This window comes from Lissotriton vulgaris, unplaced genomic scaffold (assembly GCF_964263255.1).
Source record: "Lissotriton vulgaris unplaced genomic scaffold, aLisVul1.2 SCAFFOLD_739, whole genome shotgun sequence".
Lineage (NCBI taxonomy): Eukaryota > Metazoa > Chordata > Amphibia > Caudata > Salamandridae > Lissotriton > Lissotriton vulgaris.
The window spans coordinates 499,318-642,747 of NW_028250317.1; the positions used below are offsets into that span (position 1 = coordinate 499,318).

Below are 143,430 nucleotides of genomic sequence, written 5' to 3' on the forward strand. Positions count from 1 at the left end.
CCGCCCCCCTAATATGTGGGGTACACCTAGACCCCGAAGTATTACAGATGTTTCCAGTAATATGCTGACAGGTTACCTAGCTTCCTTGATGTCTGCACTCCACTCTTGTCGTTCACTCGGTTGCCGCCGCATTTCCAGACAATACCGAGGTGAAACCGCATGAAATCGTTCCAGGAAGTTTGGTCCTTGTGAGGAACTTTGATCGTTCAAGTCCGCTGGAGCCCCGCTGGAAACAACCTCAACTTGTCCTTTTGACCACCCGCACGGCCTTGAAGTTGGAAGGCCGCAAGGGCTGGGTCCATCTGTCCCACGTCAAGAAATTTCATGGCATCCGGAAAAAGACTTTTAATGACAATTCCAAAGACTGTTCCATTTCTAAGGACTGTCCCGCTACAAACTTTGATTCCAAGCCTCCCCTGTTAGAGGAAACTCCGCAGCAGGAGTATAAGTTAAAACTCCGGTCTAGTAAAATAAGTCAGCCAGTTTAATTGTCTAAGTCCCCCTCGGGTGAAACGGTTAGACAGGTTTCTGACATGTATGAGATAGACCCCCATAGTGAGAGAGTTAGTCAAAACTCTATCAGATGTATCGTTATTCTATGTTTTCTTCTATTTTTGAGTTTGATGGTTACCTGCACAAGTTATGCATTGCATTTATGTTTTCCAATTTCTCATGTAAATAAGTTTTCTAATACTACGCTAGAGCACACATTTAGTGATCTGCCTCCTCACGAGCTATCCTATCGTCTTGCTATGCGCAATAACACGTTTATCCGTATGTTGCACTATTCACACCAGACCAGCAATGTCACTAATTGTTGGGTGTGTGGTCGACTCCCCCTTTCCAGACACCGAAGGGAGTTCTGCCACTCTTTCCTTATCCGTTTTCACATAATGGTTCGTGTGGAGCATGGTCCACGTTAACGTCATCCTCAACTGATATGTCCCTTCTGAATAGTACATGTTTTCCAGACGAGAAAGGTCTCACCCATAGAACAGGGTTAGATCTAGAAAATGAAGTTTATAATTTAGGTAATTATTCTTCGAATTTTATGGTCCTGAATGTTCAGTCTGATACTACTCCAGATTTACCTGCAATTTCAGTACTACCAGTCAAAGGCGAATTATGTGTCCGAAAGAATGGTTCCGCACATGTAGGACATAGTGATTGTACTACTATTGTCAAGTATAGTGACAGTGGGAAATCTATTTTCAAAGCCTCACGTCATTCATATTTTGTTTGTGGTCAGACCGCATATGTTCGTCTGCCCCTCGACTGGGATGGAACCTGTTACATTGCCTTCCTACTGCCACCAGTTTTTCTAGCCCCATTCGATTATCATAGAAACACACATCTAGTACACATTAGACATAGAAGGGAGATCGAGTCCCCAATTGTCGATCAAACTGAAACTGCTCTAGAACAATATCAAGACTTCAATAAAGGTTTCTTCTTCTTTTTAGGCCCCGTCCAGAATAGTAAGTTAATCCGTAGGTTAACCAGAACCCTTGAAGCAGTAGTGAATGAGACTACTTCTGCTCTAGGTAACTTAACCGAAGAGCAATCTGCTATGACATTTGTCGTGCTCCAAAATCGTCTCGTTCTTGACGTCATACTGGCCGATAGAGGAGGAGCATGTAGAGTCATCGGATCTAGTTGCTGCATTTTCATTCCTAATAGCGCGCCATCTGTTTATTCAGCTATAACCAGACTTCATAAAATTGCCCATCAGTTACACCAGAATCCAGGCACCTGGACATGGTCCGGTTGGCTCTGGAGTATAATTTCTGCCTGGGGATGGAAAGTATTGTCATTCCTAGGTATAGCAGTAATGATCATTTTCAGTTGCTGCCTCTGTTTACAATGTGGCCCTGCGATTTGCGGCATTTGTGCTACATCCTGTATTCCTAGTCTTAGTCCCAGTCCTAAGTCCCGTTCCAAGACAATTCGAGACGAGCAAATGATACTGTATGAAATGATAGATGGTATCATGAATATTGATGTTTCCTGATGGAAACGTAGTGACAAGGAGGGAATGTGGAAAAGTAAATTTTGCCATGTTCTGTGTCCCTACGTGTTCCCCATCTTATGTTATATGTGCATGATTAATATGCATATGTATTCCCATGACCGATTAAAGATGCAATTACAGTTGTGTCCATCTCTAGTATGCCAGTTTCCAGTCTTCGTGAATACAAGGAATATCAGGCCTATGTAAAGTTATGTTGCCACGTTTTACAGTGTGCACGTTAATTCAGTAAAAGTCCCCGTTTCTAGGCCTCAAAAGGGCCCGGACACCAGATTCAGCTCCTGTCTCCTGAACCCTCTCCGAGGAGCGATGCAGCCCCCACCTGTATCCTGACCCTTCACTTACTTCCTGCCTCACAGTGCCCGGCTCGGCCTGGCTCTGCCTGCCAGTCTGCCAAGAGTATGTTATGATTCTAGTTATCAGTCCAGCTCTCCTTCTCTGCATTCCTAAGCTACTGAATCGCATCAATAGTTTCCGTCATGGTCTAGCCTTTACGTCTCCATGTAAGAGAAATACTGTATTAATGGTCATTTAATATTCCTTGCACCCGCACTACATGTAGAATAATGCATGCACCTGTCTTAGAGTCTGTTAGCCTTTGCCCTGATAACTTTTGGATTCTATCAACATGTTCTCTAAACATCAGATACTACATAGTGTTTAGGTACATGTCGCTCTGACACTCCAGACTTTCGTCTCCTCTTCTAGCGCAGAAGTCATAGCCCCCAGTTCCTCCTAGTAACATGTCATTGCCAGCTTGCGCGCACCACTAGGTCAGAGGTCCCGGCTCCTTAGGTAGCCCCCTCCATGTTTCCGCCCCATTTATGACATATTCTGTTACGTTTACATCACATGTCTATGTACACGCCCCTTGTTACACCTACTTTCTGCCTTATCTTTCGCGACTGCTACAAACCCCGCCCACTGCTACGCCTACTGTACTGAATGCTATGTATTTTGTTTAACTATATATATTGTGCACTGAGGTTCCGTGACGGTTTTAACCCGTGTTTATAACATTGTCGCAAATACATAATTTTGGTATCAGTGAACCGCAAATGATCCATTTAGTATACCCTGGTGTTTTCGCTATACTACGAGCAAGAGCACTCCTGTTATGAACACATTTCTGATCTACCCGTGGCATCCATCTTAGAACACGGAAGCCATTTTGTATTCCTTGCCCTCACATAGTCAATGGACACGCAATGACCTCTTCTCAATTAAGGACACGTAGGCTTTAACCGGCGATTCACCTTGCCAGTGACACGTGCACCTTAGGCCAGCAACGCTGTGGCAGCATGACTCGGCAAGAGCTGCCTCCCCAGCCTGAGGCCAGTCCTGCTATACTGGTTCTTGTGTCCGTTGGCCTGATCCTGATTAGGCGGCCGGAGCTGGTAGCCTTGCCCATTTACAACCTACAAACATCTCTTATCCTACTGTTTTATCTTCTGCACCTGGCTCTGCTCCTTTCCTTCTGGGCCTTTATTAGGGGGAGGTAACGAAATTTACGATGAGGCGGTCCGGGTCTTGAATGAGAAATTGACATGGGATTATGATGGAATAGTGGGAACCCCTCATTCGTAATGTTTTGACATCAGATACTGTTAACGATTCCTGTGCAACGCCAAATATTTATTGTTTAAGACACGAATGTTTAGAACTGTGGTAACATGTAAAGAATTTGCCCCGAGCAGAATATTTAGTATTTAAGGAGTAATCCTCTTTGTACAAATTGAACTGGCTCCTAGACACTGCCCATGTGCAGTTTCTTTGACTTCTGTGTCCCTGCAGTAATAAACCTTTGGTCTTTGACGCCACCATCGAGAAGCCCGTGTTTCTGTTTGTTTGTGCACCGAGACAGGTAGAACTCCGGGGTCTTCGGGTGTTATCCCTGACACCTCTGGACAGAACCAAAAAGTCCAGAACTCCAATTGGCGCCCAACGTTGGGCGACGTCATTCGGTACCGGTCCAAAAGCCTGAAGAGTTCGAGGAGCTTCGTGTGAAGATTTCAGAGGGAGGCGCCCCACTTCATCGATCCCGGCATATCGCAAAAGTGGCCCGACGTTCTCTTCCACGAGGGTTCCCGTTCAGACGGCTACAGTGGTCCGCTGCCTTGACCGTTGCCCTGTCTTGGACCCGAGGTGCAGTCCTCAGTACGGCGAGACGTGACGGGTTTCTCCTTGGTGACGTCTTCAGTGCCTCAGTTAAGTATTCAGTGGTTGCTAGTTGGTTATTTTTGTAAGGATTACTCCTGTTTGGATAATTCTCTTAGTTCTCGGTTTGGTTCAGTTCAGTAAGATTATATAATCATTCGGTTCAGTTCGGGTATCGATACATTTGTCAGTTCTGGTAGGCCTAAGTTCTTGGTTCGAGTGCGCATCTTTTCTGTTTGTGTTTTGTTTGTTTTGTGTTCCGGATTATAAAATGGTAAGTCGGAAAAATTGTATGTTGTCTTGTTTTAGTTGCAACAGTGATTCCCAGTTGGAGGACTCGTGTTTGGTTCCTCCGATTGGAACTCCCCTTTATGATCTATATTGCAAATTTGGTGTGGGCCCTATCTCTTATAACGAGGTATGGATCCACTATACAGAGAAAGATGGTGTCCTTAGTTGGCCACTACATGGTAGTTTTGAACCTGAAGTTCTCGATAATCTAGAAAGAAGGTTGTTTAAGAAGAAAGCCCGGCCGGCAATGTTTGATTCTTTCCGTTATTGGCGAAAAGAATCTAAACAGAGAGAAATTAAAAAATTGAAGAAAGAACAGAAAGAGCAAGAGTTGACTTTAGAACAGTCTGCTAAGCAGCTGCAACTCAACGAGTCTGAGAAAGCGATGGAGGTGGCCAATAGAGAGCGTAATTTAGCGATAGACAAGTGCTATCCTGCTTTGCCATCGAGTACGGCTAAGATAGTAGAGGACCCTGAAAAGGATCCCCTGTTGTCTTACTTGTTACGATCACCCCCACCGTATGCACAGGGTGCTACGGCTCCACCTATACCGAATGTTCAATTACCGGTTGCTGGACAACCTGGTGTCCCTGTTCCCGCTCTCCTGAATCAAGTTCCTGTACATCCTGCGGTCAATATTAATGTTCCTTTGACAGCCCCTCCTCCAGGGTTGCCGGCTTCTTTACCTATGCCTGTGTCGCTCACACCTGCTAGTTCACAAGCTATTTTGCCTGCTACTACTACTGTTCCTGATCTATCTGTTCCAACTGCTACTCTATTTACTGCTTCTGCTAATATTATGACTCCACTTTCTGTTCGTCGGAGAATCACTGATTCTGTCTCTAATATTCTATCTCCCTTCTATAAAACTCTGATTAAGACTCCTGCCTCTGACTCTGTGCAGAGACGTAGCCAGCTTCCCAGTACTGAAGAAAGAGGAATATTAGATTCCACTGCTCTTAGATGGGTTTTGAAAGTTGGAAGATATAATGTACAAGATGTATTAGATACATTTATGCAATGGAATGAACCAACACAACGATATGTGTTCGATGAAATGTGCTTCCTTCTACGTGAGGAATTGGAAGAGGATGACCCTGAATCAAATCTAGAAGAATTAATTAATGTTCAGAAAGAGTTTGCTGCAGGTATGATAGTCGGTCAAAATATAAAAGAAGCGATGGAACTGATTTTAAGTTATAGGAATGACCCATCCCTTCGTTCACCAAGAGAGTTAGGGAAACGTAGTACGAAACAAAATCGTCAATACCCAATGAGAGAGGTTCCGCCAATTTGGCGTGAAGCTGTGCAAGCTGATGTAAACCAAGGTATTGCAGCCGCTCCGGCTCAATTTCAGAGAGTATGGATACATATTCCATGGAAGCGAGCAGAAGTATTAGCAGTAAAACAGGCCTTGCCAGATCCGCGTAAAAATCCTGCAGGGTACTACAAAGAGTTGGCTCAAACAGTTGACGCTTGTGTATTAAATCTTGCTGACATAGATCTACTATTTGGTAATGTAGTACCACAACCAATTTGGGCTAAAATTCGTAAAGAGAATCATCCAGTTGCCCTAGGTGGTGATTGGGCAGCTATAATTGCAGCGGATGGTCAACAAATAGGTGGTTCAAAACCTGAACCCTTAATTGCTAATTTGCCTGGTAGAATAATCGATTTAATGAAAACCTTGATGCCAGCATTGCGCGTTAACTGGGACAAATTGTCCGCGTGCAAACAAAAGAAAGACGAAAGCGTCTCCGACTTTTTCACAAGATTCGAGGAGACTTTCGTGGATCATAGTGGTCAGGATATGAGCACAGAAGGAGGTCAGAGATTATTTGTTGATAAATTTGTGCACAATCTGTTGCCAGAACTTAGTGGTAAATTAAAGAATTCTGAAAGTGCGTGGGCTGTCTCTACGACTGCGCAAATACTTGCGACTGCTCAGTACTATGAAAATAGGGATAAAGAAGAGAAGGAAAAAACAGATAAAAAGACGAAAGATTTAAAAACTAAAGTACTTTTACAGCAAGCTTATCCGCCTCGCACGAATCAGACTAGTACACAGCAAGGGTCATATCAAAGAACGGATTATAATTTTCAAAGGCCACAATACCAATGGAATCAATGTGCTTATTGCAAAATGGAAGGTCATTACAAAAATGAATGTCCAGTTCGGGCGCAAAATAATACTGCGGCAGCTCAGAGAGGTCGTGGTAGTTCTATACAAAACTCTAGAGGTCGAGGACGAGGTGCTATGCCTCCGCAGACGAGTGATCGCCCTTCTAATTATTTCGACCAGCGAAATGGACAATCTGTCCAACAGAATAGGTCTCCACAGTATCATGTTGAAGACTATTATGAAGCTAGTGAGGAAGTTCAGCAAAGTGAGTACTAGGACAGCCATGGACAAAGAGAGGGAGTAGTATCAGTTCCAGTAGATCAGAGTGGGCCTTATGTCGCAGTAGCAACATCAGGTATAGTCGAACCGTTTCTGTTGGATACTGGTGCAGCAAAAAGTTCTATCATACATGCGAAACTCCCTGGCGCACCTTTGTCTGGCTTAACAAACGTTTCAGTAGGTTTTTCGGGCGCCCCTGTTCATAACCCTGTTTCTGGTCCTTTGTCTATTTCTGTTGGACCCCGTCAATTGAAAGCACCCTTGATTTTGACGACAGGTTGTAATGAAAATCTGCTTGGTTTAGACTTGTTAAAACGCCTGTACGCGACATTGTACTGTTCTCCAGCAGGAGTACAGCTTACGTTGGGTAAAAGAATAATCTCTCCGATGTACTTGTCGATGGATGCGCTCCCACCAGAGCTGCGTTCACTCCCTGATACTCTTTGGGCGACTGGTCCTAATGATGTAGGTCTCTTGGAAATTCCACCCTATGTAGTAACTTTGAAAGCAAGTGTCAAACTTCCACGAATTCCACAATACAGAATCTCTAGTGAAGGTGAGCGTGCGCTCCTACTGATAGTACAAGATCTGATCAAGAAAGACGTTATAGAAGAAACTAGAGGTAATGTCTGTAATAGTCCTGTACTGCCTATTTTGAAAAGAACTGACCCAACAAAACCTCCAGTATATAGGTTTGTAATTGATCTTAGAGAGGTTAATAAAATTGTGATTCCACAGTTTCCTGTGGTTCCAGACATTACTGCATTGTTAACGTTGATTCCTGCTACAGCAGCATGGTTTTCGGTTGTCGACTTGAAAAATGCCTTTTTCAGCATTCCGATAGCCGAGGAAAGCAGAGATATTTTCGGTTTCTCTCTAGGAGGACGAAGCTTCAGGTTTAAACGCGCTCCACAAGGTTATTGTGAAAGCCCATCCATTTACAGTCAAGCATTAAAAAGCCAGTTAGATTCCTTCGTACTTCCTCCTGGTTCTGCTTTAATACAATATGTTGATGATCTTCTAGTGGCTGCTAATGACAAGGAAACTTGCAAAACAGCTACGATTTCTTTACTGCATCACTTGTCAGATTTGAATCACAAGGTGTCACCTTCAAAAATGCAATACTGCTGCCAAGAAGTGACCTACCTAGGTCATCTCTTGTCAAAGGAGGGAAGGAAGTTGACCCCAGAGAGAATAAAAGCAATTACACAGATGAATGTTCCTAGCACACAGAGAGAAGTACGTGCCTTTTTAGGTATTACCTCATATTGTAGGCAATGGATCCCAAATTTTTCTCTTTTAGCAAAACCATTGGTAGCCTTGACTGGGAAAGGTGTTCCGAGTCCGGTACCATGGTCTGCTGAATGTCAGCAGAGTTTTTCTGAATTGCGAAATGCACTGTGTTCAGCACCTGTATTGGGTACACCCGACTACAGTAAGCCATTCACGCTCTATGTCCACGAGAGAGAAGGTTGTGCATTGAGTGTTTTGACGCAGAAATTTGGTGATAAACAACGCCCTTGTGCGTATTTTTCATCAACATTAGATCCGGTAGCTAGAGCGTTGCCTAGTTGCTTGAGAGCTACAGCCGCAGCTGCAGCTTCCATTCGACAATCTGCTGGTTTAGTAATGAACAACATGCTAGTGGTTATGGTTCCTCATGCTGTGGATACACTCATGAACCGAACCAAGACGCAGCACCTTACCAGTGCTAGATTATCAGGTTATGAACTGACACTGTTAGCTAGTCATATTCAGATCAAGAGATGCAATGTATTGAATCCAGCAACATTGTTGCCGACTAGCCAAGAGTCGAGTGATTCCGAACCACACGACTGTTGTTTCAAAACTGAGGAAGAAACAAAAGGACGAATTGATCTAAAAGACACTCCGTTATCAGATCCAGATGGCACGTTGTATGTTGATGGGTCTTGCTTCAAATTGGAGAATGGTGATGTGACTGCTGCTTATGCAGTAACGACTTTGAGTACGATTGTGGAGACTGCAAGAGTGAGTCAGAATTCTGCCCAGGCTGCAGAATTGATCGCGCTAACAAGAGCGTGCGTTTTAGCTAAGGGAAAGAGAGTGAATGTGTTCACAGATAGTCAGTAGGCGTTCGGTGTGGCCCATAGTTTTGGCCGCTTGTGGAAAGAGAGAGGTTTCATTACGTCCCATGGGACTAAGATTCAACATGGTCAGCTAGTTAATGACTTATTGGAATCTCTAACCTTGCCGACTGAAGTTGCGATTGTGAAATGTAGTGCTCATAAAGCAATCACGGATGATGTTGGTCGTGGGAATGCTTTTGCTGATGAGACTGCAAAACAGACAGCTAGAAATATGATGAGTAGAATGTATGTTGCAACGTCTGCAAGATGGATTTCTGAGTCTGGAATGTGTGAAGACACAGTGGAAAGCGTGAAAGAAATTCAGAAAGAGGCGACTGAGGAGGAAAAGCTTGCATGGAGAGAGAGCACGGGTAAATTGGACTCGAGTGGGTGTTGGATTGATTTGTCGGAACAACAACGTTGGATGTTGCCTGATGCGTATGTACTTGCAGTAGTAACGATGGCACATGGAGCAGCGCACATCAGTTCTAAAGGGATTTGTAAGATGTTGGCTCCAGTCTGGAAGAATGATGGGATTAGTAAGTGTGCAGAGAGAATGGTGAGAAATTGTATGGTATGCTTGATGCATAATCCTGGCAAGGGAATCCCCACACCTACAGGTCACTTCGCTCCTCCTTCCTGCCCCTTTGAAGTAATTCAGTTAGACTTCATTCACATGGATCGTTGCAATAATCTGAAATACGTCCTAGTGGTAGTTTGTGCTTTCTCCAGATGGATCGAAGCATACCCACTGAAGGACAATACTGCCTTATCCACTGCCAAAATTCTTCTTAAAGAATACTTCCCCAGATACGGAATGCCACGGATTGTATGGTCAGATAACGGAAGTGAGTTCGTAGGGAAAGTTATGCAGAGTGTGTGTGCCGGTTTAGGAATAAAACAGAAGTTCCACAGTGCGAATCATCCCCAGTCCGCGGGTTTAGTCGAGGGTTACAATGGCACCCTTAAACTGAAACTTGCTAAGATACAAGCGTCCACGGGTTTGTCCTGGCCAGACGCATTGCCTTTGGCTTTGCTATCAACAAGAGCAACTGTACATTCTAGAGTAGGGCTTAGTCCATATGAAATAGTTTTTGGTCGTCCTGCAAATGTTTGGGGGGTACCTAGACCAAAAGAATTCAAGCAGCTGGAATACCCAATGTTAATTGATTACCTTTTCGACTTGACTGCTAAATTGAGTCTTATTCACCAACAGGTTTTCGATGCATTGCCAAAACCACCGGAGAGTCCAGGCCATCAGCTGAAACCGGGTGACCAGGTGGTCATTAGAAATTTTGCAAGAACGAAAAATCTTCAGCCCAGATTCATTGGCCCTTTCCAAGTCTTACTAGCAACGAGAACTGCTATTCGTGTGGCCGGAAGGAAGAATTGGATCCATACGACACACGTCAAACGTGTGCCTCTGCCACTTCCTTACGACAACTGGGTAAAGAAAGGAATCGGTACCTCTGAAACGGAACAAGTCCCCAGGTTCATACCTTTCAGCGATGCAGAACTGATCACTGATTCACCAAATTCTGACTCTCCTCCTGAAACTGCTCTTTTGAACCCTGAACATTTGTCATCCGCACCCAACGAACATTTGCCACCTGCACCAAAAGAACATTTGTCATCTGAAAACGTGAACATTGCAACGTCGGCTGAAAATACACTGTTTCCAGATCAGACAGCTCCTGCAAAACTGAGATACAACTTACGTTCTCGCAATATGGACAAATAAAGCAGGAAACTGCCCATTTTACATGTTTGATTTTTGATACATTGCCTCCAGCCAGGAAGTTTGCTAATACTTTGTATTGTTTCTTTTTGTTTTAAAATTGCCTTGCCGTCTGGGTAGCCGTAGGGTCGTGGCTGTGTACCTAGTTGAATCTGCGGGGATCAGACACAAGGTCGATCTTTCTGCTAGTTCTGGGAACTCCCAGGGCTGATAGAGGCATTTTCATCTACGTACACATCATCAGTGGTCGCGAACGGTCGTAGAAGATGGAGCTTCCTGAGCTGCAACGAGAAAATGTAATTTATGTTCGCAGAAATAGACTGTACAGAATACTTCACAGCAAATGCTTTCTAATGCAATGTGCAGTTACATTTTTAATTGTTTTGATAACGTTGGTGGGTGGAATCATCTTTGGCGTACATTTGATTTTTATGCCGGTAACTACAGTACCTCCCCTTGATCCTACTACTTCTACGGTTTCTTCTATGCATTCTTTTCACTCATTCCCTGAACACGAACAAGCTCGACGCTCAGAATTTATTAACAATACATTTGTACAGCTCTTGCATCAACACCAACTGGTAGTTAACACAACAGACTGCTGGGTGTGTGGCCTGATACCCCACACTATGGATAAAGGCATCCCCTATCTGGTCTTGCCTTTTAGCTATAATGGATCATTTCAGGCCTTTCAGACCATTTTTTCATATGCCCTTGAGACCTATCCTCCGCGTCCACCACGGTCCACTAAATACAACTCAGCCAACAAAGCTTTAGTCCAGGGAATTATTGACATGATTAAAGACGTCAATAATTCTCCATCTTACCCTAGAGATGAATTACGGGTGTATTTAAGTTGGAATTCTACAGAGTATCGCCTTAGTTTGGGAGAAAGTAAACGTAAAAGCTCCACCCCAGTCTGGGTCGTGCCTCACCGAGGTCAAGTCTGTTTGCAAGGAAATGGGAGAAATCCGAGAGCTCAGCTAGGGAGGAGTGAGTGCGTTGAGACTTACGTATTTCCGTCTAACTCCTCCCCTGCCTTTCTGACTGCTAGGGGTACCTACTTCATCTGTCAAGACAGAGCATATACATGGCTGCCTGCTGACTTTTCAGGTTCATGTTATATTGCTCGATTGTTGCCTCCGACATACACTGCCTCTCCAGACTATCACAAGACCAGATTAGCAAGAGGTGTTTTCAGCAAGGAAGACACCGCTGGTCAGGAAGCTGGAGACTTTTTCAAAGGTTTCCTTCCGTTTTGGGGGCCTATGGCCAATAGTAGAAATCTACGTCAACTAACACGGGTAGTTGAATCTACTATTACAGAAACTACAGGAGCCCTTAGTAACTTAACAGCTGAGCTTCAGGCGGATCGTCTCATGACGTTACAGAACCGAATGGTTCTAGACGTGATACTTGCAGATCGAGGTGGGGTATGCAGAATGATCCAATCGAGCTGCTGTGTTTTTATTCCAAATAATGCTCCAACCGTCTATGAAGCGATCTCTAAGCTACACAAGATTTCCGACTCTATACACGTAGACAAGGGAAACTGGTCCTTCATGGAGTGGTTTTGGACTCTGGTATCAGCGTGGGGATGGAAGGTCCTGATGGTCATTGGCGTCATCCTAGTATTTCTGTTCTCGTGCTGCCTTATTATCCAATGTGGTCCCGCTTTGTGTAGTCTCTGTGCTGCTACCTGTTTCAGAAAACCACCTGCATTTGGAGAAAAGGTACGAGACAGAATGATGGTACAACAACATGTCACTGACCTAATGAGCATAGAATTAGACTCTGACATAGACTGAGTAATTGCCTATGTAAGGGCAAAAGGAGGGTCTGAGGTTCCGTGACGGTTTTAACCCGTGTTTATAACATTGTCGCAAATACATAATTTTGGTATCAGTGAACCGCAAATGATCCATTTAGTATACCCTGGTGTTTTCGCTATACTACGAGCAAGAGCACTCCTGTTATGAACCCATTTCTGATCTACCCGTGGCATCCATCTTAGAACACGGAAGCCATTTTGTATTCCTTGCCCTCACATAGTCAATGGACACGCAATGACCTCTTCTCAATTAAGGACACGTAGGCTTTAACCGGCGATTCACCTTGCCAGTGACACGTGCACCTTAGGCCAGCAACGCTGTGGCAGCATGACTCGGCAAGAGCTGCCTCCCCAGCCTGAGGCCAGTCCTGCTATACTGGTTCTTGTGTCCGTTGGCCTGATCATGATTAGGCGGCCGGAGCTGGTAGCCTTGCCCATTTACAACCTACAAACATCTCTTATCCTACTGTTCTATCTTCTGCACCTGGCTCTGCTCCTTTCCTTCTGGGCCTTTATTAGGGGGAGGTAACGAAATTTACGATGAGGCGGTCCGGGTCTTGAATGAGAAATTGACATGGGATTATGATGGAATAGTGGGAACCCCTCATTCGTAATGTTTTGACATCAGATACTGTTAACGATTCCTGTGCAACGCCAAATATTTATTGTTTAAGACACGAATGTTTAGAACTGTGGTAACATGTAAAGAATTTGCCCCGAGCAGAATATTTAGTATTTAAGGAGTAATCCTCTTTGTACAAATTGAACAGGCTCCTAGACACTGCCCGTGTGCAGTTTCTGTGACTTCTGTGTCCCTGCAGTAATAAACCTTTGGTCTTTGACGCCACCATCGAGAAGCCCGTGTTTCTGTTTGTTTGTGCACCGAGACAGGTAGAACTCCGGGGTCTTCGGGTGTTATCCCTGACACCTCTGGACAGAACCAAAAAGTCCAGAACTCCAGCACTGTTATTAAAAGTTATGCTTTTTGTCCCGATCATGCCCCCCGGCAGCTGCCATCCTATTCCCGTGCAGGTTGTCCTGTTGCTGTCCTTTATGCTGTATTAAAACCTGCAAACTCCAGCTACCTCGAATCTTGACCCTTATTTATTGAGCTATCTGTTAATTAATTATTCCGAAAAATAGTACAGGTATTTAATTATTTATTTACCACACTTTGATGTCCGGACCCTCGCGCCTGGGGGCCAGAGGGGCCGGGTTGATGGTGTCCAGACACCCAGCAGGGGGGCGGAGCCAGCGCCCAGGGAGGCCGGAGGGCGATCGATACCAGGCGTCCGGGGACGTCTGGAGGCCCATCGAAACTCCTCTTCCTCCGGGATCTGTCGAGTGGCCACTCGACCACCTGGGTGGATCTTGGTGCCTCGATGTCGGGGCTTTGCTGGGGCCTGGGCCGGGACCGCGGGGTTGTGACGTGGTGGGCCCAAGATGGAGTCGGGCACGGCCTCGTGCTTAGGTCGTGATGGGCCTACGCTGGGGTCAGGCCGGTGGTGGGGGTCCGGTATGGTGACCGGACCAGCAATGTTGGGGCGTGCAGTGTCGGGCAAAAGGGCTGCCCGAGGCTGGGTGGAGGGCAGATGTCGTCCTGGGCCCGCCATGCGGGGAGGGGTAGGACCACGCCAGGAGGCCGGGTCCAACACGCGTCCCCCCCAGCTGAAGGCAGGGGAGAGTCACCCATCCTCTTGGGGGTTCTCCTCGCCGAGGCGGAAGAATCTGGACAGGCCGTCAGCATTGGCGTGGTCGTTGCCGGGGCGATGCTCCACAGTGAAGTCCATCCCCTGCAGGGAAATGGACCAGCGCAGCAGTTTCGGGTTTTCTCCCCGCATCTGCATCAACCAACGCAGGGGCTGGTGGTCGGTCTGGACTCGGAAGTGGGTGCCGAAGAGGTAGGGCCGGAGCTTCTTGAGGGCCCACACCACGGCGAAGGCTTCCCTCTCGATGGTGCTCCAGCGTTGCTCTCTCGCCAGTAGGCGTCGGCTGATGAAGGCCACAGGCCGGTCGATTCCTTCGGGGTTAACTTGGGACAGGACCGCCCCGATGCCGTGCTCCGAGGCGTCGGTTTGGACCACAAACTCTCGGCTGTAGTCGGGGGCCTGGAGCACAGGGGCGGTGCACATGGCCGTCTTTAGAGTCTCAAAGGCTGTTTGGCACGCAGGGGTCCAGTGCACCTTCTGTGGTAGTTTCTTGGAGGTGAGTTCCGTGAGGGGCCTCACAATGGTCCCATAGCCCTTTATAAAATGCCTATAATATCCAGTGAGCCCCAGGAAGGCTCGGACGGCGGTCTGGGTGACCGGGGGCTCCCAGGCCCGTATAGCGTCTATCTTTGGTTGGAGGGGAGCCACTTGGCCGCTCCCCACTTGGTGTCCCAGATAGGTCACGGACCCTTGGCCTATCTGGCACTTACTGGCTTTGATGGTGAGTCCGGCCTGCCGAAGGGCCGTCAGGACCGTCCAGAGGTGGGTCAGGTGCTCACCCCAGTGGAGGCTGTATACAGCAATGTCATCGAGATAGGCGGCGCTGTACTCCTCTAGTCCGGCCAGCACCTGGTTCACTAGCCTCTGGAAGGTTGCTGGGGCGTTCTTCATGCCGAAGGGCATCACTTTGAAGTGATAATGGCCATCTGGGGTCGAGAAGGCCGATCGCTCTTGTGCACCAGGGGTAAGGCCGATCTGCCAATACCCCGCTGTGAGATCGAAGGTGCTGAGGAATTTGGCGGCCCCCAAGCGATCGATCAGTTCATCTGCCCTGGGGATAGGATGGGCGTCTGTCCTGGTGACTGCATTCAGTCCCCTGTAGTCAACACAAAACCGGAGCTCCGGAGCGGTTCCGGGGGCGGCCGCTTTAGGGACCAGGACAACGGGACTGGCCCAGGGGCTGTTGGAGGGTTCGACTACCCCCAGAGCTAACATCTTGGCCACTTCTGCTTGGATGCAGGCCCGAACCCGGTCGGGGACTCGAAAAGCTCGGTGTTTTACAGGCGGGCTGTCTCCGGTGTCCACATCGTGGACACACCACCGGGTGACCCCCGGAGTGAGGGAAAACAGATCCGCAAACTGCCCCAGCAGCTTCCGGCAGTCTTGTTGCTGCTCTGGGGTCAGGGTAGAGGAGAGCCGGACCCCTTCGAAGGAGCCGTCTTTCTTGGAGGTGCTGAGGAGATCTGGTAGGGGTTCGGAGTCGTCTTCAGCTCCGTCATCGGTCGCTAGCAGCAGGCTCAGTTCAGTGCGGGCAAAGTGCGGTTTGAGCCGGTTAGCGTGTAGAACCCGGAGGGGGTTCCTGGGGGGCTCCATGTCCACTAAGTAGGTGACGGGGCTCTTGCGCTCCACCACTTTGAAGGGCCTCGTCCATTTGTCCTGGAGGGCACAAGGTTCGACCGGGGACATGACCCAGACCTGCTGGCCCGGCTCGAATTCGATGGACGAGGCGTTCTGGTCATACCAGCGTTTCATCTCCTCCTGACTAGCCTCCAGGTTGGCCTCGGCAAGTTCCCGGAACTTCCGAGTCTGATTGCGGAGTGTCAGGAGGTACCGGTAGACATCCGGTGGGGCATCTCGAACTGCTGTCTCCCAGCCTTCTTTGACCAGGCTGAGGGGGCCTCGGACCGGGTGTCCGTACAAGAGTTCAAAAGGACTGAACCCCAAGGACTTCTGGGGTACCTCTCGGTAGGCGAACAGGAGGCAAGGCAGCAGGACATCCCATTTGCGCCGGAGTGGCTCTTCTAGGCCCTTGATCATCCCCTTCAGTGTTCTGTTAAATCGTTCCACTAGTCCATTCCCTTGGGGATGATATGGGGTGGTGAACTTGTAGGCAACCCCACACTGTTGCCATAGGGACTTCATATGCTTCGAGATAAAGTTGGAGCCCCGATCACTCACGACTTCTCGGGGGAAGCCGACTCGGGAGAAGATGCTCATGAGGGCTCGGCCCACCACGGGGGCTGTGACGGTTCGGAGGGGGATGGCTTCAGGATAGCGGGTGGCATGGTCCACCAGGACGAGGATGAAGCGGTGCCCCTGCGAGGTGCGAGGGTCCAGGGGCCCCACAATGTCTATTCCTACTCGCTCGAAGGGGGTGGTCACCACGGGAATTGGCTGGAGCGGGGCTTTGACTTTCCCCCCGCTCTTCCCGCTGGCTTGACAGGTCGGGCAGGTCCTGCAGTGGTTATGCACATCGTTGCGGATTTTCGGCCAGTAGAAATGGGTCACCAGGCGGCTGTAAGTTTTGTCCTGCCCCAGGTGCCCGGCGAGGGGCACATCATGTGCTAAGTTTAGGAGGAAGTCTCTGAATCGGAGGGGCACGACCAGCACCCGGCTGGCCCCTAGTTCGTCAATCTTCTGCTCACTGTAGAGAAGGTCGTGGTCCCAATAGACCCAGTGGGACCCCGCGGGGTCTCCAGCGGCCTGAGTAGCAGCTTGCTGTCGAATCCCCTCAAGGGAGGGGCAGGTTTTCTGTTCCTGCCGGAACTGTTCGCGAGTGGGACCCCCTTCTTGGCGCCATTGAGCGAGTTCGGCGAGGTGTTGGAGCTCGGGGAGATCTTCTTGGTCGGGCCCTTGGGAGCCGTGTTCGAGGCCAGCGTCCTCGGGGACGACGGGTGGTGGCGGTGCGGGCCACTCCGGCTCTTCGGTCGGAGCTTCCCACGCTGGGGTGGAGGCTCGGGCGGACATGGAACGGGTGGTCGCACAGACCCACTCGGGAAGGCCTAGCATCCCCAGGTGCTCTCTCCTTTCGACGCCCGCCCATGGGGAACTTTCCAGGTCGTTCCCAAGGAGGCAGTCCACGGGGGCATCGTCGCGGACAGTCACTTTTAGCACGCCCGACACTCCCCCCCCACTCGAAGGGGATGCGGGCCATCTGGCACAAAGTCTCTGAGTTATCAGCGGACCGGACTGGGCACAGGACGTTAGGAAGGATCTGTTCGGGGGTCACCAAGTGGCAGCGGACGGCTGTCACGCTGGCTCCAGTGTCACGGAGGGCTTCGGTTCGGCGACCATTGATGGTGACCCACTGGCGGTATTTCTGGGTGTTGCCAGGGATCGGGCCTCGGGGGATCAGGTCGTGAGTCCCCAGGCAGGCTAAGGTCATGGCGGCGGGCTCCCACTCGGCCGGCTCGGGCCGTTGTCCTCCTCCTCACTTCCTTCTTCACCCAGGGCAGCGGCCATTATCTGGCGGGCTGGGGGACCGGTGGTGCCGGGTCGCTGGTTCATCGGGCAGAGGGGGTCATTCGCGTAATGACCCTGTCGCTGGCATCTGTGGCACGTAACATTCGGGCGGGGCCCTGGTCTGGCTGGGGGGCCCCCTCTCTGGCCCAAGGGCGGCGACGTGGAGGCAGGGGAGGACCCCTGGGGGGCGTCCCGTCCCCGGCTCTGGCCTATTCCACCGCCTCGGGGTCGGTGGTTCCCCGGGGATCCCCGGCCGTAGTCTCCTATCGGACTCCGGGGAACTCGGGTGCTCGCCCATCTATCCGCCTCGACAGCGAGTTTTCGTGGCTCAGTCAATTTGCTGTCGAGGAGGTGTTGCCGGAGTTCAATGAAGCAGTTATTGGACAGATGTTCCCACAGAATGAGGTCGACCAACTGCTGGAAGGTGGTGACCTGACAACCCCGAGTCCACCCCTCGAAGGCTCTGCTGTAATAGTTCACGTACTCCACCCACGTGGTACCGGGAATTTTTTTGCAGTCTCGGAATCGCTGCCGTTACATCTCGGGGGTGAGTCCATAGCGAGTGAGGAGGGCGGTCTTCATGTGTTCGTACGAGGTCATCTCGGTATCCGGGAGCTCCAGCAGGGCGTCCCGCCCCTCGTTAATGAACTTCCCCCATAGGCCGGCGCCCCAGTCCTTGAGGGGTACTCGATGGGCGGTCATGGCGACCTCGTAGGCTTTGAACCACTGTTGGATGTCGTCGTTCTTATAGTACTCTTTGACGACATCCTTGGGTAGGTGCACCTTTGTGTCCACCGGGGGAGGTGAGGTCTTCCCCCCGGAGAGGCCAGTCTCGTTTGCCTTGGCTTTAAATTCCATTTCTTTGAGGACACGCTCGTGCTCGAGCATGAGTTTTTTCTCCTCGAGGTCTCTCTGTCTTCGTTTTTCTTCCAGGTCTCCTTCTAACCGTAGCTGCTCGAGGGCTAACTTCCTTTCTGCCAGTTGGATCTCTCCTTCTTGTCGGAGTCGAGCGAGCTCCAACTCGTGGAGCCGGTTCCTCTCTCGTTCTCGGGCGTCTTCGTGGGAGAGGCCCGTGTCTGGGTTCGTGGGTCTCCCTCCCGCTGGGTTCGTCTCGGCCTCCGGGCGTCCGTTTGGGCCCGGGTTATCTTCATTCGGATGTGGCACCTCGCCGGCGTCCACCCAGGCCTGCAGGGCCGATTTGAAGTCCTCTTTGGTGCTTAAGCCAGTGGTAGCGATGCCTAGGTCTTTGCAGAATTGCTTTAGCTCCTTGTGACTGTAGTCTTCCATTTTCTCTTTCTGGAATTCTGTGCTCATGGTCGTAGTGGGTTTTTCTTGGTAGTGAGTGAATTACTCTCTGTATGATCTGCGTGGGCTCGGATCCCACCGCTGCCACCAATGTTGGAAAGGCGACCCCGGGGGAGGCAGAAGATGTCTGACTGACCACCCCAAGGCCCACCTCTCCGTCGAGAAGTAGCCGAGCGTTACCGAGAGGCCTCCTGAATGAGGATCCTCTCCTAGGATCGTACAGCAGAGTAATCACAACACTACAGACGGACACCACACAAGAGGTCAAGTTCTTAAGCTTTTATAGGTAATAAAGGTTGCTGGTTCTTGGTAGTATTTACAGGCAGATCGAGGGATCCGTAAAGTCTCGTAAAGGGGAGAAAGGTAGCGGGACAGTCTTACTCGGGGCGGAGGAAGGGATACCCTACGCACAGCTCTCAATCCTCGAGCCGGGGGGTTCCGAGAGGTCGAGCCGCGGCAGCGCCAGCAGGCTCTCAGATGGTTCAACAAGGTAGGCCGCGGCAGCGCCAGCAGGCTCTCAGATGATTCAGCAAGGTAGGCCGCGGCAGCGCCAGCAGGCTCTCAGATGGTGCAACAAGGTAGGCCGCGGCAGCGCCAGCAGGCTCTCAGATGGTTAAGCAAGGTAGGCCGCGGCAGCGCCAGCAGGCTCTCAGATGGTTCAGCAAGGTAGGCCGCGGCAGCGCCAGCAGGCTCTCAGAAGGTTGTCGGTTTACGGGGAGGATGAGTTTGTCTGGTGTCGGCCGTGACGGCGTCAGCAGGGCTTCCAGTCCAGGATACAACTGGCGTCCCACTCCGGGGCTGGCCCAGATATAGGACGGGGGTCCTTTGATGTCCGGACCCTCGCGCCTGGGGGCCAGAGGGGCCGGGTTGATGGTGTCCAGACACCCAGCAGGGGGGCGGAGCCAGCGCCCAGGGAGGCCGGAGGGCGATCGATACCAGGCGTCCGGGGACGGCTGGAGGCCCATCGAAACTCCTCTTCCTCCGGGATCTGTCGAGTGGCCACTCGACCACCTGGGTGGATCTTGATGCCTCGATGTCGGGGCTTCACTGGGGCCTGGGCCGGGACCGCGGGGTTGTGACGTGGTGGGCCCAAGATGGAGTCGGGCACGGCCTCGTGCTTAGGTCGTGATGGGCCTACGCTGGGGTCAGGCCGGTGGTGGGGGTCCGGGATGGTGACCGGACCAGCAATGTTGGGGCGTGCAGTGTCGGGCAAAAGGGCTGCCCGAGGCTGGGTGGAGGACAGATGTCGTCCTGGGCCCGCCATGCGGGGAGGGGTAGGACCACGCCAGGAGGCCGGGTCCAACACGTGGACATAATAACGTCACTAGGAACTCAAAGTTCTTTACATGCTTCAGGAGTTCTGGAACAAATCAATACTGAAGCAGGGGGAAGTCCCGTACTGCTGAAGGCTGGTTGTCTTCAAGAACTCGTTGTACTATAGGAGCTTAGTGGAAGTAGCCATGCCGTATTTGGACTGCATTGGCTGTGTCTAAATATGGTTATGATTCTAATGCCTATATAAGGATATGATAAGTTATACCTATATAAGGGCATGAATCGGGAAAATTACACTAGAGTCTTCGATACGTTTACAACACTTTTACTACTTTTCTGTTTAGGTAGTTGGGGGATTGGGCGTGAAGGGCCTTGTGAGTGATGCAGGCCTGTTTGTAAATACATCTACCCTCTATGGGAAGCCAGGGGAGATATGTTCAAATCTTTTTACACCTGTTCTGAGTCGAGCTGCCATGTTAAGGACTGACCTTAGTGAGGCTAGGAGACCCTGTTAGGATATCATTTCCATAGTCTGTTTAGAAAGGACTAAGGATTGTACGATTGTCTTGAGGCGTTTTAGAGAGTAAAGCGCACGTTTTGGTCCTTCATTGACAAGTTCTTATCCAGGGTAATGCCACGTGACTTTACCGAGTCGGATAGGACGAGGGAGCAGTTTAGAGCATCAATCTCCTTGAGCCAGTCTTGAATTTGGTCGTGGTTACTTTTCGGAGAGACCAGTATTAATTCTGTTTTGTCTGGGTTCAGTTTTAAGTGGTTTGTGTTAAACCAGGTTTGCATCTTGGTTAGCGTGACATTGAGGTGTTGGACGTCACTGGGTGATTTGATTTTGTAGTAGATTTGTGTCATATGCATATAGGTGGTATTGAACCCCTGCTTGTTTCAAAATAATTGCGAGAGGTTCCATGAAGATTTTGAAGTTTGACTCCTGTTCGTACAGAGAGGCAGGAGTTGATTTTAATCAGTTTGCGAACGGTGCTGCAAGAAGGAAGTGAACCATTAATGGCAGCGTGCCTCTTTAGACTCTCAATTAAAGCTCGGTGGCTGATTGTGTCAAATGCTGCTGCTAAGTCAATAAGGATGAGGAGGCAGGCTTCATTGATCCATGCTCGTGTACATAAATAAATGTGTCTTCACTGCACCTCGAGTCGCATCGGCAGTCTCTTTAGATAAAGCCACCTTTATTGATCCGTCAAACGATGAAAACATTTGATGTCCCTACACCTCGCTGTCAATTCCACAGTTCCTACTGTCGGGCTCGCAAACTCAATCTATTCCTCTCACCTATAAGGGAGAGTGAAACATAACCAATATCCCACAGCCTATTAAGGCCACTTGGGCGAAACACGTGTCGGCTGTCCTTCTAAACTGTGAAAAATGAAATAAAACTTAGCACATTAAAACTTTCAAAGAACGCCTGGATTTTCTTATGAACCTTTGTTGACAAGCAAGGAGACATATGCTGGAGTTACTGCCTTGCTCCCACATCAGTAATGGAATTAGCACATGCCCAGTTCTGTCACCGCTCACTCGTCCCTGCCTCTTGATTTGAGAGTTGAAGTTTGGGACCTCTAAGAGAGCTTGCTGCCTGAATTCATAAGAATCGATCAGCCATTCACTCAAACTGCTGCCACATATAATGAGAAGATTTCCAAACCAGGACTCCTGCACGCAGCTCTCAGTGAGGCAAGACAGAGACGAGTGGGTCTTTTGGAAGCAGCAGAGCATATCGGGACATGACTTCTGCGTAAGTGACGTATTCACCCATCCAGCATCCCATACTGAATGTGAATGGAGAGCTTGATGCCATCATCTCGCGGGCCCTACACATGATGGGAGTCACCTTTCATTTCTTTTGCTAGATTGAGGGTCCTGAGGCACAAAACAAAGAGTCAGGCGCTTTCAATGCACCCAGGGGGATGGGGCCTTGCACGGATGTCACCGCTGGTTATTATAGCATTCCGTGAAGGAATCATTGGACCGCAGGAAACAAGCAATCTGCAGCGCACGATCCTAAAAACCAGCACTTCATATAGTAAAGCACTTCCTGCTCTGTCTGATGTATACCCTGTAGAAACCCCGGGACATGGAGGGCCTGGAGCAAAGCTGCCTCACACACAACAGACCAGCAATTCTCACAGTGACAGGCCCCCCTCCGACCATGGTCCATCTGCCTCCAACCCGCAGCACACGGTCCTAAAAACCAGCACTTCATATAGACAGTGCTTTAAATGGAAAAAATAAGTACAGGTACTCAACAAATTGAGATGTTAGTTAGGAGACGGGGCTTGGGGCGGGGTTAGCGGTGTGGCGATTGGCAGTCCAAAGGGATCCGGCCAGGGGCACACATTTAATGTGATTGAGATTTAATTAGTGTGCAGATGTGCATATGGGTACAAAATATGTTCTTCTTTATTTTGATTATTCCATTTCCCTTATACATACAAAAGGGTACATTTATTATTAAAGTGGGCTTTTCATGGTGCAACACCTTGATCACATATGACTCGCACAAGATATTTTCCTTAACATTTTTGGAAAGGTTTAACTATGGGTAACCCTCTAGTCTCATTTCCACCTAGCAGACATCACCAGCCCCTCCTAGATGACACAGCCTTGCCTCAATGCTCCTTACGTGTTGTAAAGTCTGATTCCTTCTTTCTGGAGTCGAGCAGCTGCTGAAAGCTTGAGCCAGGATGCCTGGCTCTGATTCAATCCCAGTCCTCATGCATCCTCAAGCCAAAAATGAACTGAACTTTGATGGTGCATCTGCCTGCCAACCAAACTCTAATTTCATGTGCAAAGAATAAAGACAAAATACTGGACTTTGTTGTAATACAGGAGAGAAAGCAAAAAATAGCCTTCTGGAGGCTGCATTGCACAATGTGAAAGGAGAAATGCTGGGATTAATTCTGGCTTCCGCACATGACCAAATTGTGTGATCATAGACAAATATTTCATCTCACCAAGCCTCCTTTTTCTTCCTTTGCATATATGATAGTGTAGGAGAGTAGGGTCTGCTATCCTATGGTCACCCCAAGTTTTGCTTTTAGCTTCACTGGTTTTCGACTTACTGAGGCTGTGGGCCTGCTAATCAGACCCCCAGCCTGCTGTTCTCTCTCTAAATTCACATACATGTACTATAGGTACATACCACAATTGGAAAATGGACTGCTTGTCAGCCCCTGTACCATGCACTATAGGTGCTCAGGGCATAGATGCCACCAAGGCCTTCCAGGGGCTGAAGCATAGCTTTTGCCACCCCTGGCTGGTTCTTAAATTGACACAACTGGCTGATCACTCAGCTGGGGCAAGTGGGTGTAGTCACCCCTTGCTTAGATATAGTATACCTATATCTAAACCTATATCTGGACACATATAAACCTGTGAGCCACTCCTATGGAAGGCCTTATCAATCCTGGAGGCAGAGTGCGTGGTTTAATGTGAGATGGAGCTCTAGCATGAGCTGAGCCTTTCTGCAGCCGTCGGGAACAACTCCCTAAGCTGTTCCGGGATAATGCCATACCATATACTATTAAGTGCATTATAATCTTCGCGCTTATATAGCAACTTTGGTTTGGCTTTATCAAAACAAGTCGTGTAAGGTGTCACACGATTTTGAATACTATCCCCTCGACAGTCCTAGGGACGGGGGTAGCATTCCACCCCTCTAGAGGGAGAAGACATGTTACTTTACTGAAACGCGGTTGATTTTTAAAAGAGCCCCAGATCCACAAAATGGATGCTTCTGCCACAGACACGAGTCTGACCTCCTGCTGCTGACCGAAACTCAGCAGAGGAGGCCTGGACAAAGGCTTTCCTGTCGCAGGGAGGTGTTACACCACCCCAGACAGGAGATAGTGAATTGTAGCAGGGAGGTTTTGAAGAAACCAGACACTGCCTGCGGAGCACAAGGCTGCCACTTGCATAATCCGGCCAAACTGGTTCTGGGGCACACCAGCCCCTGTCCCAGCGCAGCCTGGATCAAAGGAAAGGGGTGTATCCACCCCCTTCCTGGGTCCCACCCATCGGAGGGCACCTAGCAGGTAATCCAGCCCCCTAGATTGGTATAAGAATGGGAGCAGTGCCAACGCACTCAGATTATCCTGATGAAACATTTGAAATGAAACTCTGGACCCTTCGACATCCTACTCAACGTAGAAGACTGAAGAATCTCCCTTGTGGTCAAGGAGTGACCACCCTGTGCAAACAGGCACCATCCAGCACCTAGACGTCTGCTTTGTTGCAGTTCCCGCCGGAACTCGAGCGACAGAGATCAACAAGATTAAGCTTGCCTGACTTCTTATAGCCCAATCCACAGTCCCTGCAGAGCTGAGACCCGTGGAGGCGACCGGAAGCGTGGGGCACGCCATCTTGAAAAGACCTTGAGACGCTGACTGTGCAGCCCAGGAGTGACCCTCGAAGCTGTACACCGGGATTTGAGAAGCCCCAACGCTGAGCCATTTTTGCATCAAAGCGCACCCCTCTACACTCGACGAGTGCTGCGTGGGGTCCTTCTGCTTTCTTTTGCTCAATGCATTGGCCCGGTCACTTCCCAGCTGGCTTGTGGCCACTGTGCAAACGAAAACCTAAATTCGACTTGTGATTCTGGTTGCTTCAGACTTGCACCTGCTCCTCTGAAAAGGAGCACCCACTCTGACCCTCCTGGTTCGAGTGAGAAGCAATCTTCCAATCCTGCATGGATTGCTCTTGCCAAGTGTTGTTTGCTCTGATCTTGAAGCCGACAGCGCCGACGGTGAGAACCTGCATGGGACAGCTTGTGACCCGCACCTGGTCATCGCAGATGTCCCAGAGCTCACGTGGCAGCGGAGAGAAGCTCCTCGACAACCACCTGATTGCGCCCGACATTGCCTGGTTCTGTCCTGGTTCCACCCTGGTCACTGCTGAGTGACCCAGACTCTGTCCCCTCTGCTTTCAGGTACTTTACGACTCTGATCCACCCTTGGATCACACCGGACACTTCTCCTTCACATCGCCTGCAGCATCTTCAGCTTCAAGCACCATCAACCTGCGTGACGAAACCCGACGCCACTTCGACCCTATGCACCCGCTTCCTATGGGTGAGGTAACTCAGCAACGCCAGTGTTCCCACACTGGTACACACCTCTAGGGCCTGTGTCTAAAGTTTTGTCCTTCTAGGTTCAGCGGAAGTATCCTTAAACTCTATTTGTGTAACTTTTACGCACCATTGACTTTGCATTGGTGCATGCGTGTGCTTTAAGCGCTAACCCCGAATCCCGCGGGCTTTTCCCGACTTCAGCATTGCTTTTCCCGACTGCTCCCAGCGATTACCTAGGCCCTAGGCCTAACCACTGTTCGATTGGTATCTCTTAAACCACTTTCTTAATATATGGTTTGAGTGGCCACCCGCCCTCATCCATAATTGTGCAACTTTCATATGTTATACTGTGCTTTTGATTTAACGCTTGTGCCCCTTTGCTCATAAAGAGTACTGGGGATTAATTTAGAAATAAACACATATATTTTTATAATATAAAAGGCTGCTTAGTCTATGCTACCCCTAGGATAGCTTGTCTAATAAGGTTGACTTACAACCAGACACCATAAGGGATTGTTTGGACTGATACAAGGTGGTTACAGAATTGGAAACATCATATATCAGGCCAACTTCTCACAGATAGTATACACAAATGCATGAATTCAGGATGTGTGCCGTGCAATCACATCTTGTGTTAGATTCAATACACTATAATATTGCTTCATTCATGAAAAGAAAATAGGCCATATACGATATATACATGAAAAGTGGCTTGCTTCCTAGATAACTAGTGGCATTGTCGTCACGGTGGGAGCACAAACGCCTCTCAAGGCGGTGATATAAACGTGTGCACCAAGGTGAAATGATTCCAGATTAAATTATTTTATTTATGTCAATGATAATGTTTTCAAGGCTTGACTTAATTATGTACAGGATTTTAAGGCCAAGACAGACTTCCTTGTTAATTGGTTGGTCTGCCCACCTCTATCCCTCCCAGAGCCCCTCCAATAACCCAATAGAAAACGGCCACAAAAATACAAAATACAATTGTGTTCAAACATTGCGTAGAAAGAAGATCCGCACTAAAGAGAGAGTGGCCTTACACTTGCTACAAGCACACCGTTTCTCCTCTGCTTCAATGGGGTGATGCAGGAGTCCTAATGTCGATGAAAGTCCTTGTACAGTAAACGGGGCAGTGTTTCTCACGTTTTAACAGTGTTTGACAAATGCACGTAGTTTATATCAGCAACTATTTGTTTATGTTTCAGTAACTTAAATGACCGTAGTACGGGTCTGCTGTCGGTAATTCAGCCAGCAAAAGTCCCACTGAAGGCAGATTTACCCCATCCGAGTAGAACCTGCCCATTTTACACGACCCCATCTGTAAATCACGCCCAGTTATCCTACAATGGATATTACTTTAACCAGATTCAGCTAGTGGAAGCCGTCTGTGAAGGACCATGCAGCACTGATGGTTGCAAATGGTCGACTGGCGCCCCCCTTGAGATGTCTCAACGCCCCCCCCCCCTCCAGGGGGGCGCGCCCACAGTTTGAAGACCACTGCACTAGAGTAACAAAGTCAGGAAGTGTCTGGGAGTGAATTAACGAGGTCTAATAACCTACAATAAACACTATACAGCCTTGGTATCGGGCACCCCAAGCTTCCTTAAAACCAGCTGCGCTCTTAGGAACCAAAACTTTGGGCCCAGATTTTTTTTGCATTGAATCGTACGATATAAACTCAAAAGCAGGAGCATCGATTAGAACCCAAGAATGCGTCTGCTGAACTTAAAAGTTTGAGCGCAGGCTGGCATCCCCTTCATCTCTCTTGGTGGGGCCGTCTTGACACAATCAAAATGATGCTACCTCCAATAGCTTTGTATATCCTCTCCAACATACACTACCTATTCCATCTAAATTCTTTCAGAGGTCAATTGAATTCTGATCTCCTTCCTATGAAATAATAAAAAATCAAGAATGGCGTTACAGAAATTAGTAAAACCAAAATCTGAGGGCGGTGTCAATTTCCCCCATTGCGCCAATTATCACAAGTTACGCCAACTAACAAATTGGATTACCAATCAGACTGAGGATAAACCTCCCTGGGTCGATCTGGAGACCTCATTTTTAGTTCCCTTCTCATTTCAGGAATATCGCTCCTTCACCCGCAAATGCTCTCTACTCCCATGATTAAGCAACACTGTAAATTACTATCTATTGCACATAATTTACATACTTTTCTCAATTCTACAATCTGGCACAACAAACAAATCCTTCTTAACAAAACACCTATATACTGGAAGAGCTGGAGACACAGGGGTCTGCTCTGGGTTCATCAACTTTTTGATCAGGGCTCCCCTTTTCAATGTACGCAATTACAGTCCCTATATCATCTACCTTCTTCCTTTAATCCTACATTTTTGATCTTGCAGAATGTAATTCTTTATACTTATGCTAAACTCAAATCTTCCTCTTCACCAACCCCCCCTTCCCTTGGCATAATCTTCTCTGCATAACCCCCAAAGCGTCCACCATTTATTCCCATTTAATGGTTCCCCTGAGCTCCAGATAAAACTAAAGTAGAACTGTTGTGGGAATCTGATTTGGGAGTGAATTGACCTATTTCCTTTTGGAACAGAATTTGGACGAAAATCAGGAAATCATCTAGAGCAGCCCGCACAACACAAACACTTTTTTTTCTTTATAATCGATTATTTTTGACACCTGCATACCTAAATAAAATTCACAACACAAATCTTAATACATTCTGGACATGCTCCCAGGTTAACGCTGATCTTCATCATCTGTCCACATGTTTTTATATTTTGTAGGCATCAAATTAACACTATTTTTCACACCACAATCCCCCTCTACTTCACAAATGTTTTCCCAGGCAGTCTAACACTGGACTGGGAGGGAGGCCGATCCCAATTGCTACCTATTGACTTATTAATAGCCGTAGTTTTTCAGCAGACATCAAAGAACTGGAAACATTCCTCTAAATGATCTTATTTTGTGTGGTGGTGTGCCGTATGTCACAACCATCGCCTTGATGCAGCATTTGTCCACCCCTGACCCACTGGTTCTTTCCCCCTCTCGCCCCTCCTTCTGGACTTCTGCACCCTCCCAACTGGAGGGGGACTGCCAGACACCAGAACTACTGGAGCTCTGTTTACAGAGCCTCCACATTCTCTAGCCACTGGGGGATCCCCCTCAGAGGGTCACTCATCCGGACAGCCTAGGCTCCCCACCTGGTGTTCCCTTAAAGAACCATCCAGGCTCTGAGACTGAGGTTGGGCACTACCGGGACGAAACCCATTCTCATTCCTTCCCCTTAAAGACAGGACGTAAGACCCTAAACCCCTCTCACTACTACAGGACCTAGCTGGACTACTCTGCACCACTCCCACCACTCTGGGCTGGAAGATACCTGAGCCACTCCCCACAGGATCACACCCCAATGCCTCTCCAGACCCTCTGGAATCCACCACAAGGTCTGCCTCCAATGTGAGCTCCCTGGGGTCAGAGAACTCACTCTCAAACAGGTGTTGGCATAGCTCTGGAAAACTGGGACTTAAAGTATGCTCTCCCAGAATTGGATTACACAGCCCCCTAGCAGGGTTAACCAAACTATCCTTCACCTCTCCATCCAGTGCCTCACACACATACTCCACACCATTCTTCTGAGACTGGCCAGACAGTAGCGGACTGTCTCTGTCACACAACCCACACTCTTCTGGGTGGTCTTTACACTCACCCACCAGGACCTCAACCATGGGGGAATCCCTCCCACCACTAGGACCATGAACTCCTAAGCCAGCTGCCCTATTCCCTTCAGGGACGCTGCGCACTACTGGAGCTACCTAATGCCCTTGAACCTCCTGGTGTCAGGTGCCATATCTCTAGGTGCGCGCACTATGCTGTCAGCACTAGATACCTGAATGTTGCTGCAACCAGCTGAGCTGGACTCCACCTCCAACTCAGCAAAGCTCAATCTGTGAGCTACACACATCTCTGGATGTTGGGCTGAAGCCCTCCTGGCTTCAAGCTCCAAATCAAGTTCTCTCATCCTCAAGTAGTGATCTCTTTGGCGTTTTTGCGCCTCCATGGCTAACCTCTGCTTTTGCTTTTCCATTTCCATTTGTCCAGCTAACTTTGCCATCTCCATTTCATGTGCCCTGGTTGCTGCCCTGTCTGCCATCTCCTCTGGCGACAGACATCTGGTTGCTGCCTTTTCCATCATCACTGAACCAGGCATGACGTCTTCAAAAACACATGGAGATCTCCCAGCAAAATTATAAAAATGGAAATCTGTGGCTGCGTTATAGGTCTGCTCTCACTATGTGGTGATCAGCAATTCATTGTATGTAAACTACAAATGCAAATTCGCAAATCCTCACTGCTGCGTCCAATGTTAGAATTGGGGGTCTCTGGTTGGCGCAAGTATGCACTTGTGACAAGCAGGGACCCTCTCCTCTAAGTCAGGGCGAAGGATGACCCCTTAGAATTACCCTTGCTCACCCTCTAGGTGCGTGGCGTGAGCAGCCAAGGCTATTCTCCAGGCGTTGCTGAGTTAAGCATTTGTAATCACACACACAGTAAATTTACCAATCCCCCCACAAATGGACAACAGGCTGTAAATATACGTCTTCTTTATGTAAAAATATATCTATGCATGCAAGTATTTATCACAAGACCATTGATAACGTTTTGCTAAGCCACAAGGTTGCAAATAGGCAAGTGTTCTCTTTGTTGCAATTCAAATGTTTCTTCTTGATTGTAAGCTGCTTTCTTCTAATCTTGTTTACTTACAATAGTCTTATTGTGGCAGTTCAGTTACTCTTTTAACTAAAGGATGGTGCCACAGTCTTTGCTATACAATATTTGAGGCCTTCTGCCCCGTTCCTTGAAGGTACGGCGCTCCCAAGCGCCTCTGTGCGCTTCGTAGCGCTCTTCTATGCCTCGTTCGGCTTGTACGGAAGTGCCCCACTAAACCTCGCGTATGGAGCAGTCAATGGGGGCCCAGGAGTACGAGGCATACCAGCCTCTGATGATCGGCGGAACAAACACACAAGTTCCAGGCGCACAGCGAGGCGTACCAGCCTCGGGGAAGCCTGCAGTATGGCACGCACAGGTCCTCAGCGCACAGCAAGGCGTACTAGCCTCGGGGAAGCCTGCAGTACGGCGCGCACAGGTCCTCAGCGCACAGTACGGCGCTGTAGGAAGGTGGCTACCAGACTATGGTTACCCCAGATTTTTTGCCTTGTGTTTAGCAGGTTTTCGACCTAGTTGGCCTGGTTCCCTGCTAATCAGGGCCCCAGGCTATCTGCTCTCTCTGTAAAATGGATTCCATGTACCCTAGGTGCATAACTAGATTGGCTTGGGTCACCTTATCAGCCCCTGTACAGAGCACTATAGGTGCCCAGGGCATAGGTGCATCCAAGGCCTATCAGGGGCTGCAGCATATCTTTTGCCACCCATGGCTGGCTATCTAAAATTGACACAACTGGCTGATCACTCAGCTGGGGCAAGGTGGTGTAATCACCCCTTGCTTAGATATAGTATGCCTATATCTAAACCTAACTGGACACATATAAACCTATTAGTCACTCCTATGGCAGGCCTTAACAATCCTGGAGGCAGAGTGCTTGGTTTTATGTGAGATGGTGCTCTAGCATGAGCTGAGCCTGTCTGCAGCTGTCGGGACCAATTCCCTTAGCTGTTCCGGGATAATGCCAAACCATATACTCTTAAGTGCATTATAATCCACGCGTTATATATTAACTTTGGTTTGGCTTTATCAAAACACGTGTAAGGTGTCATACGATTTGGAATACTACCCCCTCGCCAGTCCTGGCGACGGGGGTAGCATTCCACCCCTCTAGAGGGAGACGACATGTTACTTTGCTAAAACGCGGTTGATTTTTAAAAGAGCCTTAGATCCACAAAATGGATGCCTCTGCCACAGACACGGGTCTGACCTCCTGCTGCTGACCGAAACTCAGCAGAGGAGGCCTGGACAAAGGGTTTCCTGTCGCAGGGCGGTGTTACACCACCCCAGACAGGAGATTGTGGATTATAGCAGGGAGGTTTGAAAGAAACCAGACACTGCCGGGGGAGCACAAGGCTGCCCCTTGCATAATCCGGCCAAACCGGTGCTGGGGCACACCAGCCCCAGTCCCAGCGCGGCCTGGATCAAAGGAAAAGGGTGTATCCACCCCCTTCCTGGGTCCCACCCATAGGAGGGGACCTAGCAGGTAACCCAGCCCACCAGATTCGTATAAGAATGGGAGCAGTGCCAACGCACTCAGATTATCCTGATGAAACATTTGAAATGAAACTCTGGACCCTTCGACATCCTACTCAACGTAGAAGACTGAAGAATCTCCCTTGTGGTCAAGGAGTGACCACCCTGTGCAAACAGGCACCATCCAGCACCTCGACGTCTGCTTTGTTGCAGTTCCCGCCGGAACTCGAGCGACAGAGATCAACGAGATTAAGCTTGCCTGCCTTCTTATAGCCCAATCCACAGTCCCTGCAGAGCTGAGACCCGTGGAGGCGACCGGAAGCGTGGGGCACGCCATCTTGAAAAGACCTTGAGACGCTGACTGTGCAACCCACGAGTGACCCTCGAAGCTGTACACCGGGATTTGAGAAGCCCCAACCCTGAGCCATTTTTGCACCAAAGCGCACCCCTCTACACTCGACGAGTGCTGCGTGGGGTCCTTCTGCTTTCTTTTGCTCAATGCATTGGCCCGGTCACTTCCCAGCTGGCTTGTGGCCCCTGTGCCAACGAAAACCTAAATTCGACTTGTGATTCTGGTTGCTCCAGACTTGCACCTGCTCCTCTGAAAAGGAGCACCCACTCTGACCCTCCTGGTCCGAATGAGAAGCAATCTTCCAATCCTGCATGGATTGCTCTTGCCAAGTGTTGTTTGCTCTGATCTTGAAGACGACAGCGCCGAAGGTGAGAACCTGCATGGGACAGCTTGTGACCCGCACCTGGTCATCGCAGATGTCCCAGAGCTCACGTGGCAGCGGAGAGAAGCTCCTCAACAACCACCTGATTGCGCCCGACATTGCCTGGTTCCGTCCTGGTTCCACCCTGGTCACTGCTGAGTGACCCAGACTCTGTCTCCTCTGCTTTCAGGTACTTTACGACTCTGATCCACCCTTGGATCACACCGGACACTTCTCCTTCACATCGCCTGCAGCATCTTCAGCTTCAAGCACCATCAACCTGCGTGACGAAACCCGACGCCACTTCGACCCTATGCACCCGCTTCCTGTGGGTGAGGTAACTCAGCAACGCCGGTGTTCCCACACTGGTACACACCTCTAGGGCCTGTGTCTAAAGTTTTGTCCTTCTAGGTTCAGCGGAAGTATCCTTAAACTCTATTTGTGTAACTTTTACGCACCATTGACTTTGCATTGGTGCATGCGTGTGCTTTAAGCGCTAAACCCGAATCCCGCGGGCTTTTCCCGACTTCAGCATTGCTTGTCCCGACTGCTCCCAGCGATTCCCTAGGCCCTAGGCCTAACCACTGTTCGATTGGTATCTCTTATACCACTTTCTTAATATATGGTTTGAGTGGCCACCCGCCCTCATCCATAATTGTGCATCTTTCATATGTTATACTGTGCTTTTGATTTAACGCTTGTGCCCCTTTGCTCATAAAGAGTACTGGGGATTAATTTAGAAATAAACACATATATTTTTATAATATAAAAGGCTGCTTAGTCTATGCTACCACTAGGATAGCATGTCTAATAAGGTTGACTTACAACCAGACAGCATAAGGTATTGCAGAATTGGAAACATCATATATCAGGCCAACTTCTCACAGATAGTATACACAAATGCATGAATTCAGGATGTGTGCCGTGCAATCACATCTTGTGTTAGATTCAATACACTATAATGTTGCTTCATTCATGAAAAGAAAATAGGCCATATACGATATATACATGAAAAGTGGCTTGCTTCCTAGATAACTAGTGGCATTGTCGTCACGGTGGGAGCACAAACGCCTCTCAAGGCGGTGATATAAACGTGTGCACCAAGGTGAAATGATTCCAGATTAAATTATTTTATTTATGTCAATGATAATGTTTTCAAGGCTTGACTTAATTATGTACAGGATTTTAAGGCCAAGACAGACTTCCTTGTTAATTGGTTGGTCTGCCCACCTCTATCCCTCCCAGAGCCCCTCCATTAACCCAATAGAAAACGGCCACAAAAATACAAAATACAATTGTGTTCAAACATTGCGTAGAAAGAAGATCTGCACTAAAGAGAGAGTGGCCTTACACTTGCTACAAGCACACCGTTTCTCCTCTGCTTCAATGGGGTGATGCAGGAGTCCTAATGTCGATGAAAGCCGTTGTACAGTAAACGTGGCAGTGTTTCTCACGTTGTAACAGTGTTTGACAAATGCACGTAGTTTATATCAGCAACTATTTGTTTATGTTTCAGTAACTTAAATGACCGTAGTACGGGTCTGCTGTCGGTAATTCAGCCAGCAAAAGTCCCACTGAAGGCAGATTTACCCCATCCGAGTAGAACCTGCCCATTTTACACGACCCCATCTGTAAATCACGCCCAGTTATCCTACAATGGATATTACTTTAACCAGATTCAGCTAGTGGAAGCCGTCTGTGAAGGACCATGCAGCACTGATGGTTGCAAATGGTCGACTGGCGCCCCCCTTGAGATGTCTCAACGCCCCCCCCCCCCTCCAGGGGGGCGCGCCCCACAGTTTGAAGACCACTGCACTAGAGTAACAAAGTCAGGAAGTGTCTGGGAGTGAATTAACGAGGTCTAATAACCTACAATAAACACTATACAGCCTTCGTATCTTCGTGGGAGTAGTGCCAATGCAACTCAGATTATCCTGACGAAACATAAGAAACGAAACTCTGGACCCTTCGACTTCCTACTCAACGTAGAAGACTGAAGAATCTCCCTTTTGGTCCAGGAGTGACCACCCTGTGCAAACAGGTACCATCCAGCACCTCAACGCCTGCTTTGTTGCAGTTCCCGCCGGAACTCGAGCGACAGAGATCGACGAGATCAAGCTTGCCTGCCTTCGTACAGCCCGATCCACAGTCCCTGCAGAGCTGAGACCCGTGGAGGCGACCGGAAGCGTGGGGCATGCCATCTAGAAAAGACCATGAGACGCTGGCCGTGCAGCCCACAAGTGACCCTCGAAGCTGTACACCAGGGTCTGAGAAGCCCCAACCCTGAGCTACTCTTGCACCGAAGCTCACCCCTCCACACTCGACGAGTGCTGCGTGGGGCCCTTCTGCTTGTGTTGGCTCGATGCATTGGCCGGGTCACTTGCCAGCTGGCTTGTGGCCCCTGTGCCAACGAAAACCTAAAACCGACTTGCGATTCTGGTTGCTCAAGACTTGCACCAGCTCCTGTGAAAAGGAGCACCCGCTCTGACCCTCCTGGTCCCAGTGAGAAGCAATCTTCCGGTCCTGCGTGAATTGCTCTTGCCGAGTTTTGCTTGCTCCAATCTTGAAGCCGACTGCGCTGACGGCGAGAGCCTGCATGAGACAGCTCGTGACCCGCTCCTAGACGTCACAGATGCCCCAGAGCCCACGTGACAGCGGAGAGAAGCTCCTCAACAACCACCTGATTGCGCCCGACATTGCCTGGTTCCGTCCTGGTTCCACCCTGGTCACTGCTGAGTAACCCAGACTCTGTCCCCTCTGCTTTCAGGTACTTTACGACTCTGATCCACCCTTGGATCCCACCGGACACTTCTCCTTCCCATCGCCTGCTGCATCTTCAGCTCCAAGCACCAAGAACCTGCGTGACAAAACCTGACGCCACTTCGACCCTATGCACCCGCTTCCTGTGGGTGAGGTAACATTGCAACGCCAGTATTCCCACACTGGTACACACCTCTACGGTCTGTGTCTAAAGTTTTGTCCTTCTAGGTTCAGGGGAAGGTTCCTTAAACTCTACTTGTGTAACTTTTACGTACCATTGACATTGCATTGGTGCAAGCCGCACTTTACGTGCTGCACCCGAATCCCGCGGGCTTTTCCCGACTTCAGCATTGCTAGGCCGACTGCTCCCAGCGATTCCCTAGGCCCTAAGCCTAACCACTGTTCGATTGGTATCTCTTATACCACTTTCTTAATATATGGTTTGAGTGGCCACCCGCCCTCATCCATAATTGTGCAACTTTGTATGTTATACTGTGCTTTTGATTTAACGCTTGTGCCCCTTTGCTCATAAAGAGTACTGGGGATTATTTTAGAAATAAACACATATATTTTTATAATATATTCTTGTGTGGTGTCCTTTCATTGATATTACAGGATTGTATGTGGTAAAACAGCTTGCTTAACACAACCTCTTAAGTTAAGCCTTTAGGCTGCTTAGTCCATGCTACCCCTAGGATAGCTTGTCTAACAAGGTTGACTTACAACCAGACACCATAAGGGATTGTTTGGACTGATACAAGGTGGTTCCAGAATTGGAAACATCATATATCAGGCTAACTTCTCACATTGGTGCGCAGCGGTGCGGATTTGAGCTTGCTGTTGTTTTACCGTTGCAATCTTTTTATCAAATTGAAAGATCACATCAAGTACCTTAGGTACATATAAATCAAAAGCTTAGCATATTAAGTTCTACTGAACTTAGTAGTTGTAGATTAAAGGGATTAGCACACCCTGACTACAACTCACTAGCAAGGTACAGTAGGTAAACACATCACTTGCACCTCACTAGCAGTCATGTCCGACACAGGAAGAGCTTCGGGCTCTGCCCCTGTGACAGTTGACCTTACCAAGGCAACTTACAGCTATGACAAACTTAGCCACAAAGACTTGGGTGCCTTGTGCACTGCAAGGGGGCTAAAAAGGGGCAGAGCCCCTACCATTCCTTCCCTGATAGCCATCCTGGAACAGGATGACTTAGAAACAGCCAAGGCAGCTTCCTTAGCTTTAGGAGATGGAGTGAACACCCCTGAGAATGAGATCACTCCAGAAGAGGAGGAAGAGGGTTCATAGGTAGATGAGCCTGAGGATCAGGATCAAGGGGATAACCAGGTACATGTGGGGAGGCTTAGCCAAACCAACTTGGACCTACTTGGAAATGGAGGGGGCAGCATCCCCCCAGAGTACAAAGCAGAACTGTTCCAGGCAATAGAAGGGTGAGATCTCCCTCAGTGGATTCTCACATTTCTAGTGTCTCAAGAACCTCTCAAAGGGGAATGACTACCCACCAGAGAAGAGAGCATAAGGCCAGGATGAGAGCTGTAGAACTCCAGATAGAGAGGGAAGAGTTATCCCTGGCCCAAGCTAAACTTGCTTTAACAAGAGAACAAAAGTTGTGTGGCTTAGATGCCACTGGTGGCAGCAATAATACTCCTAGAGAGAAAGACAGGCCCTATAATACTAGAAACCTGACAAAGATTGTGCCCCCCTACACAGAAGGGGATGACATCCACAAGTGGATAACTGCTCTTGAGAGAGCCTGCATGGTACAGCAGGTTCCTGCGGAACAATGGGCAGCAATCTTATGGTACTCCTTTTCAGAGAAAGGGAGAGATAAGCTCCTCACTGTCAGACATGAGGATGCTAAAAACTACAAAGTCCTGAAGAGTGCTCTAATAGATGGGTTTGGCTTAACCACTGAACAGTACAGGTTGTTGTTCAGAGACACCCAGAAGACACAGATTCAGGACTGGACTGATTTTGTAGATTGTGCAACTAAGGCTCTGGAGGGTTGGCTACATGGCAGCAAAGTACAAGACTTCACAGGATTGTATAATTTGATTATGAGGGAGCAGATCCTAAGTAATTGTCAGAACCAGCTCTTACAACAGCACCTGGTGGACTCTGATTTGACCTCTCCCCAAGAATTGGGAAAGAGGGCAGATAAATGGGTCAGAACCAGGATTAGGCCTAATAATCAGGACAGTAACCAGAAGAAGGAGTCTACCAAGCCTCAAGATAAGGGTGGGGATAAAAGTAAAGAAAAGACTTCCCCAGGGCCCCAAAACTCCAAGAAGGGGGGTGGGTCCCAAGACACTTCATCAACTGAGAAAAAGCCTTATTGTCATGCCTGTAAACAGGTTGGGCATTACAAAACAGACAGCTGTTGTCCCAAGAATGGCAATAAAGAGAATATACCTCCAAAGCCAGCTCCAACACCTCCTGTTACTGTCAGCAGTAATTCCCCAGGAAGTGGGAGCACACCCAGGAATCTGGGTGGGTTTACTTTTGGAGCCCAGGTGGACCCTGGCCTATCCAGGTCCCCATCAATAAATAATCTTGTTTACGAGACTGGCATGGGGTTTGCCAACTTCTCTGATTGCCCAAATACCTTGAGCAAATGTAGACAAGAACCCATCATCAATGGTTTGAAAGTTGAAGCCTTTAGAGACACAGGGGCTAGCATCACCATGGTGGCTGACTGTATAGTTCCCTCTAAGCAACTTTTACCTGGTGCCACATACCAGGTAACAAACATTGATGGAATCCAAACAAATCATCCCATGGCAGTAGTAAGTCTCAGCTGGGGAGGTGTCACTGGCCCAAAGAGAGTGGCAGTGTCATCAAACTTGCCTGGAGACTGCCTACTGGGTAATGATTTAGAAATCTCAGTCTGGGCTGAGGTTGAACAGGAAATCCATTCTAGAATGGTAAACTCCAATGGAAAGGTTAGTGGGGATGTACTGGCTATAGCCCCAATCCATGATGTCCTTCCTGAAAAGGTTGGTAGGGCTGTGCAAGACTCAGCCCCATCTTTAACAGAAGCTCTTCCAAAACAGAATAGCAAAGCTGTTATGATAACAGCAGAAACCCAAACTGAGTCTCCTCCTGAAAAGGTTGGTGGGGCTGTGATGGCCACAGCCCAAACTCAAACAGATATGTGTGTTGTGAAGCCTGATATGATGGATCCCTCCACCCAAACTGAGAGCATAGAGGAGGAAGAGAAATCTCCCCCTCACCAGACATATGGACAGGATCAGCCTCCTCAGGGAACTGATCTTACCCCTGATGAAGGGACTGCCCCAGAGGTTGTTAGGCCTGGCCTGACAGAGCCCCTGATGGCAGTGGACCCGTCTCAGGTGGGACCCAGTATGGAGCAGGTAACCTGCCCCTCTCTACCTTGCCTTAGTCAGCCCAGGGCTGCAGGGGACAAGAAGGACAGTGAGACCCAGAGGGCCCCCTGTCAAATAAAGCACCCCCATCAATAGATTAGGGGCACCAAAACTAGTAGCCCTAGTGAGGAGAAAACTTTAAAAACTCCTGAGGGAACCCCCTTAAAAGTAGTTAGGGACCTCCCACAGATGGATTCTGTTGGGCACAGCCAAACCTGGGACCCAAAGGGCCCCAACCTGAACTGTCCCTCCAGCAAGCCAAACAGAGGGACCCAGCCTCCAGCTTTAGGTAGCCAGAGGTTGACCCTGAGAGCACAGTTAAACTCAGTTGAAGAGAGAAGGGCACACATGGTGGAAGATAATTGGAGGAAGCTGAGCCCTAAATTAGTGGAGCCTCACTTCAATACTCCATATCCAAACCAGCCTTTAACTTTGCATAAACACACCCAAGGTAGTGATTCCCTATGGTGGAGACCCTCTAATACCCCAAGGGTGAGGGACTGCTTAGTGGAACAAGAGACAGGGGGTACCCATGCTAGTGCAGGTACTTCCTTATATGGCCACTCAGGCAATATAGGCTTACCTGGCCAAGGATAGCCTTATCTCCTTTCGTTTGGGGGTGGGGGTAGGAAGGTGGCTACCTGACTATGGTTACCCCAGATTTTTTGCCTTGTGTTTAGCTGGTTTTCGACTTAGTTGGCCTGGTTCCCTGCTAATCAGGGCCCCAGGCTATCTGCTCTCTCTGTAAAATGGATTCCATGTACCCTAGGTGCATAACTAGATTGGCTTGGGTCACCTTATCCGCTCCTGTACAGAGCACTATAGGTGCCCAGGGCATAGGTGTATCCAAGGCCTATCAGGGGCTGCAGCATATCTTTTGCCACCCCTGGCTGGCTATCTAAAATTGACACAACTGGCTGATCACTCAGCTGGGGCAAGGTGGTGTAATCACTCCTTGCTTAGATATAGTATGCCTATATCTAAACCTAACTGGACACATATATACCTATCAGTCACTCCTATGGCAGGCCTTAACAATCCTGGAGGCAGAGTGCTTGGTTTTATGTGAGATGGTGCTCTAGCACGAGCGGAGCCTGTCGGCAGCTGTCGGGACCAATTCCTTAGCTGTTCCGGGATAATGCCAAACCATATACTCTTAAGTGCATTATAATCCTCGCGGTTATATGTTAACTTTGGTTTGGCTTTATCAAAACATGTTGTGTAAGGTGTCATATGATTTGGAATACTACCCCCTCGCCAGTCCTGGCGACGGGGGTAGCATTCCACCCCTCTAGAGGGAGACGACAAGTTACTTTGCTAAAACACGGTTGATTTTTAAAAGAGCCTTAGATCAACAAAATGGATGCCTCTGCCACAGACACGGGTCTGACCTCCTGATGCTGACCGAAACTCAGCAGAGGAGGCCTGGACAAAGGGTTTCCTGTCGCAGGGCGGTGTTACACCACCCGAGACAGGAGATAGTGGATTGCAGCAGGGAGGTTTGAAAGAAACCAGACACTGCCTGGGGAGCACAAGGCTGCCCCTTGCATAATCCGGCTAAACCGGTTCTGGGGCACACAAGCCCCAGTCCCAGCGTGGCCAGGATCAAAGGAAAGGGGTGTATCCACCCCCTTCCTGGGTCCCACCCATAGGAGGGGACCTAGCAGGCAATCCAGCTCACCAGATTCGAATAAGAGTGGGAGCAGTGCCAATGCAACTCATATTATCCTGACGAAACATAAGAAACAAAACTCTGGACCCTTCGACATCCTACTCAACGTAGAAGACTGAAGAATCTCCCTTGTGGTCAAGGAGTGACCACCCTGTACAAACAGGTACCATCCAGCACCTCAACGCCTGCTTTGTTGCAATTTCCTCTGGAACGCGAGCGACAGAGATTGACGAGATCAAGCTTGCCTGCCTTCCTACAGCTCGATCCACAGTCCCTGCAGAGCTGGGACCCATGGCGGCGACCGGAAGCGTGGGGCACGCCATCTTGAAAAGACCACAAGACGCTGACTGTGCAGCCCACGAGTGACCCTCGAAGCTGTACACCGGGGTCTGAGAAGCCCCAACCCTGAGCTACTCTTGCACCGAAGCTCACCCCTCCACAATCGACGAGTGCTGCGTGGGGCCCTTCTGCTTGTGTTGGCTCGACGCGTTGGCCTGGTCACTTGCCAGCTGGCTTGTGGCCCCTGTGCCGACGAAAACCTAAAACCGACTTGCGATTCTGATTTCTCCAGACTAGCACCAGATTCTGTGAAAAGGAGCCCCCACTCTGACCCTCCTGGTCCGAGTGAGAAGCAATCACCCAATCCTGCGTGGATTGCTCTTGCCAAGTGTTGTTTGCTCCAATCTTGATGCCGACTGCGCCGACGGCAAGAGCCTACATGGGACAGATTGTGACCCAGTCCTGGACGTCACAGATGCCCCAGAGCCCACGTGACAGCAGAGAGAAGCTCGACAACCACCTGATTGCACCTGACATTGCCTGGTTTCGTCCTGGTCACTGCTGAGTGACCCAGACTCTGTCCCCTCTGCTTTCAGGTACTTTACGACTCTGATCCACCCTTGGATCCCACCGGACACTTCTCCTTCCCATCGCCTGCAGCATCTTCAGCTCCAAGCACCAAGAACCTGCGTGACGAAACCCGACGCCACTTCGACCCTATGCACCCTCTTCCTGTGGGTGAGGTAACATTGCAACGCCGGTGTTCCCACACTGGTACCCACCTCTAGGGTCTGTGTCTAAAGTTTTGTCCTTCTAGGTTCAGCGGAAGTGTCCTTAAACTTTACTTGTGTAACTTTTACGCACTATTGACATTGCATTGGTGCAAGCCGCACTTTACGTGCTGCACCCGAATCCCGCGGGCTTTTCCCGACTTCAGCATTGCTAGTCCCGACTGCTCCCAGCGATTCCCTAGGCCCTAGGCTTAACCACTGTTCGATTGGTATCTCTTATACCACTTTCTTGATATATGTTTCGAGTGGCCACCCGCCCTCATCCATAATTGTGCAACTTTGTATGTTATCCTGTGCTTTTGATTTAACGCTTGTGCCCCTTTGCTCATAAAGAGTACTGGGGATTATTTTAGAAATAAACACATATATTTTTATAATATATACTTGTGTGTGGTGTCCTTTCATTTGATATTACAGGATTGTATGTGGTAAAACAGCTCGCTTAACACGACCTCTTGAGTTTAGCCTTTAAGGCTGCTTAGTCCATGCTACCCCTGGGATAGCTTGTCTAATAAGGTTGACTTACAACCAGACACCATAAGGGATTGTTTGGACTGATACAAGGTGGTTCCAGAATTGGAAACATCATATATCAGGCCAGCTTCTCACAACAGCCCAGACTGGGAAACTCATTTGGAACACCTTAGGAACTTATTTGACACTAGGACTCACTATGAATCCAAAGAAAACCACACTGGGGACACAGCAAATTGATTATTTGGGATACACTATCAGTGAGGGCACCCTGAAACCCCAAATAATCAAGTTAGAAGCCATTCAAAAGATTCCTACACCTACCACTCGAAGAGAAGTGAGGGCTTTTCTGGGATTAGTGGGGTATTACAGGAGATTTATTCCCCAATTGTCAGAGGTAGCAAGCCCCCTTACGGATCTGTTAAGAAACAAACCCTCCAGGGCCAAGATTCAATGGGGTCAAGCACAAGAAAAGAGTATTGAGACTTTAAAAGCCTTATTATGTCAAGCTCCAATATTAACCTGTCCTGATTATAGGAAATTGTTTGTTCTCCAAACTGATGCCTCAGACAGAGGGTTAGGAGCAGTCTTATCACAACCGGATTCCCAAGGTCTGCTTAAACCAGTGCTATTCTTAAGTCGAAAACTATTTCCAAGAGAAACCCGATATGCCACAATGGAGAAGGAATGTCTTGCCATTAAGTGGGCCATGGAATCATTGCAGTACTATTTGTTAGGACGCACTTTCTTCTTGGTAACAGATCATGCCCCATTGACATGGTTAGCCACTAACAAGGACACCAATGCTAAGGTTTTACGCTGGTTCCTGGCCTTACAACCTTTTTCATTTCAGACTTTGCACATGTCTGGAAAATTACAAGGAAATGTGGACTACCTATCCAGGTTCCCTGTATCAGAATGGCCCGACCGTCCATCCCAAGAAGAGAGGCAATGTAATATAGACTGCGCCGAGAACCCCAAGATGGCGCCCAGCTGGGCATCCGACAATGCAACACTCAGCGGTCTAGCGTTTCAGGAAGACGGGAGAGAGAACGACGGTTATCTCAGGTGGAGGAGTGAAAGATCATCAGGAGAAGCGCGGGAAGCAGCGGGAGAAAGAGCCGAAGAGAGGATAACGAGGGAGGAGACGTCGGAGGGTCCCCAGAGGTGAGAGGAGACGACCAGAACCCCAAAGTACACCGCGATAGTATCCGGCAGTTCCCTGAAGGCACAGGACGCCGAGATACCGACTGCTACGGTCACCAGGGACTGTAGCCCCAGGCGAGTAACGGGAAAAAAAGGGTGGAAACAGAGGTTGGAGCCAAAGGGGTGGTGGGGGTTTTGGCGCAAATAAGTGCATGGAATGATTCTCACCCTCCTTGTTACCTCCATTCATTCAACCCACTACCTTCCTTACCTCACTTGTGGTGATCCTAGAAAGCTGGTGAAGGGGAGCACCTTAGAAAATATAAATAAGTATAACAGATAAGTGACTGTAGTGTCATTTCTTTTCTCGGTTTGCCTTGCCTCTTGGGGAAGTACCGGCCTGAGTAGCAGAGTGGAAACAGCGTGGACGACGAACTTTGCTCATCCTGAAAGACTGTAACTTAGAAAGGAAACTACTGGATTAAGTGGTTTATTCTTCGTGGCGAACCTTGTTGCACTCCAACTGTCTGTTCTGAAATAAATAGCCAATACTAACTAATTGATAGAGAACCGTGTCTCAATGCAAGGCCATAAACTCATTCTTTATCGATCTTACTTGGGTTAAAGTGGTAAAACCATCACAGATACCTATAACTAAACCTATATCTGGACACATATAAACCTGTGAGCCACTCCTATGGAAGGCCTTATCAATCCTGAAGGCAGAGTGCGTGGTTTAATGTGAGATGGTGCTCTAGCATGAGCTGAGCCTGTCTGCAGCTTTCGGGAACAACTCCCTAAGCTGTTCCCGGATAATGCCATACCATATACTATTAAGTGCATTATAATCCTCGCGGTTATATAGCAACTTTGGTTTGGCTTTATCAAAACATGTCGTGTAAGGTGTCATACGATTTGGAATACTATCCCCTCAACAGTCCTGCCGACGGGGGTAGCATTCCACCCCTCTAGAGGGAGAAGACATGTTACTTTACTGAAACGCGGTTGATTTTTAAAAGAGCCCCAGATCCACAAAATGGATGCTTCTGCCACAGACACGAGTCTGACCTCCTGCTGCTGACCGAAACTCAGCAGAGGAGGCCTGCACAAAGGCTTTCCTGTCGCAGGGAGGTGTTACACCACCCCAGACAGGAGATAGTGGATTGTAGCAGGGAGGTTTGAAAGAAACCAGACACTGCCTGGGGAGCACAAGGCTGCCCCTTGCATAATCCGGCCAAACCGGTTCTGGGGCACACCAGCCCCTGTCCCAGTGCGGCCTGGATCAAAGGGAAGGGGTGTATCCACCCCCTTCCTGGGTCCCACCCATAGGAGGGGACCTAGCAGGTAATCCAGCCCCCTAGATTGGTATAAGAATGGGAGCAGTGCCAACGCACTCAGATTATCCTGATGAAACATTTGAAACAAAACTCTGGACCCTTCGACATCCTACTCAACGTAGAAGACTGAAGAATCTCCCTTGTGGTCAAGGAGTGACCACCCTGTGCCAACAGTCACCATCCAGCACCTCGACGTCTGCTTTGTTGCAGTTCCCGCCAGAACTCGAGCAACAGAGATCAACGAGATCAAGCTTGCCTGCCTTCTTACAGCCCAATCCACAGTCCCTGCAGAGCTGAGACCCGTGGAGGCGACCGGAAGCGTGGGGCACACCATCTTGAAAAGACCACGAGATGCTGACTGTGCAGCGCACGAGTGACCCTCGAAGCTGTACACCGGGGTTTAAAAAGCCCCAACCCTGAGCCACTTTTGCACCGAAGCTCACCCCTTCACACTCGACGAGTGCTGTGCGGGGCCCTTCTGCTTTCTTTGGCTCGACGCGTTGGCCAGGTCACTTGCCAGCTGGCTTGTGGCCCTTGTGCCAACGAAAACCTAAATTTGACTTGTGATTCTGGTTGCTCCAGACTTGCACCCGCTCCTCTGAAAAGGAGCACCCACTCTGACCCTCCTGGTCCGAGTGAGAAGCAATCGTCCAATCCCGCGTGGATTGCTCTTGCCAAGTGTTGTTTGCTCCGATCTTGAAGCCGACAGCGCCGATGGTGAGAGCCTCCATGAGACAGCTCGGGACCCGCTCCTAGACGTCACAGATGCCCCAGAGCCCACGTGGCAGCGGAGAGAAGCTCCTCAACAACCACCTGATTGCGCCCGACATTGCCTGGTTCCGTCCTGGTTCCACCCTGGTCACTGCTGAGTGACCCAGACTCTGTCCCCTCTGCTTTCAGGCACTTTACGACTCTGATCCACCCTTGGATCACACCGGACACTTCTCCTTCACATCGTCTGCAGCATCTTCAGCTTCAAGCACCATCAACCTGCGTGACGAAACCCGACGCCACTTCGACCCTATGCACCCGCTTCCTGTGGGTGAGGTAACTCAGCAACGCCGGTGTTCCCACACTGGTACACACCTCTAGGGTCTGTGTCTAAAGTTTTGTCCTTCTAGGTTCAGCGGAAGTATCCTTAAACTCTATTTGTGTAACTTTTACGCACCATTGACTTTGCATTGGTGCATGCGTGTGCTTTAAGCGCTACACCCGAATCCCGCAGGCTTTTCCCGACTTCAGCATTGCTTGTCCCGACTGCTCCCAGCGATTCCCTAGGCTCTAGGCCTAACCACTGTTCGATTGGTATCTCTTATACCACTTTCTTAATATATGGTTTGAGTGGCCACCCGCCCTCATCCATAATTGTGCAACTTTCATATGTTATACTGTGCTTTTGATTTAAAGCTTGTGCCCCTTTGCTCATAAAGAGTACTGGGGATTAATTTAGAAATAAACACATATATTTTTATAATATAAAAGGCTGCTTAGTCCATGCTACCCCTGGGATAGCTTGTCTAATAAGGTTGACTTACAACCAGACACCATAAGGGATTGTTTGGACTGATACAAGGTGGTTACAGAATTGGAAACATCATATATCAGGCCAACTTCTCACAGATAGTATACACAAATGCATGAATTCAGGATGTGTGCCGTGCAATCACATCTTGTGTTAGATTCAATACACTATAATGTTGCTTCATTCATGAAAAGAAAATAGGCCATATACGATATATACATGAAAAGTGGCTTGCTTCCTAGATAACTAGTGGCATTGTCGTCACGGTGGGAGCACAAACGCCTCTCAAGGCGGTGATATAAACGTGTGCACCAAGGTGAAATGATTCCAGATTAAATTATTTTATTTATGTCAATGATAATGTTTTCAAGGCTTGACTTAATTATGTACAGGATTTTAAGGCCAAGACAGACTTCCTTGTTAATTGGTTGGTCTGACCACCTCTATCCCTCGCAGAGCCCCTCCATTAACCCAATAGAAAACGGCCACAAAAATACAAAATACAATTGTGTTCAAACATTGCGTAGAAAGAAGATCTGCACTAAAGAGAGAGTGGCCTTACACTTGCTACAAGCACACCGTTTCTCCTCTGCTTCAATGGGGTGATGCAGGAGTCCTAATGTCGATGAAAGTCCTTGTACAGTAAACGGGGCAGTGTTTCTCACGTTTTAACAGTGTTTGACAAATGCACGTAGTTTATATCAGCAACTATTTGTTTATGTTTCAGTAACTTAAATGACCGTAGTACGGGTCTGCTGTCGGTAATTCAGCCAGCAAAAGTCCCACTGAAGGCAGATTTACCCCATCCGAGTAGAACCTGCCCATTTTACACGACCCCATCTGTAAATCACGCCCAGTTATCCTACAATGGATATTACTTTAACCAGATTCAGCTAGTGGAAGCCGTCTGTGAAGGACCATGCAGCACTGATGGTTGCAAATGGTCGACTGGCGCCCCCTTGAGATGTCTCAACGCCCCCCCCCCGCCCTCCAGGGGGGCGCGCCCCACAGTTTGAAGACCACTGCACTAGAGTAACAAAGTCAGGAAGTGTCTGGAAGTGAATTAACGAGGTCTAATAACCTACAATAAACACTATACAGCCTTGGTATCGGGCACCCCAAGCTTCCTTAAAACCAGCTGCGCTCTTAGGAACCAAAACTTTGGGCCCAGATTTTTTTTTGCATTGAATCGTACGATATAAACTCAAAAGCAGGAGCATCGATTAGAACCCAAGAATGCGTCTGCTGGACTTTAAACATTGAGTGCAGGCTGGTATCCCCTTCATCTCTCTTGGTGGGGCCGTCTTGACACAATCAAAATGATGCTACCTCCAATAGTTTTGTATATCCTCTCCAACATCCACTACCTATTCCATCTAAATTCTTTCAGAGTTCAATTCTATTCTGATCTCCTTTTTATGGAATAATAAAAAAAATCAAGAATGGCGTTACAGAAATTAGTAAATCCAAAATCTGAGGGCGGTGTCAATTTCCCCCATTGCGCCAATTATCACAAGTTACGCCAACTAACAAATTGGATTACCAATCAGACTGAGGATAAACCTCCCTGGGTCGATCTGGAGACCTCATTTTTAGTTCCCTTCTCATTTCAGGAATATCGCTCCTTCACCCGCAAATGCTCTCTACTCCCATGATTAAGCAACACTGTAAATTACTATCTATTGCACATAATTTACATACTTTTCTCAATTCTACAATCTGGCACAACAAACAAATCCTTCTTAACAAAACACCTATATACTGGAAGAGCTGGAGACACAGGGGTCTGCTCTGGGGTCATCAACTTTTTGATCAGGGCTCCCCTTTTCAATGTACGCAATTACAGTCCCTATATCATCTACCTTCTTCCTTTAATCCTACATTTTTGATCTTGCAGAATGTAATTCTTTATACTTATGCTAAACTCAAATCTTCCTCTTCACCAACCCCCCCTTCCCTTGGCATAATCTTCTCTGCATAACCCCCAAAGCGTCCACCATTTATTCCCATTTAATGGTTCCCCTGAGCTCCAGATAAAACTAAAGTAGAACTGTTGTGGGAATCTGATTTGGGAGTGAATTGACCTATTTCCTTTTGGAACAGAATTTGGACTAAAATCAGGAAATCATCTAGAGCAGCCCGCACAACACAAACACTTTTTTTTCTTTATAATCGATTATTTTTGACACCTGCATACCTAAATAAAATTCACAACACAAATCTTAATACATTCTGGACATGCTCCCAGGTTAACGCTGATCTTCATCACCTGTTTTTATATTTTGTAGGCAACAAATTAACACTATTTTTCACCCCTCAATCCCCCTCTACTTCACAAATGTTTTCCCAGGCGGTCTAACACCGGACTGGGAGGGAGGCCGATCCCAATGGCTACTTATTAATAGCCGTGGCTTTTCATCAGATATCAAAGAGCTGGAAACATTCCTCCAATGGTCTTATTTTGCGTGGTGGTGGCGGTGTCACAACCAGCGCCTTGAGGCAGCATTTGTCCTTCCCATCTCTCTTGCTACAAAAAGACTCCACCTCTGGGGCCTTTCACACAATATCCAGACGATACTGGGAGAGAACTTCTTTCCCCGATCTCTCACAACAAGAAGCCCCCGGACCTCCCACTGCTCGGTGTACAGTGAGGCTTCATTCATCATTTCCTATAATGTCTTAAGATTGTTTCATTCACAAGTGTTGTTATCTACACGTCATGTGATCCTGCGACTACACGCGTCCTCTTCTATAATTCCGGGTATTATTTTCATGTGTAGTTGATCATTAATACTTTTTATTGAACTTTCTTGCATGTGTGCATTAACAAATAATTGCTATATGAAGTATTGTTTAGAACCATATTAATATTTCTAAATAAACCTCTCCTTGAAGTTTAAAAACATTTTTTTAGAACCCAAGAATACACTTTACAAGTTGACAGCTCGGCCATCGCAGCCTTTGTTGGTTTTACACCCATTAGTAGTTCTGTAAACGTCACCCCCCCCCCCCCTGCAGTGTAACCACCCGCTCAACAACGTGTAAAAAAGAATCGAACAGATGACGTGATTGTATTAACACATTGAACCTTGAAACAAACACACTTTGTTTTTTGCGAGGAAAAAACTAAAAACCTCTGACCTAACACGTTTCATTTCTAATAAAAAAAAGTGTGTCAAACTCTTCAAAAGAGCTAAAGAAACTAATGTTGTTTAATTATTCTCATATCAAAAGAAGGACAACGTCCACGCGCCAAAAAGCGTCTGAACATATAAATAATTCCCATCACATTATCCACCCACCCGCCGCCAACATTTCAAGCAACTAACCCGCGAAGGCTGAAGCTGCTGCTTTTAAAGGCACAAAAAAAACACATTCCCTCAGTGCAGGAAGTGATGTCACTGAAGGCCCAGCCAATGGAAGCACGAGAAAGAGTTCAAACTGGCGCCAAACTCACCTGGCATTAATTATGCAAATGAGGCAGGTACATAGGCGGCGGCTCCGAAGCGCTCTGGTTTGATCCCTCAGTAGCGCGTCGAGTGTGTCCGTGTCAGGGACACAGCGCACGGAGCCCCACGGCGCCCAGAAGCCCAGCACGGAGCCCCACAGCGCCCAGAAGCCCAGCACGGAGCCCCACAGCGCCCAGAAGCCCAGCACGGAGCCCTCCAGAAGCCCAGCACGGAGCCCCACGGCGTCCAGAAGCCCTGCACGGAGCCCCACGGCGTCCTGAAGCCCTGCACGGAGCCCCACAGCGCCCAGAAGCCCTGCACGGAGCCCCACGGCGTCCTGAAGCCCTGCACGGAGTTCTTTCATGGTGAGTAGCGCCTCCGAGGGGGTCATCAGGGCCGGAGTGGCCGGTAGATGCGTCGTCCCCCCCCCCCCTGACCTGGGGGGTCCGTCGCGGCCCCTGAACTTTCTATAATCCTCCCGTCCATCTCCCCCCAGGGCCGGCGTCAGTCTGGTGCAGAGCGGGGGGGGAGGGGCTCCATGCCTGGGGGGCCACACTTACAAGACTGACCCTGCCTGCGCTTCATCAGTCTCAATGTCAGGAGTCGAAATGTCGTTTTCAGGGTCTTTAGAAGTTTAATTGAGTTTTGGGGCTGGAGGTGGGCAGCAAACACGTGAACAGGGAGAGCGAGCCGAGCCCGGGCTCTGGCTCGGCTCGAAGAACCCATGGACGGTCCGAGCCCTGAAACATCACGTAACATATGATACACTTTTTAAAATGTTGATGAGACTGTTTCTTTAACACAGGAAAGCTTTGATCTAATTATGTCACAATCTAGCGCTGCACTAAGAAGCACTTGTTAAAAGTGTTAGGGCCTTATTTATGAAGGCCTTGCGCCGCCGGGGCGCCACTTTTAACATGGTAAAAAGAGACGCCCCGGCGGCGCAAGGCCTTCATAAATAAGGCCCTTAGGGGCAGATTTATGAAGGCCTTGCGCCGCCGGTGCGTCACTTATTACCATGTTAAAAGTGACGCCCCGGCGGCGCAAGGCCTTCATAAATAAGGCCCTTAGGGGCAGATTTATGAAGGCCTTGCGCCGCCGGGGCGCCACTTTTAACATGGTAAAAAGAGACGCCCCGGCGGCGCAAGGCCTTCATAAATAAGGCCCTTAGGGGCAGATTTATGAAGGCCTTGCGCCGCCGGGGCGCCACTTTTAACATGGTAAAAAGAGACGCCCCGGCGGCGCAAGGCCTTCATAAATAAGGCCCTTAGGGGCAGATTTATGAAGGCCTTGCGCCGCCGGGGCGCCACTTATTACCATGTTAAAAGTGACGCCCCGGCGGCGCAAGGCCTTCATAAATCTGCCCCTAGCATGAGCTTTTAGTCAGTCGTTCCTCGCTGCCTCACACTGGGGGCGGCGCTATCAGTGAACCAACAGGCGAGACAGGTGCCAAGTGGACCCTGGATGTGCCCAGATTATTATAGCGCAACATTAGTATTTTTAATTCACACACTAGCTTTTTGTATAGGTGGTTTTCTGATTTATGGATTTGAAAAGTGCTTTCATGCGCATATATGAAGGAAATCGAGTTTCGGTGAAATACAATATTTGCCCGAAGCTCCCGCAGCTTCAGTGGAGAAGCTGCGATGGATCCAGGTTTTGTGGTCATTTTGGACAAATCATCGCTGAATGGCTGTTTGTCTCCTATGTCGATGCTTTGTTTTTACCTCCTAAGGTTTCTATAGTGTGACCTCTAGCTGAGCTATCGAAGCGCTTCACATGAACAGCAGTCACATTGTACAAGGTCACATTCATGTCTTTGAGGCACTTGAGATTTGCCAGAGTGACAGGATGCTGAGCCAATCAATGACTCGAACCGAGCTCGACCAGTTCCAAAGTTGCAAGCTCTGGCTGGTATGCCACATCCTGGGTAGATGGAGGGTGGCGGGCAGAACGCACATAATAGCTCGGCCCACTGAGCCCGACACTCCAGCAGGACCTCAAGCGGGGCCAGGGCCAGGCTCGAGCCAGGGCCAGGCTTCAGGCTCGAGCCAGAACCAGGGTCAGGGCCAGGCTCGAGCCAGAGCCAGGCTTCATGCTCGAGCCAGAACCAGGGCCAGGGCCAGGCTCGAGCCAGGGCCAGGCTTCAGGCCAGGCTCGAGCCAGAGCCAGGGCCAGAGCCAGGCTCGAGCCAGGGCCAGGCTTCAGGCTCGAGCCAGGGCCAGGCTTCAGGCTCGAGCCAGAACCAGGGTCAGGGCCAGGCTTCAGACTCGGGCCAGGCTTCAGGCTCGAGCCAGAGCCAGGGCCAGGCTCGAGCCAGGGCCAGGCTTCAGGCCAGGCTCGAGCCAGGGCCAGAGCCAGGCTCGAGCCAGAGCCAGGCTTCATACTCGAGCCAGAACCAATCAATCAATCAATCAGTGACACTTATAAAGCGCGCTACATACCCGTGGGGTCTCAAGGCGCTGGGGGGGGGGGGAGCCGCTACTGCTCGAACAGCCAGGTCTTCAGCTTCTTCCTGAAGGAGAGGTGGTCTTGGGTCAGGCGCAGGTCGGTCGGGAGGGAGTTCCAGGTCTTGGCGGCCAGGTGGGAGAAGGACCTTCCTCCTGTAGTCGCTCTTCGGATGCGGGGGACGGCGGCGAGGGCGTGGTTGGCTGATCGGAGGTGGCGTTTGGGAGCGTAGAAGTTGACTCGGCTGTTGAGGTAGCTCGGGCCTTGGTCGTGTAGGGCTTTGTGTGCGTGGGTGAGGAGGCGGAAGGTGATTCTTTTGTTGACGGGGAGCCAGTGAAGGTCTCGCAGATGTCCGGAGATGTGGCTGGTTCGTGGGATGTCGAGGATGAGTCTGGCTGAGGCGTTCTGGATCCGCTGGAGTCTCTTCTGGAGCTTGGCGGTGGTCCCGGCGTAGAGGGCGTTGCCGTAGTCCAGTCGGCTGGTGACGAGGGCCTGGGTGACGGTCTTCCTGGTCTCGGTGGGGATCCACCAGAAGATCTTCCGTAGCATGCGTAGGATGTTGAAGCATGCCGAGGAGACGTTGTTGACTTGCCTGGTCATGGAGAGGGAGGAGTCCAGGATGAAGCCCAGGTTGCGTGCATGGTCTGTCGGTTTGGGTGCGGTGCCCAGGGCGGGAGGCCACCAGGAGTCGTCCCAGGCGGAGGGAGAGGGGCCCAGGATGAGGACCTCCGTCTTGTCCGAGTTCAGTTTCAGGCGGCTGGTCGTCATCCACTCGGCTACCTCTTTCATCCCTTCGTGCAGGTTGGCTCTGGCGGCGGCGGGGTCGTTGGTCAGGGAGAGGATCAGCTGGGTGTCGTCGGCGTAGGAGATTATGCTGAGGTTGTGTTTGCGTACGATGGCCGCGAGGGGGCTCATGTAGACGTTGAAGAGGGTGGGGCTCAGAGATGATCCTTGGGGGACGCCGCAGATGACTTCGGTGGCCTCTGACTTGTACGGTGGTAGGCGGACTCTCTGTGTTCTCCCGTCGAGGAAGGAGGTGATCCACTCCAGCGCCTTGTCCTGGATTCCGACGTTGCTGAGGCGCTGCACTAGGGTGCGGTGGCAGACCGTGTCGAATGCCGCGGAGAGGTCTAGGAGGATGAGGGCCGCTGTTTCTCCATTGTCCATCAGGGCTCGGATGTCGTCGGTGGCGGCGATGAGGGCGGTCTCGGTGCTGTGGTTGGCTCGGAAGCCAGACTGTGAGGGGTCGAGGGATCCGTTCGTCTCGAGGAAAGCGGCCATCTGCTTGTTGACGGTCTTCTCGATGACTTTGGCTGGAAACGGGAGGAGCGAGATGGGGCGGTAGTTCTTGAGGTCGGTGGGGTCCGCTGTTGGTTTCTTGAGTAGGGCGCTGAGTTCGGCGTGTTTCCAGCTCTCGGGGAAGATGGTGGTGTCGAGGGATGTGTTGATGATGTCTCGCAGGTGGGGTGCGATGACAGCGTCGGCTTTGTTGAAGACGTGGTGAGGGCAGGGGTCGGTCGGTGATCCGGAGTGGATGGAGTTCATCGTGCGGATGGTGTCTTCGGTGCTGATCGGGGTCCAGGCGTGGAGGGTGGTGGTGGGGGGTGGTTGTTCGGTTATGGTGTGCGTTGGTTGGTTGTTGAAGCTGTTGTGTATGTCCGCGATCTTGTTGTGGAAGTATGAAGCCAGGGAGTTGCAGAGGTCTTGCGATGGGGTGATGTCGTTGTTTCCTGCGCTGGGGTTGGAAAGCTCTTTGACGATGTTGAAGAGTTCCTTGCAGTTGTGTGCGTTGTTGTCCAACCGGTCCTTGAATGCTGACCAGGGTCAGGGCCAGGCTTCAGACTCGGGCCAGGGCCAGGCTTCAGGCTCGAGCCAGAGCAGGCTCCAGCCTTGGCGAAGCTTTCAGCGCCCGTCTTCCTAGTGCCAGATGTCCAGGCTTCGGTGTGGTACCGGGACCTCCTTCACCTTAAGCTGCTCTTGCAGTCGGCTCGGAGTGCTGCTGCTGCTGGAGCCGAGCCTGCTGGAAGTGATGAGCTGTGCTGTGGAGTATGGGCCTCAGCTGCCGCTCTAAAGTAACTCTCCAGATGCTGTGCGCCTGTTTGAAGCAGAGATGATGCACATCTTGGGATTACAGATGTGACAAATATTGGACCCACAGTGGCCCAAACAAACCCTTGTCCCATCCAGACCAAAACTCCTAGAACCGGGCCTGGTCCGCAGCGGGGGCTGGGGGGGCCACACTTACAAGACTGACCCTGCCTGGGGGGGGGCGGGGGCGCTGCATGCTTGGGGTGGGGGCTCCATGCCTGGGGGGCCGGGGAGTCTATTCCTGGAGGGTCACACTCACAAGACTGACCCTGCCTGGGGGTCCCATACCTGGGGGGCCGGGGGGAGATGTCTCCATGCCTCGGGGGGGGGGGGGGGCGCGAGGATGTCTTCATGCCTGGGGGGGGGGGGGGGGGGAGCGCGGGGCGGGGGTGCACGCACGGAGGAAGATCACACGCAAACTAGCACCACGAATTGAACATTAGACCTAGAAAGGAAGTCCACAGAAAAAGGATTTAATTGCACAATAATGAATGAAAAAGCAACTTGCATTTCAAATGCAGTAAATGCCCGGGAGGGGGGGTGGAGGCTGCATTGTGACAAGATACTGTCTTTGAGAGACCTCAGGGTGTGCAGGCGCCTGCTGCAGACCTCTCAGCCCCCCCTCCTCTCAGCCCCCCTCCCCCCCTGCCCCCCTCTACTGCATATACTAGTGATTAGAGTTATCTCTATATACATATGGAAGGGATATGAATGGATATACTCTAAGAGTCATAGGAATGGTAGAGAGTACAAAGGTCTACGCATATACTAGTGATTAGAGTTATCTCTATATACATAAGGAAGGGATACGAATGGATATACTCTAAGAGTCACATAGGAATGGTAGAGTGTACAAAGGTCTACGCATATACTAGTGATTAGAGTTATCTCTATATACATAGGGAAGGGATACGAATGGATATACTCTAAGAGTCACATAGGAATGGTAGAGAGTACAAAGGTCTACGCATATACTAGTGATTAGAGTTATCTCTATATACATAGGGAAGGGATACGAATGGATATACTGTAAGAGTCACACAGGAATGGTAGAGAGTACAAAGGTCTACGCATATACTAGTGATTAGAGTTCTCTATATACATAGGGAAGGGATACGAATGGATATACTGAAAGAGTCACACAGGAATGGTAGAGTACAAAGGTCTACGCATATACTAGTGATTAGAGTTATCTCTATATACATAGGGAAGGGATACGAATGGATATACTGTAAGAGTCACATAGGAATGGTAGAGAGTACAAAGGTCTACGCATACACTAGTGATTAGAGTTATCTCTATATACATAGGGAAGGGATAGACACGGATATACTGTAAGAGTCACATAGGAATGGTAGAGAGTACAAAGGTCTACAGCATATACTAGTGATTAGAGTTATCTCTATATACATAAGGAAGGGATACGAATGGATATACTCTAAGAGTCACATAGGAATGGTAGAGTGTACAAAGGTCTACAGCATATACTAGTGATTAGAGTTATCTCTATATACATAGGGAAGGGATACGAATGGATATACTCTAAGAGTCACATAGGAATGGTAGAGAGTACAAAGGTCTACGCATATACTAGTGATTAGAGTTATCTCTATATACATAGGGAGGGGATACGAATGGATATACTGTAAGAGTCACACAGGAATGGTAGAGTACAAAGGTCTACGCATATACTAGTGATTAGAGTTATCTCTATATACATAGGGAAAGGGATACAAATGGATATACTGTAAGAGTCACACAGGAATGGTAGAGTACAAAGGTCTACGCATATACTAGTGATTAGAGTTATCTCTATATACATAGGGAAGGGATACGAATGGATATACTCTAAGAGTCACATAGGAATGGTAGAGTGTACAAAGGTCTACAGCATATACTAGTGATTAGTTATCTCTATATACATAGGGAAGGGATAGACACGGATATACTCTGAGTCACATAGGAATGGTAGAGAGTACAAAGGTCTACGCATATACTAGTGATTAGTGTTATCTCTATATACATAAGGAAGGGATACGAATGGATATACTCTAAGAGTCACATAGGAATGGTAGAGAGTACAAAGGTCTACGCATATACTAGTGATTAGTGTTCTCTATATACATAGGGAAGGGATACGAATGGATATACTCTAAGAGTCACATAGGAATGGTAGAGAGTACAAAGGTCTACGCATATACTAGTGATTAGAGTTATCTCTATATACATAGGGAAGGGATACGAATGGATATACTGTAAGAGTCACACAGGAATGGTAGAGTACAAAGGTCTACGCATATACTAGTGATTAGAGTTCTCTATATACATAGGGAAGGGATACCAATGGATATACTCTAAGAGTCACATAGGAATGGTAGAGTGTACAAAGGTCTACAGCATATACTAGTGATTAGTTATCTCTATATACATAGGGAAGGGATAGACACGGATATACTCTGAGTCACATAGGAATGGTAGAGAGTACAAAGGTCTACGCATATACTAGTGATTAGTGTTATCTCTATATACATAAGGAAGGGATACGAATGGATATACTCTAAGAGTCACATAGGAATGGTAGAGAGTACAGAGGTCTACGCATATACTAGTGATTAGAGTTATCTCTATATACATAGGGAAGGGATATGAATGGATATACTCTAAGAGTCATAGGAATGGTAGAGAGTACAAAGGTCTACGCATACACTAGTGATTAGAGTTATCTCTATATACATAGGGAAGGGATACGAATGGATATACTGTAAGAGTCACATAGGAATGGTAGAGAGTACAAAGGTCTACGCATACACTAGCGATTAGAGTTATCTCTATATACATAGGGAAGGGATATGAATGGATATACTCTAAGAGTCACACAGGAATGGTAGAGTACAAAGGTCTACGCATATACTAGTGATTAGAGTTATCTCTATATACATAGGGAAGGGATACGAATGGATATACTGTAAGAGTCACACAGGAATGGTAGAGAGTACAAAGGTCTACGCATATACTAGTGATTAGAGTTATCTCTATATACATAGGGAAGGGATACGAATGGATATACTGTAAGCGTCACACAGGAATGGTAGAGTACAAAGGTCTACGCATATACTAGTGATTAGAGTTATCTCTATATACATAGGGAAGGGATACGAATGGATATACTGTAAGAGTCACATAGGAATGGAAGAGAGTACAAAGGTCTACGCATACACTAGTGATTAGAGTTATCTCTATATACATAGGGAAGGGATACGAATGGATATACTGTAAGAGTCACACAGGAATGGTAGAGTACAAAGGTCTACGCATATACTAGTGATTAGAGTTATCTCTATATACATAGGGAAAGGGATACGAATGGATATACTGTAAGAGTCACACAGGAATGGTAGAGTACAAAGGTCTACGCATATACTAGTGATTAGAGTTCTCTATCTACATAGGGAAGGGATACGAATGGATATACTGTAAGAGTCACATAGGAATGGTAGAGAGTACAAAGGTCTACGCATATACTAGTGATTAGAGTTATCTCTATAAACATAGGGAAGGGATACAAATGGATATACTCTAAGAGTCACATAGGAATGGTAGAGAGTACAAAGGTCTACGCATATACTAGTGATTAGTGTTATCTCTATATACATAAGGAAGGGATACGAATGGATATACTCTAAGAGTCACATAGGAATGGTAGAGAGTACAAAGGTCTACGCATATACTAGTGATTAGTGTTATCTCTATATACATAGGGAAGGGATACCAATGGATATACTCTAAGAGTCACATAGGAATGGTAGAGAGTACAAAGGTCTACTGCATATACTAGTGATTAGAGTTATCTCTATATACATAGGGAAGGGATACCAATGGATATACTCTAAGAGTCAAATAGGAATGGTAGAGAGTACAAAGGTCTACTGCATATACTAGTGATTAGAGTTATCTCTATATACATAGGGAAGGGATACGAATGGATATACTCTAAGAGTCACATAGGAATGGTAGAGAGTACAAAGGTCTACGCATACACTAGTGATTAGAGTTATCTCTATATACATATGGAAGGGATATGAATGGATATACTCTAAGAGTCATAGGAATGGTAGAGAGTACAAAGGTCTACGCATATACTAGTGATTAGAGTTATCTCTATATACATAGGGAAGGGATACGAATGGATATACTGTAAGCGTCACACAGGAATGGTAGAGTACAAAGGTCTACGCATATACTAGTGATTAGAGTTATCTCTATATACATAGGGAAGGGATACGAATGGATATACTGTAAGAGTCACACAGGAATGGTAGAGAGTACAAAGGTCTACGCATATACTAGTGATTAGAGTTATCTCTATATACATAGGGAAGGGATACGAATGGATATACTGTAAGCGTCACACAGGAATGGTAGAGTACAAAGGTCTACGCATATACTAGTGATTAGAGTTATCTCTATATACATAGGGAAGGGATACGAATGGATATACTGTAAGAGTCACATAGGAATGGTAGAGAGTACAAAGGTCTACGCATACACTAGTGATTACAGTTATCTCTATATACATAGGGAAGGGATACGAATGGATATACTCTAAGAGTCACACAGGAATGGTAGAGTACAAAGGTCTACGCATATACTAGTGATTAGAGTTATCTCTATATACATAGGGAAGGGATACGAATGGATATACTGTAAGAGTCACACAGGAATGGTAGAGAGTACAAAGGTCTACGCATATACTAGTGATTAGAGTTATCTCTATATACATAGGGAAGGGATACGAATTGATATACTGTAAACGTCACACAGGAATGGTAGAGTACAAAGGTCTACGCATATACTAGTGATTAGAGTTATCTCTATATACATAGGGAAGGGATACGAATGGATATACTGTAAGAGTCACATAGGAATGGAAGAGAGTACAAAGGTCTACGCATATACTAGTGATTAGAGTTATCTCTATATACATAGGGAGGGGATACGAATGGATATACTGTAAGAGTCACACAGGAATGGTAGAGTACAAAGGTCTACGCATATACTAGTGATTAGAGTTATCTCTATATACATAGGGAAAGGGATACAAATGGATATACTGTAAGAGTCACACAGGAATGGTAGAGTACAAAGGTCTACGCATATACTAGTGATTAGAGTTATCTCTATATACATAGGGAAGGGATACGAATGGATATACTCTAAGAGTCACATAGGAATGGTAGAGTGTACAAAGGTCTACAGCATATACTAGTGATTAGTTATCTCTATATACATAGGGAAGGGATAGACACGGATATACTCTGAGTCACATAGGAATGGTAGAGAGTACAAAGGTCTACGCATATACTAGTGATTAGTGTTATCTCTATATACATAAGGAAGGGATACGAATGGATATACTCTAAGAGTCACATAGGAATGGTAGAGAGTACAAAGGTCTACGCATATACTAGTGATTAGTGTTCTCTATATACATAGGGAAGGGATACGAATGGATATACTCTAAGAGTCACATAGGAATGGTAGAGAGTACAAAGGTCTACGCATATACTAGTGATTAGAGTTATCTCTATATACATAGGGAAGGGATACGAATGGATATACTGTAAGAGTCACACAGGAATGGTAGAGTACAAAGGTCTACGCATATACTAGTGATTAGAGTTCTCTATATACATAGGGAAGGGATACCAATGGATATACTCTAAGAGTCACATAGGAATGGTAGAGTGTACAAAGGTCTACAGCATATACTAGTGATTAGTTATCTCTATATACATAGGGAAGGGATAGACACGGATATACTCTGAGTCACATAGGAATGGTAGAGAGTACAAAGGTCTACGCATATACTAGTGATTAGTGTTATCTCTATATACATAAGGAAGGGATACGAATGGATATACTCTAAGAGTCACATAGGAATGGTAGAGAGTACAGAGGTCTACGCATATACTAGTGATTAGAGTTATCTCTATATACATAGGGAAGGGATATGAATGGATATACTCTAAGAGTCATAGGAATGGTAGAGAGTACAAAGGTCTACGCATACACTAGTGATTAGAGTTATCTCTATATACATAGGGAAGGGATACGAATGGATATACTGTAAGAGTCACATAGGAATGGTAGAGAGTACAAAGGTCTACGCATACACTAGCGATTAGAGTTATCTCTATATACATAGGGAAGGGATATGAATGGATATACTCTAAGAGTCACACAGGAATGGTAGAGTACAAAGGTCTACGCATATACTAGTGATTAGAGTTATCTCTATATACATAGGGAAGGGATACGAATGGATATACTGTAAGAGTCACACAGGAATGGTAGAGAGTACAAAGGTCTACGCATATACTAGTGATTAGAGTTATCTCTATATACATAGGGAAGGGATACGAATGGATATACTGTAAGCGTCACACAGGAATGGTAGAGTACAAAGGTCTACGCATATACTAGTGATTAGAGTTATCTCTATATACATAGGGAAGGGATACGAATGGATATACTGTAAGAGTCACATAGGAATGGAAGAGAGTACAAAGGTCTACGCATACACTAGTGATTAGAGTTATCTCTATATACATAGGGAAGGGATACGAATGGATATACTGTAAGAGTCACACAGGAATGGTAGAGTACAAAGGTCTACGCATATACTAGTGATTAGAGTTATCTCTATATACATAGGGAAAGGGATACGAATGGATATACTGTAAGAGTCACACAGGAATGGTAGAGTACAAAGGTCTACGCATATACTAGTGATTAGAGTTCTCTATCTACATAGGGAAGGGATACGAATGGATATACTGTAAGAGTCACATAGGAATGGTAGAGAGTACAAAGGTCTACGCATATACTAGTGATTAGAGTTATCTCTATAAACATAGGGAAGGGATACAAATGGATATACTCTAAGAGTCACATAGGAATGGTAGAGAGTACAAAGGTCTACGCATATACTAGTGATTAGTGTTATCTCTATATACATAAGGAAGGGATACGAATGGATATACTCTAAGAGTCACATAGGAATGGTAGAGAGTACAAAGGTCTACGCATATACTAGTGATTAGTGTTATCTCTATATACATAGGGAAGGGATACCAATGGATATACTCTAAGAGTCACATAGGAATGGTAGAGAGTACAAAGGTCTACTGCATATACTAGTGATTAGAGTTATCTCTATATACATAGGGAAGGGATACCAATGGATATACTCTAAGAGTCAAATAGGAATGGTAGAGAGTACAAAGGTCTACTGCATATACTAGTGATTAGAGTTATCTCTATATACATAGGGAAGGGATACGAATGGATATACTCTAAGAGTCACATAGGAATGGTAGAGAGTACAAAGGTCTACGCATACACTAGTGATTAGAGTTATCTCTATATACATATGGAAGGGATATGAATGGATATACTCTAAGAGTCATAGGAATGGTAGAGAGTACAAAGGTCTACGCATATACTAGTGATTAGAGTTATCTCTATATACATAGGGAAGGGATACGAATGGATATACTGTAAGCGTCACACAGGAATGGTAGAGTACAAAGGTCTACGCATATACTAGTGATTAGAGTTATCTCTATATACATAGGGAAGGGATACGAATGGATATACTGTAAGAGTCACACAGGAATGGTAGAGAGTACAAAGGTCTACGCATATACTAGTGATTAGAGTTATCTCTATATACATAGGGAAGGGATACGAATGGATATACTGTAAGCGTCACACAGGAATGGTAGAGTACAAAGGTCTACGCATATACTAGTGATTAGAGTTATCTCTATATACATAGGGAAGGGATACGAATGGATATACTGTAAGAGTCACATAGGAATGGTAGAGAGTACAAAGGTCTACGCATACACTAGTGATTACAGTTATCTCTATATACATAGGGAAGGGATACGAATGGATATACTCTAAGAGTCACACAGGAATGGTAGAGTACAAAGGTCTACGCATATACTAGTGATTAGAGTTATCTCTATATACATAGGGAAGGGATACGAATGGATATACTGTAAGAGTCACACAGGAATGGTAGAGAGTACAAAGGTCTACGCATATACTAGTGATTAGAGTTATCTCTATATACATAGGGAAGGGATACGAATTGATATACTGTAAACGTCACACAGGAATGGTAGAGTACAAAGGTCTACGCATATACTAGTGATTAGAGTTATCTCTATATACATAGGGAAGGGATACGAATGGATATACTGTAAGAGTCACATAGGAATGGAAGAGAGTACAAAGGTCTACGCATACACTAGTGATTAGAGTTATCTCTATATACATAGGGAAGGGATACGAATGGATATACTGTAAGAGTCGCACAGGAATGGTAGAGTACAAAGGTCTACGCATATACTAGTGATTAGAGTTATCTCTATATACATAGGGAAAGGGATACGAATGGATATACTGTAAGAGTCACACAGGAATGGTAGAGTACAAAGGTCTACGCATATACTAGTGATTAGAGTTATCTCTATATACATAGGGAAGGGATACAAATGTATATACTGTAAGAGTCACACAGGAATGGTAGAGTACAAAGGTCTACGCATATACTAGTGATTAGAGTTATCTCTATATACATAGGGAAGGGATACGAATGGATATACTGTAAGAGTCACATAGGAATGGTAGAGAGTACAAAGGTCTACGCATATACTAGTGATTAGAGTTATCTCTATAAACATAGGGAAGGGATACAAATGGATATACTCTAAGATTCACATAGGAATGGTAGAGAGTACAAAGGTCTACGCATATACTAGTGATTAGAGTTATCTCTATATACATAGGGAAGGGATACAAATGGATATACTCTAAGAGTCACATAGGAATGGTAGAGAGTACAAAGGTCTACTGCATATACTAGTGATTAGAGTTATCTCCATATACATAGGGAAGGGGTACGAATGGATATACTCTAAGAGTCACATAGGAATGGTAGAGAGTACAAAGGTCTACGCATATACTAGTGATTAGAGTTATCTCTATATACATATGGAAGGGATATGAATGGATATACTGTAAGAGTCACATAGGAATGGAAGAGAGTACAAAGGTCTACGCATATACTAGTGATTAGAGTTATCTCTATATACATAGGGAAGGGATACCAATGGATATACTCTAAGAGTCACATAGGAATGGTAGAGTACAAAGGTCTACGCATATACTAGTGATTAGAGTTCTCTATATACATAGGGAATGGATACGAATGGATATACGCTAAGAGTCACATAGGAATGGTAGAGAGTACAAAGGTCTACGCATACACTAGTGATTAGAGTTATCTCTCTAAACATAAGGAAGGGATACGAGTTCCTTCGTTATGAAACGGGCTGGGTCCCATGTTATGTTATGGTATGGCCAGTCCAGGCCAGTTTCTGAGTGTGAGAGCCTGAGGAGCGCTTTGCAGGGGGGCGATTGAAGTTTTGTTCCACTGTCCTGGCCACTGCACCCCCCCCCCACATCATCCCCTCCCTGGAGTTCCACCTGGCCACAATAACAAGTCGTGACCCACTGACCCCACCAGACCCGATGGATGAGTGACGTCACCAGAGAGGCCCTGTGATGATCAAGGGGGCACAATTATACAGGCAAACCACTGCCAAAACACTTGTATGTCTTTAGCTAGGGGGGAGGGGGGCACTGACTGTCAGGACTGGACCAATACGGCAATACCACTAAAGTTAACACTAAGCACTGCATACACAGAGTCATTATCTGGGCATTATAAATAAATACTACTGTCTGTAAAAACACACACTTGCTGCGCAATTGCTGTCGGACTCGGTCGGGTTCGAAGTTAAATACTGACTAGAACATGACCGTTGTTGGCCCGCCCCCTCCTGCTAGCCTCGCCCACACTAGTGGTCCTCTAGTGCCGTCAATCCAGTGGTAGCGCGGCCGCAACCAATGGCGGCCCTGGGAGGACATTTGGCCAGCCCTCGCCGTAGCAGTGACGCGTTACGCGCTCGCCCCGCCCCCTACGCGCGCCCCTCGTCGTCGTGCGTCACGGCCAGGGGCAGCGGGAACAACTGGAAAAGAGATGAATTCAGGTGAGGAAAGAATAAAGACCCGGCCTAGAGTCAGGACCCTCCTGGGGTCTGATGGATCGTGGTATTACTTCCTGCAGGATATTGTCAGGATGGAGACCTTACACATTGACACAGACCTTGTCGGCGGGAGCTTGTTGGATGGAGTTGGGTTTTGGGCTCTCTGGCTCAGCTCATTGGCTGCTTTTGGGCTCTCTGGCTCAGCTCATTGGCTGCTTTTGGGCTCTCTGGCTCAGCCCATTGGCTGCTTTTGGGCTCTCTGGCTCAGCTCATTGGCTGCTTTTGGGCTCTCTGGCTCAGCGCATTGGCTGCTTTTGGGCTCTCTGGCTCAGCTCATTGACTGCTTTTGGGCTCTCTGGCTCAGCTCATTGGCTGCTTTTGGGCTCTCTGGCTCAGCTCATTGGCTGCTTTTGGGCTCTCTGGCTCAGCTCATTGGCTGCTTTTGGGCTCTCTGGCTTAGCTCATTGGCTGCTTTTGGGCTCTCTGGCTCAGCTCATTGGCTGCTTGCAGTTTTTGGTCTGTGCCATCTATGGGTACTCCTCTGCCAGGATATTAAGGAGGCCACGAGCGGTCAGCGTGTACTTCCTGCCTGTCCCATCATGGACATCTGATCGCCAGAGACGCGGCCAGCCTGTACTTTCTGCCTGTCCCATCATGGACATCTGATCTCCAGACATTGCCTCCATGGTGGCTAGAAGCGGCCCCGTGTGCTGCCGGTACTCGGCTTCAGCTACTATTTCCAGGCCATGGATCCATCCTCGCCTCATCTCCTTTATCCTTCGAGGGGGCTTCTTGGGACCACCTCAGGCACGGGCAGTTTCATTGGGTTTAGGGAAGGTTTAGTCTCAAAGAGGAACTTGTCCTTCACTGGTGAACTAGAAAGAGCTCGAACTGATCTCGGTTCTGTCCATCTGTTGGTTCATTTGCTTCTGCGCTTGACATGTTTGCTTTTGTTTCCAGGAACTCCATCACTGTATGATCCTGCATTACAAGACACTTAAGCTGACCTTTGCTGTTAGTTGGGTCGGATCTTGAGCTAAAAAAATACCAATGACTAAGGATAAAGAGGTTCAAAGCTGAACATAACTTGATGATGTGTTGGCTTTATGCCCTTCCGCTTGTGCTATACATGTGCTTGTGTCCAAGTTAGGGGCATCATGTGCGTTGTTTAAGGCTTGGATGTCTGCCCCCAATATAGTTCCGACTTGTGAAGGCCTTGGGCGCATTTACTCTGCTATAGGACCGACTGGGCTCTGAGCTGTGTGTTTCTGAATTTGAAAGTTCGTTATTTTGTGACCTTCTTTTGGTGCAGTTATATTCCTGTCTTTTTTAGGTTCCTACTTTATTTTTGCTGTTCCTAATTCTATTAATACTAATTCCGGTAAATATGCGCCCAGCTGCATTGGTGAATGCAGGGTGTGGAAATAACACTGATCGTATTGGGCCATTAGTATGAGGTCTTATGGTTTGCTCAATCTGTATTAGCATATGAAACCATCATGCAAAACCAGATCCAACACCAGGGAGTAACAATATGAATGGCAGTGTCTCACACAGGAACATACAAAGGGGTTTCTTTTGGTGGTCCTCAGTTGTTTACTGTACATGTAGATACGTGGCTCTTTTTTAACATTATTATTTCTATTGCTTGTTTTAGTTAACGTGAACCACCATCATGGATCAACCTTTTATTTGACTAATTTTATATGCCAGTCCATTTTATACTGCGGATTTTTCTTGTTACCTCACTTAGTTATTTCAATTGAAGCTCCAGCAAGAAAATACCAGGTAGAGAAGGGCTTAGAGTGATGGAGTTCTGTGCATTGTAATTTTGAAATACTTTAGCTGGAGTTAATCCTTGGCAAAGGGAGCTCTAAGTATTACTAATAGTACAGGCTTTGTGTGCTGGGTTGGTTCTGATTGCTAGGTGTAATGTTTTCATAATTTTATTGTAATCATGAGTCCGCCGCCACAGACATTTGCACCAGTTTTAGTCCTTTTAGAGTGTCTCTTGTGTTAAGTCTATGCATAAAGATACGCATCTTTTATAACTACTTGTGTGGTGTCCTTTGTAGTGTCCTTCACTGTGTATGATCATAAATGCTTCACACGCTGCCTCTGAGATAAGCTTAGCTGCTCGTGCTACGTTACCACAGGGTTGAGCAGGTGTTATCAAAGACTGTAGCCCCCTTACTCTGACTTAGGAAGAATGGTCCCCACTTGGACAATGGCCAGCCACTGCCAACTAGAGACCCCCATTTCCAACAAACAACCATTCCGATTTTGAGAAGAGTAAACATCTCAATGCCCATTAGATTCCCCCATGTTAGACTAATGTTCTGATTTGTTACCTTTGCCTCAAATTGTAAAGCGCTCTGATATCCTTCGGGTTCAAGTTCACGCTATATAAAACTTTATAAATAACTAAATGTAACTTTCATGATCGAGGTAACTGTTAGCAGCAATACTACGTGTCTCTCCTCGGAGACTCTGACATCTTTCCAGTGCTCACCGTATTTACCCGTACATATATAACTGACCGAATCCGATATTCTGATCCGAAGTGTTAAAGATGTCAAATCATCCCTCACACACCAGGCACCAGATTGTTGTCCTCGCACTCGCATAATGATGCAATTGATGTGCACGTGCACCGTAGGAACCTGTGGTTCACATCAATTGCATAGTTATGCCGCATTAAATATACGAGTGCGACCGGCTATACTCATCATCTGGGGATTCATTTGCTTTCCCTTTCTGCAGGTAAGTGCACCTCCTTCAAAACCCTAACTCCTCGTCCTATCATTCCTCTTAGTATTGTAAATTGCTCCTCATCTCTTACCTGTTTTTGTATAGTTACAAATCGTTAAAAATGTTGTAATCTGCTATATTTCAATGCTGTTGATTGTTTGCTGATTTTTGGTTCCTGTGACTGCAATTATTTTATACTCATGTAAAGCGCTCTGATACTTCTGGTCCAGCCAGCGCTATATAAAACCTCAAAGAGAAATAAATAAATAATAAAAGTTCAATTACCAGACAATCAGGCAGGTACCAACCTCTTTAGGGAGGACTGACTGGTGCAGCCGCACCTGGTGCTGACCTGGGGGGCGTTGTGTGAAGAAATAACTTCTGGGTTTAATAGCACCTGCTGCAAAGTACCTTGTGGGTAGTGTGTCCAGCAGTTTTCAGGCAACAATAAAAATGGCAAGTTAACTCTGGTCGTTAATGTTCCTGCTAGAGAGATCAGAGTTTGGGCTAGTGGCTAGTGACAGTTTTGACTCAACATAAAGTAGCACAAAGGGTTAATAAGTCTGCTGCAAAGAACATGTACCATGCAAATCATATAACTGTATTTTATGTGCGTAGCTCAGTGGGTTACTGCTTTTGCCACAGACATGTTTTTGTAACCAGCAGTTCCTAATATAACGCAATGACCAATAAACTGTCATCAAAGAGCTGCAGGCAAACTGCATGCTATAGGTTAGAACCTTATTTTTTCCCCAGTTTCTCATTATCCAAATGCTGCTAAAAAATGTTTGTTTGGGTAGAAATATATTCTTAATATTAAAGCCAACCCCAACCACTGAGGTACCTTTTTAATCCTGAGTTTGTGCTTCTCCAGAATTCATTCTTAAAATGTACTGCCTACCAGTGTGGGTGATAAGTGATTTCTACACCCTGCAATTCACATTGTCTTATGTATTATTTCATAAAGACTGATTTTACACACATATAATTAATTGTCTCCATATGTAATGGGTGTGTGTTGTAAAGTGCTCACACAACCTACACTGCCTGGTAAGAGTAGCGCTATGAAAAACAAATGAAATGCCTATGAGAATGGCTATGCAGAGAAGAAGGGCACTGTTGGAGGGTGTTGGCAAGGGATTCCTCGGAGAAGGAGATGATGGGGAGTGCCAAAAAAGACTGTTGCCCCTGGCGCCACCAGCGCTGAAGCCGGCTCTGCCTTCTTCATGTCAGAGTTTACTATTTGTACTCCTTTTCAAAGGGGTTAAAGACTGGGCCCCTGCACTTTAAACCCTTGACCCACGCAGGTGCTTATTTACATGTCACGACTAGTGCAAGCCCTGTCCATAAAGCAGGGTACAGTGTATTTAAACGGTTTGGCATATACTTTTAAGTTTTATATGCCCCAGAATAGGTGAGATTCAATTGCTACCCTTGTTCTGTGTGTGATTCTAGAATGTTTCACAATCCCATGACTTTAGTGATGTACAGGCAACATTGCAGGCAGCACCCACACTCTGAAAAGTGTCCCAGTGCCACTTGTCTGGGTGCCTTTGTGTGAATTTTTCATTCTTTCTGGCCAGGGGCCGTGTTAGACATTTCCATGCTTTCTGGTAACTTATGTGCGACGTTTCCATGCTTTCTGGCCGGGGTGCCTATGTTTGATATTTCCATGCTTACTGGTCTGGGTGCATATGTGTAACGTTTCCATGTTTTCTGGCCCGGTGTGACCAGGCCTGGGTGTGATGTTTCCAGTACTTCTGGCCTCTGTGCCCTAGGTGCTAGTTATAAGATGCTCTTGTGTGACATTGCCACAGTTTCTGCCCTCAGGATATAAAAATCATGTAATGTTTGCACATTGTCTTGAACATTTTATCCTCTGAACCTTTGCACAGTTGTTTGAAGTTAAGTGTTTTTTTAAATGTCTTTATACTATTTTATATTAATAATACATTTTGTGCTCGACATTTCATTTTTTAGCGTTCTCTGTAGGAATGTCTGTGATTTATGACTGGGTATCCTGGTGCTCCATAAGGTGATCATTTAGTATGCTTTAAAAGTTAATACAATCTAATATGTAATGAAAAATGTGTGAAAATGCATTGTTTTGGCCTTTCTGTCCCCAACATTTTCTTGGGGGCGAAAACCCCCCAGACTCCCCCTAGTAGTGGTTGCTCACTGCGCTTGCTCGCTACACACCATATGGGGGCTGGTCTCACTTTTACTTTGTTCTCTCTGATTCACTCCTTGTGTCTATTTTTGGTGCTCTCTGTAAGAATGTCTCTGGGTACGTATGACTGGGTGGGTAACCTGGTGCTCTTTAAGGTCATCACCTACTATTTACTGTGCTTTAAAAGTTGATACAATTAAATATGTAATTAAAAATGTGCTGTAAAATGCACCATTTTGGTGGGTTTTTTCCCAAAATTTCCCCCCCAAATTCCCTAGTAGTAATCAAGCTCGCTCGCACGCAACGCGCCGGACAGGGGCTGGTCTGACAATTTGCCAGGGCTGCTTTGAGTTCCCAGTCCGGCCCTGATCCAGGCTTTCAGGGCCTTGTAGTAATCCTCCTTGTTCTTGCACCCTGTACGTGGAACCTTGAATTTTTTGCAAAAGAACGTCAGTTCTTTTTTTGTGTAGTCATCCAACTTTGACGCATCCCATTCTATCTCCAACACCTCAGAGGCTACAGATATTGCCCTCTCCACGCTGTTTGTGCCAGGCATGGCTTCAAACAAAAGGGATCTTCTTCCAGCAAAGAAAAAAATTAAAAAGTCTGTGGCTAAGTTACTGGATTGTATCACTATGCAATGGTCAATAATCACTGCATGGACACTGCAAATGTAAATTCGTGATCCTTACCGCTGCGTCCAATGTTAGAATTGGGGCTCTCTGGTTGGCACAGGTATGTACTTGCGACAAGCAGGGACCCTCTTCTCTAAGTCAGGGCGAAGGATTACCCTCTAAAAATAACCCCTGCTTACCCTCTAGGTAGTGTGGCACAAGCAGTCAAGGCTAATCTTTAGAGCACATAGGGTTAAACATTTGCAGTATCACACACAATAACCACCAACCCACCACACAATGACACCAGACTGTATTCTTGTAAAAATATATCTCCTTTACATAGATTTAAAGCAGGCTTGTAAATACAGTCTTTGTACAGTTCAAAATGGTTCCAGTTGCTTGTTCGGGTTGCCACAGTTCTTGTTCAGCTTTAAAAATAGTTCTTACACTTCAAAAGGGGTGCCACAGTTCTTGAAGGCAATCTTTGGGGCCTTCTACCCAGTTCCAGGAGAGTACATTGCTCCCTAGCGCTTCTGTGCGCTTCTTTCGGTTCCTAATTCAAGGCCCAATCAACCCTCGCGCCTTTCACGTGAGCAGGTGTGCGCGGCGTACACTACAATGGCCGGAATGAGAAGTACCGGCCTCCCAGCCACAAGCGCACAATTCTCAGTGCACACTCCAGGCTTGATCAACTTAACTAGGATGATGAGCACAGAGTCTGGAAACTTCAAAAAGCAGACAGTCAAGTGTGGCAATCTTTTAGAAGTGGCCGCTCAAGGACTTGGGCATGGTTTGCAGCGTACCGACTCCCTTTGGGAGAGTTAGTGCACCTCGTAGGGCTGAGAGGTGTCCCGTAATACCACCGGCAAAAGGGCCTTGCGAACTCTCGCGTGTGGCGTGTGTCACGCGTAACGCGCGGTGAGAGTACGAGGCGTTCGGGTGGCTGTACGACTCGAACTGAGCTGCGGGATGGCTTCACGGAGTCTCACAGTTCAGAGCGCACAAAGCGGGGGGCCAACAGGGGACGAGGGGTGCGCGCCTCGCGGACTCCGTGTCCAGAGGGCGGCGGACCTCAATAGCAAAACAGTACCCTAGAGTACTTGAGAGGGGGGTTCCGGGGCGGACAATGCCGGGGTCGATTCCAGGTCCCACGTCGCGGTGTCTTCCTCTGTAGATTCGAGCTACGGCTCGGCTCAGGAGGGCAGCGTTGCATTGAGGGTCAGGTCTTTCGGCGAAGGGCTCCTGGTCTGGCAAGAGGGGGCAGGGCCCCGGGCAGCAGTGTGAGACGCGAACAAAGCCTCTCTACGCTCAGCGTGTATTCCTTCTCTCCCCGTGCCGCTGCAGTTTACGAACGGTTGCGCTGGGGCTTCAGGGCAACTTCTTCTTCTGTGGAGTTCTGCAGTTAGGCAGGCGACAGGTACGTTGCTTGGGCCAGCGAGGCTGGTCTTTGCGATGTCAGCTGGGGCCCGCCCGGCAGCTTCTCTTTCCAGGAGGAGTAGCGCCCACTGTTCCTGGGGCACAGTTCAGGGGGCAAGTTCCACAGCAAGCCCTTGGAGATTGTCTGATGCACAAGTAGTTCAAAAAGTCTTAGTCTTTTCCTTCCTCTCTCCTTCTGCAGCAAGGCACCCACCACAGGCCAGTCTCTCAGGATTAGAGACAATACTTCTCCATGCAACTTTTTCCAGGCCCTTCTCTTCAGGCAGAGTTTCTTCTTGGCGTCAACAGGATCGGATTTACAAGGAGCAGGGCTCCTACTTTTAAACAGCATTTTCTTTGTTCTTACAGGCCAGGGGGGCCTCTGCATAACTTCTTTCAGTCTCTGAGCACTTTGTTGGGTGTACTCTGGTGTCTTCTTTCAGTGCGAGGGGCAGGCACATCAGATGCTCCACAGGAGGTCGAGCCAGCATTGTAAGGACAGGGGCAGCCAGGAGTACCTTGTTGACAGTGCTTCTCCCTCCCTGGGCCAGGTGTCGGCTGAGTCATCAGTCACTCCCCAGGGGCGGAGCCAGCATTGTGGTGGCAGAGCACAGCCCTATTCAGAGTCCACGGGCACTCCCACCTCCCACTAAGGTGTAATCCTGGCATTCACCACCTGTCATCCCCCAGCCCTGTCACTCACATATCCCAGACAGTCAGATACACATCCAAGCAGAGGCAGGCTGAAATGGTTAGGCAAGCAAATGCTAACACGAACTTTCTAAAAGTAGCATTTGCAAACACAGGATATTAAAATAAACTTTACTAAAAGAAGTATATTATTCTGAGTTCAGGCATATTAAACTTGACTTTCTACCATGTTCCCTGGGCCTGCTGGGATTATAGAGTGTAATAATTCCAGCAGCCCATCTCGGCCTAAGAGAACAGGTAGCCTTACAATAGTGAAATAAGAATTTGGCAGTAATTCACTATAAGGACATGCCATACACATCAGGGCTTGTCCTACCTTACACTTACAGTGCACCCTGCCCTTGGGCCTACCATAGTGGTGACTAATATGAAGTAAAGGGAAGGTTTAGGGGCTGGCAAGTGTGTGCATGACAGTACCAGACTGCACACATTTTAAAAAGGCTGCTTCTGTGGGTGGCGCAACCAGCGCTGCAGGCCCACTAGCAGTATTGGTATTTACAAGCCCTGGCACTCCTGGTGCACTTTACTGGGGACTGACAGTAAATCCAATGAGCCAATCATGGAGATCAATTACAGGTACACTTTATATTGGGAGCACTTGCACTGCTGCACGGATTGGCTGTGGCGCAGTGCCCTGAGCAGCTAACACCAGCAAAACATCTGAGGCACATCAGCAAAAAGTGGAAGGGAGACTCACGCCAAGGTGCCAGGTCTAACGCACACACAGGGGGGGGCTGCCCTCTAAGCAGTCGATACTGCAGCTGTCAATCACCGGTGTGGCACCATGGAGGCCGGGTTCAATAGTCCGGATGTGCCGGCGTAGAGTGCAGTCATGTGACGTCAGGAGGAACTAGGCAGAAGCGGCGGGGGCATCTGAGAGAGTACAGGCGAGACTTGAGTCTCTCTCATGCCATGGCCGGGCCACAAGAGGGGGCATGAATGAACTTGTGCAATGGGCATATGGCAGCTGGCGCTCGCAAAATAGACTGCCGCGAATTGTGTGATCCAGATTCGATAGACCCCACCAGCCTTCTTGGGAGCTTGCAGCATTTCAGTTATGGCAACATTATTTATAAATATGGCAGAGCTCGCATGCAGTCTTGGCTAAACTCCAAATAGCATGTGAAGCTGTTTTTTACCAATTATAATCCCTTGAATAACAAATGAAAGGACACCACACAAGGTATATATCAAATATATATGTATTTATTTCTAACACAACCCCTCTGCACTCTTTGAGGTTAGAGGTAAAAGTACATCACAAGTTACTTAATTAGCATAGGATAAGTTGCACAATTTACAGTAATGCCCTAGAGGCCTCACAAACCATATACTAAAATAGGGGTATAAGAACCACGATAAATAGTGAGCAGGCCTAGGGCCTAGAGAATCGCTGGGGCTACACTAGACAACCAAAGGATAGGAGGTAGGAGACCAACGGGAGACACATCCAGTGTCTAAACAATCGCGAGTTGCCATTGACAAATGGGAACGTAAAAGTTACAAAGTTACAGTTTTAGGGCACTTCCGGATGGACTACGACAAAACCCCTTTAGACTAGGACACTTCAAGAGTCAAGACCCACGGGAGCACCGGAGTACTCGTGTTACCTCACCCAGGGAAGCCGGGTGCATAGGTGCTTTTTGATGTCTAGTTTTGTCAATGTTTTATATGGAAATCTGCAAAGAAGTGCTGCAGGCTACCAGAGGAAAAGTGTCCAGGTGGATCGAGAAACTGAAGAACCTGAAAGCAGAGAGGGCAGAGTCTGGGTCACTAGCCAGTGACCCGGAAGGAACCAGAAAGGAACCAGGCATTGTAGAGGAGATTTCAGGTGAAGAGGTAAAGCTTGTCTCTGCAGCCACGAGGACCAGGAGGTGTTGACGATGACCAGGAGCTGGATTCGAACTGTCCCACAAAAAGTCTAGTTGACTGCGGCATCGGTATCCAGATTGGACACAACAAGCTTTGGCAAACGCAACCCATGCAGGAAGTGAATATTGGCTTCGAGTCAGACCAGCACGGTCTTGGGCGCTTCTCCTTTGGAGGAAAGCTGGAGCAAGCCTGCAGCAACCAGGCCAGTGTTGTAAATTCAATAGAAAGTCTTCAGAGGGCAAACTAGCCAGCGGGCTAGCAACTGGAAAGACGTGTCAAGCTGAAATGCAGGAGCAGCCCCACGTGACACTCGTAAAGGGGTGAGTTTGGAGCAAACTGTGATCTGGTCTGGGGCTTCTCGTACCCCAATGCACAACTTCAAGTTACCTCAGGAGTCAATGCAGTTAGCAAAATGCAGGATGTCCAGGGTGTCCGGTCCCACATCTCTCGTGTCAACCACTGGTCTCAGCTTTACTGTGGATGTGGATCTGAGTCAGGGAAGTCTGGAAGTCCAGTTCCTGTGTCGCTGAGTCTTCGGATTCTGGCAGGAGCGTCGACAAAGCAGACCGGCAAGTTCCTGGTGGTGCCTGTTTGCACAGGGTGGTCACTCTTTGACCACAAGGGAGATGTCTTCAGTCTTCTCGTCGAAATAGAACGTCGAAGGTCCAAGAGTTCTGTATCAGTTTCATTCCAGGATAATCTAAAGTCCTGGGGACACAGCTCCTATCTTTATACTAAACTAAAGGGCTGGATTACCTGCTAGGTCCCTCCTATGGGTGGACCTGGGAAGGGGGTGGTTACACCCCTTTCCCTTTGTCCAGTTTTGCGTCAGAGCAGTGCTGGAGTGCCCCAGCAACTGGTTTGAACCGGGCTATGCATGGAGCACCTTGTGTGCCCCCGGCAATGTCTGGAAAAGCATCTTTCCATTCAACCCACCCTGCCCCAATACACTACAGGCTGTCTCGGGAGGTGCTAGCACCTCCCTCGACAGGAAACCTATTGTCCAGGCTCTTTGCTGGAGTTTCCCCCAGCAGCAGGAGGTTACTCGTGTCTATGGAAGCAGCATCCAATTTGTGATGCTGAGGCTCTGTTTAACTTTAATCGGGTAAAGCAGTAACTACACGTCTTCTCCCTCTAGAAGGGTGGAATGCTACCCCCGCCGCCAGGACTGGCGGGGGGGGGGTAGTATTCCAAAGTGTTTGTCACCTTACACATGTTTTGATAAAGCCAAACTAAAGTTAGCATTAACCGCGAGGATTATAATGCACTTAAGAGCATATGGTATGGCTATATAATAGAACAGATCTAAGGAGATGGTTCCGAAAGCTGCAGAGGGGCTCAGCTCTTGCTATGGCACCCTCACACAAAACCAACACTCTGCCTCCAGGATTGTTAAGGCCTGCCATAGGAGTGACTTATAGGTTACTATGTGTCTATATATAAGGTAGATATAGATTTACTATATCTAAGTAAGGGGTGATTACACCACCTTACCCAAGCTGAGTGATCAGCCTGTGGTGTCAGTTTGGAGGGCCAGCCAGGGCTGGCATAATACATGCTGCAGCCCCTGGTAGGCCTTGGATACACCTATGCCCTGGGTACCTATGGTACACTATACAGGGGCTCACAAATGTGACCCAATACCCAATCTGGTATGTACCTAAAATACATGGTATCAATTTAGAGAGAGAACAGCTGGGCTGTGGGTCTGATTAGCAGGCCCACAGCCACACTAAAGTCGAAAAACCAGAAAATCACAGCAAAAGTGGGGGTGACCATAGGAAGCAGACCCTACTCCTACAATGTTCATGCCTCAAGGACACAGCGCCCAGAAGTCAGTCAGTAGTGCCTCTGAGGGGGTCATGTTTACGCCTCAGGGACACAGCGCCCAGAAGTCCATCAGTAGCGCCTCTGAGGGTCAGTGTTCATGCCTCAGGGACACAGCACCCAGAAGTCCGTGAGTAGCGCCTCTTAGGGTGTCATGTTGATGCCTCAGGGACACAGCGCCCAGAAGTCTGTCAGTAGCGCCTCCGAGTGTCATGTTCATGCCCCAGAGACACAGCGCCCAGAAGTCTTTCTATAGCCTTGCTGTGTCTCATGTTGTCCCCTTCTTTAAAGAGGCCACTTCGTGGTCTCTCCCAGCTGCATCTATTGAGCTAATGAATCCTTGCACCCCCACCCCCCTAGAGAGCGATGAGCTGATGTATCCTTGCACCCCACCCCCCTAGAGAGCGATGAGCTGATGTGTCCTTGCACCCCTCAGAGTGCAATGAGCTGATGTGTCCTTGCACTCCTCAGAGTGCAATGAGCTGATGTGTCCTTGCGCCCCCCCTAGTGTTCTGACATGAAGTATCCTTGCACAGCCCCCCCCCCGAGTGCTAGCATTGAACTGCCCTTTCTGACTCCTTCCTCTGTGTCTGGGCCTCGTGTGCCAAGTCCTGATGTGGCCTGTGCATGCAGGGAACGCAGGCCTGTGGCTTTGACATGCTTTCAGCTGTTCTTAAAGAGAATCTCCATTCTTGTGCTTGAATAGACCACGAATGCGGTCAAACTGAGCCAGAGAGCGTCTCGAACCGGAACAGAAAGGAGTCCCGGGCACAACACTCAGCGTGGCCACATTAGAGAATTGGCTGAAAATGTGGCCCACGTTAGCAAAGTGGGCAGTTCTGACTTGGTAAGGACAGCTGTAGAAGTGCTCTGGCAGGGATGGAAGACAGCTTGGCTTTGAGCTTGCTGCAGGTAACATCGCAATGACCTGTCCCCAGCCCTCAGACACTGCCCCCACACTGACCTGTCCCCATCCCTTTTGCACTGCCTGGTCGCAGTGACCTGTCCCCAGCCCTCCGGCACTGCCTGGTCGCCCTGTGGGCCAGTCCGACACAGACACATGAGAAACAAACCAGGTGCTTTCTTTAATGGTCGTTTGCCATCAAAGCTTCTAACCTTTGTAAAAAGAGCGAGACGGCAGCAGAGCCCCGTAAGCAATCCCAAACTTTGCCTAACTTTATTGATTTCCAGAGAAGGAACCTGGAACCAGCTGGAACAGTGCACTCCTGTCTAGAGATCTCCCATAAACCTGTGGGTCTGAGAGGGGAGCTTTCTATGGCCCTGATTACACTCAAACCCTTGATAGTTGCACTATCTGTGATACCAAAATATTGATGGCAACTCATTTGTGCAATGAACCATGCACTCCTGCATGTGTCCCAAGTGGATTTCGGCAGAGTTTGCAGGATGAAAAATGGCCGATAAATCATTTGATCAGTGGCGATGCTAAAGGAGGCAGTTGAGACCCATGCCCAGCTCTGTCAAGACTCTAACTGGGTTCCACCACCAAACACATTGAATATATCAAGGGGCAACAACACTGAAAAAACAAGCAATGGTAAATGCATTAGGTTTCGCCTGGGGGGGAAAATAATACGTTCAGAGGTGGTGGAGCAGAGTAATGAGTGCAGAGAGAATGGTCTGAGTCCTCTCTGTGCAAGAATGAAGGTTAAGTGTCGAGCGCAGAGAATGGTGTGAGTACTCTGTGCAAGAATGAAGGTTGAGAGGTGCAGAGAGAATGGTGTGAGTCCTCTGTGCAAGAATGAAGGTTGACTGCAGAGAGCATGGTGTGAGTCCTCTCTGTGCAAAAATGAAGGTTGAGTGCAGAGAGCATGGTGTGAGTCCTCTCTGTGCAAGAATGAAGGTTGAGTGCAGAGAGAATGGTGTGAGTCCTCTCTGTTCAAGAAGGAAGGTTGACTGCAGAGAGCATGGTGTGAGTCCTCTCTGTGCAAGAATGAAGGTTGAGTGCAGAGAGAATGGTGTGAGTCCGCTCTGTACAAGAATGAAGGTTGAGCGCAGAGAGAATGGTGTGAGTCCTCTCTGTGCAAGAATGAAGGTTGATAAGTGTCGAGTGCAGAGAATGGTGTGAGTCCTCTCTGTGCAAGAATGAAGGTTGATAAGGGTCGAGTGCAGAGAGAATGCTGTGAGTACTCTGTCCAAGAATGAAGGTTGATAAGTGTCTGAGGCAGAGAGAATGGTGTGAGTACTTTCTGTCCAAGAATGAAGGTTGATAAGTGTCTGAGGCAGAGAGAATGGTGTGAGTACTTTCTGTGCAAGAATAAAGGTTGATAAGTGCCTGAGTGCAGGGTGAAAGTGCTTCATTGCATGGGGATTGATGTGAGTTTGGTGCTGAATGAAAACTGAGTACAGGATGAGAGATGTAGCCCTGTCTAAGGTAAGATGTGTGTGAGTTACTTCCTGTCTGCTTTCAAAGAGAGGGGTAGGGACATACCCGAGTTTGCGGACAGTTGAAATGAAGCAGATGGAACTTTACCCCTTCCAAGATCAGCGTTTCGACCATAGCTGCGATCATGTAGAAACTATTTCATAGATTGAAATATGGAGTGAAAGTGCGTTGCAGTGTTCACCGGGGGTAAAGGCCAGTCTTCCAGAGAAGAGGCATTATGTGCTCAGTTTCCATAAGGGAGCCCACCAGGGTCTGCTTAAAAGGGTCCCCCGTGTGAATATATGTAGAGATTGAACCTATGTGAAATCTTCAAGTAGACTACACAAGATACCCAAAGATTTACAAAAAGAGGGGTTGAGATATAGGAACCGCCTCCTTCACTCCTAGTGATTTCACAACAGGGCAAAATGTGTGACTATCCTGTAGGAATGCAATTACAATTCAAAGTAACTAATGTGCAGTCTATTAACTAATCAATATCTGCTACTGCTGGTAGAACTATTAACGTTTCTCTTCTTTTTAATGCAGGTGGAATCAACAACGCCTTTACTCTCAACTGGAGCAACAACACAGGCAAGTTTTCGCTTATTGTGTAAGTTTTCGCTTATTGTGGAAGTTTTCGCTTATTGTTCTAATTATTTAAACCTAAGACTCTTCTAAAAGAACCCTCTGAATACGAACCATGAGTGCTATTTGGGGTCTGAGCAACGGAAACAAAGTTTCGAAAAACTGAGTAGTGTCTTTATATATTTTGAAGTTTGCTCCCAGAGCTGTACTTGCGTCACTGGAACTGTCTTGACTAATCTTTCAACTCTGCAAAGAAGCTGCTGGTGCAAGGACAGCTCGTGAATCTTCTAGCTCAGAACTCCTTTGAAAGCAGCTGAGAGGACTACCAACGGTTTAACAAAACAAATTCACTAAACTACAGTTTCTCTGGAGGAAACGCGGACTGAGCACCAAGCACTGCTGCAACAGTAATGGTCTGGCTGTGTCGGGGGCTCTGGCTGTGTCGGGGGGGCTGTGGGGGGGCTCTGGCTGTGTCGGGGGGGCTCTGGCTGTGTCGGGGGGGGGCTCTGGCTGTGTCGGGGGGGGGCTCTGGCTGTGTCGGGGGGGGGGCTCTGGCTGTGTCGGGGGGGGCTCTGGCTGTGTCGGGGGGGCTGTGGCTGTGTCGGGGGGGCTGTGGCTGTGTCGGGGGGGCTGTGGCTGTCTCGGGGGGGCTGTGGCTGTCTCGGGGGGGCTCTGGCTGTGTCGGGGGGGCTCTGGCTGTGTCGGGGGGCTCTGGCTGTGTCGGGGGGCTCTGGCTGTGTCGGGGGGGCTCTGGCTGTGTCGGGGGGGGCTCTGGCTGTGTCGGGGGGGGCTCTGGCTGTGTCGGGGGGGGCTCTGGCTGTGTCGGGGGGGGCTCTGGCTGTGTCGGGGGGGGCTCTGGCTGTGTCGGGGGCGGCTCTGGCTGTGTCGGGGGCAGCTCTGGCTGTGTCGGGGGCAGCTCTGGCTGTGTCGGGGGCAGCTCTGGCTGTGTCGGGGGGGCCTCTGGCTGTGTCGGGGGGGGGGCTCTGGCTGTGTCGGGGGGGGCCTCTGGCTGTGTCGGGGGGGGGGGCCTCTGGCTGTGTCGGGGGGGGGCCTCTGGCTGTGTCGGGGGGGCCTCTGGCTGTGTCGGGGGGGGGCCTCTGGCTGTATCTGGGGGGTCTGGCTGTGTCCAGCGTTGGCATAGTACATTGTTGGAAACGCATAGAGCTGGAAGTGCACAGGGCTGACGGTGTAGAAGGCACGGTGCAGTTCCTCTGCAGTGACAGGTTTCATTTGCTATGCTCACCAAAAGAGGACTTGAATGTTTGAGGAATGTTGCTCTAGAGTGTAGTGATGAAGGTCCACTCAGGAAGGTTGTATTTCAGGATGCTTTATTCATAAAGATAACAGGTTGTGAGGTACAGGACATCATGAAGATTTGTGGTAGATCAGAGCCCCACCAGGAGCTGCCTGTCAGCTGCTCAGCCCATGACCATCTGTCGCTCTGCTCCCTCAGTCCCAATATCCCGAGGCATCATCAGACTCCAACATGCCAATGAGTCAGAGCTCCGGCACTGGCAGAGCAGGGCTGGTAAAGCACCTTACAGTATAATATGCAGGATACTACATAGAGCCTATGACTTTTTCACAAATTTACCTTAAAGTTGTGTTTCAAAATGCACTCTTCGACTTGATTTTTTAGGTCTCGTGGTGAACTGCGCACATGCGCAGTCGAGCTCGCGAGATTTTATGTTTACAGAGTACTTTCACTAGCGAGGTTAAGCCCCGCCCCTCTTTTCCATGGGCTGGCGTCACTATTCATGCTAAACGGTGGCCAGCCATTGGAAAAGAGGTATTAGTGATATACTCTTTTCTCTTTTGAAGCCGTCCCACTTGGACTGGCTTCCTTGACTTATGTGTGTTATCATCTTTATGGGTCCAAACAGATGGCCCCATAAAGAAGATAAACCTTTTATGGCAGCCGTCCAAGTGGAACGGTTCTAAAAGAGAAAACTCGGCATTGTGATGAGCGCACTTTGGGTATAATCCTGGCACGCATGCTTTACTTTTAACATTAAAAGTAAAGCGCTGGTGCCACGATTATACCAAAAGTAAAGAAACAGAAAAAACATCTATTTCTTTACTTTTAGTATAATTGCGGCATCCGCGCTTTAATTTTAATGTTAAAAGTGAAAATCGGGTGCCGGCTGCCTGGCGAGCGTTTACCCTGACTGATACGGCTTGTTTTTAAGTCTCTACTGCTGATAAATGCACATCACACTATGCGCAGAGTGCAGTATGGTGGGTGCAGTATGGTTTAAAGCACCATAGCACCCATGCAAGCAGCAGAACACAAAAACACAAGAACTGGGGGCAGATAGAGGGTCCTGCCACCAGGACGTCCCCACCCTAGCCCCGCCATTGCGTGTGTGTCTGAGCCGTAACCATATACTGTTGTGAGCCGTTTCACAACCAAGTGTGCGGATGTTATTAGGCAATGCAACAACACTCGCCACCCTCCCAACCCAGGCTGCAAACAGATTTCCAGCTGAGCCCCTCAACTACTAACCCACTTCCTGCCCCCCCTCTCTGGCCCTGAGGGTGTATCCGGGGCAACTGAACCGCGTTCAGTGCAGTTCTGTCGGGGCACCTTAGTCTGAACACAAGCACAGCTGCCCATCAGAGGAACCTAAAGGACATTGGGGTGGGCTGATAGGGCAGCCCACAGATCTGGGGGTGGTTGGCTTCCTCCCACACCCCTGCCTATCAATCTGGGATTCAACCCCTTAGCTCCAGACGTCGGTCAGGTCAGACATTTGTCGCTCATTCCGAACGCGCAAGTCTACCCCCAAAGTAACACAAGTCTGGTGGGTGTAATAATAATAATGGGGATATTTTATGTAGTGACACTACATGCACAATTGCTTGTGTGCTTCACTAGGACGCGTTGTTAATGCTCAACTGAATGTTGTAAGTTGTATCAAATACTGGAATGGTGACCGGCTCAGACGTGACACGGGGTGCAGTCAGTAGATCTGTGCAACAAGTACGCGACCGACCCTGCTATCTGTTCGGCGTGTGGTTTTGTACAGTAATTTAACAGGGAACCCAGCCTGCAGTACGGTATTTAACAGGAACGCATTTCTTTATTGGGTTTACCTATTGGAACGCTTCGCGAAATATTGTGATAATCTAAGCGCTTCAAAGTATGAACCGTGATTAACGTTTACAACCAGTATAAAAAGTTTGCAGGAGCCAATGTGCAGTGACTCCGGAACGGGAAATTACCTTTATTTTGCGGGTTAATTTTACTCCCAACTACGCATGGCTTACTCTGTTAAAATATCTCAAAGCGGGCCATAAATACAATTGCATATGAAACAGAAGCCTTCCCTGATACTGGAGAGAAACAACAAAATTCACACATACAATAGAAAGGGATGGGGGTCGAGAGAGCAGGAGAGAGAATGAGACATGGTAGAGATAAAATCCAGGGAAGAGAGAGTTCATGCAGAGAGACAGTATATAAGAGAGGGAGGGAGAGAGCGAGAGACTCAGAAAGAGGGCACAAAGGTAGTGAAAAGAAAAGAGGGAACATTAGAAAGAAAATAAGAGGAGCGTGTCAAAGGAAGGTGAAGCACAGGAGAGTGACGGGGACACTGATAGAGAGGCAGACAGAGTAAGTGAGAAGAATAGAGAGAGAAAGAACTAGTTCTTTTAATCATTAAGCAATGTTTATCTGTCCAGAAAAAACCTTTTAGTGTGTTTTTTTATACTTTTATGGTGCAGTTCTGTTATACTTTCGTGCTTTTAAGCAATTGTACAATCAGAATAAATTTTTAACTTTGGGCCCTCTGATGATATGGAGGTGTAAGAAGAGCTGAAATAGTAACGTCACTGCCACTGTTGGGGAGTTACAGTAGAAGAATCATGGAGTTGGAGGGGGAACTTTCTACCCATGAGGCTCTAGGGTTTGGAGGGGGCAAACATCAGAAAACCACTTGATGCCAGCTAAGAACTGTCTAGCCACCACCGTTGCCTCCAGGGCGCGGGAACCTCCCCTGACGTCAGCGTGCACCGCCTCTCGTGGAGCGCGCGCACCGGACGTCACGTGAGTCGCGCCGCCGGCCGCTTTAAAGAAGCAAGCGGCGCGAACATGAGGCACTTTTCCATGGGGTGGTGGCGGAGCGGTTGTGAGGAGTGCAGGTAAGGAGGAGGGGCTGCTGGGGATTGTGGGGCTCGTGGCTGTGGGAGCGCGGGGCAGACTGTGACCTTTTGTTTAAGTATTGTTAATCAGAGCCCGTGAAGGGGCTCTGATTAACAGCAATACTTAAACAAAAGGTCACAGTGGGCAGTCAGGGGGGCGGGGCCGCAGGGTCACAGCGGCTGGGGAAACGAGTGGAACAGAAGGCAAAAAGGGCACAAAACCAAGGAAAAAAACGAGTGGAACAGAGGGCAGAAAGGCACAAAAAAACCAGTGGAACAGAGGGCAGAAGGGCACAAAAAATTAGGGAAAAACGAGTGGAACAGAAGGCAAAAGGGGCACAAAAACGAGTAGCACAGAGGGCAGACGGGCACAAAAAACTAATGGCACAGAGGCAAAATCCGGAATACAGAAATATAGGGGCAGCTAAGAACAGAAGGCAGAACGGGCAGAGACACGGGCAGCGGGGGGTACAGAAGGAAAGACCGGGCAGAGAGCAAGGGTACAGCGAGGGGAACAGAGGGAAGAAAAAATGGCATGGACCACGTACAGGCAGCGGGGAAGACGGACAACAGCAGTCAGACACAACAATGAAAATACAGGCAATACAATAAATTTGCAAACTGCCCTTAAGACCCTTATTGTGGCGTTGTATGTGTGAAAATGCACCATCTTTTCACTTTTTAAAGAAAACGTTTTGAGTGCCATTTGGCGCCGCAGACACGCGCGGTTTGGTTACTGGCGCACATAGCAATGGTTGCAGAGCACAGAGACCCTCCACTGCCGCACACAGTACCAGGACTGAGATAACGAGTAAAGGCGTGACTGATGGTGGATTAAAGATGCATATGTAGAAACCATACTATCAAGCCCTGGTATTAATCACGGGCCACAAGCTTCAAAGAAAAACGTTTGATGCCAGCACTTGTTCGTTTACAAACTAAGCACTCTTTATTTTCCCAAGTAAAAATGAACCTGATGGCAGAAGTGATGAAAGAGGTAGCCGAATGGATGAAGAACAGCCGCCTGAAACTGAACTCGGACAAGACGGAAGTCCTCATCCTGGGATCCTTACCCTCCGCCTGGGACGATTCCTGGTGGCCCCCCGCCCTGGGCAGCGCACCCAAACCAACAGACCACGCACGTAACCTGGGCTTCATCCTGGACTCCTCCCTCTCCATGACCAGACAAGTCAACGCCGTCTCCTCGTCGTGCTTCAACATCCTGCGCATGCTACGTAAGATCTTCCGGTGGATCCCCACCGAGACCAGGAAGACGGTCACCCAGGCCCTCGTCACCAGCCGTCTGGACTACGGCAACTCCCTCTACGCCGGAACCACCGCCAAGCTCCAGAAGAGACTTCAGCGGATCCAGAACGCCTCATCCTGGACATCCCCCGTCGCACCCACATCTCCGGACACCTGAGAGACCTGCACTGGCTCCCGGTCAACAAGAGAATCACCTTCCGACTCCTCACCCACGCACACAAAGCCCTACACAACCAAGGCCCGGGATACCACAACAGCCGCCTCAACTTCTACGCTCCCAAACGCCAGCTTCGATCGACCGGCCACGCCCTCGTCGCCGTCCCCCGCATCCGAAGAGCCACCACAGGAGGTCGGTCCTTCTCCTACCTCGCCGCCAAGACATGGAACTCCCTCCCGACCCACCTTCGCCTGACCCAGGACCACCTCGCCTTCAGGAAGCAACTCAAGACCTGGCTGTTCGAGCAGTAGCGGACCCCCCCTCCCTAGCGCCTTGAGACCCTTTGGGTGAGTAGTGCGCTATATAAATGCTGTGATTGATTGATTGATTGATTGAAGTGGGCAAGATCTTTAAGGGGAGAGGAGTTGGCCTAACGGCTGGGGCACTCGGTTTAAGAACTTGAAGTGGACTAGTCTGTCTGCCATTGAGTGAAACCTTCTTAGTGACAGTGCAGCAGTAGCGCCATGTGTCCTCATCTAATACCATGCCTAAGTCGGTCTGCCACGCCAGCCGTGCCTTAGAGTGTGGGTACCGTGTAATTGTCTGTGTGAGCTCGTACAGACTGGACAGCAGCCCCCTAGGTGATGCGGTTTTGATTACATGTGTAAGCTCAGGGACCTCAGGGGGTTCCGTTATGTCCCCACCCAGCAAGTCACCCAAAGCGCTGCGCACCCTATGGAACTGAAATCGCGTCTGTAGCGGAGGCTCCTCGCTGGTGCCCAGCACCTGCTCCCACGTCTTAACCACTCCGTCAGCGAACAAGTCTCCAGCTGTGTTTACGTTCAGTTTATGCAAAGCTTCAATCACTCCCTTTTCCGTGAGTGGCGGTATCCATATGGCCCAGTCAACTGGCATCACAGGTGAGTACAGCAATGCCCCACCCTGCATCTGTAAGAGGCTGTGCCATGCATGATTGGTGGCTGTTATAGAGTCCAGTATGCCCGTTGTACGATCCATTGACTGGAAAATAGTGTGCTGGAGTGTGTCTGGTTGTGCAAAGATGGTCTCCATGCGAACATGAGGTATGTTTCTGTCTCCGTGTAGCCAAGTGTGTAAATGTGACGCCTGTGCCGCTCTGTAGTATGCCTCCAAGCCCGCCCATTGTGTAAGGCATAGTAAGTGTCCACCGGAGGCGAGGCTGACCGCCCGCCCAGGCTAGCTTTGTCATCAGTTGTTGCAGTCGTGTAAAAAATGATTTGGGGAGGACAATTGGTAAGGTAAGAAACAAGAACAAAAACCTAGGGAGCAAAACCATTTTCATGCTAGATATGCGCCCCTTTAGGGACAGGGGAAGCTTGCTCCAATGAAGCACGTAGTCTTCTAGCTTACTAATCGCAGTGCCATAGTTGGCTATAAAGAGGATTTCCTAATCTGTGTGCAGATGTATCCCCAAATAGCAGACCGTATCCGTGGTCCACTGGAGAGGGTATTCCATTTGTGCTTGCTGCGTGAGCAGTGTAAGTGGAAAGGCGAGCGACTTGGTCCAGTTGACCTTTAGACCAGAGAGTGCCCCAAAGCGTACCACCTCCCTAAGTACTGATGATAAGTTGTTATCCGGGTCGCGGACGTACAGCAGGGTGTCATCTGCGTACATCGAAACTATAATCCTGTAGCCTGGGAAGCCTATGCCTTCGTTCCCGTGGTATTCCCGCAGAGCGCAAGCTAGCGGTACAGCCACCAGGGCATATAGGAGGGGCGAGAGGGGGCATCCCTGCCTAGTCCCTCTGCTAATAGGGAAGGGGTCCATGACCAGGTCTCCCATACGGAGCCTCGCACTCGGTTCGTGGTACAACGCTCCCAACCTTTTGGAGAAATGGTTGTCCCAGGCCCATACGCTGCAGCACTACACGCATGAAGGGCCACTACAGAATCAAAGGCTTTCTCCATATCGAGAAAGACTGCCAGTGCCTTTCTATTTGGTCGAACATGTTGGATCACTTATAAACTAGGTTTCTGCCAGGGACAAACCCCGCCTGGTCCGGGGCTACCAGTCCGTTAACAAGCAGGGCCAATCGAGTGGCCAGGACCTTGGCAAATAGTTTGGTATCGACGTTCAGCAACGACAGGGGCCTGTATGAGCTGTACTCATCGTGTGGCTTTCCCGGCTTCAATATAGTAACCAAGATAGCCTCTCTCATAGATTTGTGGAAAAAGACTCTTTTTATCATAAGTTATGTCCCATCATACACCCTCTTCAGTCACGTCCCCGAGCCCATCGTGCTAAAACATGAACGCACGAGAACACGAGCACACGAACACGAACTAATCACGCGCTGATCATGCACCTCACGAAGTTGCACACGCACTCGCCCTCCCCTAAAGGCAACATTACATCTTCATGCTCAGGGCGATTCCGCGAACCAGTTTCCTCACTTAAACCGTGCATTTCTGTGGTCAAGCCAATGCCGAGAACAAGACCCCCCCATCTGTAACCATTTCCCTAAGATCAGACCGATTCCGAGAAGTAACCCCCGCTCTGTTGAACCACGACAACCAATTCCGAGAAGAAGAGCCCCCTGAATGCTGAAACACGACAAAGACATCCTGTCACGACTCTCTTTCTCTTATCTAAGGAACCAGCCTAGCGTTATTTCTTCACACCTTTGACTCTCTTGTGCTTCCTTATTCTGAAACATGACTCAGCCTTATTTCTTCTACCACGTGCCCCTTTTTCACGACGTTATCTCCTTTTATGATCATGACTTCTGTTTCATTGCCACATATGATCCGGGCCTACATGACTTCTGTTTTATTGCAACATATGATCCGGGCATGCATTGAAGGGAAGTTCCTTCCTCTTTTCTTGTTATAAATACTGTGTGTTCAGAATGTAAAGTTAGAGATTCTTCCGATCCTCCCTAGGTGACGGAGCTCTCCCTTAACTCGAGTTACTGAATAAAGACCCTGAATTCGAACCACCACGGACTCTGCTCTTCATACTTGAATTTATTGTTTATAGAAACTCCGTTCAAGGTAAATTACTAAAATATTTACCACAGATTGTGGCATGCTGCCCTCTACACATGTCGTCAAAGAGGGTTGACAGATGTGGTAGCAGTTGGTCCTTGAAGGCTTTGTAGAAGCCTGCCGTTAGGCCGTCCGCCCCTGGTGCGCTGCCCGATTTCATACTGGCAAGCGCGTCCAGAATCTCGTCCCTTTCTGTTGGTTGCATGAGAAATTCCCTATCGGAGTTGGCCAGTGTGAGGATGTCTATATGACTTAAATAGTCAATAATTTCCTCTTTCATATCGCCGTCCTTATAGGAATACAGATCCGAGTAGTAATTTTTTTAAAGTCTCAGCTATTTCTCTATCATATGTGGTTGGCACTCCCTTAGCAGTGTTCACCATAGGGATGTGATGGCGCCACCATGCTCCCTTCATAAGGTTGGCCAGCACTGCGCTCGGCTGCTCCCCCTCTCCATATACCCGAGCCGTGGAGTATTTGCTCATGTGTTTGATCTCCCTGTCCGCTTCCTCATGATACTCCGCCAGTAGGGTCCTAATTTCTGCGCTCACAGCGTCATCTGCGAAACAACTCTGCGCTCCAATTCCCCTCGTTTTTTCTCAAGGTCCGCCAATCTCTTCCTGATCGCTTTAAGTATGCCCGAGTGCTTTGACATCGCGACTCCTCTAATATAGGCCTTGAAGGCCTCCCAAACTACTTGGAAGCTCTCAACCGAGCCTTTATTCTGTTAAAAAAACGTGTCTATGGCCTCAGCCAGCTCTCCCCTAAACACTGGGTCCAGTAGAGAATTAGGCGGGAATCTCCATGTAAATGGCGGTATGATTTTGCCTGGGATGTGAATTTCCATAAGTACAGGTGAGTGATCAGACAGGGTTCTGGGCAAAACCCTGCAGTCCCTCACCCGGTCCAAGAGGGAGGAGGAAGCAAGCAGGTAGTCTATCCTAGTGTAGATGTTATGATATGCAGAGTAGTGCGTGTACCCCCCCTTGTCGCAGATTCCTGGACCGCCATACATCCCCCAAGTCCAGGCAGGTGATTGCGCTCTGCAGCTCCAAAGCAGCAGCTGCAAGTCTGCGGGGAGGGCCAGTTGATCTGTCCAAAGTAGGGTTCATAGTGAGATTGAAGTCCCCCCACCCCCCACAATAGCGAACTCCTTTGGCTAAGTCGTTTGATCTTGGCAGCAAGGGTCTTGTAGAATTCTGGCGAGTCAAAATTGGGGCCATTTGTGTTGACAACTGTAGGGTCTGCGGCAGGGCCATAACATCTAGATATAACAAATCCCCCATCAGGGTCCGTTTCCAGCGTTTGGATCTGCAGTTTGGATTTCGGGTTAACCCATGTCAAAACCCCTCTGGCGCTAGTAGTGAACCCCGCAGCAGAGATGTTACCCTCCAACCCTCTGCTTCGAAGCATGTGGTTGTGTGCAGGAAGGTGCGTCACCTGAAGTAGGGCTATGTCTTATGTGCTGGCGCTGCAGGTAGCCGACGACCTTCCTGACCTTACGGTGGTCGTTCAGACTGCGAACATTCCAACTTATAGCGGTCAGTCTAGGTGTGTGTTGTTCCCCCGTCTGTGGTGGTGTCAGCCATTACGTCTTGGTATTGGATAGGAAGAAGGCATATTTCTGTCTGTGTAATCAATGGTCATAGAGTGCAAAGTCAGATTAAGCAATTTCCCCAAAGTAACTGAACAAACTTCCGTCAAACATGATAATACTGTTTGTGAACTCCTCAGAACTCCTCCATCCCCCTCCCACAGCAGACCAACCCCAACTCGGCCCGGCATGGTAACGTCCCCCTCCCAATTCTCCCCAAAAATGCTCAAAAAATCCCCAAAGGGGACCAACAGTGCACACAGCGCGAGGGCCGAGGTTGCCAGGTGGAACAGCCGTAACTTCAGGCAGCAGCTGCGTAGGCCCCGCCCCACCCACCAACGCTAGAGGAGGTTATGCCGGCGTGTGCAGTCAGGGCACAGATAGGCCACTATAACATATTTACAAACCGGCACACCCCACGACCAAAGCGTCCCAAGCTGTTGCTGATACATGAGCCGCGTCAGCCTGCAACTCTCATATGGCGGCTGAGCCGGTGTGCGTACTATAAGCGCAGCGACAACAGACAAATCAAAACAGTCTCACCAATATGTCGAGTCCTCGGGATTCCCATGGCCCCCTCTCTCAGAGGCATAAGCAGTGGGCGCTCGGATGTAGTGCTCCATGTAGCAGCGCCAAGTCCCAAGTCTGCATCAAGGGATGCTGCGAACAGTCAAGGGACCCACATTCAGCAAATCAGCGAGTCCATACAGTTTTACTAGTCCTGTTTGTCCAGTTGGCTGCCGGAGTCCTCCTCGCCATTCTGACTCCTAGGGCTACCCCTGCTTTCCTTTGTCCAAACTTTCAACGCCTTGTGTAGGTCTTTAGGATCCGTGAAGATGTGAATGACCTTGCCGATTGATTCTCAATTTTGCTGGGTATAGCATGGCGTAGTCCAGCCCGAGGTCACGGAGTTGTCTCTTGTACAGAGCAAAGTGTTTGTGTTCTTCTTGTACCTTTGCAGTGAAGTCCGGGTACAGTGAGATGTCAGATCCCTCGAATTGCAGTGTCTTTTTCTCTCGGGCTATCCGCAAGGCTGTGTCTCTGTAATTTAGGAGCTTGGCGATGATTGGCCTTGGGGTGCTCCCGGCTTTGGGCGCGGGCCCAGCGTGCGATGTGCCCTCTCGACTATAAACATCGGCAAGAACGCTTCCGCTCCCAGCAGCATTAGCAGCAGTTTCTCAACGACTAGCTCCATTTTACCCGTTTGTGTGGTCTCCGACACTCCCGTGATTCGTATGTTCGATCTGCGAGAGCGGGCCTCCAAGTCCTCCAATTTGTCTTGTAGGACCTGTAGTATCCGGTCTTGCTGCTTTTGGACTTTGTCTTGTTCCGTTTGCGCCTCTTCCACTTCCGTTATGCGCCTCTCCGCCATGTCTAGTCGCTCAGCATGTTTTTCAACTCTTTCCGACATACACTCCATTCGATAGGAGAGGGCATCTATTTTGGAGCCCAGCGATGCTATGCTGTCTTGGAGGCCCTTTTCCATCGTTACCAGCAGTGTTTTAATGTCTGCGTAAAACGTGTCCTCGGCCCCTCTCGCCTGCGGGATAGACTCCATTACCTGTGCCTCCGGGGCCCTAGTGCGGCGCTGCTCGAAGGGTAACTTGGTTTGGGTTTTGTCACCCTTGCCCATTCTGCACCCAGGTCTCCGGGCAACTGCTGTCGCGTACTCCCGCTGTGTCTCGGCGATATATCACCGAGAGTTCAGTACGTCCGCCCTCCAATCACTTGGCCGTTGTTATCTTGACCAGGTTACCAGGGTCGGCTCAGGCCCAATGGACTCAGTCTAGCAATCCTTCTAGGGCTGTTCCCGCTGCCGATGCAGCGCGGTGGGTCTCCCTTACCGCTGCGCCACAAGGCCGGCACCAGAGCCCGCCACAGAGAACCCACCGAGGCAGGCCACACTCACCGCCTGTTATCAAGTGCCGCTGTTCGTCCACATCTCCGTGCTGCTGCAGCATCCTAACTGAGAGCTCCCCAAGTCACCGCCGACACATATGCTCCCGAGGGTCCCAAATACCGGCTCTATGGGCCTTGAGTCGCAGTCTGCCGGGCTAGGAGGGTATCAAAAAATGTATGCGCTCCAGTGCCAGTGGCGCAGTTGGGGCACCACGTGTTCTCGTTGTGCAGGGGGTATGCGCAGGGGCTCCAAGAACCAGGCTCTCCGGGTTCTGAAGCGCAGCGCTAAGTATGGGCCCTCGATCCACCGGGCTGACGTCGCTCTGGTCTGCCGCGCGTACTGCGGCCAGCGTGGATAATCCATGTTGGGGATGAGCGGCCTAGATCTCCGGCGCTCAATCATCTGCCGCCCGAGTCGCTGTGGCTCGGAGTGCCCCCATTTCTCTCGTACCCGGCAGCGGAGATCTCCGGGCGTGTTTGCCCACCTCTGTGCCCCTTCAGGTCCTGTGCTGGCAGGATAGTTGGTGAGTTATTGTGGCGATGGCGCGGAGCATCTAGATCACACGTCCGCCATCGGCTGTGGCAAGCTCCGCGCCCCCTCCAGCACCCAAACTTAGTATAAGTATAGGAGCTGTGCCCCTAGGACTTTAGATTCACCTGGACGACATCTTGAAGCTGAAATCCCGGAACTTCGACATTCCATTTTGACTCGAAGACTAAGGACATCTCCCTTGTGGTCAACGACTGACCACCCTGTTCAAACAGGCATCACCAAGCAACTTGCCGGTCTGCAATGTCGAGGCTCCCGCCGGATCCCGAAGAGGCTGTGACACAGAACTTGGACTTACAGACATCTCTGACCACGACCCACATCCACCGCAAAGCTGAGACCCGTGGCAGACATGAGAGATGTGTACTTTAAGCCCCAGTCCCGAGCACTATCTGTACCAAAGCACAGGCCTGCACACACCACGAGGGTACCGTGGAGCCTGCTGGTGCATTTCTGCTCGATGCGTCTTCCCGGTTCCTTGCCCGTTGGCTAGTGACCCCCTGAAAGACTTTCTTTTAACTTTCTGGCCTGGTTGCTCCAGGCTTGCTCCAGCATCCCTACAAAGAAGCGCCCCAGACCTTGCTGGTCTGCAACAGAGCTCATTTCGACTTCCTGCGTGGGTTGCGGTTACCAAGGCTTGTTGGGTCCAATCCAGATACCGACAGGGCAGTCAACTAGATCCTTTGTATGACAGCTCGAATCCAGCGCCTGGTCCTCGTCGATGACTCCTGGACCACGTGGCTGAAGAAACAAGCTCACATTCACTTCGAAAGCATCCAACATCACCTGATTTCTTCCTGGTCACTGGCTAGTGACCCAGACTGTCCCCTCACCTTTCAGGTTCTTCAGATCTTTGATCCACTCTTGGATCTACCCGGACACTTTTACTCTGGTCGCCTGCAGCACTTCTTTACAGGTCTCCATTGAAAATTATGACAAAACCTGACACGAAAAGACACCTATGCACCCGGCTTCCCTGGGTGAGGTAACGTGTACTCCGGTGCTCCCGTGGGTCTTGACTCTAGAAGTGTCCTAGTTTAAAAGGGTTTCATCCAAGTCCATCCGGAAGTGTCCTTAAACTGTATATTTGTAACTTCTTTGTTTTCCATAGAAAGTCAACACGGGCCCCCTTCATTGGCTGCACATGCTCCTCGGCAGGCACACGTCCCCCCGCCCCCACCGAGTTTACCTTTGTGCCTTGATTCTGATGATCCTAGTCCTGGTTCCAATTCAAATCCAGAATCCTGAATGCGTCCTAGACTCAGTCCCCAGCTGTAGTAACAACAAGCCAGAAAAGCTAAGAGAGGCAGCCCAGCCCTGCCTCCTCCGGGCTCTGATGGGCGCAGACGGGCCCACCCATGTCCCGGGCACTCCCGCGCTGCAGGATGCCCCAGTCTTTTTTAAGCGCCTCCAGGCACGGGTGGCCATCATGCTGGTGGCACTTGGGTGCACAAATGGTGGGAGTTAGTCTGCCCCAACACCAGACAATAACAATCGTCAACGGGCTCCTAACACTCAACTTGCAAAGAGCTGCTCAGTGCTCCTCCATCTGAGGTTGAGATACTGGGTGAACTGAGAAGAGAGCACCTAACATTCAGCACTGAGGAAACATCACAGGCACTGAAGCAATTGAAAAAAGAAGTGTCTCCTGGATTAGATGGCATTCCCGGGGATACGTATCTATCGCGTCCTGAGGTCTAGATGCCATACATATTAAGCAATGCATTCACGAGGGAGGATAGGGTTCTGATGCTGAGACTTGTTTACACTGACTCATATCCTAAGGCGAGGAGGATCCAGGGGGAGGACCATACGATCCAGAGCCCTATAAAGCGTGGCGTCACACAGGGCTGTGTGCTGGCTCCCACTCTGTTCAGTATCTGTATAAATGGAGCAGTAGACTGTCTTGTGCAGAGCAATCATGGTGCACCCAAAATATGTGGTCTACCTTTCCCAAGATTGTTTGCGGACAATACCGGGGTGGGGGGCTGCAGATGCCCTCCAGGAGCTTGGCGGCGCAGTGCCGCAGGGCCTTCCGTTCTGCCGCCTCCTTCTCACTAGGCAGTTGGTCCTCCCACAGGCGGTGGAGCGCCCGCCCGCAGGCCTTCTCCAGGAGGTTACGGATGTAAACTCTGGCCCCCAGGGGGTGGGCCGGCATCGAGGGGTCCAGAGGCAGCATGACGAGGGGTCTGGATCACAAGCAGGGTCTGCAGGAAGGAGGCCGGGGATCACAAGCTCAGTCAGCATGGAGGAGACTGAAGAGCTGGGTCAGTGGGCAGGGTCCCTGAGCCTTCACTACTCCCCCCGCACCCCCCCCTGGCATCAGAGAGTCTGAGCTGTCTGTGCTCCTGGTACAGTCAAGGGGGGATCAAGAAGTGAGGATCATGCACGGACGGGGGGGCAGGATGGAAGAAATGATGCATCGTTTGGAAAAAGAATCCTCTTTGGGAGGCGGGATGTGAAGAGGAGGAGAGAGTTGGAAAGCACCAGAGGCAGGTGGAAACAGCGAAAGGAAGGCCAGAAGTATGGATGGAAGGAAAGGTGAAAAGAAAGGGTTAAGGAGCAGGGAAGAAAAGGCTGCAATGTTGGATGGATGTAAAGGTGCAGCGATGGAAGGCTGGACTGTTAAGCACTGAAAGGATGAATGCATGAAAGGCTTTAACCCCTTCGGCGCTGATGACAAAGCCAGCTCATCATGGGCGTTACCTGCGCTACGCGGATGACGAGCTGGCTGTGTCATAAACAAGCCATTTTATTTTTTTCAGCGCACAGTGGGAAAACGCGGTAGCGCGGTAGGGGTTAAAGAAGTATGGATGGAAGAGAAAGGATACATGGGTGGGTGGAAAGAGCCAGGATGGTTCTTGGAAGGATGAATGCATGAATGGCTGTGTAGGGGAGTAGGGTTTGCTTCCTATGGTCACCCCACTTGCTGTGATTTTCTGGTTTTTCGACTTTAGTGTGGCTGCGGGCCTGCTAATCAGACCCACAGCCCAGCTGTTCTCTCTCTAAATTGATACCATGTATTTTAGGTACATACCAGATTGGGTATTGGGTCACCTTTGTGAGCCCCTGTATAGTGTACCATAGGTACCCAGGGCATAGGTGCATCCAAGGCCTACCAGGGGCTGCAGCATGTGGATGGCCTACGCTCCAATTATGCCTGCTACCTCATACCTGTACTATACGTTATATGGGTACTATGTTATATACTATATTGGTGCTATGTACATGATCTTGTTGATCTACCTCCCTACTATGCCCCCTTGTTCCCCTACCCTCCACCTGCCTTTGTAAAGCGCTCTGTTATCTGCAAAGATCTTGTTCGCGCTATATAAAACTCTCAAAATAAAATAAATAAGTAAATTATGCCACCCCTGGCTGGCCATCTAAACTGACACCACAGGCTGGTCACTCAGCTTATGTAAGGCTGTGTAATCACCCCTTACTTAGATATAGTATATCTATATATACCTTATATATAGACACATTGTAACCTATAAGTCACTCCTATGGCAGGCCTTGACAATCCTGGAGGCAGAGTGCTTGGTTTTATGTGAGAGGGTGCCCTAGCATGAGCTGAGCTCCTCTGTAGCTTTCGGAACCATCTCCATATAGCTGTTCTATGATATAGCCATACCATATACTCTTAAGTGCATTATAATCCTCAGGGTTAATGCTAACTTTGGTTTGGCTTTATCAAAACATGTTGTGTAAGGTGTCAAACACTTTGGAATACTACCCCCGCCAGTCCTGGCGGCGGGGGTAGCATTCCACCCTTCTAGAGTAAGACATGTAGTTACTGCTTTACCCGGTTAAAGTTAAACAGAGCCCCAGCATCACGAAATGGATGCTGCTGCCACACACAAGTGACCTGCTGGGGGAAACTCCAGCAAGGGAGGCCTGGACAATAGGTTTCTTGTCTAGGGAGGTGCCAGAACCTCCCCAAACAGCCTGTAGTGTATTGGGGCAGGGTGGGCTGAATGGAAAGATGCTTTTCCAGACCCTGCCTGGGGCTCACAAGGTGCTCCATGCATAGCCCGGTTCAAACCAGTTGCTGGGGCACCCCAGCCCGCTCTGGCGTGAAACTGGACAAAGGGAAAGGGGTGTAACCACCCCCTTCCCAGGTCCACCCATAGGAGGGACCTAGCAGGTAATCCAGTCACTAAAATCAGTATAAATATAGGAGCTGTCTCTACAGACTTTAGATTATCCTAGAATGAAACTCTGATACGAAACTCTTGGACCTTCGACGTTCTACACTGACTAAAAGACTGAAGACAACTCCCTTCTGGTCAAGGAGTGACCACCCTGTGCAAACAGGCACCACCAATAACTTGCCGGTTTGCTTTGTCGATGCTCCTGCCGGAATCCGAAGACTCTGCGAATTAGGAACTGGACTTCCAGACTTCTCTGAATCCGACCCAGAGCAAAGCTGAGACCCGTGGCGGACACGAGACGTGGGACTGGACACCCCGGACTACCTGCATTTTGCTAACTGCTCCACTCCCGAGGTACCCTCACAGTTGTGCATTGGGGTATGAGAAGCTCCAAGCCCGAGCTCCATTTGCACCGAAGCTCAGCCCTCCACACTCCACGAGTGCTGCGTGGGGCCTGCTTCTGCATTTCAGCTCGATGCATCTTCCTGGTTGCTAGCTTGCTGGCTAGTTAGCCCTCTGAAGACTTCTTTTTGAATTTACATGACTGGCCTGGTTGCTCCAGGCTTGCTCCAGCTTCCATGCAAAGGAGAAGCTCCCAAGACCTTGCTAGTCTGACTCAAAGCCAATCTCCACTTCCTGCGTGGATTGTGTTTGCCATGGCTTGTTGGGTCCAATCGGATACCGACACCGCAGTCCACTAGATTCTTCGTGGGACAGCTTGAATCCAGCTCGTGGTTGTCGTCGATGCCTCCTGGTCCTCGTGGCTGCAGAGACAAGCTTCACCTCTTCACCTGAAATCTCCTCTACATTGCCTGGTTCCTTCCTGGTCACTGGCTAGTGACCCAGACTGTCCCCTCTGCTTTCAGGTTCTTCAGTTCCTCGATCCACCCAGACACTTTTCTTCTGGTCGCCTGCAGCATTTCGCAGATCTCCATAGAAAACATCGATGAATCCTGACACCAAAAGCCACCTACGCACCCGGCTTCCCTGGGTGAGGTAACTCTAGTACTCTGGTGCACCGGTGGGTATTGACTATCCAAGTGTCCTAGTCTAAAGTGGTTTTGTCGTAGTCCATCCGGAAGTGCCCTAAATCTATAACTTTATAACTTTTACGTTCTCATTAGAAGTCATTGGTAACTCGCGACTGTGTTTAGACACGGGACACGTCTCCTGTGGGTCTCCTACTTCCTAACCTTTGGTCGTTTAGTGTAGCGCCAGCGATTCCCTAGTCCTATTCACTCTTTCTGTAGTGGCTCTTATACCACTATTTAAGTATATGGTTTGTGAGGCCCCTAGGGCAAAACTGTATTTGTGCAACTTATCGTATGCGATTTAAGTAACTTGTGATGTACTTCGATCTGACCTCATAACGAGTTCAGAGGGGTTGTGTTAGAAATAAATACATATATATTTGATATATACCTTGTGTGGTGTCCTTTCATTTGGTATTCAAGGGATTATAATTGGTAAAACAAACCGCTTCACATGCTCTTTGGAGTTTAGCCTAATACTGCTGGTCCATGCTACCACTAGGATAGCTGGTCTAAAAGGTTGACTTTACAACCACCATCAATAAGGGTCTTTTAGACTGGTTCAGAGCTGGCAGTGCACAAGGGTCAATGCTGTGCTGTGTGGGTGAAGAGCTGGCAGCTCTGCACTGAAACATCACAGCATTCATCCTTGTGCACCGTCAGCTCTGCACCCACCGAGCACCGCATTCATCCTTGTACACGGCAAGCTCTGGCACAGCATTCATCCTTGTGCACCGTCAGCTCTGCACCCACACAGCACAGCATTCATCCTTGTGCACCATCAGCTCTGCACCCACACAGCACAGCATTCATCCTTGTGCACTGTCCGCTCTGCACCCACACAGCACAGCATTCAACCTTGTACACTGCAAGCTCTGCATGCACACAGCACAGCATTCAACCTTGTACCCTGCCAGTTCTGCACCCACACAGCACAGCATTCATCCTTGTACACTGCCAGCTCTGTATGCACACAGCACAGCATTCAACCTTGTACACTGCAAGCTCTGGCACAGCATTCAGCCTCGTGCACTGCCAGCTCTGCACCCACAGCACGAAATTCATCCTTGTGCACTGCCAGCTCTGCACCCACACAGCACAGCATTCATCCTTGTACACTGCCAGCTCTGCACCCTCACAGCACAGCATTCAACCTTGTGCACTGTCAGCTCTGCACCCACACAGCACAGCATTCAACCGTGTGCACTGTCAGCTCTGCACCCACACAGCACAGCATTCATCCTTGTGCACTGCCAGCTCTGCACCCACAGCACAAAATTCATCCTTGTGCACTGCCAACTCTGCACCCACACAGCACTCATCCTTGTGCACTGCCAGGTCTGCACCCACACAGCACAGCATTCATCCTTGTGCACTGCCAGTTCTGCACCCAGACAGCACAGCATTCAACCTTGTGCACTGTCAGCTCTGCACCCACACAGCATAGCATTCAACCTTGTACACTGCCAGTTCTGCACTCACACAGCATTCAACCTTGTGCACTGTGAGCTCTGCACCCACACAGCACAGCATTCAACCTTGTACACTGCCAGTTCTGCACCCACACAGCACAGCATTCATCCTTGTACACTGCCAGCTCTGTATGCACACAGCACAGCATTCAACCTTGTACACTGCCAGTTCTGCACCCACACAGCACAGCATTCAACCTTGTGCACTGTCAGCTCTGCACCCACACAGCACAGCATTCATCCATGTACACTGCCAGCTCTGCACCCACACAGCACAGCATTCAACCTTGCACACTGCCAGCTCTACATGCACCCAGCACAGCATTCATCCTTGTACACTGCCAGCTCTGCACCCACACAGCACAGCATTCAACCTTGTGCACTGCCAGCTCTGCACCCACACAGCACAGCATTCAACCTTGTGCACTGTCAGCTCTGCACCCACACAGCACAGCATTCAACCTTGTGCACTGTCAGCTCTGCACCCACACAGCACAGCATTCAACCTTGTACACTGCCAGTTCTGCACCCACACAGCACAGCATTCAACCTTGTGCACTGTCAGCTCTGCACCCACACAGCACAGCATTCATCCTTGTACACCGCCAGCTCTGCACCCACACAGCACAGCATTCAACCTTGTACACTGCCAGCTCTGCATGCTCCCAGCACAGCATTCATCCTTGTACACTGCCAGCTCTGCACCCACACAGCACAGCATTCAACCTTGTGCACTGCCAGCTCTGCACCCACACAGCACAGCATTCAACCTTGTGCACTGCCAGTTCCGCACCCACACAGCACAGCATTCATCCTTGTGCACTGCCAGCTCTGCACCCACACAGCACAGCATTCAACCTTGTACACTGCCAGTTCTGCACCCACACAGCACAGCATTCATCCTTGTACACTGCCAGCTCTGCACCCACACCGCACAGCATTCAACCTTGTGCACTGTCAGCTCTGCACCCACACAGCACAGCATTCAACCTTGTACACTGCCAGTTCTGTACCCACACAGCACAGCATTCATCCTTGTGCACTGCCAGCTCTGCACCCACACAGCACAGCATTCAACCTTGTACACTGCCAGTTCTGCACCCACACAGCACAGCATCCAACCTTGTGCACTGTCAGCTCTGCACCCACACAGCACAGCATTCAACCTTGTGCACTGCCAGCTCTGCACCCACACAGCACAGCATTTAACCTTGTGCACTGCCAGTTCTGCACCCACACAGCACAGCATTCAACCTTGTACACTGCCAGTTCTGCACCCTTACAGCACAGCATTCAACCTTGTACACTTCCAGTTCTGCACCCACACAGCACAGCATTCAACCTTGTGCACTGTCAGCTCTGCACCCACACAGCATAGCATTCAACCTTGTACACTGCCAGTTCTGCACCCACACAGCACAGCATTCAACCTTGTACACTGCCAGTTCTGCACCCACACTGCACAGCATTCATCCTTGTGCACTGCCAGCTCTGCACCCACACAGCACAGCATTCAACCTTGTACACTGCAAGCTCTGGCACAGCATTCAGCCTCGTGCACTGCCAGCTCTGCACCCACAGCACAAAATTCATCCTTGTGCACTGCCAGCTCTGCACCCACACAGCACAGCATTCATCCTTGTACACTGCCAGCTCTGCACCCTCACAGCACAGCATTCAACCTTGTACACTGCCAGTTCTGCACCCACACAGCACAGCATTCAACCTTGTACACTGCCAGCTCTGCATCCACACTGCACAGATTTCATCCTTGTGCACTGCCAGCTCTGCACCCACACAGCACAGCATTCATCCTTGTACACTGCCAGCTCTGCACCCACACAGCACAGCATTCAACCTTGTACACTGCATGGTACACGGAAGGGATTTGTAGATGCTGTTTCTGTCCAGAGGGTGGAAGAGGCTTTGACCCATTTCAGAACCTGTTGTAATTTCTCTTGTGGGCCTAAAGCCATCCCCTTCTTTTGATTTGTTTGTGTCCATTAAAAATCCTTGCTTCCTAGTGATCACCCTTTGCCTCGTTGTCCCTCTTTTTTCCTTTCTGTTCCTCCCACGCAGCAGGAACTAAGTACTGTCTCATTCTGCTATGGTGTTTTGTGTATTTTTTTTCTTGGTTTTCCTGGTCTGTTACTGTTTGCCTGTTTTCAGCTTCAGAGGCATAGCTGCTTACATGTAAATATAGCATTCCTCCCACCTTCTCTTAATGCCGCAGTTGTTAGTGCTGCATCCCTCAGTACCTCCCGCTCCGTAGATTGTATTTGTTTGGCCTTTTTGCACTTTTCATGTCCACCGTCAGTTGGGCTTCTTTTTGGTAGGATATTAGTTTTGTTTTTGGATTTCTTCTAAAGGGGATTGGGCTTGTTGATGTCTAGTCTTCCAAATGTTAGTTTTTCTGTCATGGTTTTACTCTGCTGATCAGGAAGTTGCTTGGTCACACTCCAACACCTCCTCCTGCCGGGCTCTGGTGCACTTCGTGGTCTGTGGTTTAACAGCCCCAGTCGATTCGTCGGGTGTGGCTCTCTTTAAACAACCACAAGATAGAGCTACCCTGCAACTGTGCCTCTCCGTCGGTCTTAGGACTCATGCCTAATCAAGGTGCCTGTTTTCACTCAGCTGTCCGTGAGCCCCAGCAGGAAAATAATTTACATGCATCCCCAGACACATGTAAATAAAAAATAGAAGTTTCTAATTTGCAGCTGCTGCCTTCAAACTCTGTCGCTGAGCTTGAGAAGGGCCCGCAGCTGGGTCATCACGCGTGGCTCTTTAATAAACCGCGAGAGAGTGACCGCAGCCGCCGCGCCTCCCCATCTCTCTGTACTCATGCCTAATGAAGACGCCAGAGAGTGACCGCAGCAGCCGCGCCTTCCCATCTCTCTGGACTCATGCCTAATGAAGACGCCAGAGAGGGACCGCAGCAGCCGCGCCTCCCCATCTCTCTGGACTCATGCCTAATGAAGACGCCAGAGAGGGACCGCAGCAGCCGCGCCTCCCCATCTGTCTGGACTCATGCCTAATGAAGACGCCGGTTATCACTCCGCTGTCATTCAGCCCACAGCTCGGCCTGTGAATGTCCTGTCATTTAGTTAATTTCTGGTAACTGATGGTATCCAATTTACGCACTCCTAGATGGCTGGCTGGTCACCACTGTTTACAGCTAACCAGTCACTGTTAACAGCTGATGCAATGTAGGTGGGAACTACGACCACATCCAATAAACAAACTTTTGTTCATTCATTTCAATAAAGATCCTCAAAATGGTAAACCTCTGTGCGAGACTCACATGCGGGCACAATTATGTCGTCTTAGCTTTCAACTTGGGCCATTTATTATAACACTGCACCAAATCTTGCCCCCCCCACACGTCTTGAAACCGATCACCCATTTTAATAAAACCTGCTTGCAGGCTTGTTCCTCGAAAGCTCCCCTTCCACCCCACGCTTTAAATATGATCAGTGCATTCATTCAGACCAGGCTGGTCTTTCCCTGACTACCCCATGATCAACCACAAATCTTAGATGGGAATTACAAGAAATACCATGTCCCCCTCACCACTGACCTTGAATGGACTGAACTCTCCCTTAACCCATCATTTCTAATCTTCTGTGCACAGCTCCATTTTCCAGTATTGCACAGCCAACAAGTCAAGTCCAAGAGCTCACACCAATGTCATGCAAGTACATCAGCCAGATAGTTTTTTTTACATTTATTTCTTTGTTTACAGAACATTCATTAGTAAAAAGGACTTGGGTACAAACAAAACTATATTTCAAGAAAGCAGGTCTGTCTGTTACACATGCGGTCTGGAAAAAAATCAAAGTGTACTCTTATCAGGGGTTTAATGTTTGCATATTGAGAAATACTCAAATCTGATCACAGCAATAACAGTTGGCTTGTATTGCTGAGCGTTTAGTTGTGATGTCAGGGAGCAGTTTGATTTCTTCAACCGAGAAACCCACCATTTTCACTTAGAAACAGTTTGCGCAGCAAAAGGTAGAAAACGCAAGAACATTAATCGAGAAGATGAACCTTCATATTACACATCAAACAGCTTACCCAAAAATAGGTCAACGTCACATCAAAGCAAAACAAGCATTTGCAATGCAATAGGTCTCACATTTGCAAGAGTTTGAGCTATTTACATTGTAACTAATAAAGCCTTTTATTTATGTGTTTTGAAAACCTGCATGCGGTGCATAAGCACACACTTTGTACTTATAGTCCTTGCTTACGAGAAGCAAGGCTGGCAGCAAGAGGTGCAGTTACTGCCAGCCTTGCTTCTCGTAAGCAACTGCCATAAGTACAGAGTGCGTGTTTACGCACCACATGCAGGATTTCAAAACACAAATAAAAGGCAGTGTCATTTACAATGCCAGTAGATCAAACTCTTGCAAATTTAAGACCTTTTGAATTGCATTGTTTAATAGCTTGTCAGCATCTACAGTGATCCAGCGCCCTTACCAAAATTTTGCATAAATGACTCTATTTACTACCACTAAACTTACCATATATAGTACTAGGCCCATATCAACAACAGAGCGACTGAATCATGAGGCAATTAGATCTATATATGTTGTTTTAAACTATCCACAATAAACAAGACCAGCTTGTCATTTAGTAAGTTTATTTAAACATATTTATGAAAACTTAGGTTTTGGAACTTTATTAAACAAGCATAAAAAATGTCATAAAGAAAAGTTTATTCAGCATTTATAAAGAGCTAAATTCAAGAAATATTATTCATTAGCAGAAATAAGTGAAAATAAGCATTTCCAAACCCTAACTATTTCCCTGTCTCTACCCTCATTGCCTGAAAATAAAGTTTTGTAAAAATCTCCTTTCCTTACGTGTGTTCGTCCATCAGCAGAACACATCCCTCTGGAATCAAAAGCGTAGGACCAAAGTCTGTTCTTTGAGCTAATTCTTATACCCTAAAACTAAAGCTAAACTAACTATTTTCACATTCCAACAGCTGAATTCTGGCTCTCCATTGGCTGAACCACCTAATGCCACATTAAATTGTGACATCTCCTAGCTCATGTCCGGGCTTTTTCACTAACCCATTGTTAGTGCACGGAGTCCTGGCGACACTTCCTTAGGCTGCTACATTTTGTAGCAAAGATGTTAATTTAATACAAAAATGTCACGGCTCTTCCTCCCAACCTTGAGCCTGTCCGTTCCGAACTTCCCGTGGCACAATAGCAAACCTCTCCACAGTCGCCTTTGGCAGTTCTTTGCAAACCTTTTCACAATAAAAGTTTATATGCTTCTCATCTTTTCAAAATAAGTTTTCTCTTGTGACTTTAGTTCAGCCGGTCCCTTTTTCAGAAAGCGTCAATTTTCTGCGCCACTTCTTCTTGCGTCACTTTTTAAATGCATTATTTTTTTGCAGCCAACTCCAAGCTTCATTTGGAAAACTATTATTTAATCAAACATAAAACATAAATTAAGGAATTGACATTTGTTCTGTTACCCACCCCCTTTGCTAAATGTTAACCCATTAATTATGTTACCTAGCAAAAGCACATTTAAGCAGCATATACATTTGTCACAGAAAAGGGAAAACAAAAGCACATTTAAAAACACATGCTATTATTTTTGAGAGCAGCAGTTAGTGTATGACAAAGACAATAGACAATAATTATTGTATTTCTTTTGCATTTTGCATAATGTGAATCCCAAGTGTTCATGTTGCACAGTTTATTCTAGGTTGATTTAATAACATGCAGCAAACATATTAGTTTTATTAAACATTATGGAAGTCTGGCTTCACAAGCCTGAACAAAATATTGTTCATTAAACTGCTCCATCAACAGCATACACTGGCAACGCCAGAAAGTCAGCTAGCACTTTTAAAAAGGTGGCGCTATTGGCTTTGCCAATGTTTAAGTGTTATTTGTTTGAGCAGGCTGCATGCGCTCCTTATGGGCACGTTTTCGATAGTCGTGCTCGGTGTCGGCAGCCTTGCTCACTGCCTCCCCATGTGCCTGTCTGCAACCTGCCTGCCACAGGGGTGTCGGCCCAAAGCGCTCACCAAGGAGCCAGCTCGGACTTCGAGGCGCCTCTCACAGTTCTCTCGAAATGTCGGACTGGCGGAGCGTGCGCGCCAAGAAACAGGCTGCCCTTTAAAAATGATGGTAAATGGAGATTGGGCCCTTCAAGGCTGACGGGAGAGCTGTTCCTTTGGGTGGTTGTTTAGCTTAGTTTTAATTGTTCATGCGGACTTTCTTGTGTCCATCCCTTTGTTCTCTTCGCACTCGGTGCCTTTTCTGGCGCCTCCTTCATGTTTTGATCTCCTTCCTCGGGGCCCCGCATTGTTAGCCGGCCCGCCTGGGGATGAGGCTGGAAGGGGCCCCATTGTGCTGGGTTCAGCTGGGAAGGAAGGGCCTCAGTAAACAGCCGTCTAAAGGCTGTACCACAGGCTTCCCTGACCCGGGCCAGACTCTGAGAAGGGGGTGGGAGGGGTGCGGTCTAGGCCTCAGGGGGTGTGGCCTCAGTGCCAGCAAGCAGTGGGCGGGGCCTATGAATGGGCACATACTCTAAAAATCAATATCCTGCCCCCGTGCTATACCCAGGGTCACTGGCATTATTCGATTGTGTGGTCGCTGCCTTTTTGCGCATCCTTATAGATTTGTCTCATTTTCCACATCATCTATCATTTGCTGCATAATCTGCAGATTTAACAGTTTCTAACTCAAATAGTTCAAATGTTACTAAAACACAGCAACACTTGTTACTGCGCAGTGGAAGGCCATTTGCATAGGTTGTCTGGTCACCTTTTTAGTTGCTTACTGCTATATTTAAGTGTTACACTGGTGCTCATGAGGTGCAACCAACGCCCAGACAGTGTAAAAATGACAAAATAATGAAGTAATACTGTCACAAAGTGCTGCATAATTTGCCATTTGTTGCCGCTTAATTTACTCAATGCTACTGCTTACTTTGGCCCTCCCCTGCTGCATAATCCCAGTGGCCCTGGCTATATCCTGCTTCTGTACCCCATGTGGTATGTGCAGAGATGTACCTATAGTAAGATTTACACATAGTAAGGATGTTCAGAAGGATTGATGGTAACAGGAGACCCTTCCACTGCTCCTTGTGAGACTGCAGTGCATGGAGGTGACCGGAGCTCCCAGCAACGAAGAGGGCAGTGCACAGCGGCTGGAGTTTGTATGCAGCCCTCACCCCAAACAGAAGCTTATCAGGGTAGATTGGTGGGCTCTGCTCAGGGACTGTACATCTGAGTCCCGAAGGCGCTACACCCCAAAATGCTAAAAAGAAAAGTGGTAAAGTGGTCGGCCAGTGCTTAATTTGAGGCAGTGGTTTCCGGTGCTCTGCACTGAATTGTCAACACCAGAACTTATGTCAGACTGCCACTGGGTGGCGCTGTTTGTCTAATTTAGAGATGAGCATACCAGCATTTGTTTGTTAATTCAATATAGATTAAAAACGACTAATAGCTGTCGCACACGCCCTTATTATACCTTTGTGTGTCTTCAACAGTCTGAATTGTCACACTAGTAGAAGTGCGATGTCAGTAGTTGTGTTGGTGCTGTCATCGGCGGTGCAGGCAGGGGCAATGTGTGGTGCAAGCTGCAGTGTCCTCCTGACGAGGGCCCAGGCACTTACTGGTTTACAAATTAAGCAATGGGCCTTGCACAGCCAGAGTACATCCTGTCCTCTGCTCGCAGCCAGGGGACATGGAACAGCTCCCTAGAAACCAAAGCATTTTGTGGAACTAACATCAGTCAGTGAAGTGCAGGAGTGACTGTCCCGGCTGCACTGGAAGAGCAAGGGTTAATCTGGACCCTCAGGTGAGGCCTTTCCCCTGAGGCTTGAGGTAACCAATGGCTGGGCGGCAGTATTGTATGGGGGATGATGTCATTCAACTCTGGTGTCATGTGGTCATGATGGAGCAGAGGCAGATAAATTGATGTTGTGTACCCCTTGTGAAGTCATACTCTTATAACCATAACCATTTTAATCTTGTGAAGCTTGAATAACTAACCACCAAAGTTACACTTAGACATAAAATTACATGTGGGTACGAACTGCTATTTGCGAAAATTAATTAGTTAATAATTGTGAACGAGTCATATTAATATAGAGCTAAAGTATGAAAACCGCATGTTTGTTTTGCTTTATAAGCGAGTCTTATCGTGGCAAAAAGAAAATAAGTACATTAGGTAAGTATATAAAGCTCCATGCCTGCTTCTGCTGGGTAACTTACTAATGGGTGAGTTTAGATTGATGGGTGGTTAAAATAAAAAACTGTATTTCTATATTTTAACACTCTGTGTTTGTTTTCGCACTAGTTCTCATTGAGGATTGTGTGGCCTAGCGGTAATAAATGGCTGCTGACTGAGAGTCTTTACGCCTGCGCAATAGTGAATGGCTAAGTCATCGGGGAGCCTGGTACGTCCAGCGGGTGATGTCACGGTCAGCTTGACCCAGGAGTGCAAGAGGATGCCAAGAGTTGTTTTGCATCTGAGAACCTGGGAACGGAAAAGCGATGTAAGGAATGAACTGAAGGACAAAGTGTAAAAAAGAAACGGAGATGACATACATGGGAACGGACAAAATGACTGCGCATATTTTGAAAAACTGGTTCTACCAAGGATGGATGAGGGGATCTTTGTCACCCCATTGATGGACCAATCAGAATAAGTTGTGGACCCTAAAAGTTTAAACTTTAGTTATATAGCTAGAGAAAAAGGGTATAAAAGAGCTTGTTCCAAAAGGGTATAAAAGCTTGCTCCTGAATTTTACTTTGCACCACAACATGCTGTCGGTCTGAACTATTTTATGGTGCTAGAGACTTTGAAATATTGTTGGACTTTAACTTTGGAGCAATGGAGATGACTGAATGCAGATTTTATTTTGAAGCTTGAAGGAGAATAGAGGCAGTTTGAGACTCGTGCAACTGTTATTTCTTTATGGCAGAGTTAGGTCATATCATTTCCATTCCATTTCTTTTTAACATGTACTAAATAAATGGCTAAATTATTTCTTGTCTGAATAAACTAATTCCCTTTTCCTAAATGAATAGATCAAGCTGATTTTAAAATGTAAAACCTGAGTTGTGATTTTATTTAAATTAAATGTCATGACAGAATAAAGTTAACTTTTTATGTGGATTACTATGATTAAGCTGGTCTTAGTCTCCAACTAACTTCTACAAGATGATCTATTGACCAGATTTTGAAGTGCCTTGGTGTAGAGTTTTCCAGGTAATAGGTTAGCACATGTTTAAAAGAGTCTATAAAGGTATATAATGTATAAAGTATAAACCTAGGTACCCCGCTAACCAGCAGCTCCACTTCTTTGTCACTGATTCAGATGTAATGCGTATGTGTGAGTGACTCACGGTGCTATGGGCCCCACCGATGAGTGAATAGTGGTTATATCCGAGTTAGGTGAAATGAGTAGTAAAGTTTGTTAGAGAGCCGCGCTGGATCAATCTCGGGTACCAAGACGCTCCGGTTGGATGGCTAGGTGCTGCCCTTGGGCTCCTGACTACATAAGAGTAACGTGGTTGAGCAGCGCAGACTTACTCCAGTAGGAGGTACCCACGACACAAGGCAGTACTCACAGCTGGACCTGTGAAAACACAATAGGTATTTTATTTACAAGTAACAAAATAGGGAGGTTACATTTGGGACTCACAAAAACAGAAGTGTGGGGCAACTGTTGCCTGGCGACAGCATAATATGTCACTTTTATTCAGATGTCTGACATGGTTTCTCTGATTTTCGTTGGGTTAGGGAGCACTCCGCTTTCCTGTTTTTCCTCTGTTGTACACAATGGTGCTGCGGTTACTGGGTTTGTCAGTCCCTTGTGAATATAGCCTGTTTATGTTGGGTGGTTGGCCCAACTAACCGTGCACTGTTCACTCGGTGCTATGCACCTAAACTTATTTCATTTTTTCAACAAATAATAAACCTTATGTAGTCTCTCTTTTTTCTTTTTATTTACACCTTTTTATGTATCTTTGTCATGTGTATCAATAACCACATAATTTTTGTTTCTGCAGTTATTCACATTTCATATATTTTCAAAATGACAGTCAAAATAACATTAACATTGATATTCATGTAATAATTTACAGTGCCATTAGATGTACAATTTGTAAAAAAAGGCCCAATGCATTTCGGCACTACCAATGTGCCTTCATCAGGGGCGAACCTGTAAAAAATAAACAAAATAACCATGTAATTGCGATTGTTGGGTGCCCATGTATATGTTGAAGTGTGTACTATGATTATTCTCATACCTTGATGCGTTGTGCTCAATGCTCTAACCTGTATAAACAAAATGTGATATATATATTAAGCACTCCCTATCATACTTGTTGCCAACTATTGGTACCTACTATCAAAAAAACTCATCCAATAAGAATATAATCAATCGGCTTACCGCTGATATTGTGGCTTCAAACAAAACTCCCTAAGTGATAAACGAGAAACGTAGTGAATGTCCTGCTTACTTTTACTCCTTTAGTTGCTAGCATTACAACCGCTTTTAAGAAATATGCATACCTGATTATCCAGCACTATTTCTTTCTGTAAAATAAACAAACTGCAAATCCAATATTAAACACTCTGACCTTATGAACTGCAGAACAAGACTTGCCATCTTTAGTAATGCGTTCCCGCATACCTGTTTACTCCAACTGTCGCGCTACTCTCTCTGCAAAGTTCACAAAAACAAAGACACCTTCAGTATCTCACGTAACTGCCACCTGTCCTCACAAAGATATGTTGTACTCTATGATGCTGGAATCCAAGCTTACCTAGATTGCTACTCTTCCTCTCCGTATTGCAGCCTGCATGTACTCCCGTTAAGGTTGCAACCATTACCGCCGATGCCCCTATAACAAACAATGCTCCCGCGTTTCAGCTAGAGATCACTACCACTGAAGACGGACTGCTCTACCCTGTACCGCAATTTTACAAGCACCATCTGGGAACGGTATCCGCCTTCTCAATCTCCATCCACATCAGTAAAAACAAACACTAAACGCGTGTTCGGCGCTGTTCTTCGATGTTTAGTGTGATGTAAGAACAATAAGTGAATGCCCCGTTATTGTGTGATGTTCAAACATATCGTAGATAGCAAAAAATAGATTGTTTCGATTTGTCACAAAACCTTATTACAGCCTGATCTGAACATTATTTTAAATGTAATTCAACATCATATCTATTTTCTCAGTTGATGATTGCTAAATAATCACAATATTGCACTGCTGATAGAGAACCATTTTTTATACTATGACTCACCCTATAATTTGTTGTTAACTTCGCTCTTATATCCAATGTTCTTGATGTGTGAATTGTATTGCTGTTTACTCAAGAAGCTGCTAACTTGTCTCTACTAATTACTCAAGCAGCTGCTAACTTGTCTTTACTATTTAATCATATCAATGTGCAGTAGTACCTATTGGGACTAGATGGTTATATCTTCTCCGTGTGGATGTGTCTTTTTGGTGAATTATTGATCTCACTGTAATATATTTGTTTTGGTCTTTGTAGCTAAGTATCTAGTTGTACTGCCCGTTGTGAGATTCTTAGAATTATGCTCATAAGTAGCGTGTGAATGTGAATAACTGCAGAAACAAAAATTATGTGGTTATTGATACACATGACAAAGATACATAAAAAGGTGTAAATAAAAAGAAAAAAGAGGGACTACATAAGGTTTATTATTTGTTGAAAAAATGAAATGAGCTTAGGTGCATAGCACCGAGTGAACAGTGCACGGTTAGTTGGGCCAACCACCCAACATAAACTGACATGGTTTCTCAGCAGCCCTGGGTTCAAGGCTGGACAACTCAGTGAATTTGATAGGAAGTTGTGAATCCAGCAAAACAGTCACAATGTAAAACGTACCACCCAAAACGAACAAGGGTGCCACCCAAGCAGAGGCGCAGATTTCATGTGTTGAATGTCCATTAGCTCAAACCCTTGATGGGTGAAAGGGGCTACTGTGAACTAGGACATCTGTGCCTGGGGCACGTGACTGAGCTCAGACGTGGGACTTGGTCTCCCCGCAATCTGGGGCTGCTACGGGTGGTGTAATGGGGTAAACAATCAAGGTATGTCCATGAGAGCACCAAACCTCATGGACGCGTATCCCAAAACCCCTCCATAACGGTCAAGCCTTTTACTTGGTGGGCGCATCCACTAGTCCGGGAGCAGCGACTTCACTGGACACAGGAAAACCAGTTGGAGCTGGGATTTAGGGAGCACACTTCACCTTCATAGGTAGTAACTCGGAAAGCAGAAACTTTAGATGGAAAATCTCAAGATCTAGGACTACAGTGACCGCCTTCATACAGGAAAGTGCTGTATGGCCCAAAGTTGAGAGGGGAACCTCTGCGGACCCTAGAGCAGGGAGGGCAGAAACAAACTCCTATAGTCATGGAAAGTACCGAGATCAGGGCCAGACAGAACTTAAAACAGCCCTGGCAAAACTGATAAATTCACCTCCCATGTGCAGACGTGCTAATGTGCGCTAGAACCAGATTAACTCTTTCAAGCTGCTGCCGGGATCTCGTTACAATCACCATCACTCCTGGAGGCCAAAACCGGCCTCGAAGTGTAAAAACCGGCCTCGAAGTGTAAAAACCAGCCTCCTGGGGCTCCAGCCTCCGGGGGCTCCAGCCTCCGGGGGATTGCCCGGCTGGCCAGACAGTCCACGACTGAGAGGGTTGGGATGATGCAGTTACACCAGACATGCAGGCACACCAGACATGCAGGCATGGAATACCTCTTAGCAGGCCCTCAATCTTCTATCCACTCAAATCTTCTTGGCCTCGTTGTGGCTGCGGGGTCTTTAGGACTTCTGGGTTACTAGCTCCCTGAAGCTGGCCTCAGGCAGCTGGACCTTGCTCTCTATCCTACTGGTCAGATGTCTGCTCCTCTTCTGACACTGGCCAGTAAACACTCCTTTCCTTCCAAGGAAGTTCCCAAAACATGGCTTCACTAGTTCTTAGCACCAGTCTTGAGTTCTTTGCTCTGGTCCAGAAAGATAGAGGGCCAGTTTCACAAAGGTACACCTATATTTTTGTGTAAGTTTACTTTTTTTCGATATTCACAAAGGTAAGCTTAGACCAAAAGTGTAACTTTACTACTTTTCGGTATTCACAAAGGTAAGTTTCTACTAGTAAAGTTAGACTCTGTGTCAAAATTTCCCTTTGTGATAACCTAAAGTAGTAAAATTATAGAAAAATGTAAGTTTACCTTTGTGAATTCATCACCCACAGAGGAAGATAGGGCAGGGTATAGATGGAAAAGGCAAGAGTATGAGGGAGAGGGCAGGAGAGAAAGGCTTGAAGGAGTGCAGGCAGCAGCAGTGTCCACTTCCTGGTAAATGTCTCGCATAGTTGGTGAAAAGACTCTACCTTGGAAGACTTGCTTGGGGGTGATTGTATGCTTTTGGGACATCAGCAGGATAGAAGGCCAAGCAAAGCCCAGGCTTTTTTCAAAATGTCTATCTCCGTGTATATGTGAACGGACATGTGATAAGCGAACGATGTATAATTTTATACAACATGGTGTCCAACTGGTCATACTATGTCTTACTGGCAACCTTGTGTGATAAGTGTGCTGAATCTTATCATATGGGATGGTGTCCCACTGGTCATATCTGGGATATACTACACTGGGCCCTACTAGGCAGGAATGTGACACTTGATCATCAAACTCTACAGTCGCCTCCCATCAGTTGACCAATGAATGCCATGGAGCTGCCTCAAATTGATCAAAAGAAAAATACTCTTGTGGTGACTGGAAACCTCTGACTCTCTCAAAACCTGGCCTGAGGACCTAGGGTCACTGTAAAAACAATATTTAGGAGGTCCGAATCCTTGGAATTACCATGGACGCCAAGCTGTTAATTAATGCACATGTGGGAAAGGGAGCTAATTCAAGCTTAATCGCAATCAAAACACTGCAACTCATCTTCCCGCACCCAGGAGTCCCTCACAAGATTCACGCTCCCTTCTCACTTTGCCGTGTAGTTCCTATATTCCCAATAGGCTCTGCGCATTGGAATAATATAAACAGCAGTGTAGACGTAGGACTGAGGTCGACTAGGTCTCTACTGACTATATTAGACTTAATTCGTTTTGCCAGCTAGCTCAGAGGTCACTAGAAACTTTCTCGAATAAACAAGGAGTTTAACCTCCCTGGATAGACAAGAAGGGATTAGCTTCTGACAACCATAAAACATGACAACTTTGCTCCCTCAGAATAAGAGTGTATCTAGAGTCGTGTGAAAACAATAGACAGCTATTTCACTCAGTCAATTGTGCATACTTAGTTTCACCAGAGTGCAGAGAATAGAGACGGGCGTTTTCAATAAAAGGTGTTATTTATTGAGCAGTCTTCTTTCTCATGCAAGAGAAATGAATTGCCACAATTGCAATACTTATAGTAAAGTAAAGTGCGTACAGTAAAAGTAGTATTATGGAATAATACTGTAAAAGCATTGATATGGTTTCTTAGCCATATGATACTTTAAAATAGATAAAATATATACATACATAAAAACATTGACTAACGTACTCAACTGGTGCTTCTAAATACACCTACCCCGGTGTACCTGACATAAGCCTAATACATGGGAAGGAATATATAAGTTGCAGTTTAAGTTAAGTTGGTTTTTGCCAAGAGTTCTGAATCAAGAATTCTCTTTAAGGGTTTAGTCAGCTCCGTACCTGGGTAATAGAAAGCAGGAGGTCTGGTATCTCTCTCTCAGGACTCAACAGCCCAGTAACCCGCAAGGGCGGCTGAAAACACCGGAGCTGGATTTTCTCGGCTGGAGAAAAAGTCAGCGTCTCTCTCAGTGCGTCAAAAGGGAGGGGCGTCGTCCGTGGGCTCTTGCATCAGCTGGGCTCTCGGGCAAGTAGAAAGCCGCTCTGCTCCAAACCACTGTGTGTTTGCTTAAGGCAACGTTAGAATATTTATACCTGAAAGGAGCCGGGTTTGACGTAAGGTTGGACATAAGACGTCACTAAGAACTGGCCGTTCTTTCAGTGCTCACAGGAGTTCTAGGACAAATTAAAACAGAAGCTTAGGGATTTCCCAGGTTGCTGGAGGTTTGCTTTGTTTAAAGAACGCGTTGTACTCTCTAGGAGTCTGGGGAAGTAGCCTTGCTTAATTTGGACTGCATGGGCTGACTAAATATGGATATGATTCTTATGCCTTTATAAGGATATTATTTATTATATAAAAACACCGAAATCCTAGGGCTCTAGATGAGGCACTATCTCAGTCTGTCATAGTGGTCAAAACTTTACCTGAATGACTACAAATTAATTAAAGAAAGTGGGACAAAAAAGCAAATAAAGTGTCTGTAGTGATTAATGAGAAGAACCCAAAAGGTATTCAGAGTATTCCCATCAACAAATTGCAATGATCAATATTATCATTTGGTCATCCTTCATAGGCAAAGAGGTCTCTTGATCATTGAGACCATGTTCTTACCTAGTACCATGGCTGGGTACTTCCCATAAACACTTTTTTAGCTAAATAGTATCAAAATGATGGGTTATAGTGCAGTGCAAAAAATTAAAGGTGGTCAATGATAAAACAGGATAGACAGGAGAGAAAACTTTAATGAGAATCTGCCATCTTTCTGATTAAAAACAAGAACAGTGCAAGATAGCAGTGTTAAACAAATAACTGCATTAAATCCAACATGTTTCAGTCTCAATGGGGAAGACCCAAGGCTTTCTTCAGGGCTTCTGTTCACAACGTTGGTACTGCAAAGTAAAAATGTCAAAGGAGAGATCTCAGTTGACCAAAGGAATAATAAAGTGAAAAATCAAAAGGATACTCTAAATCAGTAGCATGTCCTCCGTGTCTGTGGATGATTTAATGCATCTATAATCCCAAAACACAAAACAAACAAAATATTTGCAATGTACCACTTTTACAACTCAAGTGAGAAAAAATGAAAATTGAATATAACACTCACCCAGCATGACCGGCGATTTAGCCTCACCTCACCTGGACACATACTCAGGGATGATGAGACCACGCTCTAGAAAGTTAGGATACGGGTGCGTAGTGCAGGTAGGTAAAATGACTTAGTTACACTCTAATCTGCATCAGTATGAGCATTCCTAGCATTATCCTCAAGTTAATGTTCAAAAAATATCAAATCAATAAATCTCAGCATCTAAGGGCTCAAACCTCTAGTGGTCTCCCATTTACACTTCATGACTATACAAGCCTTGCAATCCACAAAAATGTGTAAACTACACAACCTGTTGTATATGAAAGTGAAGTGTCCACCAAGACAAACCACACGATTCAGTGCCTCCCAAGGCTGTTCAACAACTACAAAATCGTCAGGGTAGCACTAAAACTTACCTGTCCATCGTTGCCTCTGGCAGGACCCGAGTCCAGGGGGAGGCAACGAACCAGACAGGTACGTGATATCAAATAGAGTGCACACGTAGTGCCATGGCCAATGAGCATCGCGCTACTGACAACCGAGAAAAAACCAGAACGCTTCACCTCCTCTTAATATTAGAACGTTCTCATTATTGTCTCGACCTTAATTTAGCAAGATGTAGTAATTGTAGCAGGGAAAAATGGCACGTTTTGCAAAAACTCACCCTGTTCCAAAAAGAGTCTGTTAGTGCTGAGACGGAAGGTCGGGTAAGCCGCGTAGTCCCGCAGGACTCCAAAGTGATGTCATTCGATTGACTCGTGTAGTTCTTTAGCTATGCGCATGCGCAGAATAGTCAACCGCGCTTGTATAGAAAGTAAAAGGCATGCTCAATGTCACTTATTCCAAACGGGTATTTCAAGATGTGCCCTAGCGTTACCCTCCTCGGCATGGTGTCATATTTGGTCAATTCAGTTAAAGTTTGGACCACTATGACAGACTGAGATAGTGCCTCATCTAGACCCCTTGGTTTTCGGTGTTTTTACATATTGATTAGGGGGTGTAAACCTAGGCCAGGTCTTTAAATACACTCAGACCCTCTCTCTACTAGTATGTTGTGGTATTATTTATTATAGCCATACAAGGGCATACATTGGGAATATCGAAATAGGGTCCTAGATAGAAATACAACACCCACTCCACGATCTAATGTCAATCATTACTAAAACTAAGCAATAGTAAACATATAACGATGCATGTGTGTTTTCCAACCCACCCCAAAATACATAAATCGCATTTGAAATGGTATATGATAAATACACGAAAATGAGTGTTGGTACTGTACGCTTTTCAAGCAGTGGTATCATTCAGTTAAAAATTCATATATCAGCTGAATGAATTGCGAAATTTACACATGATATGGCTCTGAATAAAGAAAAGAAGGTCGAGACAATTCCATCACATATTTATACAGATTCTGTACATATACTAGAGGCTGAGGTAAAATTTTGTCTCTAGAGTTCCTAAAATAGAAGCTCTGTTCTCTAAGAATTGTTCTACTTTAAGCAGAGTATATGTGCCAGAAAAAGGTAAATATTTTGGAAGTGAAAAAAATAATAATTTCGCTTTCGGGGGAAAAATAGTTCCAATTGTTTTCAGTAGCTGTGTTTATCAAAAACTGAAGGCCGAATTCAGAGTTCAGGGAACGCTGTGTGCTCGTTGCTTTAAAAGTTATTCTCGTTGTTCAGGGGAGAACATCATATCAGACAGACTCGCAAAAAATTGGTCTACAACATTAGGTGAAAGTTCGACCGAGTTTGAAAATGCCGAAACAGTGCATGTGTGAGAATGATTGCTATCATCGATGTCAGGATCAGCAATGCTCACAGAAGGTTGTACCTGTGTGATGCTGCTCTCATCTCGTACTCCACTGCCACATACTCGTAGTGGTGAACTCTCAACGAATGCCGTCATCAGAATGGGTAGCCGCTGGGGACAACACGATGCATGAGCCGTTACAGGACCTAGCAAGGTATCTGTATCCATTGGTACCGTTGATGGTAGTGTAAGACAGACGTCCAACACGCATTCTTCTCCGCATAGCATACATCGAAGCACAGGTAAGATGCAATTTTGTCAGATTGGTCTGAATGAAAAAAAACAGGTCATATTCAGATCGCTTAGCCGGGCTAATCCAAGGACTTTAGTGATGCGGTCCCGATAGCGTATAGCTAGGATCGTTGCTGGAGTCTTGTCTGCGGCTTGGCTTGCCATATCGAAGCAGAAGGATCAAAAATAAAATTCCTGCTACGAGTCCCAAAAGTAGAGGTAGGCCGCCAAAGACAGAATGGACAAATTTAGAAAAGATGCCCAGAACTGTTTCAAAGGGTGTTAACAGTCCCGAAAAAATTGTCTTAAATATATGTGTGATGCCACTGGTATCTGACATGTTTAAGATTTGGCTTAACATTTCTATGAAAGGCACAGGGCAATTTGTTAATAGGGAATGTATCTCTGCCGTTGTCCTTGCAGCTTGCAGATCATACGTTTCTTTGGACGAGGTCGAAGGCACAGTTGTCTGTAAAAGAATAGACTTCATTCTGCTTAAAGTATCAATTCGAATAGAAGAGATATTCAAATAAGGCCATATTGCTGCCTCCATGTCTGGAGTGCTGTTTGGATACAATACTTGCAAACAGCAAGTGACCATGGAACTAACGCTCACGAGGTAGGCTTTTCCTGGCACCATGCCACAACAGCTGTGGTCATTTATTAGAACATAGCTGCCGTTGGAGTGCCGTGCAGGTGACATGAAAGGTTATTCGAAGACCCTTCGCAGGCCCCATGCAAGTTAATACCTTGACACAGAAGTGTACCGCTTAATGATTTTTTACAATTGTTACCACTAAGAAATACCTCCTTTTTCTTTTTACTATAACATTTGTGTGTATAAGGTAATTTCCATGTTGACTTGATGTACCCTTTACCCAACCTTTCATACTGGCCCGCTGGTATATACTCTTGGCAATATTTAAACTGGAAAGTTGTTATCGGAATTGTAATTATTCCGTGTATTATCCATTCAATGACCGGTCTTTCTGACATTGTCAATGGTAATCTCCCAAGTTTTTCAATGCTCAGAATTGTATAGTCTGCTCCTTTTTGTGCCAAACTGATTTGTTTATCAGTAAGGTTAAAGATAGAGAATAATGACATTGTGTTGATTAAATGCCATGGCACGTAGCCTGAACGCAGATTTTGCAACGTCCAGCCAAGCTGTACAATAGAACGTAATTGGGACTGACCATGTTGTAACATTAGCAAGTCCTGCTCTATTATATCAATAGCAGATGATACAATACTGTCCAGTGAATATATTCTGGAGGACAGTCTTTAACCCATTGTCCACAACAGAAAGTGATTTTTCCAAATTAATACTATCAATTTCTCGTATTTTCTCTTCTGTTTCAATTTGCGTTACTTTCCAAGCCACTATGAAACGTTTTTGACGCTGTTTGCGTGGTCCCAGTATGAAATCACGCAAGTCAGCACCGTCTTTAAGTAAAGTCAAATGTTGCTTAATTTCTGCCAGTGTGGATTTTTGTAGCCATTCGAGGCATAGTTTCCCTATACTGTATGTTGTAACTATCCCTGGATGTTGTCTCTGGGAGTATCTAGGGTCTGGCCTGGTCATTTTGAACCCCTGTGTTTTGTTCAGGAATCTATCTTGACAGTTATTTATGTCTGTGGGCCAGAACAACCATTTTTTCCAATCAGGATGTGTTCTGTTTTGGTATAAAATATGGGATACGTCTATCTTCACATCTGTAGTGCTAATACGGTCAGGTGTGGGCTTCGGAATAGACGGTTTGTTTAAGTCTTTTATCTTAGCTAGGCCAAGACAAGTAGTCTATTGAATGGTGTCATTCAAGAATATCAGTTGTTCTGGGATCATGCAGGCTCTAAATAATGCTTCTAAACCTTGGACCTGCCATTCTTTTGTACCCCAGATGGTTTTTGTTTCAATGTTGTTTTTCCAGAATTCAGAACCAAATGTAGTCATTTTTTCATAAAATGTTTCAGAATAAATCAATTTAGTATTTGTCAACATTATTTTCATTCCTGTCTTATTTAACATTTTAAAATAAAACGTTTCTGCATCACTTGTGTTAAACCCTGAGAAGTATGGGAATTTCTCATAAAATGTTTTTGAGCTGCTTTTAGGCGGTGTTGCACAATGTTCCCATTGGTTATAATTAAAAACATTTCTAGGTTGAGCAGTTTTATGCATATAGTGATGACCAAAAGGATTATAGCAATACATTTCTTCATAATTTGATGAACCCTGTAAATAATCATGTTCTGTAAATTTTGCTGACATTACTAAATCTGACATCATATTAATGTTTTCAAAGTCCCAATCATCAGAGAAAGTACTTGGTTTTACAAAGTCACTTAATGAAACATTGAATTGGTGTGGATATTTCAAGAGCGCCATACATTTCGTAATCTGTTTTGTCCCATGCTACCCCACCGGGTATTTGATTGGCTGTGATGTTCACTGATGACAGTTCTCTTTTCTCGATGTGAGATGACTTGAGACTTTAGGACCAAGTTGATGTTCTGACTTGCTGTGTCCATTGTACTATATTTTCCTTCAATGAATTTTCCCAAACATAGAACCATGATGAGCCAAAGCAGGAGGAAAAGTACACCTAACACAATCCAAAATTCAATCCGTGGTGAAATCAGATAGGTTTATTTTAGTTGATGAAAGAGTTCAGTTACTTTGTCTTTGAAATTTTTTGTTGCTTGCGTTTCTTCAGGCTCTCTTGGATCTTCAGAAAAGTCATCGAAATTGATGAAGTAGCCAGATGCAGTTCTGTCAATTGTTGGAATTGCTTCCGAATATTCATTTGCTTTTGGATTTTTCTTTGTTTCATTAGCATAGTTCGAGGCTACATCGTTGTAGACTGGTGTTTCTTGACAAACTGTTGCAATTTGGGTTTTAAGAGGCACAAGTTCCATGGCTTTATTGCATAGTCCTTTATTTATTCACTGCAGGTTTATCAAATGGGATTAGTCTCTCAGTTTGAACCTCTTGGATTAGCAAATTGTGGTACTCTATTTCTTGGGAGTCCACTGGGCCTACTACTTATTATTGGCTACATGATTGTGGTTTTACCAGGTCGATGGCTACAACTCGGTTCTCCTTTTTACCAGCAAGGGGCGGTAGTACAACTGATCTCGTTCCGATGACAGCTAAGACAGGTATACTGCTTTTCTGTAAGAAGGCCCATATTCCTTCTTCACCGCAATCTTCTCTCTGACCAGATCCCCAATCTTTGGAATCCAGACCGGTCTTGCTGGGACAGGTGGTTTTTCTTCAGTGGCTGTTGGCTGTTGCTTTAACTTTATGTTGCTCAGGTTTCGTCTTGTTTCATTTAAGTCCTGTAAAACAGCCAAACAGTCTTTGATATCAAAGCATTTTTCTTCTACCACTGAAGTGTGACTATCAAGATCCTGAATGTGCATTCTAGTACCGAACAATAGTTCGTATGGACTGAGACCTTTCAGAGAATTTCTTGGCAGATTATTAAGACTACGTTGGATACTTGTTAAATGTTGGACCCACCCATCACCCGAACCGAATACCCTCGCCGTTATAGATTGCTTTATGTCCCGTTTTTTTCTTTCCACAACCGCATTTCCCTCAGGATGGAATGGACAAGAGTACCTCAATGCAATGCCCATGCTGGCCATGACCTCCTTGTAAGCCCTAGAGTTATACGCAGGACCCTGGTCAGGATGTAGCATGCCAATTGCGTATGTGCCAATAAAGACTCGCAAATCTTTTATAACAGTTCTGGCGTCAGCCGAGCGCTGGTGTCTACATTTTAAGTGAATCTAGTCTTAAATATTATGGGGACGCATTTCTCCTGCTGGATTTTTGCGTATCGATAGCCTGATGCTTTCTAATAAAAGGGTCCTGGCAATACTCCGGTCGGTTCACAACTGCGATCTCTGTTGCAGTTTGGACAGCTCATTGCAAATCTGTAATGTTGCAGGCTCATCCCCAGCCACCAGTATTCTGATTGTAATTCTTTTAGAGATTCCTTGATCTCTTGGTGCCTTAGAGCCAATCCCTGTGTGCTGCTTCAATCAAGAAGACTCTCCTGTTCGTGTTTGGAATTACTCTATCCCCCACTCCAGGGATTTGAGCAAAAGGAACGGAGTTTGCATCTATTATGTATGTATTATTGAGTGGATAGTTCACAGGTAATGCTGCATAGTCGCCTTTCAAAGACGCTTTTACCGCCAGCATCGTTTCCCCGTCTATGTATTTTTCTGAATGCTTTTTTGTGGCTACGGAAGCCGGTTGCACCGCTTCTGCCGTGGCTCTGAGGGCCAATGAATTCTCTGCAACGTGAACGCCATCACGTTGATGACTCCGTGTATGTATCACGTGAGTCTTTTGTAGTTCTTTCTGCAAAAGAACTACTTGTTCCCAAAGCTTCTTATGCTTTATTGTGGCACCTGTGTCATCTTTGTAATCGTTTTGACCCAGTTCTGCAAGTCATTATTGTAAGACCTGACGCAGAAATGCGAATCGCACACTATTAGTGTGGGGAATTCGCGATCGGCATTTTCAAGTGCCATCTTTAAAGATCTAATTTCAGCTCGCTGAGTTAAGCAGTTTCTGAGTGATTCAGTTTTGATGACTATTGGTCTGAATTTACCAAAGCGCCAGCGACCCTTAACAATCGCGCACGCTGCGTTGTAGGATTTTTTCTCTACATCGTAGTGTTGTGCAAATCTGTCCATGTAGATTACACATGTGTACTGTTCGAGAGGCAGAATTTCGATTGGCAGAGGATATTCTTCATATTCTAGATTTTTCATTTTCGGGTCTAAATAGTATTTCACGTCTTCCTCAGCAAGAGAATTTTCCCATTGTATCCATTTCGGATCTAATGCCACAGCAGTCAAATTGCATGGACTTATTGAAGCCTCAAGGGCTGATTCTGATGTTAAAACAGTTAATCTTCGGCCTTGTGCTTGGGCTCTTACTTTTTGCTACAGCAGTTTGAACTGCTATTAGAATTTTTTCAATAGAACTGAATTTCTTTTTTTTTTTTTATTATTGCAACTCAGAAAAAAAAAATATTTTCAGCAATGCAATAGCATACACATGAATCAGTCAGCGATACAGGATTTATCATTGCATGAAAAAAAAGAAAACAATCATTATAATGCAAAACAGAATACATGAGAGGTTTATATATCCTGAAGTATTGCAGATAATAAAAGGATAATTCTAGTTGAAGATAAATGGAGGAGTAAGAATAAGAAGAAAGAAAAGACATTTAGGGCGAGGGAATAGGTTTCATCAGGAAAATGGCCATCAGAGACCGAGAGGTCCCCAGATCCTTTCCAGCCTCAATGTTGACTTCGGACCCCTTAGTCTAGCTAGGGAAGATTCCATACTAAATATTTCATTTAACAAAGCCCACCACTCAGCAATTAATGGAGGGTACGGGGAAATCCAATCACGTGCGATTGTAAGTTTGGCGCAGGACAGCAAGATAGGGATAATATCCTAATGTGGAGAGTTAATTATATTAATATCCAATAGGACTGAGGAAGCTGTAAGTGATAAGAGGCAATTCATTTTTTATTAATTACCTTACCCAGAATACTCCAGAACTCTAATAGCATTGGATATAAGTACAACATGTGTACCAAGTCCGCTGCTGCCAGAGCGCACTTACGGCATTTAGTTCGTTCATTTTTATTTGATGGGTTTCCAGCCCATTTAGAGATTCTTTCTGGAGTGTGATAGAGCATGCAAGTTGTTCTAAATTTTTGCAGTCTTAAACTAGATGAAGAAACGGCATTGTTAATATTGCACAATGAGTTGTTAATTATCGCCGTTGTGATGTTACTATCCAGAATCTTGCTCCATTTTTCTGCAATTTTATTGCATTCAGTATTTTTATAGGTATTAAGGCATTTATAGCCAGCGCTAATTAACCCCTTTTTTTATATAAATAAATACAGTCCCAAAAATCCGTATCCGAGCTATTAAAAAGTTTCATCTTTCGTATAAGGAAGTCATGTATCTGTATGTATTTATATCTCATGCAGTCGATGGCTTTATAAAGAAGTTTTAATGTATCAAAGCTCGGGAATCCCTGTGCTCCATATAAGTCTCCTAAGGTCCTTATGCCAATTGATGACCAGGTGTTTATTGCACCAGTACTAAAGATTTCCGGAAGTCCCGGATTGCCCCACAGTGATAATTTAGGATGGAAAAAAGAAGTATGACAAAAGTCCAAGATGTTCCGCCATATTTTAACTAAATCCCTAGCGGTCTTAAACCTGACCCTTTTGAAGTAATTGGGATCGTTCACCCTCCAGAGAAACATATTTGAGTCCATGTCTAACATAAAAGTATAAAAATAAAATTGATTGTCTTCATCTATCAGGTTAATTAGACATTGAAGACGTTCAATGAATGTTGACCAAAAATATAGCTTAAAGTCCGGAAAGTTTAATCCCCCTACATCCAAAGGCCCTTTTAACAGAGCCATTGAGCGCCTATCTTTAGGATAGCTCCATATAAAGCTGCTAAATAAGCCGTCCAATTTTTTGAAAAAACAATTATTGAGAGCTAAAGGGATAGAACAAAATAAATATAAGAATTTTGGCAGTATGACCATTCGTATCAGATTGATTCTGCCTATCATGTTTAGAGGGATCTTGTGCCATTTTTTTAGTAGTATACCCTTAGTTTTGAGTAGGGCTTCATAATTTATTTTGATTATACTCTTTATATTAGAAATTTGAACCCCTAGATAAGTTGCAGTCTGGCATAGACCTACAGTTGGCACCACTGGTTTATAGTTCGATACAATTTGAGTTTTATTTAAATTCAATTTATACCCGGAGATCTCTCCGAATCGATTGGCCTCCTCTATGATACCCTTCATTGCTTCTGTAATATCAGTGGAATAAATAGCAATATCGTCGGCATAGGCCATAATTTTTAATGTGTGAGGGCCAAACTCGAATCAATCAATCAATCAAGATATTTATAGAGCGCACTACTCACCCGTAGGGTCCCAAGGCGCTAGGGGGGGGGGGGGGGGCGCTACTGCTCGAACAGCCAGGTCTTGAGCTTCTTCCTGAAGGAAGGGTGGTCTTGGGTCAGGCGCAGGTCGGGAGGGAGGGAGTTCCAGGTCTTGGCGGCCAGGTAGGAGAAGGACCTTCCTCCTGTTGTCGCTCTTCGGATGCGGGGGACGGCGGCGAGGGCGTGGCTGGTAATCTGAGGTGGCGCTTGGGAGCGTAGAAGTTGATTCGGTTGTTGAGGTAGCTCGGGCCTTGATCGTGTAGGGCTTTGTGTGCGTGGGTGAGGAGACGGAAGGTGCTTCTTTTGTTGACGGGGAGCCAGTGCAGGTCTTTCAGATGTCCGGAGATGTGGCTGTTTCGTGGGATGTCGAGGATGAGTCTGGCTGAGGCGTTCTGGATCCGCTGGAGTCTCTTCTGGAGCTTGGCGGTGGTTCCGGCGTAGAGGGCATTGCCGTAGTCCAGTCGGCTGGTGACGAGGGCCTGGGTGACAGTCTTCCTGGTCTCGGTGGGGATCCACCAGAAGATCTTCCGTAGCATGCGTAGGATGTTGAAGCATGACGAGGAGACGGCGTTGACTTGTCTGGTCATGGAGAGGGAGGAGTCCAGGATGAAGCCAGGTTGCGTGCGTGGTCCGTCGGTTTGGGTGCGTTGCCCAGGGCGGGGGGCCACCAGGAGTCGTCCCAGGCGGAGGGCGAGGAGCCCAGGATGAGGACCTCCGTCTTGTCCGAGTTCAGTTTCAGGCGGCTGGTCGTCATCCACTCGGCTACATCTCTCATCCCTTCGTGCAGGTTGGCTCTGGCGGCGGCGGGGTCGTTGGTCAGGGAGAGGATCAGCTGGGTGTCGTCGGCGTAGGAGATTATGTTGAGGTTGTGTTGGCGTGCGATGGCCGCGAGGGGGCTCATGTAGACGTTGAAGAGGGTGGGACTCAATGAGGATCCTTGAGGGACGCCGCAGATGACTTCGGTGGCCTCTGACTTGTACGGTGGTAGGCGGACTCTCTGTGTTCTTCCGACGAGGAAGGAGGTGATCCATTCCAGTGCCTTCTCCTGGATTCCGACGTTGCCGAGGCGCTGAACTAGGGTGCGGTGGCAGACAGTGTTGAATGCCGTGGAGAGGTCCAGGAGGATGAGGGCCGCTGTTTCTCCGTTGTCCATCATGGTTCGGATGTCATCGGTGGCAGCGATGAGGGCGGTCTCGGTGCTGTGGTTGGCTCGGAAGCCAGACTGTGAGGGGTCGAGGGATCCATTCGTCTCGAGGAAGGCGGCCAGCTGTTTGTTGACGGTCTTTTCGATGACTTTGGCCGGGAACGGGAGGAGCGAGATGGGGCGGTAATTCTTGAGTTCGGTGGGGTCCGCTGTAGGTTTCTTGAGTAGAGCGCTGAGTTCTGCGTGCTTCCAGCTCTCCGGGAAGGTGGCGGTGTCGAAGGAGGTGTTGATAATGTCCCGCAGGTGGAGTGCGATGACAGCGTCGGCCTTGTTGAAGACGTGGTGAGGGCAGGGGTCGGTCGGAGATCCGGAGTGGACGGAGTTCATTGTGCGGATGGTGTCTTCGGTGCTGATCGGGTTCCAGGCGCGGAGGGTGGTGGTGGGTGGCGTTGCTGCGGTTGTGGCGTGCGTTGGTTGGATGCTGAAGCTGTTGTGTATGTCCGCGATCTTGTTGTGGAAGTAGGAGGCGAGGGAGTTGCAGAGGTCTTGCGACGGGGTGATGTCGTTGTTTCCGGCGTTGGGGTTGGAGAGCTCTTTCACGATGTTGAAGAGTTCCTTGCAGTTGTGTGCGTTGTTGTCCAGCCGGTCCTTGTATGTATTTTTCTTTGTGGCGCGGATCAGTTGGTGGTGTCCATTGTTGGTTCCCTTCTCCATACTTTCTCGAGGGCTCGGCAGTTCTTCTTGGAGCTCTTGAGTTCGTCGGTGAACCATGGGGTTTTTCTGCTGCTGGGTCTGTTGGGCGGGGTCCTCAGAGGGGCGAGTTCGTCCGCGCAGTTGCTGATCCACTTCGTGAGGTTGTCGGCGGCCTGGCTGGGGTTCGCTGAGCCGGCAGGGGGGTGCTGGCTCAGGGAGGCGGTGAGCTGATCGGCTGTGATCTTGCTCCAGCTTCTTCGGGCAACCTGTTGCTGGTGGTGGTGGATCGTCGTTCTTTTGAAGGTGAAGTGGACGCAGCTGTGGTCCGTCCAGTGGAGTCCTGTTGCGTGGCTGAAGGCGATGTCTTTGCTGGATGAGAAGACGGCGTCGAGTGTGTGTCCGGCGAGGTGGGTGGGGGTGGGCACCAGCTGTTTGAATCCGAGGTTGGCGAGGTTGTCGAGCAGGGTGATGGTGTTGCGGTCGCTGTTGTTCTCCAGGTGGAAGTTGAGGTCCCCCAGGAGGATGTAGTCGGCGGAGGGGAGGGCATGCGGGCTGATGAAGTCGGCGATGTCCTCGCTGAATCGTGTGCGTGGTCCCGGGGGTCGGTAGATCAGGGTGCCTCTGAGGGTGGTCTTCGGGTCGGTGTGGATCTGGAAGTGCAGGTGTTCGGCGGTGGTTAGGGTGTCGTCGGTGTTGGTCGTGATGCGGATGTCTCTGTGGATGATGGCGATGCCTCCTCCCATCTGGTTGGCGGTGCGGTCCCTTCGGGTGATCTTGTAGCCCTCTGGGATGGCGATGGCGATGTCGGGCGCTGAGGAGGCGTTCATCCAGGTCTCTGTGAGGAAGGCGACGTCGGGGGCTGTGGTGTCGAGGAGGTTCCAGAGTTCGATGGCGTGTCTGTGGACGGAGCGGGTGTTGAGCAGGATGCACTTGAGGTGGTTGCTGCTGGTGTTCGGCTTGGTCGGTGCTGGTGTAGTGCAGGTCCGGATGCAGGTGAACTTGCAGGCGTGGCAGCTGAAGGGTCCGTGGGTGTGCTTCGGGGCGGCTCGGTGACATCCCGGGATGCCGCTGGTGTTGAATGCGAGGAGTTCGGCGGCGTTGTAGGTTCGTCGGGTCGGCTTCCGTCGGTGGGGGCCAGGGGTCCTGGCGCTGGGCGTGGTCCAGGTGCGGACGGGCGCAGACGGGCTTACCTTTGGCGTGCCTTCGGCGCACAATCGGCGCGCCCGCTGCGCGTCAACGCTGCGCGTTCGCACGGTCGCCATATATGGCGAAGTGCGCGGGTGGGCGGAGCAGCTGGGAGGCGGGAGCGGGGAGGGTACAGAAGGCAAAGTGGGCGGGGTTATCGGCGTTGGCGGGAACCGGGGAGCGGGGAGGGGGGACGAAGGGGCTAAGGCACAAGCACAAACAGAAGGCAAAAAAGCAGGTTAAAGGGGGACAGGCTACAAAAAACACTAAACAGCAGCAATGACGACGGGGGCAGGCAAAAAACACTAAACAGCAGCAATGACGACGGGGGCAGGCAAAAAACACTAAACAGCAGCAATGACGACGGGGGCAGGTCGCGGACCGCGCCGCTAGAGGCAGGGGGCGTGGTCACGCGTCCGGAGCTCGGCTAGCGAGGCAGCAGGCAGCAGTCAGGGAACACGCACACAGCAGCTGGTGGCCGTGCGGCGCGGGGGTGTCCTAGGGCTAGGTCACACTCACCTGCGCCGCACGGTCGCCATATATGGCCAAGTGCGCGGGTGGGCGGAGCAGCTGGGAGGCGGGAGCGGGGAGGGTACAGAAGGCAAAGTGGGCGGGGTTATCGGCGTTGGCGGGAACCGGGGAGCGGGGACGAAGGGGCTAAGGCACAAGCACAAACAGAAGGCAAAAAAGCAGGTTAAAGGGGGACAGGCTACAAAAAACACTAAACAGCAGCAATGACGACGGGGGCAGGCAAAAAACACTAAACAGCAGCAATGACGACGGGGGCAGGTCGCGGACCGCGCCGCTAGAGGCAGGGGGCGTGGTCACGCGTCCGGAGCTCTGCTAGCGAGGCAGCAGGCAGCAGTCAGGGAACACGCACACAGCAGCTGGTGGCCGTGCGGCGCGGGGGTGTCCTAGGGCTAGGTCCCTCGAAAGGAGGGATATGGGGTTGAGATTTTAAAGCAAATAGAAATGGTTCCATTGACAAGGCAAATAATAATGGTGAGAGGGGGCATCCTTGTCGGGTGCCCCTAGCTATTGAAAATGGAGTTGATGTAATACTGGCATAGCTAATTTTAGCTGTAGGATTATCATATAAAGATTGAGTCCATTTCATAAATTTGCCATTAAAACCCAAATTAGACATTACCTGCCAAAGATATCCCCACCCCACTCGGTCAAAAGCTTTTTCTGCGTCCAGCAAAATCATGCCGAGTGGGGTGGATTCCTTGTCTGCAATATCAAAGGCAGTTATTGCCATGTTAATGTGTGCCGTAGTATCTCTGCCCATTACAAAACCGTGCTGATGCGGGCTGACAATTTTTGGTATATACGGGGCCAGCCGAGTGGCCAGTACCTTAGCAAATATTTTAGCATCAGCATTAACTAATGAAATAGGGCGGTAAGAGCCGCAATTATCAGGTGGTTTCCCATTTTTCAAAAAGAACACAAGATTAACCCTATTCCAGGAGCAGGGTGCCTTCCCGTGGTCCCCAATGTAATTACTAACTTGTTGGAGTAGGGAATCAATTCGTCAGAGCATAATTTATAAATCTCAATTGGTATTGTCTTCACCAGAGGCTTTTCCGGATGGTAAAGAGGATATCGCTTGTCTGATCTCCTGTTGGCTAATATTATTAGACAGGTGTTCCAAATCAAGGGGTTCAAATGTTCCTACATAATAATCCAGATATTTTTGAATAGCTGCCGAGGTGGGGCATACTTCTGGTGTATACAGCTTTTCATAAAACAGCGAGAATTGCTCTAGGATTTGAGATGGTTGGTCACATATTAAATTATTAGGGCCGCTAATGTATTTTATCCGAGTACTAGCCTTTTCATCTGCTATTTTATAGGCCAACAGCTTCCCTACCTTGTCTCCGCTTTCATACTGCGAGAAACGTGTTTTATGTAGTTTTAAACAGCTCTTTTCCCAGAAAATCGTTTTAAGTCTTGCCTTCAAACACCCTAATTGTAGCCCTAATGTAGTCACATTTTCGGGACACGAGCGGATAGCATCAGCTAGTTGAAGTTCTACATTCATAATATCGTTAGCCATTATTTTGTCTCTCCTTCGACGCTCAGTGTTTTGTTGATATAGAAACTGCTGCGTGAACCCGCGAATACTCCCTTACAGGCATCCCATACAATGAGGCAAGTGGTAGAATTAATATTAAGCTCAATAAAGTCTAGAATGTGCAGTTTAAGTTGGGAGATAAATAGAGTATTTGAGCACAAATGCCTGGGGAAGGAAAATGCTTGGGGCGCTGCGCGGTTCTCTTTAGTATCGCAAGAGAATAAAATAGGGTTGTGGTCAGAGTTTATTCGTGGACAAAGTTCTATAGTACTGTCTTTCAGCAGGTTATCTGTTGTCCAAACCATATCAATCCGTGTACAGTGTAGGAAGGTAGGTCCCTGACTATGGTTGCCCCCAACTTTTTGCCTGGTGTTTTGCTGGTTTTCTGACTTAGTTGACCTGGGGCCCTGCTATTCAGGACCCCAGGCCCACTGCTCTCTCTGTAAAATGGATTCCATGTACCTTAGGTACATATCTAATTGGATACTGAGTCACCTTATCAGTCCCTGTACAGTATACCTTAGGTATCCAGGGCATAGGTGTACCCAGGGCCTACCAGGGGCTGAAGCATGTATTATGCCACCCCTGGCAGGCCATCCAAATCTGACACAACTGGCTGCTTGACAGCTGGGGCAAGGTGGTGTACACACCCTTTGCTGTAGATATAGTATTCCTATATCTAACCCTAAAAAGGACACATATATTCCTATCAGTCACTCCTATGGCAGGCCTTATCAATCCTGAAGGCAGAGTGCTTGGAATAATGTGAAATGGTGCTCTGGCATGAGCTGAGCCCGTTTGCAGCTTGCGGAACCAAGTCCTAATAGCTGTTCCATGATAACGCTATACCATATACTCTTAAGTGCATTATGTACCTCGCGGTCATATGCTAACTTTGGTATAGCATTATCAAAACATGTCGAGTAAGGTGTCATACGAATTGGAATACTAACCCCTCGCCAATTCTGGCGACGGGGTTAGCATTCCACCCTTCTAGAGCGGCACGACATGTATGTAACTGAACCCCGGTTAAAGTTGAACATAGCCTCAGCTCCACAAAATGGATGCTGCCACCGAGACACAAGTCTGCCCTCCTGCTGCTGGGAGTCCTTCCAGCGAGGAGAGCTTGGACAGAGGGTTTCCTGTCAGGGGCGGTGCTAGCACCATCCCAGACAGGGTTTTGTGTATCCCAGGTAGGCATGGCTTTAGAGGAAGGTGACTGCAAGTGGCACCCCGGTGCTCACTGTGCATAGGCCGGCTCAAACCAGTTCTGGGGGCACACCAGCCCCTGAGCTGGGGAGAGACCGGACAAAGGAGAGGGGTGTAACCACCCCCCTCCTGGTCCCACCCATGGGCAGGACCTAGTCGCGTACCAGCCCCTTTCTTTAGAATAAAGGTGGGAGCGGGGACCCTTCCAGATTAGATCATCTTTGAATCCTGAAACTACTTTCCACGAAAGGAACTCTCGACTTCTTCTCAAGATTTCTCCCTTGTGACTAAGGAGTAGTCACCCTGCATCAGCAGGCACCAACTAAGTACCTTGCGGTTTGCTGCACGTCCTTCCTCCGGAATCAGACCGACCAGCACAACGAGACCCAGACTCCCTGCCCTCTCTGACCTCTACCTACCTCTTCAGCACAGCTGAGAACCGTGGGTGCGACGAGACCAGAGGACCCGGCGACCATCAGAACCAGCACGACACTGACCCAGCACGACCGCCGAGGGACCCTCGAGTGGGTGCACTGGGGTAAGAGAAGCCCCAATCCCAAGCAGCACGAGCACCGAAGTTCAGCCCCCCAGCATCCTCCAGATCTGTGTGGGGCCCTTTTGCTTCTGCGCTGCTTGCCACGTTGTCCGGTCACTTGCCCGTTGGCTAGTGACCCTCCAGACGACGTCCTACGTTGATTTCACCGCTGGTCTAGCTCCTCTAGACTGGCCCTGGTCTCCTCTTGAAGGGGAACTTCCTCGGACCCTCCTGGTCCAATCCAGATGCCATTTTGTGTCACCACGTGGGCTTGCCTTAGCCAAGGCTTGTTGCCTCCCTCACCGGGTCCAGCATCGCCAGCAGCAGACATCCGACGTGGGACAGCTCACAGACCTCCAGCCTGGTCGACATCCTCGCCCTGGTCCGTGCAGCAGCAGAATCCAGTGTCACCTCTTCACCTGGCTGAGTGACCTCGTCCGGTGCCAACCTGGTGCCCACCTAAGCACTGGCTAGTGATTCAGAACTTGGTCCCCTCTGCTTACAGGTATCCTTCTTCACTGATCCAGTCCTTGGATCAGCCCGGAACATCTTCACTGGTCGCCTGCCAGCAACTTCCACTTCAGGCTCCTGGTCCGTCAACGAGGATTCCCGACGACACTTGAACCCTATGCAGCCGCAGCCCCTGGGCTAGGTAAACCGAGTACCACGGTGCTCCAGCGTAGATCCACTCTCTAAGTGTCTAGATCCACTTTCGTTTTTGACCTACCTAGTCGGGTTCGCCCAAGAACACTAACTTTGCATTTACTAGCATCCATAGACTTTGTCCCGCATTACGCGTGAGAGTTCCCACTCTGCACACGACGTCCCCAGGGCCCCTGCTTCTAATCTAAGGGTTCAGCAGTGTAGGCCCAGCAGTTCTAAAGCCTCTGAGAGTAGTACTTACCTGCTAGTAATTTCGCATTCCACTTATGTAGTATATGGTTTTCCGTGCCCCTCGGGCATTTGTGTAAATTGTGCGACTTTCAGTATTTCTTTAAGAGCTTTGTATTGTACTTAGCACCCTGACTCATAAAGAATCCAGGGTTGTTGTGTTCTAAATAAATATCCTTTTATTTTCATAACAGCTTGTGTCCTTTCACTTGGTGTTCAAGGGGTATATGTGATGGTAAAACAGCTGGCTTAACACGCCCTCTAGAGTTTAGCCTTAGACTGCTCTTGTCCATGCTACTAGGATAGCTGGTCTATAAGGTTGACTTACAACCAATCATCAATAAGGGTTGTTTGGACTGATACAAAGTGCTCACTAGAATAGTGAACATTATATATCAGGCCAACTTCTCACAACAGAGCCTATGGGGAGCGGAATAATATGTGTAACCGAGCACATTGGGGCATGCACTGCGCCAAGCATCCTTGATATTATGAATGCGGCCAAGATCTAATATGGCGGCGCGGGTTCTCCGCATTCGTTGGAATGAGTTATGCTTAATAGTGTCAATCTGATAGTTCATTATACAGTTAAAATCACCCATGATAACTAATTCCCCTTTCCACTGTAGTAATTCCATATTTAATTGATCGAAAATAAATGACTCCTCAGAGTTTGAACCATAAATCACACAGAGAACCAGTTTGCATTTTCCGACTAATATTTGCGCTAAAGCCCATCTGCCATTCTTATCACAAGCAGTTCTACATATCTCAATCTTAAAGCGTTTGTCTTTTAGGAAAGTGACCCCTCTTATTGAAGCATTAAAAGTGGAACAAATAATCACATCATGTAAAACCTGAGTCGGGTCGGGGACAATCGATATTTGCCCGGCGGTATTGCCTCTGTGACCCTCGAATTATTTAGTAAATGAAGAGGCAGGCGCTGGAGACTGGAAAGCAGGAAACAAGGTTTTATTCTCTCCGGAGGAGAACACAGCAAAACAGACAGCAGGTATCGTTCTGAGGTGCTCTAACTTATGTTTGAGGCCTGGCCCCTTATATACAGGGTTTGCGGTTTTTATTACAGTTTACATACTCATGACAAAGCTTTGATGTACGGAAAGACATTCCCGGAACCCCCCCCCCCCCTTCGGGCCCGTTCCCACACACATTTACAGTAGAGGTCCCCACCCTGGTCACAACAGGTGATGAGTATCGCGCAGCTGGATATTCCGTCAATTCATGGAATGCGGGGTTCGATCGGATCTCATGGGGTGGGGGCTTTGATCAACCCGGGGATCCTTTGATGGGGGAAGCTTTCTATTGTACGGGGAGGGGCAAGGAATAGTATCGGCAGAGCTGGGTGTCGGCCTGGGAACGAGGAAGACAAACGGGCACACGGGGAAAAAGGGGTTTGCATCAAAGGGCCGGGGATCATAAAAGGGAAGAAGGGAGGTGTTGCGCTGGGAACAGGATGAGGGCCTGAGGCAGAGCAGCGCTGAAGAGGGGTTTATGATTCAAGACAGGTGCAAGCAGGGGGGTTGATCAGCGTGCAGGCTTGGTGAGGGCGAAGGGCTATGTCAGGGGCCAGCGGCATGCAAAAGGGTTTGTTCGGCTCAGGGCATCTTAAAATGGCGGGTGCGCACGACAAAAGTGTGGCATTAGGGGAAGAGGCAAGATGGCGCAGATAATGTTCACCAAACCGTACTAATTTTCCACAATCATAGCCCAATTGGCCAAGTAACTTCCTGTCTTTGTAGGCTATGTGTGTCTCAGACAAAAAAACAAAATTCGGGTCATGGAGGGCTAATTCTTCTCGGACAAGTCTTCTCTTATTTCTGCTGTTTAAACCTGCAACATTCCATGCAAGACATTTTATGCGCGCCATTTTAAAAAAAGAGATCAAATAAATCTTGTCATTCCGCAAGGCTGAAGTGTATAATAAAATGTTTTTGAAGTGAAACCATAATTTCGCTATCTGAGTTGCTTTTCCCATAGTATACTGCTCCCCCCCACCAACCCCTCCCAACCCCCCCAAATCCCCAACCCCTCCCCCCTCACGGGAAGGAGCCCCCCCCCCGAACACTAGCTGCCGCTAGAATGGCAGCCAACCTGAGGAGCAGCCAGTGGTTCCTCCCCTAGCCCCACCCGAACAAAAAGACTCTACATGTGTCTAAAAAAAAAAAGAAAACTAGTGCGTGATTCAATGATAGAGAAAAAAAAAACTATTCATAAATGGATACTTGAGTCTAGAATATTATATTACGAGATCACTTATAGTTCTCTAAGTTTAGGAAAGTGACGCGAGGAAGCTCTCTGCTTCCTTTACATCTGTAAAGAAGTGAGTATGGCCATTTTTGATTATCTTGAGGCGGGCGGGCTCCTGTAGGAAAGCTTGTCCACCATGTGACTTAAACGTATCTATAAGTTTACGTAATTGCCATCTCCTGTCCATGGTAGCCTTGCTAAGGTCCAATTTGACTAAAAAAGATAAATTCCCTACTGAGACTGGTAGATTCGGTCTAGCTTTGAATGATACTGCCTGCCTTAACAGATAGTTACCAAAGTGGATAAGGAAAGGGCGAGGAAATTGGTTATCCTTGTTCCTCTGAACCAATGGTAGCCGGTGGACTCTCTGAAGTTGGGAGTCCCAATCCCAATTAACGAGATCCGTGAAGGCTTTCTGGAGTAAGTCCACCATGAATGCCCTCGGATCCTCCCCTTCAACCCCCTCTGGGATACCGAAGAGCCTTAGATTAGATCGCCGTTGGCGATTCTCCAAGTCCTCAACTTTCAATTGAAGGGCCAAAAGCTGGGATTCATGTTCGCTAACCTTAGCATCAATTCTAGCTGAGCCCTCTTCCACCTGAACCACTCGCTGTTGCAAACCCTCTATTTCCTGGACTATCCCCCCCATCTTAGATGTAATCTCGAGCATAGCACTCTGGAGTTTGATGTTATCATCTTGCAGCTGTAAGAAATGTTCTTGCGCTTCTTTCCTGTGTCCAGTCAAAGTCTGTAAGATGATGTCCAGTGGGGAGTCGTGTGATTCTATCTCTGACTCTGAGAATTCATTAAGAGTGGTTATGCACTGAGGGATTGTGGAGATAGTTGTCTGCAGAATCGTAGGTGATTTTATCCAGACAGGAGAGCTATTAGCAGTAGTCATATTAGCCATAGAGGTGCTATTAGGCAAGGTCTCAATCGTTGTAGAAGCCAGTGTGAGGTCTTTCTCTCCGGGGACCGGGTCATGGGCCCAGTCAGGTCAGTTACGCTCGTTAATCCAGTTTCTCCAACTGAGAGCAGTCTAGAAATACTTGCTGTATTAACTAAATCCTCCGGAGATAATGCAAGAAGGTCAGTACCATCAGGATCGGAAGGGCTTGTACCAGAGAGCGTGAGTGTCATATTTTTCACCAGCCCCTTAGCTTGAATCCATTTCCTAAGAGGGCTTTTCTCAGCCAGGAGGTTTTTCCTTGTGAGTGGGTTTAAACTTACTACCAAGCCCATGGTTTTCGCCTTCTTGCCCCTTATTTTAGACTTAGACTTAGCCTTGTCCCTCCTGTTCGAAAGGTATTTCGCTGTGTCTGAGGGAGAGCCGGTCATTGTTAAGTCCTCTAATTCATCATTAGATATTTCACCTTCTACTGTACCCTCCGCAATACCCTCTAAAGCTGCCAACTCCTCCATTGTGCATAGTTCCCCATTCAGAGAGTTATTTGCCTCCGCGCTAGCGGCTAGTGAATCAACGCCGGACCCCCTCTCTAAGGGGAGATCTTCCATGGAAAAGTCAACTGAGTGGGCTCCCGTAGTGTAGTGTAGTTCCTATTATCCCAATAGGCTCTGCGCATTGGAATAATACCTTCAATAGTAAAGGCCTAGACCAGACGTTAACTAGGTCTACTACTGTCGATATTAGACTTAAAGTTTTGGGTTTGCCAGCTAGCTCAGAGTTCACTAGAAACTTTCTCGAATGTTCAGGAAGGACTTAACTTCCCTGATTAGACAAGAAGGGATTTAGTTTCTGGCAACCATAGAACATGACAACTTTGCTCTCCCCTAATCAAGAGTAAATCTCGAGAGTCGTGTGAACAAAAGGCAGTTTATTTTACTCAGTCAGTACGTGCATTCTTAGTCTCATCAGATTGTAGAGAAAAGGAAGAGACGGGCGTGTTCAATAAAAAGGTGTTATTTATTGATCAGTCTCTTTTCTCATACATGAGAAATGGATCAATATTATTGCAATACTTAAAGTTAAGTAGAGTGCATACATTAAAAGCAGAAGTATAAAATAATACTGTAAAAACATTGATATGGTTTCTGAGCCATAAGATGTTTAAAATGAATAAAATATATTACATATACATTTGACTAAACGTACTCAACTGGTGTTTCTAAATACGCCTACCCCGTGTACCTGACCTAAGCCTAATACGTGGGCGGGAATAGAAAGTTACAGTTTAAGTTAAGTTTGTTTTTGCCAAGTGAATAACTAAAGAATTCTCTGTGAGGGGTTATTCAGTTCTGTACCTGGAAGTTAGGATGAATGAGGAATGGTATCTCTTTCTCTGGTCTCGATATTCCAGGCTGCCTGCGAGGGCTACCCGGAAGCGCCGGTGCTGGGTTTCTCGGCAGGAGAAAGCAGCTTCTCGTTCTCAGCGCGTCAGGAAGGCGGGGCTGCTGCCAGCGGGGTCTGCTCTGCTCTGGGCTTCGGCAAGTATGGCTGCTCCGTCTCGTCACCACGCGTGTGTTTGCATAGGGCAAGATCAGTAATATTTATACCTTTAAGGTGCCGAGATTGACGTAAGGATGGACATAGATACGTCAATAAGGATGTCATACGACTTGCTCGTTAGCACATTCTTTTGCTGAAGTTCTCTGTGAAATCAAAACAATGGCCGCACGGTTTTTCCAGGTTGTCATAGGTTTGATTTGTTATGAGAACTCCGTATGCCTTATCAGGGGCTGGAGGAATATCGCTTGTCTAATTAGATCGCAAGCGTTATGACCTAATCAGATAACACGTTCCTGTGCCGTAGTGTGACTGCGTCAGATAACGGTATCTGCATCAGGGGGGTTTTCCGCCTCATGGGCTGACTGCTAGTTAACTTGTTGGTTAGTTTAACCAGAATAGGGTCAGGAATAGGGGGATCGATTCAGAACCTATAGGAATACATCACACCCACTCCACGCTAACTATGGTCATATTTACTAATCTATGCATAGTATAACATAGTACAACTTACTATAGAGTATAGTGTATACCTTACCACCCCAAAATACATAAATGCATTTTGAAATTTTCAAATATACGGAAAAATTGCAGTCATATGTATTGTATGCACTTAAGCTGTGAATAAATGCTAAAGTAATCACGCATTTGTATACATTATTGCTATTTGGTATATGAGAAATTACACATGAAATGGCTCTTAATACAGAAAAAAAGTTCGAGACCATTCCATCACAGAATAAAATATTTATGAACATACCAGCTGGCAGCTAATGTCTATAAAGTATCTAAAAATAGAAATCTTAGTTCTCTAGGAATAGTTTCTTACTTTAAGCAGAAGATAAGTGTCCCAAAAAATTGAAAAAATAATTTGGGGCTGCTGAAAGAGTTGCTGTCCGTGAACTGGAGTGAAAATAGTTCATGTGACTTTATTTTTTTTAAGTTGAAGGCCGAATTCAGGGATCGCCGTGTGCGAGTTTGCTCAAAAGTCTCTATTTCTGCTCTGGTGAGAACATCATATCGTTTAGGCTTTCGAAAAAACTGTCAACAGTTTCCTGGGAAAGTTCCACTAACTCGGAAATAGGTGTAATCATGCATTTGTGCGCATGATTGTCTCCATTGACATTCTGATTCGCATTGCTGACAGAAGGTCGTACCTGATCGATGCTGCTTTCATCTTGAACTTCACTACCCATCAATCGTAGTGGTGAAGCTTCCACGAATGCCGTCATCAGGATTGGTAGCCTTTGAGGGCAGCACAAAGCATGAACCTTTATTGGGCTCAACAATGTTTCTGCATCCATTGGCGCATCCGATTGTAGCGTCAGACAGGTGTCTAACACGCATTCTTCTCCGCATAGCAGACACCTTAATACAGGTAAAGCGCATCTTTGCCACATTGGTCGAAATGATAGAAACCAAGTCATGTTCAGGTCTCTAAGCCGGGAGAGTCCCAGGATTTTTGATATCCGGTCCCGGTATCCAATGGCTAGGATTGTTTCTTCCCTTGTCGCAAGAGTTTTGTCTGTGACATGGGTTGCCATAACGAAAAATAAGGACTAAGAATAGGATTCCTGCAATTAGTCCCAGGATCAGGGGAAGTCCGCCAAAAATCGAATGGACGAAATCTGGAAAAATACCCAGTATGGCTTTGAATGGTGTTAATGCCATCGAAAATACTGTCTTAAATACCTTTGAGACCCCAGTGGTATCAGAAATATTTAAGATTTCATTAAGGATTTCCGCGAAATGTATGGGGGAATTAGTTGATAACAATGAATGTATCTCTGCAGTCGTCCTTGCGACTTGTAGATCATACGTTTCTTTTGATGACGTGAGCCTTGTAGGCGTCTGAAGAAGCACTGTTTTCATTCTGCTTAAAGTATCTATTCGAATAGAAGTAATTTTCAAATTGGGCCATGCCCTTGCCTCCCTGTCTGGAAAGGAGCTGGGGAACAATGAGCGTCCACAGCACTTGACCTTCGCAGTCGTAGTTACGAGATAAGGAGTCCCGGGCATAAGACTACAACATCTGCGATCTACAATTAGAATGTAACTCCCATTATAGAGTCTTTGAAAGAATGGTTCTATCTCTGTTGCAGGTGTGCCTTGCTGGTGACATGAAAGGTTGTATGAATTCCCTTCACAGGCTCCATGCAAACTAATTCCGTTACACAGAAGCGTGCCGCTTAGTGACATCGCACAATTATGGCCACTAAGAAACACTTTCTGTCCTTTATTACTGACACATGCATGTGAATAGGGCAGGTTCCATGTTGTTTTAATGTACCCCTTTCCCAATTTCTCGTACATGCCAGCCTGTATATATTTTTGGCAGTATTGAAACCTGAAGGTTGAGATTGGAATATTTATGATTCCATGTATTATCCATTCACTGACAGGTCGTTCTGACATTGTCACTGGTAATCTTTCGAGTTTTTCATTGCTCAAGATTGTATAATCAGCACCCTTTTGTGCCATACTGATTTGTCTATCAGTAAGGTTAAAGATTTGGAATAGTGACGTTGTGTTGATTAAACACCAAGGCACATAGCCTGAACGCAGATTTTGTAACGTCCAGCCAAGCTGTACAATAGAACGCAATTGCGACTGACCGTGTTGTAGCAACAGTAAGTCCTGCGATAATATGTCGATTGCTGAAGACACAATGCTGTCCAAAGAAAAAATTCTGGAGGACAGAGTCATTAACCCATTGTCCACTACAGAAAGTGATTTTTCCAAATTAATACGGTCAATTTCCCGTATTCTCTCTGCTGTTTCAATTTGAGTAACCTTCCAGGCCTCATTGTATGCTGCATATACAGAGGCTGCTATGAAACGCTGTTGACGCTGTTTGCGTGGTCCCATTATGAAATCACGCAAGTCAGCACCATCAGTAAGTAAAGTTAGGTGTTGCTTAATTTCTGCCAGTGTGGAAGTTTGAAGCCATTGAAGGCACAATTTGCCCACACTGTAGGTGGTTATTATCCCTGGGTGATGTCTTTGGGGATATCTAGGGTCTGGCCTGGTCATTTTGAACCCCTGTGTTTTATTCAGGAATCTGTCTTGACAGTTATTAGTATCTGTGGGCCAGATCAACCATTGTTTCCAATCAGGATGTGTTCTGTTTTGGTTTAATATATGGTTTAAGTCTATCTCTTCATCTGTATCAGAGCTATTGCTAAACATTGTTGGCTTTGGAATAGACGGTTTATTTAGGTCTTTGATTTTGGCTAAGCCAAGACAGGTGGTTTGTTGAATAGTATCATTTAAAAATATCATTTGTTCTGGGATCATGCAGGCTCTAAATAGTGATTCTATACCCTGTACTTGCCATTCTTTTGTACCCCAAACACTTTTCAATTCAACATTTTGTCCCAATAATCAAAACCAAAAGTATTCATTTGTTCGAAGAATGAATCTGAATATATCAATTTTGTGTTGGTTATCATGGTCTTTGTCCCTGTCTTGTTTGACAATTTAAAATAAAATGTTTCAGCATTGCTTGTGTTAAAACCTGAAAAGTATGAATATTTGTCATAAACGGTTCTTGAGCTCCCTTTTGGAGGTGTAGCACAATGTTCCCATTGATTATAATTTAAAACATTTCTAGGTTGTGCAGATCTATGTAGAAAATGGTTACCATAGTGGTTATAGCAATACATACTATCATAATTTGTAGAACCCTGCAAATAATCATGTTTGGTAAATTTAGCAGACATTACTAAGTCAGACATCATATTATTAATGCTTTCGAAGTCCCAATCATCAGCAAATGAGCTCGGTTTCACAAAGTCACTCAAGGAGATCTTAATTTGGTGTGGATATTTCAGGATCTCGACCGGACCATAAATTTCATAGTCAGTGTTGTCCCATGCTACCCCACCCGGTATAGGATTGGCTGTGAAGTTGGCTGAAGAAAGTTCTCTTTTCTCGACGTGTGAAGATGTGTGTGGTTTGAGGATCAAGTTGATTTTCTGACTTGCTGTGTCCATTTTAGCATATTTTCCCTCAATGAAGCGTCCCAAAGTAAGTACCATGATGAGCCAAAGTATGAGGCTAAATGCACCAAAACCCACCCAAAATTCAATCCATGGGGAAATCAGATACGTTTCTTTCAGTTGTTTCAAAAGTTCTTTAGCTTTGTGTGAGAAGTTGGCCTGATATGTAGTGTTTCCAATTCTGGAACCACTGGGTATCAGTCCAAACAAACCCCAAAGATGTCAGGTTGTAAGTCAACCTTGTAGACAAGCTATCCTAGTGGTAGCATGGACTAAGCAGCCTTAAAGGCTTAACTTAAGAGGTCGTGTTAAGCGAGCTGTTTTACCACATACAATCCTGTAATCAAATGAAAGGACACCACACAAGTATATATTATAAAAATATATGTATTTATTACTAAATTACTCCCCAGTACTCTTTATGAGGAAAGGGGCACAAGCGTTAAATCAAAAGCACTGTTACACATATAAAGTTGCACGTTTATGGATGAGGGCGGGTGGCCACTCAGACCATATATCAAAAAAGTGGTATAAGTAACACTTTACGAACAATGGTTAGGCCTAGGGCCTAGAGATTCGCTGGGAGCAGTCAGGACAAGCAATGAAGAAGTCGGGAGTAGCCCACAGGAGACGGGTGCAGCACGGAAAGTGCAGCGCGCACCAATGCACTGTCAATGGTGCGTAAAAGTCAATTAAAGTGAATAAAAAGATACTTCCGCTGAACCTAGGAACACAAAACTTTAGACACAGACCCTAGAGGTGTGTACCAGTGTAAAGACACCGGCGTTGCAAAGTTACCTCACCCACAGGCCGTGGGTGCACAGGGTCGAAGTGGCGTCGGGTTCTGTCACGCAGGTTCTTGGTGCTTGGAGCTGTTGCAGCTGCAGGCGCTGTGAAGCAGAAGTGTCCGGTGCGATCCAAGGGTGGATCGAAGTAGAAAAGTACCTGAAAGCAGAGGGGACAGAGTCTGGGTCACTCAGCAGTGACCAGGGTGGAACCAGGACGGAACCAGGCAATGTCGGGCGCAATCAGGCAGTTGTCGATAGGCTTCTCTCCGCTGTCACGTGGGCTCTGGGGCATCTGCGACGTCCAGGAGCGGGTCACGATCTGTCCCACGTAGGCTCTCGCCGTCAGCACCGTCGGCTTGAAGATTGTAGCAAACAGCACTTGGCAAAAGCAATCCACGCGGAACCGGGAGATTGCTTATCACTCGGACCAGGAGGGTCAGAGTGGGTGCTCCTTTTTACAGGAGCTGATGCAGATCTGGAGCAACCAGAAAAGCAAGTCGTATTTCAAAGTTCGTCGGCACAGGGGCCACAAGCCAGCTGGCAAGTGACCGGGCCAACGCGTCGAGCGCACACAAGCAGAAGGGCCCCACGCAGCACTCGTCGAGTGTGGAGGGGTGAGCTTTGGTGCAAGTGGAGCTCGGGGCTGGGGCTTCTCAAACCCCGGTGTACAGCTTCGAGGGTCACTCGTGGGCCGCACGGTCAGCGTCTCGTGGCCTTCTCAAGATGGCGTGCCCCACGCTTCCGGTCGCCTCCACGGGTCTCAGCTCTGCAGGGACTGTGGATCGGGCAGGTAGAAGGCAGGCAAGCTTGATCTCGTCGATCTCTGTCGCTCGAGTTCCGGCGGGAACTGCAACAAAGCAAGGGTCGAGGGCTGGATGGTGCCTGTTTGCACAGGGTGGTCACTCCTTGACCACAAGGGAGATTCTTCAGTCTTCTCACGTCGTGTAGAAAGTCGAAGGGTCCAGATTTCGTTTCTTATGTTTCTTCAGGATGATCTGAGGTCCGTTGGGACTGCTCCCCCTCTTATTCGAATCTCGGGGGTTGGACATCCTGCTAGGTCCCCTCCTATGGGTGGGACCCAGGAAGGGGGTGGTTACACCCCTCTCCTTTGATCCTGGCCGCGCTGGGACAGGGGCTGGGAGGCCCCAGAACCGGTTTGGCCGGATCCTGCAAGGGGCAGCCTTGTGCTCCCCAGGCAGTGTCTGGTTTCATTGAAACCTCCCTACTCCAATCCACTATCTCCTGTCTGGGGTGGTTTGACACCGCCCTGTGACAGGAAACTCTTTGTCCAGGCCTCCTCTGCCGGGTTTCGGTCAGCAGCAGGAGGTCAGACCCGTGTCTGTGGCAGGGGCATCCATTTTGTGGATCTGAGGCTCATTTTAAATCAACCGCGTTTCAGTAAAGTAACATGTCTTCTCCCTCTAGAAGGGTGGAATGCTACCCCCGTCGCCAGAACTGGCGAGGGGGTAGTATTCCAATTCGTATGACACCTTACACGACATGTTTTGATAAAGCCAAACCAAAGTTGCTATATAACCGCGAGGATTATAAGGCGCTTAAGAGTATATGGTATGGCATTATCCCGGATCAGCCGAGGGAGTTGTTCCCGACAGCTGCAGACAGGCTCAGCTCATGCCAGAGCACCATCTCACATAAAACCACGCACTCTGCCTCCAGGATTGATGAGGCCTTCCATAGGAGTGGCTTACAGGCTATATATGTGTCCAGATATAGGTTTAGATATAGGTATACTATATCTAAGCAAGGGGTGATTACACCCACTTGCCCCAGCTGAGTGATCAGCCAGTTGTGTCAATTTAAGAACCAGCCAGGGGTGGCAAAAGCTATGCTTCAGCCCCTGGTAGGCCTTGGATGCACCTATGCCCTGGGCACCTATAGTGCTCTGTACAGGGGCTGATAAGGTGACCCAAGCCAATCTAGTTATGCACCTAGGGTACATGGAATCCATTTTACAGAGAGAGCAGATAGCCTGGGGCCCTGATTAGCAGGGAACCAGGCCAACTAAGTCGAAAACCAGCTAAACACAAGGCAAAAAATCTGGGGTAACCATAGTCAGGTAGCCACCTTCCTACATAACCCCCCCCCAAACGAAAGGAGATAAGGCTATCCTTGGCCAGGTAAGCCTTTATTGCCTGAGTGGCCATATAAGGAAGTACCTGCACTAGCATGGGTACCCCCTGTCTTATGGTCCACTAAGCAGTCCCTCACCCTAGGGGTATTAGAGGGTCTCCACCATAGGGAATCACTACCTTGGGTGTGTTTATGCAAAGTTAAAGGCTGGTTTGGATATGGAGTATTGAAGTGAGGCTCCACTATTTTTGGGCTCAACTTCCTCCAATTATCTGCCACCATGTGTGCCTTTCTTTCTTCAACTGAGTTGCACTGAGCTCTCAGGGTCAACCTCTGGCTACCTAAAGCTGGAGGCTGGGTCCCTCTGTTTGGCTTGCTGGAGGGACAGTTCAGGTTTGGGCCCTTTGGGTCCCAGGTTTGGCTGTGCCCAACAGAATCCATCTGTGGGAGGTCCCTAACTGTTTTTAAGGGGGCTCCCTCAGGAGTTTTTAAAGTTTTCACCTTACTAGGCCTACTAGTTTTGGTGCCCCTAATCTGTTGATGGGGGTGCTTTATTTGACAGGGGGCCCTCTGGGTCTCACTGTCCTTCTTGTCCTCTGCAGCCCTGGGCTGACTAAGGCAAGGTAGAGAGGGGCAGGTTACCTGCTCCAGACTGGATCCCACCTGAGAAGGGTCCACTGCCATCAGAGGCTCTGTCAGGCCAGGCCTAACAACCTCTGGGGCAGTTCCTTCATCAGGGGTAAGATCAGGTCCCTGAGGAGGCTGATCCTGTCCTAATGTCTGGTGAGGGGGAGATTTCTCTTCCTCCTCCATGCTCTCAGTTTGGGTGGAGTGATCCATCATTTCAGGCTTCACAACACACATATCTGTTTGAGTTTGGGCTGTGGCCATCACAGCCCCACCAACCTTTTCAGGAGGAGACTCAGTTTGGGTTTCTGCTGTTATCATAACAGCTTTGCTATTCTGTCTTGGAAGAGCTTCTGGTAAAGATGGGGCAGAGAGTTGCTCAGCCCTACCAACCTTTTCAGGAAGGACATCTTGAATTGGGGCTATAGCCAGTACAGCCCCACTAACCTTTCCATTGGAATTTACCATTCTAGAATGGATTTTCTGTTCAACCTCAGCCCAGGCTGAGATTTCCAAATCATTACCCAGTAGACAGTCTACAGGCAAGTTTGGTGACACTGCCACTCTCTTTGGGCCAATGACACCTCCCCAGCTGAGACTTACTACTGCCATGGGATGATTTGTTTGGATACCATCAATGTTTGTTACCTGGTATGTGGCACCTGGTAAAAGTTGCTTAGAGGGGACTATACAGTCAGCCACCATGGTGATGCTAGCCCCTGTGTCTCTAAAAGCTTCCACTTTCAAACCATTGATGATGGGTTCCTGTCTATATTTGCTCAAGGTATTTGGGCAAACAGAGAAGTTGGCAAACCCCATGCCAGTCTCATAGACAAGATCATTTGGGGATGGAGACCTGGATAGGCCAGGGTCCCCTTGGGATCCAAAAGTAAACCCACCCAGATTCCTGGGTGTGCTCCCACTTCCTGGGGGATTACTGCTGACAGTAACAGGAGGTGTTGGAGCTG

At 47.7% G+C, this 143,430-nt stretch overlaps 1 long non-coding RNA gene across 1 annotated transcript; it reads left to right on the top strand.

The window, feature by feature from the left end:
* The first annotated feature begins 49,183 nt into the window (after positions 1–49,183).
* Positions 49,184–106,498, top strand: LOC147663299 (uncharacterized). The gene is made up of 3 exons (XR_015305357.1): positions 49,184–49,509; positions 78,104–78,148; positions 105,772–106,498. It is a non-coding gene; the product is annotated as an uncharacterized LOC147663299 (long non-coding RNA).
* The last annotated feature ends 36,932 nt before the right edge of the window (positions 106,499–143,430 follow it).